The sequence below is a fragment of the Lissotriton vulgaris genome, unplaced genomic scaffold (assembly GCF_964263255.1).
Source record: "Lissotriton vulgaris unplaced genomic scaffold, aLisVul1.2 SCAFFOLD_6091, whole genome shotgun sequence".
NCBI classification, from domain to species: domain Eukaryota; kingdom Metazoa; phylum Chordata; class Amphibia; order Caudata; family Salamandridae; genus Lissotriton; species Lissotriton vulgaris.
In genome coordinates, this window is record NW_028250624.1 from 1 (window position 1) to 108203 (window position 108203).

Below are 108203 nucleotides of genomic sequence, written 5' to 3' on the forward strand. Positions count from 1 at the left end.
GGAGGGCGAGAGAGAGGGCAGGAGGGCGAGAGAGAGGGCAGGAGGGAGAGGGAGGGCAGGAGGGAGAGGGAGGGCAGGAGGGAGAGGGAGGGCAGGAGGGAGAGAGAGGGCAGGAGAGAGAGATGCAGAGGGAGGGCAGGAGGGAGAGAGAGAGGGCAGGAGGGAGAGAGAGGGCAGGAGGGAGAGGGGGGCAGGAGGGAGAGAGAGAGGGAGAGAGAGAGGGAGAGGGGGGGGAGGAGGAGGAGGGAGAGGGAGGGCAGGAGGGAGAGAGAGGCTGAAGGCTGACACAGACAGACGCACACACAGTGAGATGACAGAGGGGGAGGGAGAGGGAGGTCAGGAGGGAGAGAGAGAGAGAGATGGAGAGGGAGGGCAGGAGGGAGAGAGAGGCCAGAAGGGAGAGGGAGGGCAGGATGGAGAGTGAGGGCAGGATGGAGGGCAGGAGGGAGAGGGAGGGCAGGATGGATAGAGATGGAGAGGGAGGGCAGGAGGGAGAGAGAGAGAGATTGAGAGGGAGGGCAGGAGGGAGAGGGAGGGCAGGAGGGAGAGGGAGGGAGAGGGAGGCAGGAGGGAGAGAGAGGGCAGGAGGGAGAGAGAGAGAGATTGAGAGGGAGGGCAGGAGGGAGAGGGAGGGCAGGAGGGAGGACAGGAGAGAGAGGGAGGGTGGGAGAGCGATGGCAGGATGGAGAAGGAGGGTAGGAGGTATAGGGAGGGTAGGAGGGAGAGGGTGGGCAGGATGGAGAGGTAGGGCAGGATGGAGAGAGATGGAGAGGGAGGGCAGGAGAGAGAGATGGAGAGGGAGGGCAGGAGGGAGAGAGTAATGGAGAGGGAGGGCAGGAGGGAGAGAGATATATGTATGCTGGGTCTGGTAGCTCAGTGGATGAAGGCATCTGCTGCAGGGACCTGTGTGCAACCTCATGGTCACAAGTTTTTGTTTTGCTTTAGCCCCGCCCCCTCCCTCTCTTACCCCGCCCCCACCAGTACGACCCTCGGCCACAAACCACACTGTAAATTTGGCCCCCGAGAGAAAGTTTGTGAGTACCTGTAGGAAGGGGGAGTCTCTAGTTGGCGCAGTGCAGCACTGGCGACAAGCAGGGACTCTCTCTTCCTCGTCAGGGCTGAGGGTTACCTTCAAGAACAACCTCTGCTTACCCTCTAGGTAGTGTGGCACAAGCAGTCTAGGCTAATCTCTGGGGCACATAGGGTTAAACATTTGCAGTATCACACCAAACACCACCAACCCACCACACAATGACACTAGACTGTATTTTTGTAAAAATATCTTCTTTATATATATTTTAACGCAGGCTTGTAAATACGGTCTTGGTACAAAAAAATGGTTCCAGCTATTTGTTAATAGGCCACAGTTCTTATTCTGCTTCTTCTAGTCTCTCAAAGGTGTTCTTTGGGGCCTTTTGCCCAGCTCCTGCCAAGTATAGTGCTTTCTAGCGCTTCTGTGTGCTTCCCAGCGCCTCTGTGCACCTCCTGCTTGAAAATCGGGCTCGGCCTGCCAAAGCTCACGCTTCTCGCGTGAGCAGCGAAGGGCACGGCCGGGTCTGCTCTCAGGATGAGTCACAGGCTGTGTGGGCCTCGCTGTAGAGGGGGGCGCCGGCCACAGGGAATGTCAGGGGGGGGCCTCGGGGAGCCAGGAGCGGTGCGAGCCTCTCTGAAGAGGGGAGGCTCGTGCCAAGGTGCAGACTGCAGCTGGGGGCTCCCGGGCACACAAGGTCACAGAGGGCGGTGCGAGCTGCAAAGGGCAGGATGCTCGCACCGCGGGGGCACACAGTACCTTGAGTGATGAGAAGAGGGTCGAGGCGGCAAGGTCGAGGTCGGCTCGGTGTCCTGCGTCGCGGTGTCTTCCTTCCTGGGCCAGTCAGAGCGGCGGCTCGGCTCGGGCTTGAAGGTTGGCGTTGCGGCGCGGGCCGGGCCAGAGAGACAAAGCGCCTCGAGTCCTGGAAAGAGGGGGTGGCGCCCCGGGCAGCAAAGTGAGGCACAAAACAAGCCTTGGCAAAGCACAGGGAGTGCTCCTTCTCTCCCCACGCCATTGCTGCACACGAACGGCGGCGGCTGGGGCTTCAAGGCACTTTCTCCTTAGGAGCAGGCGGGCAAAGGCAGAGTCCGGTCTTGCGGTGCAGTCCGCAGTTAGGCAGGCGACAGGCACGGTGCTGGGGCCAGCGAGGCTGGTCCTGGCGATGTTATCTGAGGCCTGCCAGGAAGCAGATGCGTTGCTCGGCGGGACGGGGGTGCCAAGGGCCTCTCAGAGGGCACAGTGATTCCTTCACAGTGCTCCGCTTTTCCTCAGGAGGGTTTACCAGGCAGATGCAGATCTCACAGCAGCTTCTCTTTCCAGGGGGGGGGGGGTAGCGCCCACTGTTCCTGGGGCGCAGTTCAGGGGGCAAGTTCCACAGCAAGCCCTTGGAGATCTTGGTAAAAGTTTAGCACAAGTTGAATAAAAGCAAAGTCTTTCAGTCTTTCTTCTCCTGCTCTCCTTCAGCAGCAAGGCACCCACCACAGGCCAGTCTCTTGGGGTCAGAGTCAGTACTTCTCCTTGCAGCTTCCAGGGTCCTTCTCTTCAGGCAGAGCTTCTTCTTTGCGCAAACTGGATCTCATTTACAAGGAGCAGGGCTCCTACTTTTATACCCAGTTTCTTTTGTTCTTACAGGCCAGGGGGGCCTTTGCATAACTGTCCTCAGTCCCTGAGCACTTGTGGTGGGTACTTCTGCTTCTGCATTCAGTGTGAGGGCAGGCACATCAGCCGCTCCCCAGGGGGGCGGAGCCGGCATTGTGAAGACAGGGGCAGCTTGAGCACTTTGTTGACAAGCTTCGGTCCTTCCTGGGCCAGGTGCAGGCTGAGTCATCAGTCGCTCCCCAGGGGGGGCGGAGCCAGCATTGTGGAGGCAGAGCACAGCCTGATGCATCATTCAGGGGAAACTCCCACCACCCACTAAGGTGTCATCCTGCTATTCACCACCTGTCAACTCCCAGCCCTGTCACTCACACAACTCAGACAGTCAGATACACACAAAAGCAGAGGCGGGCTGAAATGGTTAGACAAGCAAATGCTAGCTTTCTAAAAGTAGCATTTGCAAACCCAGGATATTAAAATAAACTTTACTAAAAGAAGTATTTTATTATTCTGAGTTCAGGCATACTAAACATTAATTTCTACCATGTTCCCTGAGCCTGCTGGGATTATAGAGTGTAATAATTCCAGCAGCCCATTCTGGCCTAAAGGGAGCAGGTAGCCTTACAATAGTGAAAAACGAATTTGGCAGTAATTCACTATTAGGACATGCCACACACCTCGGAGCATGTCCTACCTTACACTTACAATGCACCCTGCCCTAGGGCCTACCATAGGGGTGACTAATATGAAGTTAAGGGAAGGTTTAGGGGCTGGCAAGTGGGTGCACTTGCCCAGCCAGCATGACAGTACCAGACTGCACGCAGGTTCTGCAATGGCAGACCCTAGACACATTTTAAGGCCGCTTCTGTGGGTGGCGCAACCAGCGCTGCAGGCCCACTAGCAGTATTGGCATTTACAAGCCCTGGCACTCCTGGTGCACTTTACTAGGGACTAACAGTAAATCCAATGAACCAATCATGGACATCAATCACATGTACACTTTTCAGTAGGGAGAGCATATGCACTTTAGCACTGGTCAGCAGTGGTAAAGTGCCCAGAGTCATTAAACCAAACAAAATAGGTCAGAGAGAGTATTGGAGGAAGGCAAAAAGTTTAGGGATGACCCTGCCAAGAGGCCCAGGTCCAACACAACCCCCTTCCAGCCAAAACGCAGGGTAGACCAATCACCACTGTGATGGGCTTCCCTGCTTAGGGCGATAGAACATGGACCTGGCCCGCAACAGCAGGGGCACATTCCAGTTCTACGCCAATCAGAACCTATTTTAAATCCTCTGTACATACTCTCAGGGTCCACCCAGCTACTCCATGGGGCACCCTTCTCTTCCTCTGTGGACACCACCTGTGCAGCCTCTAACCTTAACTCGCTCACAGGTGTGTCCCAACAGAAAGTCATCAAATCACAGTGGCCACTGACAGTAGTCAGGGCTGAGACCCAGGCCTCATGCCTCTCAGGGCTCCCAAACCTCTGTGGCCTCAGAGAGTGGGGGGCAGTAGCCCCAGGTGCTTGGCACCCTTTGTCCACTCTCCCTCCTGTCAGGTCAGGTATGTCATCCTGGCACTGACCCACCAGCTCCAGGCCTGTACCTGGCAGCTGGACCAAAAACTGGGGTGGGCTCTCCCACACCCGGTCCTCCTCCTTGAGGCTCTGTACCCTCCCACCTGGAGTGGTACCCCCTTCCAGAATTGTCAGGGCACCTGTGGCAGGTGATCTGCACAATTCGCCCACCAGTTCAGGGGTGCTATCCTGCAACTGGGGCACCAGGTCAGGGGGGACACCCTGCACCTGGCCCTTAAACCTAGGGTCTAGACCCTCTAGTTGAACCGGGGTCAGAGGCGAGGACTTCCTCCCTCTGCACCCCCTTCCAGAGTACTGCCCACTCCCAACTGGAGTGGTACCCCTAGAAGTGAAATGGGCCAGGACACTGATTACAGTGGTCCTGCCCTCCAGGTCAGACAACACCTGAACCTGGCTCTCCAACTCAGGGACCCAACCCTGCAGTTGAACTCTTGCCTGGCGCACCAGGACTTCCCGGGGAGCACGCATGCCCCCCCTGAGGGTGGCACATAGCTCTTGTGTGCCGTGCGACAGTCTGCCTGGCGCAGATCTCCCAACCCCTGTCCATCAGACAGTGCGGGAAGATCCCCCAGGACAGAAGTGGTGTCCCCATGGTCATTCACTTGGGACGCAGCCCTGCTGGATGGCCCCTGACCCTCTGGTTCTTCCACTGGGGACTCCTTCCCCCTCTCGCCCCTCCTTCTGGACTTCTGCACCCTCCCAACTGGAGTGGTACTGCCAGACACCAGAACTACTGGAGCTCTGTTTACAAAGCCTCCATGTTCTCTAGCCACTGGGGGATCCCCCTCAGCGGGTGACTCATCCGGACAGCCTAGGCTCCCCACCTGGTGTTCCCTTAAAGAACCATCCAGGCTCTGAGACTGAGGTTGGGCACTACCGGGACAAAACCCATTCTCACTCCTTCCCCTCAAGGACAGGACGTGAGGCCCTACACCCCTCTCACTACTACAGGACCTAGCTGGGCTACTCTGCGCCACTTCCACCACTCTGGGCTGGGAGATACCTGAGCCACTCCCCATAGGATCACACCCCAATGCCTCTACAGACCCTCTGGAATCCACCACAAGGTCTGCCTCCAATGTGAGCTCCCTGGGGTCAGAGAACTCACTCTCAAACAGGTGTTGGCATAGCTCTGGAAAACTGGGACTTAAAGTATGCTCTCCCACACTTGGATTACACACCCCCTAGCAGGGTTAACCAAACTATCCTTCACCTCACCATCCAGCGCCTCACACACATACTCCACACCATCCTTCTGAGACTGGCCAGACAGTAGCGGACTGTCTCTGTCACACAACCCACACTCTTCTGGGCGGTCCTTACACTCACCCACCAGGACCTCAACCATGGGGGAATCCCTCCCACCACTAGGACCATGAACTCCTACGCCAGCTACCCTATTCCCTTCAGGGACGCTGCGCACTACTGGAGCTACCTCATGCCCTTGAACCTCCTGGTGTAAGTTAACCCCCTCCAAGTCAGGTGCCATATCTCTAGGTGCGCGGACTATGCTGTCAGCACTAGATACCTTAATGTTGCTGCCACCATCTGAGCTGGACTCCACCTCCAAGTCAGCAAAGCTCAATCTCTGAGCTACACATATTTCTTGTTGCTGGGCTGAAGCCCTCCTGGCCTCAAGCCCATCGAGCTCCAAGTCAAGTTTCCTCATTCTTAAGTGATGCTCAAGCTCCATTTTTATTTCTTCCAGGGCTAACTTCCTAGATTCTAGCTCCAGTTGGCAATTCAATTTCAGCTCCGCCAACTTCATTTCATGTATTCTGGCCTCCTTCCTGTCCGTCAACTCCTCTGGCGACAGGGCTCTACCAAAATTCATGATGCTTCTTGCTGGTTCAATTTCCATTCTGACTGATCCAGGCATGACTTCACAACAAATGGGGATTCTCTCAGTAAAACATAAATCAAAAAAAAGTCTGTGGCTTAGGTTACTGGACTGTCATCACTGTGCAATGGTCAGAAGTTAAGGCAAAGACACTGCAAATGTAAATCCGCGATCCTCACCGCTGCGTCCATAGTCTCTCAAAGGTGTTCTTTGGGGCCTTTTGCCCAGCTCCTGCCAAGTATAGTGCTTTCTAGCGCTTCTGTGTGCTTCCCAGCGCCTCTGTGCACCTCCTGCTTGAAAATCGGGCTCGGCCTGCCAAAGCTCACGCTTCTCGCGTGAGCAGCGAAGGGCACGGCCGGGTCTGCTCTCAGGATGAGTCACAGGCTGTGTGGGCCTCGCTGTAGAGGGGGGCGCCGGCCACAGGGAATGTCAGGGGGGGCCTCGGGGAGCCAGGAGCGGTGCGAGCCTCTCTGAAGAGGGGAGGCTCGTGCCAAGGTGCAGACTGCAGCTGGGGGCTCCCGGGCACACAAGGTCACAGAGGGCGGTGCGAGCTGCAAAGGGCAGGATGCTCGCACCGCGGGGGCACACAGTACCTTGAGTGATGAGAAGAGGGTCGAGGCGGCAAGGTCGAGGTCGGCTCGGTGTCCTGCGTCGCGGTGTCTTCCTTCCTGGGCCAGTCAGAGCGGCGGCTCGGCTCGGGCTTGAAGGTTGGCGTTGCGGCGCGGGCCGGGCCAGAGAGACAAAGCGCCTCGAGTCCTGGAAAGAGGGGGTGGCGCCCCGGGCAGCAAAGTGAGGCACAAAACAAGCCTTGGCAAAGCACAGGGAGTGCTCCTTCTCTCCCCACGCCGCTGCTGCACACGAACGGCGGCGGCTGGGGCTTCAAGGCACTTTCTCCTTAGGAGCAGGCGGGCAAAGGCAGAGTCCGGTCTTGCGGTGCAGTCCGCAGTTAGGCAGGCGACAGGCACGGTGCTGGGGCCAGCGAGGCTGGTCCTGGCGATGTTATCTGAGGCCTGCCAGGAAGCAGATGCGTTGCTCGGCGGGACGGGGGTGCCAAGGGCCTCTCAGAGTTTACACAGTGATTCCTTCACAGTGCTCCGCTTTTCCTCAGGAGGGTTTACCAGGCAGATGCAGATCTCACAGCAGCTTCTCTTTCCAGGGGGGGGGGGTAGCGCCCACTGTTCCTGGGGCGCAGTTCAGGGGGCAAGTTCCACAGCAAGCCCTTGGAGATCTTGGTAAAAGTTTAGCACAAGTTGAATAAAAGCAAAGTCTTTCAGTCTTTCTTCTCCTGCTCTCCTTCAGCAGCAAGGCACCCACCACAGGCCAGTCTCTTGGGGTCAGAGTCAGTACTTCTCCTTGCAGCTTCCAGGGTCCTTCTCTTCAGGCAGAGCTTCTTCTTTGCGCAAACTGGATCTCATTTACAAGGAGCAGGGCTCCTACTTTTATACCCAGTTTCTTTTGTTCTTACAGGCCAGGGGGGCCTTTGCATAACTGTCCTCAGTCCCTGAGCACTTGTGGTGGGTACTTCTGCTTCTGCATTCAGTGTGAGGGCAGGCACATCAGCCGCTCCCCAGGGGGGCGGAGCCGGCATTGTGAAGACAGGGGCAGCTTGAGCACTTTGTTGACAAGCTTCGGTCCTTCCTGGGCCAGGTGCAGGCTGAGTCATCAGTCGCTCCCCAGGGGGGGCGGAGCCAGCATTGTGGAGGCAGAGCACAGCCTGATGCATCATTCAGGGGAAACTCCCACCACCCACTAAGGTGTCATCCTGCTATTCACCACCTGTCAACTCCCAGCCCTGTCACTCACACAACTCAGACAGTCAGATACACACAAAAGCAGAGGCGGGCTGAAATGGTTAGACAAGCAAATGCTAGCTTTCTAAAAGTAGCATTTGCAAACGCAGGATATTAAAATAAACTTTACTAAAAGAAGTATTTTATTATTCTGAGTTCAGGCATACTAAACATTAATTTCTACCATGTTCCCTGAGCCTGCTGGGATTATAGAGTGTAATAATTCCAGCAGCCCATTCTGGCCTAAAGGGAGCAGGTAGCCTTACAATAGTGAAAAACGAATTTGGCAGTAATTCACTATTAGGACATGCCACACACCTCGGAGCATGTCCTACCTTACACTTACAATGCACCCTGCCCTAGGGCCTACCATAGGGGTGACTAATATGAAGTTAAGGGAAGGTTTAGGGGCTGGCAAGTGGGTGCACTTGCCCAGCCAGCATGACAGTACCAGACTGCACGCAGGTTCTGCAATGGCAGACCCTAGACACATTTTAAGGCCGCTTCTGTGGGTGGCGCAACCAGCGCTGCAGGCCCACTAGCAGTATTGGCATTTACAAGCCCTGGCACTCCTGGTGCACTTTACTAGGGACTAACAGTAAATCCAATGAACCAATCATGGACATCAATCACATGTACACTTTTCAGTAGGGAGAGCATATGCACTTTAGCACTGGTCAGCAGTGGTAAAGTGCCCAGAGTCATTAAACCAAACAAAATAGGTCAGAGAGAGTATTGGAGGAAGGCAAAACGTTTAGGGATGACCCTGCCAAGAGGCCCTGGTCCAACAGTACCCATGTAGTAAAGAAACAAATTGACATTTTATGAAACACGTCAACACAATTGCTTGTTCAGCTAATAAATGGCATGCACAGGACATCTGCATGCAACCATGGAAGGTTATGAAATAAAGAAAGATCCAGAGGATTGCTTCCTCAAGAGAACACAAATCACATTCTATGCTTGTACAGATGCTACAGTTGAATCCTCATTTTCGATGGTTTTCCCGAAACGGAAAAAAACAAGCACAGCCCACATAAAATAAATGTGCTGCATTATTTAGCAAATATGAATAGCTATCAATTCAAGCTGACTGTGGCCTAGTCATGCTAACTGAAACACATTTAAATGAGGCATTATTTTCTAATGTATAAAAGCTTGCATAGATTGGGTAAAAGCTGTCTGCTAAAGATTAGCGAAACAAATCATAACAGCAGCAGCTAAAGTTACGTTTCCTGCCTTGGGTTTAGTCTTTTCATACTAAATTGGAACATGCATATAGTAGGGGCAGGTAAGTAGGAAAGAGAGGAGCACAAGGCAGAGTAAGGTTTTCCAAACTATGTATGGTGACATAAATCCTGGAAGTTCCCAGAACAAGATTGGAAAACACCCTACTCTACTATGCAAAACTGTAAGGGCTTCCTCCATCTAACTACCAAATTATCAGAAACCTTTAGAAATCTATACTCCAAATGCCCTTCTAGAATCTGATAGCAATATACTATACAGCTAAAGGAAGTGCAACAACAACAACAAAGCATCTTGTGGATGGCAAGCACTTGCTTCTGATAGTACAGCAAACCAACATAAGAATTCTGAAAGAATACTCCCACTCATTCACTACAAAAGATCTATATCTTAGAACAGCTAATTATGTCCACCAATTTTGAAACCTCAGAAGTCAACATAACCACTTTAAAGCAAGCACATGTGCTGAAAACATAAACAAACAAAAATAGCTAATTTAGAGGGACATTTGTAATTCTTCTCAAATGTGTAACCGTATATAACAGATCTAAAGAATCAGCATGACTATTCTGTATGTCAAAACTCAATCTACACAACCATAGTCGGACATATTTCGCTTTGAGGCTGTTCTTTGAAGGACCCTCCCCACGTTTATTTCAGCAGGGGAGATAAAGAGTGAGAGCGAGACAGAGGGTACGAGGTAAGGGGAAGAGGAACAAGCATTTGCAATGCAATAGGTCTCGCATTAGGAAAGTTTGAGCTATTGGTATTGTAAATGACAAATTCTTTATTTATGTGTTGGTTTTGAAAATAGCGAAATTGATAGCTTTGTCATTTACAATGCCAATAGTTTTAACTTTCGCAAATGTGACACCTATAGCATTTGTAATGCAATATGTGTTGTATTTACGTGACTTAGATGTATTGATATTACAAGTAACAATGGCTTTTTTTTTTTTTTTATATTTAATACTTAAATAAAAGTTAGCGGGCCCGATTCACAGAATGAACTTAAGACTCAATCCTAAACTTACTACTAGTTTTGTATTCACAGAATGCACTTACTACTTTTGGCATTCACAGAATGAACTTACTACTTTTGGTATTCACAGAAGTTAGGATTTTGTTTAAGACAAACTTAAGACAGACTTAAGACTGACTTAAGACAGACTTAAGACAAAATCCTAACTTCTGTGAATACCAAAAGTAGTAAGTTCATTCTGTGAATGAGAAAAGTAGTAAGTGCATTCTGTGAATACCAAAATAGTAGTAAGATTAGTATTGAGTCTTAAGTTCATTCTGTGAATAGGGCCCATTGTAATTTATAATGGCAATAGCTTAAACTTTTGTAAATAACTTTTGTGAAGATTATGTTCAGTGTGACGAAAATACAAAAACAGAAGTGACATATTAACATCTTTTTGTGACATTTGTAATAAAGCTTGAAACATTGAGAGAACATATTTGAACCAGTTGTTGTTGAATGGTTGTACAGAGTGATGCTGTGGTGGCGCTGAGTGATGTTGTGGTGGTGACGAGGGATGCTGTGGCATTCAGTGATGCTGTGGTAGCGCATGGTGATGTTGTGGTGCCCCTGAGTGATGCTGTGGTGGTGCTGAGTGATGATGTGGTGATGCAATAGATAAAGGGAAGGCGATAGATAGATAGAGGGTGAAAGATAGATAGACAGATACAGTGAGGGCGATAGATGGAGTGAGGGTGATAGATAGATAGATAGATAGATAGATAGATAGAGTGAGTGCGATAGATAAATAGATAGAGTGGGGGCGAAAGATAGATAGAGTGAGGGCGAAAGATAGATAGAGTGAGGGCGATAGATAGATAGAGTGAGGGCGATAGATAGATAGAGTGAGGGCGATAGATAGATAGAGTGAGGACGATAGATAGAGTGAGGGTGATAGATAGATAGTAAGAGTTAGGGCGATATATATAGATAGAGTGAGGGCGATAGAGTGAGGGTGATAGATAGATAGAGTGAGGGCGATAGATAGAGATAGGGCGATAGATAGAGTGAGGGCGATAGATAGATAGAGTGAGGGCGATAGATAGATAGAGTGAGGGCGATAGATAGAGTGAGGGCGATAGATAGATATAGATAGATAGATAGATAGATAGATAGAGTGAGGGGGATAGATAGATATAGATAGATAGACAGAGTTAGGGCGATAGATAGAGTGAGGGCGATAGTTAGATAGAGTGAGGGCGATAGTTAGATAGAGTGAGGGCGATAGATAGATAGAGTGAGGGCGATAGATAGATAGAGTGAGGGCGATAGATAGATAGAGTGAGGGCGATAGATAGATAGAGTGAGGGCGATAGATAGATATAGATAGATAGATAGATAGATAGATAGATAGATAGATAGAGTGAGGGGGATAGATAGATATAGATAGATAGACAGAGTTAGGGCGATAGATAGAGTGAGGGCGATAGTTAGATAGAGTGAGGGCAATAGAGTGAGGGCGATAGATAGATAGATAGAGTGAGAGCGATAGATAGAGTGAGGGCGATAGATAGATAGATAGAGTGATGGCGATAGATAGATAGATAGATAGATAGATAGATAGATAGATAGATAGATAGATTGAAGGCGATAGATAGATATAGACAGATAGACAGAGTTAGGGCGATGGATAGAGTGAGGGCGATAGTTAGATAGAGTGAAGACAATAGATAGATAGAGTGAGGGCGATAGAGCGAGTGTGATAGATAGAGTAAGGGCGATAGAGTGAGAGCGATAGATAGATAGATAGATAGAGGGCGATTGATAGATAGAGTGAGGGCGATAGATAGATAGATAGATAGATAGATAGATAGATAGATAGATAGAGTGAGGGCGTGCATTGACAACTGGTGGTGTGTGTCTGGTGAAAGCGTGTATTGACGGCTCGTGGTGTGTGTACCTTTTGAAAGCGTGCACTGACGGCTGGTGGTGTTTGCCTGGTGAAAGCGTGCACTGAGGTTTGGTGGTGTGTTTGTGGCTGGTGAAAGCGTGCACTGACGTGTGGTGGTGCGTGTATGAATGGTGAAATTGTGCAGTGACGGCTGGTGGTGTGTGTATGCCTGGTGAAAGCGTGCAGTGACGGCTGGTGGTGTGTGCGTGCCTGGTGAAAGTGTGCACTGATGGCTGGTGGTGTTTGTGTGTGGTAAAAGCGTGTACTGATGAGTGATGGTGTCTGTGCATGGTGAAAGTGTGCACTGACGGTTTGGTTTTCAGTGTAGTTGTGAGTGGGTTTGTGTGTTTGTTGTGTGTGTTTGTATGCGTGGTTATGTGTGGTTGTGTGTGTGTGGTTGTGTGTGTGTGGTTGTGTGTGTGGTTGTATGTGGTTGTGGGTGTGTGTGTGGGTGTGTGGGTGTGTGTGTGGTTGCACTGTAAGGCATTCGCGAGCGTGGCAATGCTAGAGTTCACACCTTTCAGTGAGAGGCTTTGTGGTAGAGGTGTGCCAGAAAAAGACTCATGAACGCCAGATTGCAGCAGAATGTGCACTAAAATAGATCAGCCTAACAAAAGTGTGTAAAAGACAATACATAAAAAAATAGTTGTCTAACCATTAGGCGGGTCGGATGGTAGTGTGTCTGCCTGCTAGAAGTGTGCACTGATGGCTGGTGGTATGTATGCCTGGTGGAAGCGTGCACTGACAAACGGTGGTGTGTGTGCCTGGTGGAAGCATGCAATTATAGCTGGCGTTGTGTATGCCTGTTGAACGTGTGCACTGACAGCTGGAGGAGTGTGCCTGTTAAAACGTGCACTGGCAGCTGGCGATGTGTGTCTGCCTGGTGAAAGCGTGCACTGACGGTTGGTGGTGTGTGTCTGATGGAAGCGTGCACAGACAGCTAGTAGTGTGTGCATGATGGAAGCATGCACTGACTGGTGATGATAGCTGGTGGTGTGTGTGTCTAGAGGAAGCGTGCACTAATGGCTAGTGGTGTGTGTGGCTGGTGGAAAAGTGCACTGATGGCTGGAGATGTGTGTGTGCATGTTGGAATCGTGCACTGATGGCTGGTGGTGTGTATGCCTGGTGGAAGCGTGCACTGATGGTTGGTGGTGTGTGCATGGTGAAAGTGTGCTCTGATGGCTGGTGGTGTGTGTGTATGGTGGAAGTGAGTACTGACGGATGGTGGTGTATGCCTGGTGAAAGTGTGCACTGACGGCTGGTAATGTATGTGGCAAAGAGAAAGTTTGAAAGTGTGCAACGAAAACAAGTTAATGCATTAAATGGAAAAAGAGTTTACTTCAGTTTGCACCGCTCGAGCATTGCATGGCGTGGGAGCGGCTTCCTTTGAAGTATGATGGGCGGGGAGCGGCTTCCTTTGAAGTCTGATGCCGAGGCTCAGACAAATGGTGTGGGATCTGGCTGGCAATGGTGTGGGTGTGCGATGTGCGACGTGCACACGCCTAGTTCACATGAACTGAATGCGATCCGCAGCTAAGTAGACTTTTCGGAAAGCTTACTAGAATCTCGCCTATTATCCCTACGGGATATAATAGGCGAGACCTAAAAATGGTGTTACAGGGGAGTGGCCAATATTTAACACTGGCTTAATATTAGCCTCCTGCACATCATTACATTAGGAACATGGTTTGATCTATACAGAATAGTGTGGCGTAGTACACCCTGAAACACATAAAAAATATTTGCAAATATGTTTTTGGGGTAAAGTGTGCAATGATTAGATGTTGTTTAATTTTTTAGGGTGTTTTGTACATTTGTGTATGCCCGCTGTAGTTAAGGTGAGACGTGGAACAAAGGAGAACTTAATTTTTTGTGCTCATTTTAAAAACATGAGCCCAGGAACTGGGGGGCACGAGCACAATCTAGCCGCGGAATGGGTGTCGCCAAAAGCAGGTCTGTGTGTGATCAGTGACAAAGCCCATGTATGACGAGATTGAGTGCCTTTCACCATTAGCTGAAAGAGCACTTTCTGTTATAAGGCAGACCTACAGACATCCATGATGTTTGGTTAATGTGGGGGCAGGAGGGGTTGCGTTTGATGTAGTAAAATAAAGACTGGCCTAGAGGAGCAGTTTCACCTTTATGGACTGATATAGTGGGACAGACTCAGAAGCAGCTGTTGATAGCCTGGCTCCAGATGCATTTGTGTCGTAAGCATTCTGGGCGGCTTTCATACTCATCTTCTACGTCCAATCCCCGGCGAAGCACACACATGGCGCTCTCAGCATCCTCAAGTGCATTTCCCTTCCACGCGCCCGCCGTCTCTGGAAAAGTGCGAACTATTATAATAGAGTAAAGGCAAAAAACAACACATTGGGGAGTGTTTTAAATATTCATTAAACAATGGCAGAAGTTGATATCTGCAGATGTAAAGTCATTATTGCACTGGTAACCTTAGGCGATTTCAGCTGCTACGTAGGAATTCACTTCCGTCCTTATGAAACCTGCCGTTATTAACCGCTCAGTGGCTGCGCAAAAATGAAGCGAAATACTGGCCTGCATTCTTTGCTGTTCTACTGCCAAGATTCCACGTTGGAAGATGTAGGTGCATTTTTCTTGTGTGAATAAAATGAGTTTCCATTAATTGCCTCCATTAAATGTTATAACAGCCTACATTTTTTTTTCGTATTTATTACTGGACTGATTGGAAGCATTGCAAACCTGTGGTGGTGGGTTTCCACACTAAATGGGTATTTCACCAGAAAGGATACTGTGAGACGACTTAAGCGGGTGCAAAAAAGTTCACTGTGACCCGGAGTAAAAAAATCTTTTTAAACCAAAACATTCTTGGTGATATTCACTCTATTGTTAGTGAATTCACAGAAATGTTTAGTAACATTTGCACATTGATACTGGTGAATTTGTTTAACGAAAACCCTCCAATCAGTCTTTTCCCCAAAGTGTGGTTAGAAGAATACTGAGTAAAGTAAGTGTGCGCTTTAATGAAATACCAATGCACACCAGTTTACACCACACCACTATGGCCGGAGCTCAACTGCAAAGAATATAGAAGGCACTGCATTTAATATTGACCAAGGGCAGGTATGGCAGTCTGCCACATGGTGGGGCTGTCGGTCTAATTTAGAGATCGGTATAGCAGCAGTTGTGTATATACATTGAAAAGGCCCAATATCTGTCGCCCAAGCCATTCTTAGTGTTGGGCGGCTTGAATGAGCAAACTGTCACACTTGTAAGGATGAAAAACAACTTTGGAAGCAGTCCAACTAACCGGTTGGATCACAAGCATTGGCGGCCGCGAAAAGAAAATCGGCCGCGAAATGAAAAAAAAAAGAAAAAAAAACGTGAGAGGGGCGCAAAATTGGTCGTGAAAGGAAAAAAAAGGAAACAAGCTCTCGGCATTTCGTGGCGTGGGAGCGGCTTCCTTTGAAGTCTGATGGGGGGCGGGGGAGTGGCTTCCTTTGAAGTCTGATGCCGAGGCTCAGACAACAAATGGTGTGGGATGTGGTTGGCGATGTGCACACGCCTGTCTCACATGAACTGTACGTGATCCACAGCTAGGTAGACTTTTCCTACCGCTTACTATAATTCTAGACAAACAAGCATTGCTAAAGCTATGCTTTAGTCAAGACCTAATAAGGGCTAAAGGAAAGACTGCAGAAGAGGAGAAGAAAAGGAGAAAGGGGAGAAGGACAAGAGGCAGAAAGGGACAGAGGAGAAAGGCATTTGCAGACTTTTTTACCGCAGGACAAACACCAAACACTCTGGAAGGTATTTGCCCTGCTACCATCCCCACTGTTCCCAGAGGCATTTCTCCAACTACAAATGCAGTGGTGTTTAATTAAGCGCTATAGGGCGTGTGGAAAAATGTCTGTCACCATAATTATTGGAAGTCAAAGTCCACATACCAAGAAAGTGATAGAGAAAGAAAAAGGGAGGAGAAGAGAGAGGTAAAAGTGATAGAAAGCGAGGGAGAAGAGAGCGAGAGAAAGAGGTGAGAGAGGGCATAGAATGTAAGTAAAGAAAGCGAGAAGGAAAAAAGAGAGGGAAAGAAAGAAAGAGCTAAGGAAAAGAGGGAGAAGAGCAGAAGAGAACCTGAGACTGAATAGATGGATGGAAAGAGAAGGGGCAGAAAAACGGGGCTGGTTTGAATTCTTTTAGCAGGGCTGCTTTTAGGTCGAAGTCTACTAGACAGCGAAGTTGTCTGGTTTGCAAAGACATCTTGGTGGCATACTGAAAGCTTCCCTTGGAATACATTCCACACATTGCTTACCATTGTCTTTGTGGTTTGTAGCTCAAATTTACTTGCTTTCTATTTGCTGGCTTTATTTGTTTTAAGCTGTTGAGCTCAAGTTAGTCCCTCCCATGGAGCCTAGCCTGTTCACCATCACTCCTTGTATTCTTCCACGAGTGCTTGCTTTCTGTAAACAAGCCTTTAAATTAAGTTCTTATCTTGTCACATTTGCTGTTTATTCAAAGCGGTCAGCTGTCTTCCAGGATGTTTGGTCTTTACTTTCTCTGATTGAAAAGTGAGAGGATTTCTGTGACAATCCTGGGGTAACCAATCTAAGAGGAAAGGCTGTAGTATGTCACTAAACAACATTTAAATGTCTGTAAATGAACTTTGTAAATATTTTCAGAATATATCAAAGTTAGCAAAGCAGAAATGCAGCACTTTTTTTGTAATTCTGACGTGTGGAGTGAACAAATAATGTAATACTATCAAAACAAATCAATACTCTTGGTGATGCCATTTCTACACATTCTCGTTTGTGCACTGCATTGTTTTATCAATAAAACTGTGCGTGCTAATGTATTGGTCATTTGAATTGAAATTTTTATTTTTTATTTTTATTTATTTATGTCATTTGTAGAGTGCATGAATCACCCCAACCAGGGTATATCCGCGCTAAGACGGCCCAAAACAGCAATACCTGGAGATTAGAACAGTGAGGTTTTTAACTGCTTCCTGAAACATAAATAGTTAGTGGAGTGGCGAATGTGAATGGGGAGCTGGTTCCAGAGAGATGGAGCTACATAAGAGAAGGATGTTCCTCCTAACATTGGTTTGTTTTATGCGGGGCACAAAATGAAGCTCTTTGGACCCATATCGGAGGGTCCTGGAGGGGTTGTATCGAATCAATTTATCTGCAATGTAATTAGGTCCCAAGTTGTTAAGGGCTTTATAGACCATTCAGCAGATCTTGAATTTAGTTCTATACCGAATGGGAAGCCAGTGCAGTATACAAAGTAGGGGGAGAGAAGGAGTTCTGGGGGGTATTAGTCACCAAGCGAGCTGCTGTGTTCTGGACTTCTTGTAGTCTGTTCAGGGAAGATTCCTTAGCGGACATCAGCAGAGCATTACAGTAATTTAGTCGACTTGTTACTAATGCTTGGATCAATGTTTTTCATGTGGTTGACGGAAGTAAGGGGAAAACTCTGCGAAGTAGGCTCAGAGTATGGAAACAGGCCTTAGCGGTAGAGGTGACATGCTCCTCTAAGTTTAGCTTCTGATCAATTTTTACCCTTAGGTTCTTTACCACCAGTTTGGGGAATGGAGTTGGGCCCAGTTCTCCTGGCCACCAGTTGGGAGACCACCTTGTTACTGCTGCTCTAAATAGCATCATTTCTGTTTTCTCAGCATTCAACTGGAGGAAGTTGTTGCTCAAACAGTCAGTAATGGTTCTCATTCCTTCGGAGAAGGTGGTCTGAATGCTGGTGTTGTTCTTATCAGAATTGTCTGTAATGGCAGTGCGCCACAATTCCACGCATACTCCATTCTACATAACTCTACTCTACAACACAATACTCCACTCTATGCCAGTCCGCTTTACAACACTCTACTCCATGACACACTACAACACCCTACTCCCCCTCTATGCTATGCCACTCCACTTTACACTGCTCAATTGCGCCACTCTAGTCACTCAATGCCACTCCACTCTATGCCACTAGACTCTATACCAGACCCTCAACGCTACGCCACTCTGACACTCTACGAACATCTACTTCACTCTACACCACTTCACTCTAGGCCACTGTACTTCACTTTGCCACTCCACTCTACGACACTCCACTCCACTTTGTTCCATGACATGATGCTCCACTTTTTGACCTTCTACTCCATTCCACGCCACTCCATTCTTCTCTATGGCAATTCCCTCTGTGATATTTTACTCTACTCTATGCTACGCCACTTTATGCCCATTCCACTCTACATCACACCACTTCATGAGACTCTACTCCACTGAATGCCTTTCCACTCTATACCAATGTATTACACTGTAGCCCACTAAGTGGCACTTACCTGTACTTCACTCTATGACAATCCACTCCATGATTTACTCCAATCTACGACATTCTACTCCACTCTATGCCACTTCACTTTAGCCTACACTAGCTACTCCACTCTACGAATCTCTTTCTACGATGCTCCACTCTACAATCCTCCTCTCTATGACCCTCCAGGACACTCTACAACCTTTTACTCGGACACTCCACTCTATGCCACTCCACGCTATGCCATACCAAACTGACACTCTACACAACTCCACTCCTCTTCACTCTGCACCACTCCACTCTTCTTCACTCTTCAGCACTCCACTGCACTATACAGCACAATACTCTATGACACTTTACTCCACTCAGTGCCACTCCACTCTATCCCCCCTCTCCACTCTATCCCCCTCTCCACTCTATCCCCCTCTCCACTCTATCCCCCTCTCCACTCTATGGCCCTCTCCACTCTAAGACCCTCTCCAATCTGACACAACACTCTACTGCACCCTACTCCACTCCTCTTTACGATACACTACACCACTCCACGCTACACCACTCCATGACACTTTAATCCATTCTATGCTATGCCATTCAGCTCTATGGCACATGACTCCATTCCATTCTACAGCAATCCACTCCACTCTACGACATTTTATATCATTCTATGCCACGCTGCTCCACTCTACATCACTCCACTCTACGTCATTTCACTCTACGTAACTCCTTTCTACAAATTTTAACTTTTTGTGACTCCACTCTCTCCACTCTACGTCACTCCCCTCTATGCCACTCTACGATACTCCACTCAACAGATGTCCACGACACTGCACTCTGACACTCCACGATACTTTACCACTCCATTCTTTGCCACATCCCTCTGACCCTCCACTCTATGACCCTCCACGACCTCTACAACACTCAAATCTATTACAGTCTATGCCACTTTACTCCATGCAACCCACTTCACTCTAATCCACTCTGCAACACATAACTCCTTTCTGTGCTACACCACTGCACTCTAAATCACTCTAGTCCACTCATGTCCACTCCACTCTATGATGCGTCACTCTACTCCACTCTATCTCCCCATTCTATCTCTTTACACTCTATTCCCCTACGCTCTGACACACCACTCTACTCCACACTTTTCCACCCCACTCTACACAAGTCCATGACACTCTATATGCTTTAAGCCTCTCTACGACACTCCACTCTATGACACTCCACTTTTCAACATTTAACTCCATTCCACTCTGACACTCTACGCCACTCCACTATACAACACTCTATGCCACTTCACTATAGGCCACTTTGCGACCCTCCTCTCAACGACCATCCATGACACTCTATTCCACTCTATACCACTCCACTCTATTCGCCCCACTCTATACCACTCCACTCTATTCCACTCCATTCTACGACTCTCCACTCTACCTTTTTACTCTGACATTCCACATTACAACACTCCAATCTACTGCGCGCCATGCCACTCTACTCCACTCTGACACTCCACTCCAAGTACCTCTGTTTCACTCAATGTCTTTCCATTCTATGCTCTTTTGTTATATGTACTCTGCACCACTCCACTCTGATCCATGACCCTCCACGACAGTCCACTCTTCTCCACAACACTCCACTCTGCCACTCCATGACACCCCACAACACTCCATTCTATCCAACTCCATGACACTTTACGCCACTCCACTGTACACCACTCCAGTCTTCACCACACCACTCCACTCTATGCTACTCCACACTACATCCCTCTATGCCACACACCTTTTGCCGTGCAGAACAGCAGCCACGCTGGTGTACGTCATTGCTAAAACAATATAGTAAAGCCAATAGCTCTTGAATAACTGAGACCTATTGGCTTTACCGATATTTGTTGTTTCTAGTCCAGCCCTGTTCTTGGCTTATGCGACCACAGAAGCAACTAGAATCCTGAAGAATCTAATCTATGTGTTTGTAACTGAAGTCCACTACCCCGTGCATTTTTCTGTCAATAATACAGCATCCTGAAACAAAGTCCTATGAAAAATATGTAAGGATCCAGTTATCTGAAACAACAAAGAGATGGCTGCCTTCCTATTAAAAAACATGCCAATTAACGCATCAGCCAAAGTAGGGCAATATCAAAAATTGGTGCAGAGGAAGAATGTCTGGTTCAATCAAATAAGATCCTTAAATCAAGAAATGAAGAAGAATATGGCCACATTTGTACTATGAATGCACTTCTATGGAACAAGAAGGCGAATTAGTCTGTAGAAAACCAACCTCGCCACTGGACTAAAGAATTAAAAATTGCATTGAATGCCAAATTCACATAGCGACGTGCTGACAAAACGTGTGGGTGTAATACACCTCTCAGTGTCGATAGTAGGTAAATCAACCTTTGGGGTACCACCTTCTGAAGGTGGTGTCATCAGTAACTAATTGTATGTGGGCCACTCACACAACCCGCATCCCAGCTGTTCAAATTTTATGCGAGCTATCATCACTCTCTACATTCTTTTTCCACGTCTCTTCTTCACTGCTTGATTTCTTGCGCGTCTGTTCTCAGGTGCTCCTCTGTGCTGTACAAATTCCGTAAGTCACCCACAGATGGAACAGATATTGTGAACTCTACATTGTCTGTTAGACTGTAAGAGTGAAAACCCTGCTTAGAAAAAAGGGGTTATTTTTATGGCACTCTTAATCATATTTTGTGACCATATTTGCATATGGTAATAAATAAATCCAATTATCACAAGTATCACTGCAGAAACATCTCAAATATTGCGCCAGTGTTTGGTTAGTTCTCTCCATAATTACATTAGATTGAGTGTAGAACACAGAGGACCACTCTCACGATATTGCAAAAGCGGAGCATAAAGATTCCCAAAATTAAAAAATAAACTGTGGACCTTGATCCAAAATTATTGTTTTGGGAGATCCATGTATTCTGAATATATCTTTCATAAAACGTTGAGCCATTTCTATTGTGGTTTTTAATTTAGAAAATGTAAAAAAAAATGTCCTTTTTGGAAAATGTGTCAATGGTTGCGATAATAGTTGTTTCTCTCTTAGAGGGAGGCATTTACGAGATGAAAAGGGTGGCAATTGATAACCAGGGTCCTGAGACTGGGGGGTAATGGGTTGTGAAATTCCCATAGGCTTTTCGTGTTGAGTTTTAATTTGGGCATACACTGGGCAAGACTTAGGGCCATGTTATCAAGAAAGGGCGATACACTATCGCCGCTTTTATCGGCAGGAAACTGCCGCTAAAGCAGCAATAATGGGCTTGATAATATGCCCTTGTGAATTCCCATAGAAACCCAGGTTCTGGTGTTAACCTGGGCTTCTGTGGGAATTAACAAGGGTATATTATCAAGCCCATTATCGCCGCTTTAGTGGCAGTTTCCTGCCGATAAAAGCGACGATAATGTATCGCCCTTTCTTGATAACATGGCCCTTAATTTTGGACGCCTTGAGGTTACCAAAAAGTTGACCGTATTAATTCTAGTATGTTGTTTACCCTTTGGTGTTCCGCTTGCAAAGAACCATGGCAAAGTGGTAACGTTTATTTTTGTCAGGGCAGACTTGGAATAAAGAGAGCCCTTTAAAAGAAGAATAAGCCCTTCATAAAGGCCCAAGCTTTACCTTTCTTGTCTTCCTTACCTGTCTCAAGCCTGTATTGTTGTTGGGTAGCACATACTCTTTCCAAAACGGATATCACTCTGGAAATCTTTTGATTAGGGGTTATTATGTTTGATTCTTCAACTTCCTATTCCCTAGGATGTCTTCAGATCAAGGCATCTGCAACACCATTCTGGGATTCTGTAATTTAACAAATGCAAAAACTAATTTTGAGAAACAAAATATGGTAATCGGGCCTGTCGACTGATTCTACATAGGATTGTCTTCAGAGCTTCAAAGTTATGATGGTCCCCCCTTATAATTTCTAGTAGTTCTCGTTGCAATATTGTAGCATTTACTCTCAGCTGGAGTTGGTAAATGATAATAATAAACCAGCATTGCAAAGCCAATAGGTTTCACCAATCTGAGAGCTACAGTATTTGCCAGTCTCTTTTAACAATGTTGTACGCCAGCGTGGCTGTGTAGCATGGCTAAATGTAAAGTTTGAAAAAAGAGCTATGATGCGGCCAGTGCTGGTGAGCACCAATGGTGAACAATGGGTAGCTCCGAGCCCTTTACTGTAAACAATATCACTTGCAGCTAGAGAGCATGCACTGTCGTCAGTAGGCGAGATATAAGAATGGGATGTGCCTCCATGTCCTTATCCTGTAATTGTAACCCAACTGTGCCAATTGCTATTGCAGAGGCATCCATTTCCACCAATAATTTTTGGTCAGAATCAGAATGACAAAGCACCAGTACATGAGTGAAGGCAGATTTCAAAGCTTGAAAGGCATTTTGTTCATGGGAATCCCAAGTGATCTTGATTTTAATATTTTTTTGTTTTTTTAAGGATTCTATAGATTTTGCTAGTGTAGGCAGAAAATCTCTTTACAAATTGCTGGTACAAATTTGCAAAAACAGGAAACTCTGGGATACTTTTAGTGAAAATTGAGATGCTATTCTAATACAACAGCGTTCATTTCCTTATCCATGACCATGCCAGTGGGAGTCAGAATAAATCCCAAATATTCAGCTTCCTGAACCTAAAAAAAAACCCTCTTTTCTGGCTTGCTGGTAAGCGGATTTACACGTAGACGCTTGCGAACATCCATAGCAATGCTTCTAAGTTCTGTCAATGATTTAGAAAAAATAAATGTCATCTAAGTATACTACAACAAAATTATTCAGGACATTAGAGAAAATATTATCCATAAAACGCTGGAATATTGATTGAGCGTTACATCCAAAGGGCCTTATCCTATACTGGTAATGTTCAAATGGCATCCTGAAGGCTATTTCCCCACACTTTCCCATTTATAATAGGAAGCAAGTGGGAGGCTCCCTTGACGTCGAACTTGGAGAATAGTTGAGATTCTCTAACTGCCTCCAGGATATCTATAATTAAAGGAAGACATTACCCATTCTTTACAGTTACTTCATTCAATGTCCTGTAGTCGATACAGTGTCTTCTCTTGTTGATTTTCTTAAGAACAAAAAATAACAGAGCACCTGCCGTGAAGGACGAGGGCGTAAAGTCCTTGTTCCAAACTTTTTTCCAGATCCTGTTCTAGCACCTTCTCATAAATTAATTCATTTGACAGTAGGTAACTGCAACTCCAGATTTTAAAGTGACAGCACGGTTGAAGGAGCAATAAGATGGCAGTTGCTTTGTTTTAAATGGAACAAAGACATCTAGGAAGTCCTTATATGGCTCAGGAACCAAACTTAAAACAGCCACAATGGATGAGATTTCTGAGACGGAGGCCAAGATGAAGGGTAAACTATATATAGGCCCAGCTGTTGTAGTTCTCAAGCAATTTTGATTACAATGTTGTGATCTTACAGACACAGTCCAGTAGCTCAGTTTATATAAGGACTCTGACAACACAACCGTGGAAGTCCTAAAATTATCAGATGAGTAGGAGAAGCTATGGGATAAACATTGAGGTTTCTTGATGATTATGCATTGACCCCTGCAGGGGCAGAGTACACTCTCTCGTAGGCCCAGACATTAACAGGGTGCCATCCAGAGTATGAACTACTTTAACTTTTTGCTTCATATGAAGTCAATAGCCCAGGGCCCACTCATAATCCATGAAAATGCCTCAGCTCCAGAGTCTAATAACTCCATCACTGGAAACGTTCTTCCTTCACTGAAATGTACTGTAATGGGGAGCAAGAATAAGTTATATCCCTTTTCCGGAATGAAATGAGAGGTAACGATCTGAGAAAGATTCAAAATACCCAGCTCCTTCTTCACCAAAGAGGATGGGCTTAGGTGCTTCCTGAACTCTTGGAAGGTTGGTCTGGACATTGACTAACCAAATTGACCACTTTGCCCAAATAAAGGCACAGTCCTTTCTGACTTTGTTTAGCTTCAGAGAGAGGTTCTCCAGCAGCATCAATTTCCATAGGTCCAGCCTCAGTATTCTTAGAGACTACAGTTCTATGGGAGGGAGTAGGTCTTACAAAGGAGGATTATTTACTAGGACTTCCTCTTTTTTTTCCATTCATTTATTCTATGTTTAGTATGTAAAGCTGTTTACATGGCTTCCCTGAGTCACTCTGGATGGGTCATTTGGACAAATTTATCCTTGATCTCATCTTTGAGACCTCTGCGAAATAGTCAAGAGGGTTGGTTCTACCCATTAAATCTCAGCTGTGAGTCATCAGTCTGGTTACATAACACAGTACATCTTGTTTACAGTGCTACAGGCCTTCAGAATTCGGTATTTTATCACCCAATACAATTGGGTGCTAAAATACCGAATTCAAATGTACATGCACATCTGTGCATGTACACCTGTGCCATGTGTCACAATCAGACATGCCCTTAGGGCATGTATGTGTGCCACATGGCACACAAGCCTGGAATTGGGGTGCTACAGGGTGTCAAAGTGACACCCCGTTCACCCTTGCAGGATTCGGTATTTAACGATTCGGTAAATACCGAATCGGTATTTCCTATTGATTCCTATGGGCTTCAAGGCCCATAGGAATCAAAATGAAATACCGATTCGGTATTTACCGAATCGGTAAATACCGAATCTTACAGATTCGGTAATTCTAAAATAAGAATTACCTACATCTGCCCCCTTCCTATTTACCTACTCTTAAATACCGAATCGGTATGATTAGGTATTTAAGAGTAGGTAAATAGGAATTACCTACATTGGGCCCTAGGATAAGTGATCGCAGCTCACATAAAAGCTTCGAAGTCGAACTAACAGATTGTGCCTAGTAAACTAGGCTGCATAGAGGAAGCTGGATACAAAAAGACATTCAGTTCAACAACCTTGTGTATCACTCATTGTGCCATTTTCAAAACCACTGTATTTTCAGGAAACACCTTAATATCTGGCTGTTTGACTGATGCCTCATTTGCAGTTGCCTGTTGTCTCATTTTGGAAGTGCAGGGTAGCAATAGTGTAGGGCAGCCACACAAGTTATAAATGATTTTAACATAACATATGAAAATATGTATGTGCACGGGAGTATGCACTTCCATATTTTGGATTTATTCTCAAATAAGCCATACTTTGCCTTTTTTCTGTGAATTATGAAAGAATCCACTCTTAAACAGATATTATTCAAAGTGCTACCTAGGTAATAGCTACAAAATTATAATATAAAATATGAATCTGCAGATCTCCCTTCACAATATCAAGGTGTTAGAGCACTCAAGTGTAGATTTGTAACTAAATGGATAATTTTATCATGTTTTGGTAGTGTTGCCTCACTGCACTTCACACCCCACTACAAATCTGTTCTGTGTGGAGAAGAAATGCTTGTACCCAGTGTAAACAAACATTCAAGTTACAAGTAGCCACAAATATGCAAATGCTTTATAACAACAACTATAATAAGCAACTGCAAAACCAATAGATCTGGTGCTGGCTGACATCTGTTTGGCTTTGCCAATGCATTTTTTTCCTGCAGTTGCTTTTGTAAACTGCAATGGCGGGCAGCTGCCAGGCCTCTGTTAGCATCAAAAAGAATTGCCTAAAAGCAAACATATTTGTTTGGTCTAAAAAATAAACTCATTGATATAGTAGCCCTTGACATTATGGGAATAGGGAACTACCAAACCAGACAGGTGGAGTCCAGCAGTGATGGCGGCAGCATCAATGCAGTATCTGATGAAGAAAGGAAGATTTGTATATCCAATGATTTAGTGCCCAGTTATGTGGTGAGAGATGGCATTGATAAGTGGTTTTCTTCTTATGAGGTTGCACTGACCATTAACAGTGTTCCTGAAGATCATGGGAGGGGGAGTCATCTGTAGAAACACATCCCAACACTTGGGAGGGACACACCTCTAACATTAGATGTTGGGGGCAAAACAAAGATTACCCCCTGGAAGACCATTTTGGTTGCCAAATTTGGGCTGACTCCCAAAATATATCACCAAAGATTTAGGGACAGTCAGAACCTCCCCAACCAATCCTGGGTAGATTTTGTTGGTTGATCCAGTAAGGCACTGAATGGCTGGGTGAGGGGCAGCAAGGTTAGTTGTACCATTTAATCATGAGAGAGCACATGCTCAGTATCTGTTTTCCAGATTTGCACCAGCACATAGGTGGCAGCAACTGACTGAGCCCCAGGAAGCTTGCTGAGGAGACAGGCCTCTGGGATAGTACCAGAGTGTCCAAGTAGATGTCTGGAAGTGAACCAAGGAGGGTGGTTCAGCTTTCCCCTAGCAGAGTAGGGGGGAGGTTAAAGATACCCAGAGTAAGGGAGAAAGAAAGGGTTCCTATTCTAAGAAACGGGGCTGGTTCTGATGAGTGGTGGCCCATGGCGCCCCATTTCTAATCCTGCTGCTTTGAGAGCTCCCAGATGGGACCAAGCAGGTGGGCTTTGTAAAACAAACCACAAACTGGTGGGACCTCCACAGGGGTGGCCAATAGGACCTTAGGGGTAAATAGTCCCCAGGGGCAGGTTATAGACCATGCCATGATCTACCTTAGTTAGAAGAGAGACTCAGATGGTGAGTTGATGGTCCCTGAGGGTGGGAATCGTGACTTCTACCAGGTGAAAGTGAATGTGGTCCCAGTCACTACTCTGAGGGATATCTGGACAAGGCAGACCATGGTTGTGGAAAAGCTAGCTGCTCCAGTGCAGAACACCAGCCAATTGAATATGGTTACTCAGGCCCATGGGCAGGACTTTTTCCCGCCCTATGGAACTGGCACCTCTGGAATGGGGTGGCGAGATGACCCGAAGGAGGGTCATAGTTAGACACCAGATTCCCATAGACTGGATTATGGGGAAGGAGTTGCCCCAAGGTCCGGAGAACTGAGAGGGACAGCCATTAAGGGCACCCTGACAGTTCCCCTGACAGTTTAGTTTTATAGGGTTACCGTATCCCAGATGGAAGGGCAGAGTGAGGAAGGACTCACCCCTGTCTACCTCAGGGTATGTTCCTTGGGTTGAATGGCCAGTTTCAGGATACCAGCTCATATCTGAAGGGAGGTAGGGTGAAAGTAGGGTGCAAAGCACCTGGGGCTACTGCCCCCATACTAAAACACCTCAGAGGTAAGAGAAACCTCAGGAGAAAGTAGGTAACTCCTTTCCAGCCCCAAGGCTGAAAGAGAGGCCCACCCAATATCCCCACTTAGAGCCTCCATCTAGCAGTGGATGGCCCTTGGCATTGACAGCTGTCAGTGGCCTGTTTGCTACTTTCCTTACGAGCAGAGTTGGGGACAGAAGACTGATCCAAGTGGTGGAAAGGGACACATCACTTTGTTGGCCATGGTGGTACTGTCTGCCTACTGGGATGCATCTGTGAACAAGTTAAAGTTAGGTATTGCACTGAAGGGGTCTGCAGGTGAGGAGAAGTGTTCCCCATGAGTCAGTTCAGTGGCCCCAGAGAGTATAGATGGAGGGAACCAACTGAGTTCAGAGAGAAATAGAACTGATAAGTGCCCCTGCAGTAGCGGGCCATTGTCCACGTTCTCCCGCCCTAAGCTGGGAAGTCCATCAAGGTATTGCTTAGTCTACCCTGGCTTTATGCTGGAGGGGATTTTTATTGAGAAAATGGGTCACTCCAAACATTTTCCTTCCTTCTCTTTTTCTGACCTCTGCTAACCAGTGCTGAAGTGCATGTGCTCTCTTCTAAACATGGTTGCATTGGCTCCTACCTAATTGGCATATTTGATGTACATATAAGTCTCTAGTAAAGTGCCCTACATGTGCCCTAAGCCTATAAATTAAATGCTACTAGTGGACCTGCAGCACTAATGGTGCCACCCACTCAAGTAGCCCCTTAACCACATCAGTGCTAAGGGAATTCTCCTGCAGTGCTGTTACTCCAGCATTCCCATTGTTCATGACGAGCTGAGCTCGTCATGAGCACACGACCAGTGTACTGCATGACGAGCTGAGCTCGTCATGAGCAGAGAAGGGGTTAAATATGTCTCAGGCCTGCCACCGCACAGCCTGTTTGGGCATTTTTAAACTGCAAGGTCGACCTGGCATGTTAAACCTCTTGCCCAGCCCAAACCTTCCTAAGGTCTAAGGTAGACCCCGGACAGCTCAAGGGCAGAGTAGGACATGTACCTTTAAGTTTAACATGTCCTGGTAGTGAAAGACTCCTAAACTAGATTTTACTTCTGCAAGGCATATCTCTCCCACAGGATAACATTCAGTCAAAGAGGATTTTTAAAGCGATGCTTACAGTGCTTAATTTGAGCAGGTGGTTCCCGGTGCACAGCCAAGGGCACTTAATTTCCAGCACAGGGGCTTATGACAGTCTGCTACATGGTAGAGGTGTCTGCCAAATTTACGTAGAAGCACAACAAAATCTGCTCATTGATTCAATTTACATTTCCAATTATTAGTATTTTCCCCGTAAGCCATTCTTATACCGTTGGGTGCCCTGGAATAGTATGAATTGTCACATTTTTAAGAGTGTGATGATTAGTGTGTTGGTGCTGTCATTGGCAGCGCTGCCAGGGGCAATTGATGGTGAAAGCTGTTGTCTCTTCCTGTCGAGGTCTGAGCACTATTTTATTTACTAATTAAGCATTTGCTGCTTATCACCCGTGAGTGTATCCAAGTCCTTGGGGGGGTGGAGGGAGGAGAGAGGAGGTGGGGGTAATTCTGCTGCTGGACGTCGTCAGTCGAACAGGCAAGTCTTAAGACAGTTTCCGAATTCTTGCAGTGTGGGGGAGGTCCTGAGGTGGAGGGGGAGGCACTTCCAGGTCTTGGGGTCCAGGTAGGAGAAGGAGTGGCCACCTATTATGCTGCAGCGGTAAAAAGGAGCGTGGGTGAGGATGGCGGATCGCAGCAGTGTGGTGGGTTGGTGGAAGTTCAGCCTGGGGTTGAGGTAGACTGGTGCCACATTGTGAAGGGCTCTGTAGGCATTTTAAACTGACATCTCTTGTGTATGGGGAGCAAGTGGAGGGATCTGAGGTGAAGGGTGAGGTCTGGAGGTCAAGAATGAGCCTGGCTGCTGCGTTCTGAATGGTTTATAGTCTGTTTAGAAGCTGGGTGAGGATCTCTATATAGGGCGTTGCTGTAGTCCAGGCGGGCAGTGACAAGGGCCTTAGTGACGATACATCTGGTGCTGATGGATATCCACTCTGAAGACTTTCGGGAGCATGCGCAGGGTGATAAAGCGAGTTGGGGATACTGAATTTATCTGGCTTTTCGTGGTGAGCCTACTGTCAAGTATGATGCTGAAGTCTCTGACGTGTTCTAGGGGTGTTGGGTAGGGGCTAGTTCTGCTGGCCACCAGCAGAACTAGGCCCCTACTCAACACCCCCCTGGGGGGCTGGGTGAAAGTCTTGGAAGATGAACGACTCTGTTTTGTTGATGCCAAGTTTGTTGTAGTTGTTTTGTATCCAGCTGGCGACACTGGTCATACACCTGTGGAATCTTTATTTGGTGTTTGTGGGGTCAGCAGATAGGAGGAGTATGAGTTGAGTATCACCTGCGTACAAGATTATGTTCATACAGTAAGCTCTGACCAAGGTGGCCGTGGGGGCATGAATGCATTAACCAGGGAGGGACTCTGGGAGGAACCTTGGGGTATGCCACAGATGATGTTTGTGGTCCAAGGTGTAGGGCAGGTGGTGGATGCTGTGTGTTCTGATGAGAAAAAATGCAATCCATCTGATGGCTTCACCTTGGATTCTCATCTTGTGGAGCCTATTTAGGAGGGTGCAGTGGGACACCATGTCGAATGCTGACATTAAACAGGATCAGGCCTGCGGTGTACCCTTGGTCTAAAGGAGACCTGATGTCATCTGTGGCTGCGACCAGTTCTCTGTGCTATGGTTTGATCAGAATCCCGATTGGGTGGGGTCCAGGAGAAGGTTGTTCCTCAGGTGGTCGGTGAGTTGGTGGTTGATGGCTTTTTCTAGGACTTTATCGGTAAGGGTAGAAGGGAAATAGCCAATAGTTTTTGAGGGTCAGCGAAGTGTTTCATGAGCAGGGGTTTGGGATAACTGTTTGAGAGTTAACATTGAGATTACCTTATTACATCTTATAAGTGTATTTCCAACTGGGAAGAGATTGGACCCCCATGTTTGGTGTCGCTGGAATCACAATTTAAAATCACAACTTCTGGTGAAGTTAGATCTAAAACTGTAATTCTTAAAATGCCACTTTAACCATTTGGTGCCTTTTGCCTTTTACTGATTGCACATCTGGGGTGGGTGACAGCTGGGCTTTGTGCATTCCCTCTAGACAGCTACACACAAAGGAAGCTTGGGTGTGACTGATGGGACATCCTGAGCAGGATGGGAGGGAGGAGTTTACACCTGAACCTGAACAGACTGTGTCCTGTCCCCACACAAAGGGCTGCATACCCCCACCTTATAGTTGGTCTGGAGCCAGGGGAAGATGGGGCGCTTCTGTGCACTTCAAAGCTTTCTTCTGAGCCTCCCCCACTTCAATGGCACAACTGGGTATAAGTACCAGAACTCTGACGGCATGATTTTAGTACACCTCTGGACGTGTGAACACTCTGCCAGGAAGACACAAAGAATAAAAGTTCAACTGAATTGTGAAATAAACCACACTAAAAACATTTATTAAGTGTTGCAAAAAATGAATTGGAATTAGCTTAATATGTCAGATTAAAAATGCTGTAGCTCTGAATGTGTAGAAACATGCAGAATGGTTCTATTTTTCCTGTTTTGACCTGTAGCATGAAAAAAACATGTTGCCAAAACATCATCTTTCTGCTGATCACTGTTCTTTTTTGATAAACATAGAAGAAATTAATTCTTTAGGTATTCTTGCAAATGTACCCAAAAGCCTTTTAGTTTGTTATTACATAAGTAGTCATAATTAAAAAATTGTCATTTATGTTCTTTATTGCAACAGTTCTGAAGTTAATGGAGATTCATCAGTTACTGATAATGTCTTGCTATCCACCAATTACTGTTAATGCCTTCACAGGAATAACACAGAACAATCAATTAAAGCCTTGTTTTGTAGTTTTCCAGTGACTAAACGGCGAAGCATTGATAGCATAAAAGTGCAATAAGAATGATGTTAATATGTTGCGCTGAATAGCAGAGTTTTGTCATCTCCAAGAACTGCAAATAGCAGAAGTCACAATTACCCAATTTAATAATAATTTCTTTGCCTATTTTTATTGGTTTTGAAACATGGTTAACTTGAGATAAGGAGTGTTGGAAAATGCTGCATAAAGTTTACATCTTTAGCCATTAAGGATGTAAGTGAAACATAAGCAGGTGGAATATATTCTTTTTAATTTCAATTACTTTATGTTCTGATGTTTTTCCGTGAATCATCGATTTAGTTTGGTACTCATTCTTGGCCTAGGTTCCTGCATTTCTGTGGATGTTTATTTGTCTAGAATAATAGTTGCCTAGGGTCTGCTGGTTGGTTTGGTGTATGAATTGCTTCCTGATAGATGGTTGTTTCGGAATTTGCTATTTTTAATTTTTAACTTTTTTTATTATAGGTTCTGGGTGGTCTGGTTCAAGTCCAATGTTTAGTAAGCAGAGCATTGATTGAACCAACATTTCTTGCAACAAATATAGATCATTCTTGTCTAGTAGTTTCACATAGATGTATGATCATGGATCATTAATGAATTTCTTACCAATGGATGGTCTTGATCAAATATTTCTTAAATAATCAGTATTTTGTTCTCATTGAATCAATGGTTGTTCTGAGTCAGTAGTTTCTTGTGGCTCCATGATTAATTGTGTGTGCAGTTTTAGTGTTTTTCAATAACTGAGCATTTCCATCGCATTAATTGACCCAGAAAGCCACTCATAGTTAATAAGTGGGCTTTTTCAAGACTTTTTACCCATAAACAGTTTTTGTCTGTAGTTTTCCCTGCATAAATATTGTTTTTGTTGGTCTAGGTTAGTAATAACTTGTGACTTTTCTCTTCTTTAAGCCTCAGATTTCACAGAATGTTTCTGAAGACGACCTCTTATTTGAAGGCATGCATTCTGCATCAGACTAGCAGGACATTTGGCAACTCAAGAGGCAGAAAAGGTTTGCACGGTGAGTCACAACATAGCAGTGAAGAGTCTGTTACAGAGAAAACACACCCATTTGATTTGTCTTCAATGTGATTGGACATAAGTAAAAAGTTATAAAAGGCAATAAAAGCAGGAGCCGCCTTTGGATTGTGGTCTGACTTCTATTGCTTGTCAGGAGTGTAAGACCTATAGAGTCCCATTATTCTTACATCTCTGTCAGACCGTACAATGGAAGTGGCATAAGCTTCACTTATACAAGAGAATATTACATATTGAAATCTGAATGGAAGAAAGTAAAACTGATTAAAGCTTAGCTGTGCTCTGTATGTGTCATACACAGTATTGTACAGATGAGCAGATCTTGTCTGCTGTACTTCTAAGCACTCCTTCACTCAGTAGTAAAGAGGAATACTATTGTACAGGGCCGGTGAGTCGTAGCTGTAAGTGCCACCAAAATCATTAAGTCTACTGAGAATAGTTTTAAAATACATTCCATAAATACAATAATTTTGTTTCAAATATCAGATTGCAAGTTTCTTAAACTACAGATATTTCTCGATGTGCATAAATAAGCTAATTTTTCTAGAATAGATGTCCTTTTCTTGAAAAAGCATTTGTTTTTGTTGCTCTATAATACCTGACTTTTTAAAAATAAAAGTTGTGTTTGGTTCTCAAACAAAAACATTTCTTTGCCATATCCTCCCGAAACGTTAACTTTGTATAATGGTATTAGAAATAAGCATCAAAGCTAGAGTTATGTCACAGGGGTGGGGTTTGGGTCAGTACATTATTTCAGTAAATTTGTATTCTGCACTGCCCACTCAAATGTGGTTGCAATTAACAGCCTAAGAGGTGTGTGGCCTGGGAGCAAATCATTCATTTACAGTATAAACAGTATGTTTTGAATAAAAGCATAGCTGAGGAAAGAGCTAATTACTTCCTAAGTGTAAGTGCAAATGGGCCGTTTAGAGTCAGACCTGGAGAGACTAGTAATCTGGCTAAGAGACTGCATCTGAAAGGCAAAGAAAAGAATGTAGATTGTCCAAGTCTGTGCAGAGAGTCTGGATTTCATTAAAGACACGGAGGCTAGCATTATGCATAAATACTTTTATTGCACTACTCCTTGCAGCACTTCAAAGTATTACATCACTAAACTCAAAAACTCTAGAACATAGAATGTCCAACAATATATAATCCAATACACAGCAGCCATCTTCCTCTTTTGTTCGCTGCTCCTTGCAGATAAGTATGCTGTGGTGTGAGCAGGACGACAGTTGGTGTATTATTAGTGATTTAAAGTTTTGTTTTTAATGTAAGAACGCGGTATGTGAGTTTTGAGTTTGACTGTTTGTCATTAGGTTTGATTAGAGTGAGACAGATTTGAGGAAAATAGTACAGGAGGAGATTAAGAGCTTAATGAAGGATGTTCTTAAAAGTGTTTTAAAGAGAAAGAGGAGAGTTGAGGAAAACTCGGAGGATGAGTATTGGAGTTTTGAGGAGGAGCAAGAAGGTGAAAGTAGTTTTAAAGGAAAAGGAGCAAGGAAGAGTAAAAATGTTGAAGTGGGAATAAGATTTTTAAAGAAAGGCTATGGTGAGCCTAGCGCCACAAGAGATGAAGGTGTCCTTCGCGGCACAAATGATGGTATCCTTAGCCGCACAAAAGATGTGAATATATTTGTTGTAAAGTTGAATCTACTACCGTAAAGAAGACTCTTGAGGCGGAAGTAAGTAGTAGTAGTAGTCTTTATTCTGTCACCCACTCTCCAGACTGTCTGGGGGAACTCAACATTCCAAAGCAGACTCCAATGGAACACACCAACAGGTAAGGGTACAGGGGGTGGACAGAATGTACCACTATAATTACATACAGTGTAAGTAGATTACAACACAGGAATGTACCACTATAATTACCTAAAAGTGTAAGAAGATTACAACACATCTCCCCTCGCTGAAGAAGGGGAACCAAAAGGGAAGGAAGGGCGGGGAAAAAGCATGGGAAGGCAGGAAGATCAGTGGAGGGCTAAGGAGGAACATGCGGTGCCAATGTATAACCAGAGTGCCGGGAATGAGACCCTAGACGAACCAGCAACAAGGGGGGGCGGAAAGGAGGAAAGGGGAAAGTCCAAGGGACCTGTAGGAAAACAGCCTAAGGAGATACAAATTGAGGACAAGCCAACTGTACCGTGGATTTTACAAATGTGCACATTCACAGACTGCACAACGTGATGGCTCAATACAAGGAACGGAAAGCATATGGATACTGCTTGTAATACAACAATGCAATTGTCATACCTGTGGAAAAGAAGGCAAAAGGATTATACTTGCATATACCAGGATAGCAACCGTTATAAGTGTCAGGCCACAGTACCCCGGTGCACATGCAAGAGAAAGGAGAGTATATCTAGAATAAGGACAGAAAGGAGGACAAGTGGAGCTAAATATTTAAGTATACTAGAGACTCAGAGGCACCCAAAATAAGGGTCCTACCTCATCAGACACACCTTAAGCAAGAGGTATGGGTAAGGGAAGTACACTTACTGGGGAGGGGTGCACTAATATGAACACTAAAAAGTGCGTTGATGATGCACTGACAGTACAAAACTGATTGCAATTGCAGTACCGGTGTACAATGAAAATACTGTTTGAATAAAAGTCACAACTGTACGATATCACTGCAGAGTGGAACTATGAAGTACCAAAAGGTCCAAAAAAAAACCCTCCTAGACAAAATAGAATAGGAGCAAGTTAAAGAAAAAACTAAGGAGGAGTAATTATAAGTACAATACTAAAGGGAGCACATATATTTACCACCATACCAACCTGCAAGAATACTTACAACAATATTACTGGATGATAGTTCAGAAAAAGATAGTGATGAGGATGAGGACGAGTTCATCCTGGATGATTATTTTGATGACGGTTGTGACATGGATAAAGACAAGGTAGAAAAAGAAAGGAAAGAGAAGGGTTTAGTGAAAGATCCTCAGGGTGAGGATATGTTCAGTCCTGACCTTATTAGGCATCCAAGTAGTGCAGATTGGTGGCCTTTGCCTCATGTTGCAGAGTTTATAAAATGTTGGATTCTCAACCTTGGATGAAGATAAAAAAAATAAAAATCTCTTCAGCCCTAATCTGTTCTCTGATTTTCTTTTCATCCTTCCAAACTCTCAAAATCTTCCCTCTCCTCTCACTATATTTTTAAACAAATTCATATTCTTCTTTACTCAAGCTGCATGCACACTCTTTTAGTTGGTTTAGTCTTAGGGTTAGTTTGTTCAACTTGACTAAAATGTTTACTGTAGTTTACCCCATTCCCAGAATCTTCAGAAGCAGGAAGTTCTTCTAACACAACTTGACGTTAGACAAGGATGGTGATAGAACCCCTGCTTATTAAATATAGTCACAAAAATATTACAGGACACGTTATAGTACATAGGTAGGTGTAGATATGTTGCTCTTTCCCCTACAGAAGAAGGAAGAAAAGTACACACCATAACATTAACCCCCCATAATATCAACTAGTTCATCCAACATTTTTGTATAAATATTACGATTAAATTCACTAACTAATCTTTCCCTATATGTCAGTGTTTTAGGCTCAAGTTTATTATGTACCATAAGTCAGTCTCTGTGGAGACATATCCTACTAAAAAAGCACGATACAACAGTAGCCAAACTAGAGACATTAGTATTACTATTATTAAATTCATGCTAACACATCCACAGTATGCCATTTCTATTGAAAACAAAAAGAACAAGCATTTGCAATGCAATAGGTCTCGCATTAGGAAAGTTTGAGCTATTGGTATTGTAAATGACACATTTTTTATTTATGTGTTGGTTTTGAAAATAGCAAAATTAATAGCTTTGTCATTTACAATGCCAATATTTATAACTTTTGCAAATTTGACATCTATAGAATTTGTAATGCAATATGTGCTGTATTTATATGACTTAGATGTATTGATATTACAAATAACAATGACTTTTAATTTTTATAAATAATTAATACTTACATAAAAGTTATTGGAATTTATAATGGCAATACCTTAAACTTTTGTAAATAACTTTTGTGAAGATTATGTTCAGTGTATTTTATTGTGACGAAAATCCAAGAACAGAAGTGAAATATTAACATCTTTTTGTGACATTTGTAATAAAGCTTGAAACATTGAGAGAACATATTTGAACCAGTTGTTGTTGAATGGTTGCACAGATTGATGCTGTGGTGGCGCTGAGTGATGTTATGTTGGCGACGAGTGATGCTGTGGCGTTCAGTGGTGCTGTGGTAGCGCATAGTGATGTTGTGGTGCCCCTGAGTGATGCTGTGGTGATGCGATAGATAGATTGAGTGAGTGCGATAGATAGAGTGAGTGCGATAGATAGAGTGAGGGCGATAGATAGATAGAGTGAGGACGATAGATAGATAGATAGATAGATAGATAGATAGATAGATAGATAGAGTGAGTGCGATAGATAGAGTGAGGGCGATAGATAGATAGAGTGAGGACGATAGATAAATAGATAGATAGATAGATAGATAGATAGATAGATAGATAGATAGATAGAGTGAGGGCGATAGATAGATAGATAGATAGATAGATAGATAGATAGATAGATAGACAGACTGAGGGCGATAGATAGATAGAGTGAGGACGATAGATAAATAGATAGATAGATAGATAGATAGATAGATAGATAGATAGATAGATAGATAGATAGATAGAGTGAGGGCGATAGATAGATAGATAGATAGATAGATAGATAGACAGACTGAGGGCGATAGATAGATAGAGTGAGGGCGATAGATAGAGTGGGTGCGATAGAGAGATAGATAGATAGAGTGAGGGCAATAGATGGATATATAGATAGAGTGAGATAGATAGATAGATAGATAGATAGATAGATAGATAGATAGATAGATAGATAGATAGAGTGAGTGAGGGCAATAGATAGATAGAGTGAGGGCGATAGATAGATAGAGTGAGGGCAATAGATATAGTGAGGGCAATAGATAGATAGATAGATAGATAGAGTGAGGGAGATAGATATATTAAGGGCGATGGATAGATAGATAGATAGATAGAGTGAGTGAGGCAGATAGATAGAGTGAGGGCGATAGATAGAGTGAAGGAGATACATAGAGTGATGGCGATAGATAGATAGAGTGAGGGCGATTGATAGATACAGTGAGGGCGATAGATAGATAGATAGATAGATAGATAGATAGATAGATAGATAGATAGAGGGCGATAGATAGACAGATTGAGTGAGGGCGATAGAGTGAGGGCGATAGATAGATAGATCAATAGATAGATAGATACATAGATGGATAGATAGATAGATAGATAGATAGATAGATAGATAGAGTGAGGGCGATAGATAGAGTGAAGGAGATAGATAGAGTGATGGTGATAGATAGATAGAGTGAGGGCGATAGAGTGAGGGCGATAGATAGATAGATAGATCAATAGATAGATCGATAGATAGATAGATAGACAGATTGATAGATAGATAAATAGATAGATAGATAGATAGATAGATAGATAGATAGATAGATAGATAGATAGATAGAGTGAGGGCAATAGATAAAGTGAGGGAGATAGATAGATAGATAGATAGATAGATAGATAGATAGATAGATAGATAGATAGATAGATAGATAGATAGAGGACGATAGATATATACAATGTTCTAGCACACATAAACCCATATCATTATGTTCACAACAGTTGTATACACACAACAGCAACTGTTGGTCTTCTCATTTCTTTATTCCAGTTGTTCCTGCCAACACGTGTTTCGTCTACTCATAGACTTTTTCAAGCAATAATAGATCTTTTCTTATTTTTTCCTGTTAAAAAAATTATAATCAAAAATCAAACTTCAAAATCAACTTTTATTTCTCGTTTACTCAGTTCATAATCTCAAGATTATGTTTCTTCATCTAGATTCAAGGCAAAGTTCAAAATTGTAAATATTAAAAGTATTTCTACGCTGTCAGGATTTGTAAAAGTTCGTGGTGTCTCATCTTCTATATCATTTTCAAAGATGAATTGGGATTATTTGACAGTAAATATCTGTATTGGACTCTTCTTGCTCTGACATTGATTTCAGATATGCCCATTGAGGAAAGGCTTGCTTTCTATATGGGATTCTCTTTCTTATTGGTATTATAGCAACAAGAGATGGACTCTTGCGATTCTGTGAGTCTAATCTTCTATTCTTGGTGTTTTATCTTACAAGTTCTCTTCACTGCCTTAGGTAATACGACTCTTGCATCTTCACTTGTGACTTGTTCCTCAACTTTATCATGTGCTACACCAAACACCTTGCTGCTTCTCTGATCAGGTTTCTCATTTCATCCCCATTATAGGACATTCGTCTTTTTAAATTGAATGTTCCCTTTAAAGGTTCTCCAAATTCAATCTTTAAAAGTCCAATATTAATCTCCCTCTCTTCAGGAGGTTCAGCAATAACAGTAGCAGACATGTCTTTAGAACCATAGTTAGGACAGCAGCAGTATGTCTACTAGTACTTGGAAAAAACTAGCAATGAATTCTCAGGTGAGGCTCTTGTCATTGTACGTGTACCTAGCACTGCAAGGGCTGTCAATCCCTGTACCTGTACACTTGTGTCTTCCCCCGCTGCACCAAAATCAGGTGCTGCAGAGATCCGGACTGGTCTCTATACACAATCCGTGTAAAGAGGAGGTATGGAATTCAAAAGGTAATTTCAAAAGTTATTCTACTCATCCAAATCCTTTCCTTGGATCTCCTTCTCTCTGTCACTCTCATCAGTTTTCTTTTAGTCTGTTGTTTCATTAACTACTGGAGGGAAAACTCTCACTTTCTCCACCTCTATCCAGCATCTCTCCTGATTATCATGCTTGTTTTCTAGCCACTGTCTAAATGAACCCTTAACCTGCTTCTCATTCTCTTACTCTCTTTCTCTATAGCCATCCAATCCCAATTATTCAATTCATTAAAACTATGTAGGTCTCTGTAGCGGCTTCTTCTCATTCATTGTCTATCTCAGGAAATCAAACGTTCTAATAATAAAGGTACCCTCTAAAAGAAACTGCAAGTCCTCGTCACCAGAAGTGCATTCATGCCAATCGTGAATCCAGGTACATGAATAAAGCCAAACATTTCATATGTAGAAGATCCCTCTGGAGAAATCCTCTGTCCCTCCATGGCAGGTACACTAGTAGCTGTAGCCTTTTTTAACACAGGACTCCTCATTCTCACTCAAAATAATCCAAAAACAGCTCAAACAAGTAAGCTAACAACAACCAGTCCTAGCATGGCAAAACGAAGGGCCAACCAATCACAGCACAACTTTCACAACAACCACAACGGGACTCTGTGGTGACGTTTCATAAATTCTAGCGCAACTCCTGAAGTCAGTAAGCCAATCATAGCGCAGCTTTTACCTTGAATGGAAAAAACTGTGGGGCAGATTTACAAGCCCCTTGCGCCACTTTTGCGTCACTTTTAAAATGTGAAAAGTGCTGCAAAAGTGGGGCAAAGGGCTTGTAAATCTACCACTAAAAGCTTTGCCAGCTTTGGCAGAGAAAAGGCTGCGCAACTCCTAACAAATAACATCTTCTATGTTCAACATAGACAGGAGAAAATCACCAGGTTAAACAACAATACATCTCACAATCCATTGAAATAAGACTAGCACCTCCACAGCACTTGTCATACATAGTTCACAGTAAAGAAGACGACCCCGTCCAGCTGCAATCCACCTCTGGCTAGTATACTTACTCCTGTGTACCAAGAATAAATAACACCAACTCAAATTAGACATGCAACCCCTGAAAAGGAAAAAGAATGCGGCACCTCACAAATGCACTCCCTTTATACAGACGAGTTCAACAATAATATCTCGAGCCTGGAATCCTCTTATACCGTCCACCTGGAACCCTAGGAGATTTTCCCAACAACCTTCCCTCTATTTCGGCCAGCTTAGTATGCACACCAGCGAATTTTACTCTACTGCTCTACACTTGCCAGGAAGCCTATCGGCCTTACAATTGACCCAACTAGTACCCGAATCAACCCACACAAAAGGTCATCTACTCGACCCGATTTTTATCACCTGTACAGAGCTGAAAGTAGGTACCCCCTCCCCCATTCCGTGGTCTGACCACCATTTGATCCCTTTCGTCTGAAAAAATTCCTAACCGGCACCCTCCGCTACACACTACCACACTTATGCAAAGAAACTGGTCCCAACTCCTGCTGGATGACTGGGGGATAGCTTTGGATAACACCAGATCACGCAACAATCCAGACCCAATTTCAGCAAATGAGGAATATAACAGCTGGATCTCTAAATCCTTACACTTAGTACTTCCTCTGAAATGTGCGGAATCCAAGCGCAGCTCAAAAACCGCTCCTTGGTACTCTCCCAGCTTACGGGAACTAAAATGTAAATGCAAAAGATTAGAAAGGAAGTGGAGACTGGATTTTCCCCCGCCAGAAAAACTGCCAACAGAGAAATGCTCAGAACCGACAAAAATGAGATTAAATCAGCACAATCGGCCTTCTTTGTAGAAAAAATCAACACAGCAGCCTCCAAACCGAAAGAGATCTACCACATTGTAAAAACTATCCTTAAATGTCCAGAACAGCCACCTGACCCTTCCAATACACAAGCCCACTGCAATAATCTGGCTGAGTTTTTCCTCCACAAAATTAAAAATATGTACACTCCTTTCCCCCCTATCCCCATCACCGACCAACCAGCCACCACCCCCCCCATCACTTCCACCCAACCCCTTGCTATCTTGGAATCCTTTCCTCCTCTCAATCTCATCACACTAGAGTCTATCCTGTCTCAGGCTCTCCCAATGATCCGGCCCCTCCACGTTCTCTGAATTTGGTAAACAACAAGATTCTTCCAACAGTACTCAATCTGCTCAATGCCTCCCCTGCCGCTAGTTCCGTTCCACCTCCATGGAAGTGCGCCATGGTTAAGGCCCTTCCTAAAAAAACTAACCTGGACCAGAGAGATCCTAACAACTAACGGCCAATCTCTCTACTCCCCTGGCTGAGTAAGCTACAGGAAAAACACGCCAACACCTCGCTAGTAAAATTCCTCGAAACCAACCACATGCTCGACATCTCTCAAACCGGTTTCTGCCCCATGCATGGGACCAAAACCGCGTTACTTGCAGTGACGGAGGAGGCAAGGAAGATCTTGGACCAGGGGGGGATTGGCCGCTATAATCCTCCTTGACCTAAGTGCCGCCTTAGACACGGTAAACTATAGCATGTTACTTCATCGGCTCTCGAGCATAGGGATCTCAGGAAAAGCCATCTCCTGGCTTGAATCCTTCCTCTCCGAGCCTTCTTTTCAGGTGTTCGAGGGTAACATCACCTCCCCGAGCAAGCCTCTTGTCTGTGGCGTACCGGAGGGCTCTACCTTGAGCCCTACGTTGTTTCATGTTTATATGGGACCCCTAGCTGAGGTAGTCTGCCCGTATGGAATAAAAATCATTACTTACACAGATGACACTCAGCTAGTGGTGGCCCTCAATCAACCGGACACGACTCCCGACAATCTCAGGGCCTGCCTGGAAGAGGTCTCCAAATGGATGACTCTGTCGTGCCTTAAACTCAACAGCGAAAAAACTGAGCTCATGTTCCTAGGCAACCCCTCTCCACTCGCGCTCAAGTCATTGTGGCCCTCCTTTCTCGGCTTACCCCCCATACCTAAGGATACAATCAAGAGCCTAGGCATATGGCTTGACAAACTCTCAATTTTAACGCCCAAGCCACAAAACTATCAGCAACCTATTTCGGCCTACTCAGGCTCATACGGAAGATCCTCCCTTTACTGCCTTTCCAAGCTAGACAAATTATGATCCAGGGACTTGTTCTCTCCAGGCTGAAATGCCTTATAATTGGGAGCCCCCCAATCCACCTTGAACATGCTCCAGATCTTACAAAACTGTGCAGCGCGCACACTACTCCAAATTCCCCGCTGACTCTCTGTAAAAACTGGCCTGAGGAGCCTCCACTGGCTCCGGGTGAGACAGAGAATTGAGTTTAAGACCCTCTGAATAACCCACCGAGCATACTGGAAAACTGGACCGCCATCAACCATTCTTTGATTACTTTATATAGTCCTGCCAGACAGCTCAGATCATCATCCTCTCTCCTGGTCACGGTATCCAGGATCAAGAGAACCAGATGCGGAGGTCGGTCGGTTGTGGGGAACCCTTAAATTCTTACTCCCCAAAAGATAGCACAATAGCACACCCACAGATGGATGGGTTGGGGAACGGAGTTAAACCTCCATTTCATCAGGCAGTGTATCCTGAGATAAGGCACAACACTACATATTAAAATACAATTCATTAGGTAACAGAAGATTGAATAAGTGAGTTCTAGGGCAGAATTAGAGCATTTGAATTTTTGTAATAAATATTTTTTTAAGTGTACAATACAGAAATTGTAAACTGCAGATGCATAAATCTGTTTTTCCGCCGCCCGAAATGCCACCACACTTTCTTGACCGGAGGGGGGGCAGGACCACAGCCCCAAGCATTCTTTGAAGCTTGAGAGCCACTAACGATGCTGAGGCGCTTAAGAACACGCCAGGTCTCCCGCAGCGTGGGACATGCGCAGACGCGCCCGAGCTAAGCCCGGGCCAAGCGAGGGCCCGTCCTTGCCCATCATTGCTAGGAAGAGGCCACCCCCTTTACGTTTGGCCGCCCACAGCTCTGTGCAGGTCGACCCCTACCATCTGAGGTACTGTGTCTTTTTGACTTCTTCTATCTGCTGCCCTGGCCAAATCTTTGGATTATTTTTATAACTAGCAAGCTGGGATGGTCTATCAATATATCCTGTGACATTTTTATAGACTATTGACACTGTGTGTCAGTTTTTGTTAAGATTGTGGGCCTTGCTGTGGCCCTTGCTCTGGTCAAATTAGCTATCTTCCTTGCAGCAGCTTTCCTTGGGACCAGGTACTTGTTGCATCTGATGTTTTTGCTGTGGGGGAGACAATCTAGGTATCCCTTATTCCGCGCTGCCTGGCGAAAACCTCCCCTTGCCTAGTTTGAATTACTCTTCACTTTGTGGGCTGGGTGCAAGGTCCTTTGCTTGTGTAGGCTACCTGCTGGGCTGCGTGTCGTTACCGTCGCCGCTCTGCTTTAAGACCTTTTTATTATGTGCTGGAAAAGGTCTAGACTGTAGCCTGTTTCTATTTCAACCTGGGCTGTGTCCTCTGAGGTTTGTGAGATGGGAATAGAAAAGCTATGGAGGGTACAGGTGGCGGGAAATCTTAAAGAGGGAAAAAGGTCAGGAAAACACATAAAGACCCAGCCAGTAATTGCGTCTTAGATAGCATTGATAGCCTGATAAGTGAGTGTGAAGGCTTTTTAGATGCCAAACCAGCCGCTTCTTTATGCACCACTACTGACCAACACTCTCCCAGTGCCATCAGCCCCCGTCGCCCACTTGCTATTCCAGCCATGTATAAAAAATCATTCCCAAAGGGGACCCTTGGACTGAATCAGCAGGCGTCATCCCACACTGGGAGGGCTCACTCTCACTCCCCCCTCCCAACTCCCCTAATCTTCCTGGTAGCACAATATTACAGTTTGAACCCACCATTTTCTGTGTTAACAGGTTCACTTGAACCATCTCGATGACCCTAAGGAAGACTCTCTCCAACAGCTTTCTGAATCTTTCGATGTGACTACACCCACATCAAACCCAGAGCTTCTGAATTCGAACACCTACCAGCTAATTAACAATCTCAGGGCCGAAGTAGGGACCTTGGAGCAATGATTGACGGTCTCATTACCCTAGTTAAATCATTATTGCAGAATGGCCCACCACCCGCACTGTTTGTCAAACCCATGTTGGGAGATGACACACAATTTACATGCAACTTTCCCACGCCTCAACAGCCAAACACACACCAAAGGGACATTCCCTCCTATAGCCCCCCCCAGCTACACCACTCTACTATTTCCTTCCCAGCTACACCACGCTACTATTTCTTTCCCAGCGACACCATGCTACTATTACCTTGCCAGCTACACCACGCTACTATTCCCTCCCCAGCTACACCGCTCTACTATTCCCTCCCCAGCTACACCTCGCTACTATTCCCTCCCCAGCTACACCACGCTACTATTCCCTCCCCAGCTACACCGCTCTACTATTCCCTCCCCAGCTACACCGCGCTACTATTCCCTGCGCTCAAGCACCTCCTAAACTCACTGCCAACCGAGTCAATTATTCCCCCAGCCCAGCTGTTGTGCATGGCCCCTATAACCACCCTAGGTCCTGCAACGCCATCCGCCTCAGGGGCAACCACTGTTATATTATGGCAGGAATCAATTAACACAACTAGCTCATTCATGCCTGCCATCCACCCAGAAAGGTTTTATGGTTAATGTCCCCAAACTCGGAAAAAGGAAGGGATCTGAAGGGGAAGACTTGTTGATTAATAAAGCAATCCAACGGACCCGCTACGTTAGGGGTTGTTGGTTTGTGATTTACAATGACATCGTTAGGGCTCGCAGATGCACATCATCAACTCAATCATCTGATTGCATCGAACTTACACTAAAAGGGATAGACTTAGCTGAAAATCTTCTAACCCTAGAATATCGAACTTCCTCCACTGACGCTTTCTCAATCCCAAATGCTGTATTGTCTCTTAGCTTAGATTCTCATCGACAGCGTAGGGTAATATCCTGTAATGTGGCTGGGCTAAATAGCAAAATGTCACTCCCCCAGTGGAACGACCTAATCGAGGGATATGACATTTGCTTTTTCCAGGAGACCTGGAGTTTGGTTCCCCTATTTAAATTGGGCTGTGTATGCTACTGTTCACCAGCAACAACAATAGGGAGAGGGCGCCCGACAGGGGGGTTGATTATTTGGGTGGGCATTGTATTGGGATAGTCTTAACAAAAAAGGAGTATCACCAAAAGGACCTAGCAAAGGTTCTAAATGGGATGTCAGAAAAGAAAACAAAAGGATAATTCCCCTTTGTTTAGAAACCCCTCACTCACCAACCTGGTTGGTGACATGCTTCATCATCGCGGTCCACCCAGACGGCCGAGTGCCATCCGGGTGTGCTGCGACACCTGACTACAGTGGAGCTGTTTTTTTTGTGTATGTGAAGTGCAAAAAAAGTGTTGTTAAAAATTGTCCTGGTATAACTTGTTGAAAAAACTTTCATCATAAGCTACTGGACAATATTAAAAACAGAGAGCGGATACTAATTGGTTATAATGGCCATGAGTATCTATGTGATTGTTATTTAAAAGGGTCTACATGTTTCAACCTGTAAGTGTTAAATACCAGGTTTTCGTCAGGACCAGAAATGGAAAATGGGTGGTCTACACACTGTAACGTGTATCCAGTCCTAGATTCCTAAGACCATACTGCAAAAATCTACAGTAGGCAACCTCAAAAACCTAAAATAGGCGAGGGAAAAAGAGAAACCTGCCGGACGAAAATAAAGACAGTCGCAAACAAACAGTATACGTGCCTGTAACGTAGTGTAGGTTCTCAAATATCTGCATGCTTCATGCGAATCCCATTCAGAATGGATTGAAGACAAATACCGTGCAAGTGACGTGAGTACTAGCTTGAACACATGCTTGTATCTGGCAATACAGTGCTAGTTGGCCGTATATCGTTGTCAAGTGGTGCTATATTATAGTCATTAACATGAGCTCACTCAGTCACACTGACCAATAATAGTGTAAGCGGTGGCTTTAAAATAGTACACACACAAAAAAAATTTGGGGTAAGGTGACTATCAAAAATCAAACAGATTTAAGTGATTTGTACATAAATGCATGCATATATAATTGTATCCAAAATAATAAGACAGCTATCAAGGGGAGAAATCTTACTCCTGTTGTGGGTTTCGATTGCTTCATGGGGGCAGAGGGAAGGCTTGTTCAAGAAAAAACCTATTCTGTGGTGTATGAACAGATAGATCAGAGAACACATCGTGGGCGTGTTGTTAATGAATGAAAAAATACACACACACATAAGAGGCTCAATACGAGCGTGTCGGTGATGTTACCGATGCGGTAATGCTCGTTGACGGAAAAAATGTATCGGTCTATGAGCAGGACGGTAAGCGCCATCAGAGGTTAAAGGAAAACTTACAGTTTCAATGAACTTCGTGGTCAGAGTACCTACGCGCCTCTCTGGTGTCCCTGCAGCATTGTGAGGCCGCCGGCATGGAGACTATCTAGCTGTGGCTTCCGGGTGTGGGCGGGGCTGCGTGAGGCCAGATCACCCTCCATCCAAGTTCTAGTCCAGATATCATGGGGAAATGTTAAATGTTTATGTGAGGGGAACTAAAGGGAGCAGATCTTCACCTAACCTCATCCTACTGGAGGAAAGCTTAGCTAGATGTTCATCTCATTCAAGAGTAATAGTAGCAGGTGACTTTATTAGCACCTTTGAACCTCTTGATAAAGAAGATCTATTAGGCTCTTAGGACCTGACAACTTCCTGAACACACAGCCATCAGTTGGCCTAATGGCTAGGGTGTTCGTCCGCAAATCTGGGGAACTGGGTTCGAGTCTTGGCAACGGCGCTGAACATCCTGTGATTCTGAGCAAATCAGTTAATCTCCCCGTGCCTAACAAAGAATAAATGAGACCTCATGTAATGCAACTGGTGCTATGTAAAGAGCTCTGATACCCGTTTTGGGTAAGGTTTGTGCTACATAAAACTCTGTAAAATAAAATAAACCCAACCCCTAACATAGAAGTGATCAAAAGCTAGAAGACAAAATGACCTAAAGGCAAGATCCACAACAGCATCTGTCAACCAAAAGGAGAACTAAGGTATTTTTTAACTGCAAATCACTCATAATTAACGTTTCATTGTAGAAACTTCAATACCCTGATCATGCAGAGATCAAGCCAAAGAGGCTGCGTCTAAGGACCTTCATGGAATCTTGATAACATTTTTGTATCTTTTTTTGACCCCTCAGATGCTGTCCTCAGGATTCATCCTTGCGTCCAGGAAGCTCTTGATGATGGGAAGCCGGTGGTAGCCCTGGAGAGCACCATCGTGACACACGGCATGCCCTATCCACACAATATCCGGTAGGGAGCAACTAGGGATCTCTATAGGATTTACTAATGCATATGTACTACTTTGTTGGGGGAGGGAGTTAGCAAATGCTGGAATGGGCTGCAACAGATAAGGTGATTGTACTGCTGGGTAAAGATGGAAGATATATCATTCTATTATGCTCAAAATATACTGAAATTGAATAGATCACAAGCCTCCAGGTCTGCCACAAGACTTCAGAGAGGTCTTCTCTGACGCATTAGAAAGCACCTAAGCCAAACAACACACCGACCACTTAAAGGTTAAAATTGTCCATCTCTGAGAGAGTATAACCGTAGAACCAATAACACGTTTATCTCAAGTATATTACACTTGAGAGACCTCTTTATCTTCTGTTCCACTGTGTACTTTATTGTATTTGAAACTAAATGGTTTCCTAGCAATTACTCTTCTTTGTTTCATTGTAAATAATGCTTCTAGATTTTTTAAGGTCCTTTTTGTTGACGAGTGTGTGCAACTAGATTTTTTACATTTAAATATTCTCATTTTGATGTCCCTTGTCCAGTGATTTCCAACATGGAGGGTCTCTTCCTTGAACATGTCAGATTTTAATAATTGAGTTTCTCTTTTTTCAGTGTATATGCTTTGTAATCTCATTGAGATTTGCTTTCGGTGTTTTCTGGGCCCAGTTTGTCATTATCAATATTCTGATCTACTTTTTGCTCATTTACTCATGTTTACTAATTTAATGTGTTTGTTTTGTGCATTATCTCTATACTTGTTTTCTTTCTACATTGTTCTAAATGTCTCTTATTTGAGTAGCTTTAAATCATTTAGGGTCTCAGTTTTTAAAGGTCTTTGTTATATCCCTTTTTTAATGTTTGATTAGTTTGTGAATCAAATATACTACAAATGAATGTACTGATTTTTTTTGTCATCATAACATTGTTCATAGCAGTATCTGAGGTCCGGTCCTTGCACATTTTTAGGATATGCACACAGATTACGTTGACTTAATTCATGTAAATTAGGAATCAATTAACTATTATATATCAATGAACTGTACAGCGGCTGTCCTGAAAATCTTCCATGGATAAGGCTCTGGTGGCACCGCACTGAATGCTCACAAATCTGCCATGGGTTTAGAAATCAGGTGCTTGCAGTTTTCTAACAGGTCTTGGTGTTCTTGATGTCCTGGGGCTGAGCTGGTGCAGGTTGAGCCTTGTCATCCAGTTCTGCACCATGCTTGCATCTACAGTAGTCTACCCAAGCCCAGTCAAGATTCATGCTCTTTCTAGCATGTAGAATGGGAGCAGAAGTTTCAACCTATAGAGAGGTTCCTAGGGTACACATCATGAATTCAGAAGTTTGCCGACAAAGTCATCCATAGTTTTTATCTTCCAGGATGGCCAGAGAAGTGGAGGAGATAGTTCGGCAGAATGGGTCCGTGCCGGCCACTGTGGGAGTTTTGCACGGCAAAGTCCACGTCGGCCTCAATGATACCGAGCTCCAGTTCCTGGCTGAAACTAAAGACGCTGTGAAGGTGTCACGGAGAGACCTTCCCTACGTGCTGAGCCAGGTAGAGTTGGAGGTTACCAATGAAATGGAAGACAGACTGTCTTCTTACCACTTTCTTTATGGTCGCCATTTTCTAAACCCAAATCTAGAGTATTTTGCTAAGTGGTCAGATTTAAGGTGTCATGAATGTATCTTTTTCTCATACAAGATGACGAGCCACAAGATACCCTTCCACACAAACTGATGTTCTCGGACTAAACTGTGTTCCTGGGATTAATAGTGTGCCCTTTCTCACAAGTTGGGCAAGGTTGCGTTACTTTAGCCAACATCACATTATGGGCCAGACTCATTTAAAGACTTGTCGCAAAAAGTGATTGTAAATTTTACACTAACCTTTTGCAGCCATTTTTAGGTCGCGCCTACCCAGCGCGCATGCTTTCAATGGCAGCGCGTGCACGTGTGGAGATTCACTTGCGGGAGCGAGCGCCACCATATGGTAGTAATTATCGCTCCCGCAAGTGAATCACGCAGGCCACCCTCCTGCCCCCTGCTGTCGCGCAAAGCGCTGGCGCGCCTCCTCCTGCTGCAACGCGGACTTGTTGAACAGTCTACCGACCGTACTAGCCCTCCATGGGCCTGTAGTAAGAGATTGATCAGCCCTTTAGGTAGCAGGAGACCCGTGACTAGGCAGAAATTATTCCACTTACCAGCTGAGCAATTAGCTACACCCCTCAGCTCACCACGAGGAAGGAAAGTGATGCTACCTACATGCACCTTGCATCCGCTACATCCCCCTTGTCGCAGTACCAGACATAGACGTAAGTCTACAAGCGAATCTTAGGTTGACTGCCTAGATTGGCACGGTCCGTGCGTAAACAAGATGAAGGCTCTTGTGCAGAGGTAAGTCCAAGCCTTTCGCCTTTAGGGCTCCGGTGATCTAAAGACGTGCGGGTCCCAACCCTTTCACAGAATGCAGACAAGCTTCAGCCTCTCCTTTTCCAGTGTATAACCTATTCACCTTATCTAGTTCTGCCCCCTACTCTCCAGAACCCTCCTCTAGGATGTCTATGAGCCCCCACCCCCATGTAGCACTTCTGTTTCTTTTCCCCTCTAGTCACTAGTAGCAGATGTGCTGGTCTGGCAGGCTAACCCTCATAAACTAGTGCAAAGTTGGGAACCCGAGCAGTTAGAAGCTAGTCCCTATCTTATTCCTAGGGCAGGAAGTCTTGAGTGTTTTAGGATGTTCCTGTTTAACTGTGACTTCTTAGCCCAAAATGTTATTTTTAAACTTTAATCCCTAAAATGCGAACAGCAATCACCCCCAATATTTTAAAATAAATCTGCATACTTTTTTTTCAGCATGACTTATCTCTTACCGAGAATCTGTGTTTTATGATCATTTGTAAAAGCCGGTCATAGGCATGGTCTCATTACAGAGTAAACTACATGCTTGGCTGTTTTGAAGGTTTGAATACAATGCCCACGATGTGGGAAACACCACTAATGAAGGGTGCATCCAACACCCATTTACATGAACAGTTAATTTCCTGAGGAACAAAGAAGAAGTGATGTGGAGGTTTAAAAGGAACATTTTCTACAGGGTAGATCGTTAGTAGACCACACACAATTTGTATTTTAGAAGATTATTAATGTGTTATGTGCATTTGTATTGCAATGCTGTTTGGCCGTGCAGTTATTTTCACATCTGGCTGGCCTTTGAAAATTCTGGGATTATCAATGAGGGTTTAAACATATCTGTTGATACTGCATTTGGTAGTGTTTCATACGGTTCAAGGGCGCATCAAACTGGACAGTGACAGCAAGATTAGAATAGATTATACATATTGTTTATTAACAGATTACATAGGATAGAGTCTACCTAGCTCTGATGTGTGTCTCAAATCATTTTACCGGCTGTTTCTCTCTGTTGATGTGCCCAGCTGTGCATTACGTGGCTTTGGTTTGCTGTTAGTATTGGAAGCATATTTTCAGACCAAAAGCAATTTCCAAAGCCAATAGGTCCCAAAGGCGAGACCTATTGGCTATGCCAATGCTTGTTTAAAATAGTGACCCACCTATGTAGTAATAGGTTGCATTGCAAGAAAAAAGTTGCCTGTTGGTTGCAGGCTCGTCTACCTACTAAATATTAAGCAGGGAGGTCATTATTTATGGACACCTGTGATTAGTTACAAGTGCAGGGATGGTGCCAGACCACAATCCATGTCTTTGCATTCCTAAATTGGATATGTCCTTACTTCAAAATATCCTCTGTATTTAAAGGAGCCGGTGCTGTTATTTAAAAAAAATAATAATAATAATAACTTTGCACTTTTCGAAACACATCGGGGGGGGGGAGCAGGCACCTGGACAACTTCCTGCCCCCCTCTACTTCCCATCACCCCCAGTCCTCCAAAATTGCAAACACCTTCACAAAGGGAAAGTGCTCCAGTGAACGCCTTCCACTTTAGTGCTGATCAATTACTGCCGCCTTTGATGTTTTGGTAAATGATCGATGGTTTGTGACTGCAGTTCTACACTGAATTGCAATTAGGAAGAGTTCACCCCTCTCACGTCCCGTCCGAATTAAATGGGTCGCCAAAGCCCAAAAAATCAGTTGTAACCCTTGGGATGTTGCAATTCGCAAGATCTGCAATTCCAAAATGGCTTTACAACTCAGTCCCAGAAATCCCAACGTACCTAATATGTAGCCCGCCCTTCCTGTCTTTCAGCAGGCAGCCAGGTAGGCTTCCTTCCTCAGAAATATCAATATTTTACACTACGTTTCCTCATTCGCAATCTCGGATTTCTGGGGTTACCTTTTTCATTTATATGTTTCTTGTGATATCATTCCGAGAATTCCATTCCACAAAGGTGTCATTTGTAGTAATAAATTCCATAGCTAGACTACGGTATGCAACAGTAATAAGGAGGTTATAGCATATATCAGATATATTCTAATTCGTAGAACTCAATTATCATCTGATACAGAAAAATGGGTACAAGATGAATGTAGGAGAGTACACAAGAACAAGCATTTACAATGCAATGGTCTCGGCATTGTTAAAGTTAGAGCTATTGGCATTGCTCATGACATTATTTTTGTTTTTAAAACATATAAATAAATGGCATTGTCATTTACAATGCCAATAGCTTAATCTCTCGCAAATGCGAGACCTATTGCATTTGCACCAACACACAAAGACACCCACACACACATACAGAGCCACCCACACAGAGCCACCCACACAGAATCACCCACACAGAGTCATTCACATAGAACCACCAACACACACACAGACCCACCTACACACACACAGAGCCACCCTCACACAGACCCACCTACACACACACAGAGCCACCCTCACACAGACCCACCTACAAAAAAGCTACCCACACAGAGCCACACACACAAACACAGAGCCATACACACAGACACAGCCACACACACACACACAGACAGAGCCACACACACATAGATAGCCACACACACACAGACAGAGCCACACACACACACACAGACAGAGCCACACACACACATACAGAGCCACACACACACCCAGAGAGAGCCACACACACCGACAGCCACACACACAGACAGAGACACACACACACACACTTCGACAGAGCCACACACACACTTAGACAGAGCCAAAGACACACACATAGACAGAGCCACACACACACACATAGACAGCGCCACACACACACACACACAGAGAGCCACACACAGAGACAGAGCCACACACACAGACAGAGCCACACACACAGACAGAGCCACACACACTTAGACAGAGCCACAAACTTAGACAGAGCCACACACACACACATAGACAGAACCACACACACATAGACAGCGCCACACACACAGACAGAGCCACACACAAACACACACACACAGACAGACCCACACACACGCACTGACAGAGCCACACACACACACACAGAGCCCATCACACACACAGACAGAGCCCAATACACACAGACAGAGCCCAATACACACAGACAGAGCCCAACACACACAGACAGAGCCCAACACATACACACAGACACACAGCTACACACACACATCCACACACACACAAACACACAGCCACACACACAGAGCCACACATACACACACAGAGCCACACACACACACACAGAGCCACACACACAGACATCCCTCAGTCTAAAAAACTCTCACAAGCAGGGAACAGAGGCAAGAAAAAACGCTCACCAGCAGGGAACAGATGCACTAAAAAAACGCTCACGAGCAGGGAACAGAGGCAGTAAAAAAACGCTCACAAGCAGGGAACAGAGGCACTAAAAAACGCTCACAAGCAGGGAACAGAGGCTCTAAAAACACACACAGAGCCCAACACACACAAAGAGCCCAACACACACACACAGAGCCCAACACACACACACAGAGCCCAACACACACGCACAGAGCCACACACACGCACAGAGCCACACACACGCACAGAGCCGCACACACACACACAGAGCCACACACACACAGAGCCACACACACAGAGCCCCCCACACACACAGACATCCTTCAGTCTAGGTCAGCCACACGCCCATCTCTGCCCAGTAACGCCCCAGGGAACAAAGGCAAGAAAAAACACTCACAAGCAGGGAACAGAGGTACTAAAAAAACGATCACAAGCAGGCAACAGAGGCACTAAAAACCAGCGAGTGTGTGTGGGAGCCGCTGCGCTGCCCCTTTCGCTCGGTAAACACTGCTGCTTGGGCGGCTGGCTGCCCCCTGGCACCCACCACAGCTCGAGCTTCCAGGCTCGTTTTAAGAAGCGCACCATACATTGAGAAGGAATATTCCGGCCCCTCTGCCATTGCCAGAGTGCCCGCCTTACCAATCCGACCCCGACATGTTGTATTATATATCTGGATGCAATGACAGAAGCACCAAAACACCAGCCGGCGGCACGCTATGCTAAGCACAGATCATTCATTAGCTTACATCTTTTAAGCCACACCCTTAAGCACATCAGCCACGCTCCTTTGAGAGCCCCTCCCCCCAGATTTTTCATCCCACTTAAAGCCTGCATAATATATACTGTTTAACTGCAAAAACGTAAGGTTTCATCTAAATATTATGTGTTTTCGTGAGTTATTTGAAGTACACCTAGACATTATAAACCCGCTAATACTACAAAATGAAACAGGATGAACTAGGACGTCAAAGCTGGCGGAAACATAAAGGCTGTGTCAGCACCCTGGGAGCTAGCAGTATTGTTTGTAATCAGCACAGACCAGACACAACCTCTTACCTAGTGCCTTTAGATACTCCTCGAAGTTGTCATTGCTAACCATCTTCCAGTAGCCATTGAAGTCTGTAGGCACTGTTGAGGGCTGGAGCGAAATGGCCGTAGAGGCAGGAGAACGAGGTGTGCGGCTGAAGCAGGCTGTGGGAGCAAGGTGCAAGACCTCAAAATCCCTGATGCTCTGGATACCAAACAGAAATGCAGGACTGCAGGTGTACAGACTCCGAGAATGGACGGGTTTAGTTTGTGGTGTTTAAAACGTGGAAGAGTAAGGGGGGGTGGCGATCTTATCTCTTCTCTGACAACCGTGCCAATACTGGCAATGCCATGGCCCGCAGAGCACCCTATTGGCAACGCACCATGAGCACTTCCATCCTGTCTCCCCTGAGATGGCTTGGTTGGCGATAAACGATGGCTTGGAATCGCCAGAAGCTGAGAAAAATTTAAGCATCCCGTCCATCACTTTGTTTTTTGATTCACTACAGAAAACCCGATTAAAAAAAAGTGACGATCAGAAGTCTGAAACGAGGCTAGATAATTATGCAGATTATGCAGATTTATGGGGTGCGCAAATACGGCAATGTAACTATAGATTACTTGAACCAGATTTAAATGGGCAAGATACCCTACAAACGTTCCTCAGTATAAAGGTCACAAGCTAGAACAATTATATCCCCAACACATATTTAACCAGAAACCCGGAGAAGTCAATATATTTCAACAGAAACCGAAATACATGTTGTCTTTCGCTTTCTCGCAAGCAAAAATAGGCGTGAACATGTCCTCACTCAATGGGGTAGATAAATATCAAAGTAAATAAAATGATAGGAAGATTAACTGCCTTTCCTTTGTAAAAACTACAGAAAGACTAGTAAGTGGGTACTTAAGGTGCACCACAGGGACACTTCTGACACCAGCCCTTATATGTAGGGACAGGGTTAAATGCACAAATGTACGGCTCAGTTTTCAACTCCGTTGAGGATGGCTTTCACGTACGCTTGATTACCTCTATTCCGGACACCACAAACTGCACACATTAATTCTTTAAAAAAAATCATTTGTAATGGAAAGAAACACAAAACGCCCATGGTTTGCACAAAGTAAACACTTCCGCTTCCTTCAATTTGAGGCCACCTCGCTTGGCTTTTACTTCCCCGCCCCCACGTGTAGGATCGAACATACCATAACCTTACCTGCCGTCTACCCCACTTCTCAATTGGTTGCTCGACATGAACATAAAATAGGGCATTGGTTGGTTTCACGTACCAATCAAGACTAAGAACGACTTCCTGTGAAAAGGGAAAATGGACGACTACACGAGAGTCTATTCGTCAACGCGCACAAACAAACTGGCCAACGTGGTTGGACTCAGGGCACTCACCAATATAATCATACGTATTAATGATTTCCTCCATTCTACTGAACTGCTTCGGGAAATACACCTGGCTTGTTTTAATCAATACCAAAAAGTTTAAAACGGATTCCTAATTACCTCTGTAGAACGACCTTAGTTACAAACACGAAAGCGCCCCGTGCTAAAATGGCCGCCATTTATCCGTGCACCAGCTTTCATCGTGCGGAATCAAGCGAAAACCCCCATGCCAACATGGCGCAGGGTTTACAGGAAAGGCGCATCAAATAGAAACGGTCAAACATAGATCGAGTGGGGGAAACATGCTATAAAACGACTACGCTCGAGCACGGTGAGCTCTTCAGGTAGTTGGAAGATTAAGACCTTTAAAGCAGGTCATAAACCACCAATCAGGAGGCTTGCATCGAACTTGACCCGAAGGCATCGGACCGCTTTACAAGAGCACCATAACATTATACAAGAATAAGTACACAATCACTCAGTTCTTCACTACCAGTCGTTTTGTCAATCTGGTAATGTACAGAGTAGCAAGCCACCGGGAGGGCAGCCCAACACCACCACGTTTCTCCGATTGAGGCAGTAATGCCTCGGAGAAACCAGCATCATTTTCGCATTCAGGGGCGTGGTTTTCTTTCTCTCCTCTTCCCATTTGCGGGAAGGTAAAATTCCAGCCAATGGGAAGAGGAGAGAAAGAAAACCAGAAAGAAGCGAAAAAAGACGTCCCCGAATCTGAAAAAGACGGGGCTTAATCGGAGTGACGCCCCTCTCCTCCAATGGCTGGCCTCCGTTTAGGAAGCAAGCAAACGGAGAAGAGGGGCGGGTTCAACCCCACTCTAGAAAACATTAAATCTCGGAGCGAGACTGCGCAAGCGCAGCCTATGGTCCGAGACCTAAAAATGAAAAGGAAACTAGAAGGCAAAAAGGGGGCGGCTAGATGAACGTACGGCAATGTGACATTCAGTATATCTAATGTTCAAGAAACAGTTTCCACAGGTTCTCTAAAAAACAGATATAAAACCACATCTCTGGGGTTCTTTCCATTTAAAACAAAAGGAAAAGGCCCATAGCCTTTCCCAATGTTTATAAAAGCTTTTCAAGTGATGACTGGGAGCAAACGTCAGTAATCCATTCTTTAGGGATCTTGTTGCTCTTCCATATTCACAAAATAATCCTTTTTGCAATCAGCCTTTCCCAATGTTTATAAAAGCTTTTCAAGTGATGACTGGGAGCAAACGTCAGTAATCCATTTATTCTCTTTAGGGATCTTGTTGCTCTTCCATATTCACAAAATAATCATTTTTGCAATCATGAATGCTTTCCATAAGAATATTCTCTGAGGGTTGTTGAGTCCCTTTGATTTTCATCGTCCAGGGTTTTAGTTTTAGAGATTAATACTTGGACTTGGAATCTCTCGGGGATTACACTCCAAATGTGTTTTACTCATTTACATGCATAGATGATATGTATTAGAGCACTGAAAAGGCCAGTAATGACCAACACCTGTCATTTTCTCCCAATTGTAAAACTTTCAGTGTTATCCAGTATTGTCCGAGAAGGATTTTTTGGTCTATAAAAGTTATTCCCAGATCACCTGAGAAGCTTAAGTTGGTATTTGGCATCATAAACCTAAAGGTCTGATATTTGTGAATTGTTCATTCAGAGCAGACGGAAAGGGGGATGGGCTTATGCTTAGGGGTTAAGTAATAACTATGATTGGAAAATGACTCAACTTGGTGAGGTAAGCAGTGTCTAGAAATAATCTAGACTAATCAGGACTACAAATAATCGGTCTCTTTGCTCCCTCATCTGCTCTCTCCATTATGGCGCCAAGAAACCTAACGGTGTTAGTTGCGCCTTAGAAATTTATTTAACATAACATAACATAACATAACTAGAAGGGAAGTTGAACATGTATTGTCAGATAGGGGCCCGTTTACACAACTACCATATGTGTTATTAACTACAATTTAAAACACTGTTGCCCACCTCTGATGGCCAGTTATCAATTGGGCAATAATTAAATAATTAGAACACAAAAGAGAGGCAACAAAACAGAGTATTCTTATGAAAATTAGTACATTGAATATCCAGAGGAAATAAAACAAGTAGATTCTTTTGGTGTTGTGCATTCTCCTTCGTCTTCTTTTCATTTATGTTTCTTATTGTTCCTTCTATTATATGTTGGTAGTTAGAATCTAGTCTTTCATTGGTTCTATGACCTATGTCATAGTAGTTCTATCTTTGTTTGTATTGGCTATACATGAAAGTTGAAGATGATATCCTGGGCCCTCAGGACTGTTACTTCGTGCTCAATAAACTTCAAGAAAAGACTTCCCATTTGTCCTTGTCCAATCTTTACAATTGGCGACAAGCTTGGGATCGTTCTGTTCACCTCGACTACTTTATGGAGATGCTTCTTTGCGTGTGAATACCTCAAGCTGCTTCGTTTTGATTCCAGAAACTTTCACTGCTCCGAGTATTTATTTATTTTTTACTGAGGGCCCATGGTTCCTGTTTGGATGTCCGTTTTGTTTCCATTCCAATATAAATAAGAGGTCTATTTATTTATTTTTCTTCCTGTGTGCGTGCTACCTCTCGCGCCGCATTCGCTCGAGCTTTCCCTTGCTCGCGACTATTGGTGTTCCGACTCTGACGCTTTCTATCTCCGCACACGCTCAAGCGTATGGTTGCTTGCGGTGCCATCTGCCAAGGATCAATTGTTTTCACTTCCGTACCGCTGGAGCGGGTTTTGGCTCGCGGTGCCTTCAACTTAAATCCTCTTTATTTATTTTTTTTCATTTCAAAGAATTTTATTTTATAAAGAAGCAAAAAAAAAGATACAGAATACAAATAAAAGTGATACAATTGACACCAGATAAAAAGCAATCAGAGACTGAAATTCAAAAATAAGCATAGCAAATGCATCCCTAAACAAAAGTAGCCTGCCAAAAACAGAAAAATGAATTAGGTAAGGGGAAGTAAGTATCTTAGCCAGAATCAACAATCAAGAGTATCACTATCAGCTGGTATAATCAGGGTAAGGGAGGGAAAGAAAAAAAAAAGAAGAATGAAAGAGAGAAAGAGAGAAAAGATGGAAAAGGAGAGAAGACAGGAAAGGAAGAGAAGAAGGAAGGAGAGAAGGATTTCCAACGGACTAACCCGACAAGCAAGACGCCATTCAACCAGACAAATCGAAAGGATATTGGTCAACCAACCCTTTTGATGACAAATCCATATAGTTATCCAATGCCTTCCAAACCCCACTAGAAATAGATGGAGAGAGGTGAGCATGATCGACCGAAGTGCGAGCACTTCGTAAAAAGGAAACCCAAGCCCACCAAGTATGATAAGAAACAGAGGAAAAGGATTTCCATTCCATAAGAATGACTTTCACTGCAATAGTCAATAGGAGATCCAACAACTGTAATTCCATGGGATCTAAGGGGAGAGGAACAGGGGCAGCTAATGGACCTAATAGAATTAATGGAAAAGAGAGTTGGAACTTAATACCAAAGATGAGCATGAGATGTTTATGAATGAGGTCCCAAAATGGTTGGAGGAGGGAGCATTCAAAAAACATATGCGGAAAATCGCCCGTCAATAAACCACAGCTCCAACATAAGTTATCATCTTTGAGATTGAGCGAATGTAAACAAACAGGAGTCCAATGAAGAAGGTTGACGGAAAAAAATTTAGATTGCATTAACGATGGGGCGATTTTATTGCGAAGAGAAAGTTTACCAATCAATTGCCAAGTGTCTGAAGAAATATGATCCGTAACTCCTTGATCAAAATGGTGCAACCATTTTTGTTGAGCAACCGTATGCGTAGGTAATGAAACAGATGATAAAAATGTATAGATTTTGGAGGCTACGTGACCAGATTTAGTCCATATTTGAAAGAGATTAATCGTAGGAGAAGTAGGATGAAGACGCACCTTAGCAAGTGCTACTTTGATTTTGAGAAAAGTATAAAAATCCAAATTAGTTAAAGAATGTTGTTGAGCCAAGGCGGAAAAAGGTAGTGGCTCATTATTTGAACCATAAAGATGTTTAACAAGCGAGATCCCCTTAGCTGCCCAATAAAACATGAGAGTGGGAGTAATATTAATTTTAATTTTAGAATTCCGCCAAATAGACGACCACCTAGATTTGTGAAGTGGAATCGCCACTTTCTTGTCGACTTTCCGGACCGCAGCAAGAGTATCTAGAATTATAGAGCGAGAGAACAGGATGGGCAAGGTAGACGCAGTGCAAAAGGAGGCAGTCGGTAATGGAGAAGCCAATTCCTGCTCTATTAACAACCAGGAAGGAACATGAATAGGGGGAGAAGAGAACCATAGAGCACCTTGAGACGCCAAAAAGGCAGTTTGGTATTTTTCCCAATCAGGAAGATTGCATCCTCCCATTTCATAAGGTTTCGCAAGAATTTATAAGCATTTCTAGCCCTTTTATCATTCCATAAACATTTAGAGGTCAGAACATCAAGTTCATGAAAGAAGGAATCTGATAACTTTACCGGGAGCATAGAGGATACAAAATTAATAATGGGTGTTATCATCATTTTAAGAGTCTGAAGGCGACCCCACCAGGAAATGTGTTTCGGAGACCAAGTGTCCAAAAGACGCCGCACTTTAAGAATAGTCTGGGTTTCATTATAGGCAGTAGTGGCATATAAGGTAGAACAAAAATAGATACCCAAGTATTTTAAATGCGTAGACTGCCATTTAAAACCAGCAGAGCCCATATGCGTAGGGAAACAATAGGCATTCAAGGGGAACATCTCAGTCTTATCCTTATTTAAGGTGTACCCTGAAACCTTTGAAAAAAGGGAAAGGGTATCCGAGATAGCAGGAATAGCCAAGGCAATATCATCTGAGAAAATAAGAACATCATCCGCGTACGCAGCAGTTTTAATACAATGAGGCCCAAAAGAAAAACCTTTAATGTCTGGGTGTATCTCAATCAATCTGAGGAGAGGATCAATGGATAATAAAAACAAAAGTGGAGATAGAGGATAACCCTGTCTGGTGCCCTGGCGAAGATTAAAAAAGTACGACGTAGCACCGTTAACTCTTATATTAGCTCTAGGTTGAGAATATAGGAACATTACCATATTAATGAAGGAGTCACCAAGATTATGTGCACACAAGACAGCACGAAGAAAAGGCCAAGAGACCTTGTCAAAGGCCTTTTCAGCGTCAAGGGCCAAGGCCGCGGCAGGGAGGTGAGAACGTTTAGCTGATCTGAGAATATGGCAAAAAGTGCGTATATTATCGCGCGCAAGACGGCCCTTTACAAAACCGGTTTGAGAGGGATGGACAAGTTTATGAATGAAGGATTCTAATCTCTTGGCTAGGATTTTGGCAAAAATCTTAGCCTCCATGTTAAGAAGGGAAATAGGACGGACGTTTTTGGGATCTGAATGATCTTTTCCCTCTTTTGGAATCACTACAATAGTAGCATCAGCCGCCGTACCAGAAACAGACCCATCTTTAATAAAAGTATCAAAGACAGATTGAAGCTTGGGGACAATCGCAGAGAGAAAAGTTTTATAAAACAAAATAGGGTAGCCATCAGGCCCCGGGGCTTTCCCAGAACGAGTAGCTTTAATTGCGGCAATGATTTCTTCAGGAGAAATCGGGCCATTTAAAAAATTACGATCGTCCACAGATACCGACTGTACCGGAACAGATTTCAAGAAGTCCTGACACTGCTCAAAAGTAGCCTGATTAGAAGGGATATATAAGTTATTGTAAAAATTACGAAAGACTTCGAGAATTTCCCCAGTCTGAAGTTTTTTTAGAGCCAGAGTGATCAGTAATAGAAGAGATTTGAGAGGACTTAAAGGAGAAATCTTGAAATTTTAATGTAGCTGCGAGAATCTTCCCAGCTCGATTCTTTAACAATAACCTTTTGGATTTCTGCGTCTGAACACCAATATTGGCTCTTTTGGTAACTATAGTATTATATTTGTATTTTAATTGCTTGATTAACTGTAGACAAGATTTATCCTTAGAGTGTCTAAAGGTAGATTCCAGATTTTTTATTTCAGTTGCTAAATCTGTAAGCTCTTTTTTAATAGCAGCATTCCTTTTGGACATACATTTAATAACCTGGCCACGGAAAGTGCATTTAAACGAATCCCAGAGGACAATTGGGGAAGAGACTGAGCCTTCATTCTCAAGGAAAAAGGTTTCTATTGCACTAGAGAATTCATCAACCTGAGCAATATCATGCAAAACTTCTGTATTTAATCTCCGGGAGTGAGCTCTTCATTTAGGAACAAAGGACAACAATGTAAAAGTAACCGCAGCATGATCGGAAATCAGAATAGGATGAATAAGCGGAGAGGAGGAGGACGAAACAAGCGAAGAGTGAACCAGTAAATAGTCAATACGAGAAAAGGAAGAATGAGGTGAAGAAAAAAAAGGAAAAGTCACTACTAGTGGGGTTGTGAAGACGCCATACATCTTGAAGATGAGTGAGGGAACACATGTTAAGCATTTGTTTATGGGATTTCGGAGGACGAAATTGAAAAGCTGAATTCCTATCTAGAATGGGATCCATTGGTAAATTAAAATCACCACCAACGATAAGATTTCCAGAATGAGGGGTATCATTCAATTTTTTGGTAACCGATTTCCAAAAGGCCGGATCATCCTTGTTAGGGGCGTAAATATTCATCACATAAAGATCATTATTACCATCAGACAGCTTAGTTAATAACCAGCGACCTTCAGTATCGTGATCAGAAGATAGCATGGATAAACCTGAATTATTTGAAATTAAAGTAATGACCCCATTTCTTTTGCCACAAGCATCAGAACAACAAACATCAGAAACCCATTCTTTCCTCAGGAACAGCGCTTCTCTGGTAGAGACCTTTGTTTCCTGAAAAAGGACTAGATCTGAAGAGAGAGATTTGCAATAATCTAAGATTTTTGACCTCTTCACCGGATGATTTAAACCCTTAACATTAAGGGATAGCACGTTCAAACCCGGCATGGACATACATAAAAAAAGAAAAAAGACCCCATAGATGAAAAATAGACAACCATCAGCACAGATACAAGCATCCAGACATCAATCATTAACAACGAAGAGGGAGAATCCATGAGGGAAATCCGAAAGAAGAAAAGAGACAAAAGAGAAGAAAAGAGAAGAGAGAGAAGAAGCAGCAGGGGAGGTCTGAAAAAGACCAAATTCATACTAGGGGGAACGTGGAAAGGCGAGAAAGGGGACCGTCACAAGGAGGAAAAATAATTGATATCAACAGCCCCAGTACATTACATAACTGATTGCATTGAATTAGGAGATAGGGACATCTAAAATATGAACTAATATCAATAGAGTATTACAAAAACAATGCATCTTGTAAATCTGTAAAGTCACACTTAGTTACTAAGATAATACCCAAGTGTCATAGAAACTATAGGCACTAAAAAACTAGTCAATATGACAATCAAAAAAGCAATATGTTAGAGAAATAGAAGAAACCACTATATCATGAAGATGAATATGCAAAAACTAAAAATACGCAATTAATTAACAATCCTTAACTATATAGAACTTACTACATGTAATTTGATTTGAAAATGCATGAACATGCCAAATATTTAATAATAGAAAGGAAGAGGAGAGGAGACTATAAAATACAAAAGAAATAGAACAGTTTATACGTATTAGAGAAAGGCAATTGATATTAATAGGTAAGCAACCAAACAATGAAACTGTTATGAGATAGATATATAAATGAATTAGACAATAATTTAGAACTGAACACAAGAGAATGAAATGTAAGTAATAAGCATCTATGAAACAATCTATATAGTCAAAGTAGCAAAGAATACAAGTATCAAAAATGGTATAGACACAATAGATCAATCAACATGACCACAAAAGGGTTAGAGAATACATAAAGAAGATATACCAAGGAAAGTAGTAGAGTACAACATAGAGATATAAAAGAGAGCAAAAAAAAAAAGAGAAGAAGAAAACATACCGTACACCTTAGCTGACAATTTCACACACAAAATAGCAAAAGAAACACCAACAATAGTGAGCAATAAAAGCACTAAGTAAATCTAAAAAGATAAACTGAATAGATCTGGAAAAGAGAGAACTCATTGCAGACATGAAACAGAACCCAAAACTCCATTGGCGGAGTCACAAACAGACAACACCAATAAACGAACAGCAGAGGAACGTAAAGCCACCAAACAGATCATAAGAGACAACTAAGTCAATAGATCTGAAAAATAGAAGAGAGAGCAGAGTAGATAAAACCACCACCAAAATCATAAGAGAAAAATAAGTCAATCTATCTGAAAAAGACGAGAGAACAGAGGAGACATAAGTATACACTTCAAGTGCCCGAAGCACCAGGATCCTGCGAAGTCGCCCTTTGAATATCCATCTGTATTTCCATCTGATTGTCCAAGAAGGAAGCTAAATCAGCCGGCTCGTCGAAAATTCTGGAACGACCCTTGAAGGTAATGCAGAATTTCGGTGGACTAGAAAAGGAAAAGGGAATGTTCATCTCAGAAAGACGTTTCCAAAGATTGAGGAAGCCCTTCCTTCTTATGAATGTATCCCTGGCGAAGTCCTGAGAGATTGAAATTCGATGACCCTCCCAGGAGATAGATTTAACCTTCCGCATGTGAGCAAGAATTTGCTCCGTATGTTGATGACGCAGTGGCTTAAAAATTATCGCTCTTGGCTGGGTTGCAGATTTAGAACGAAAAGAGGGGACACGATGTGCCCTTTCTATTTCAAAATCTCTTTGGAATGAGATTTGTAGAGTAGAAGGAATCCATTGATATAAAAAATCAATCATAGAAGAAGATGATTTCTCTGCATCTTCCGGCAGACCAAAAATGCGCAGATTAGATCTACGATTACGGTCCTCCTGCTCATTGAGATCCTTTCGCAATGCCGCCATTGAGCGCTCTAAGTGGATGAGAGACCTGGATTGTTTCTGCATATTATCCTCTGCACCACTGATACGTGTCTCCGTGGCCGAAACACGAATAGAGAGGGCCTTGAAGTCATTTCTAATAGCGGACACCTCGACTTGCAATAAATCTGTGTTAGTCTTTGTTGACTGCGCAATATCATGCACCTCATTAAGGCGCGTTAATATTGCGTCAAGAGTGGAGTTGGTGTCTGACTGAGAAGACTCAGGCGTAGGAGACAATGGCTTAAGTCTTTTAACAGAGGCGCCAGCTTCTTTCGAGTCTTTATTAGTTGAGGAACGGCCCATAGTTGCAGCCATGAAGCAACAGCCACCAAGAAAAATATACAGCCACTTGAGGAAAAAGAGAGGTCAAAAAGTGCGTATTCCACACCAAAAATAAAGGAATAAGGCGCCCTGAACACAGAGAAAGCCAAATAAGTGACAGAGGCGGACTTATATGGAATGTGAGCGCAGGAATGTATAAAAGAGCCTCGTAGAAATCAAAAGGCCAAAGCAAAGTCAGTCAACGTAAGTAAAATGCAGCGCCAACTTCAGATTGCTGCACTGAGGTAGCCAGAGCGTAAGCAACAAAATAATCAGCCAAGCAGCACAAAAAGAAGAAAAAAGGAAGAAGAAAAAAGCAAAAAGTTACCAAATGTATTCACTGGAGGTCAATTGTCCCAGATATCCTGCTGAACCGGCAAGAATGTATCCATTGCGACGATTCTGAGGAGAAATGCCGATCTCCGTCACAAGCGGGTAAAATGGCGGCCGCCCATCAAGAAAACGAGCGTTACTTCAGCTGGTCAGGAAATCACTCAGCTGCCGTCGGAATCCGCCGAAAATGCATTTAAACGTCTCCCTGCATGTTCCGCCGTACAGGAGAGCTGTCCCGCTGAAGAGGGGCACTCATAAAACTGGTAAGAATCTCCAACGGACCTTAATCGCCCTGGAGCTCAAGCGCGACTCGCCATCATGCAGCGGCGCGCAAGCCACGCCCCCAATCCTCTTTATTTTTAAACAGTCTCTTCCTGCTGTGTTATCTAGCTTCTCAGTAATACAGCGCCAGATTCGAGATTTGTGCTTTCAAATATTGTATGTATTGACTCACTTGTTTCATCGCATGTTGATTGCTCTACGTCATGCTGATTTATAATCCCTACTTCTTGAAGCATTCTCCACAGACACACTACAGCTTTCTGACGACTTCGGAGGTTTTCCTGAGCACTTCCTCCCATTGAGTTCTACTGTGGTGCACTTCCTTCCATCGAGTTCTACTGTGGTTTCCGGACTGGTGTACATTGTGTTTCTGTTTCACAGCACTCCGTGTGGACACTTGAGGTTATTGCATATAAAAAGAAGAGAATAACTTTATTAGTCATGGGAATGCATGTTATGTTTCTATTGGATTTATTTCTTTCTTCCATTTATTTTTTTGTTCTTACTCTTTTTGTCTTGGCCTCCTCTTTTCTTGATTATTCTTCCATTTTATATTTCAAATTTTCTTCTTCTTGCTAATTTATTTTTTTCAGTGTCATTATGCAGACTGTTACTCCTCCTAACCCATTTTTACAAGATCCAGGTGAACCTCCTTTGAAATGGAGGTTATGGTACAGATTTTTAATAAATATCTAGGTGCAATTGATGGTTTGAAGTTTAAACTGGATGGAAAACGCAGTCTTTTGTATTATTACCTAGGTGTGGGGGAACAAAACGTGTTCGATCATTTACCTCACTACACTGGCAGTTACAGTGGAGACAATAATGAATTTCAAATGGCAGTAAAACAACTTAGCACTTACTTTGAAAGCAAAATCAATTTAGTAGTTCATAGACACACATTTTTCACACAGGTTCAAGTCCCTAATGAATCCATTGATTCATATGTTACTGCTCTTAAAATGTTGTCTGGTTATTGTGATTTTGAGAATTTCACATCTCAACTTATTAGAGACCAAATTGTTTCCAGATGTTATTCAAAGAAAAATCATCAAAAACTTTTGCCTTGCAAAAATTCATCGTTAGATGAAGCTATGGATATAGCGAAAAGCATTGAGAGTTCACAACTTTATGCTATACAGTTGGAGAATCCCACACCTTCTACTGGCATAGCTGTTGCTAATTCAGACACCAAATCCAATGTTTACAATTCTAAAAGTGCAAACTCTGGTAACTCTATTTTCAGTGGTGGTAGAAGCAACATCTCTGCACAAATGTTACCTAGAATACAATGTTTTAGATGTGGATCACCTTCCCATGTGTCTAATTTTAAGAACTGTCCCGCAGTTTCACAAGAGTGTTTTAAGTGTAAATAAATTGGACATTTTGGTATAGTCTGCAGAGGTGGCAAACAATTTCCTACAAGATATGTTCAAGAGTGCTCTGCGCAAGATGATCAAGCCATTGTTGAGAAGAAAGTTGAAGAACTTTGATATGTGTTGATTGTGTTGAAATCAACAACGTTCAGTCCCGTGAAAAGATAAGTGATCCTTTAGCACACATTGAAATTGATGGTTGTGGCATTCCACTACTTTTTGATTCAGGAGCTAGAATTACCAATATTCCCATCAACAAATCCAAAGAGTCTTGGTCCCACAAGGTCTTATTACCCCCTGATGTTATTACTACTGCATTTGAATGAATCAGAATCGAATTGAGTGGATTTTTCTGGGCTAATATCAAATTTGAGACCAAAACTATACATGGCAAGGTGTATGTAGCCTTTAAAGGTATCAATGTTTTGGATGCATTAAAATCGGATGTTATACTAAAACAGGTCATGGAATTGATTGTTACTGGTTGGCCCAAAGAAAATCAATTGATGTGGATTTACAGCCTTATTGCAAAATAGCTGATGAACTTTCAATTGAGAATAATTTACTGGTCAGGGGTGGGAGATTAATTCCTCCAAAATGTTTTAGACTCAAAATATTGAAACTGCTCTTTTGAGTCATTTAGGTATGACTGCCACTAAGAGTAACATTCACAATCATTTTTGGTGGCCCAGCATTGATCGAGAAGTAGAGTTTTTTTAGTTTTTTTAAATAATATTTCTTTTTATTAAAGCAAGGCAACCACAGATTACATGAGTGCATAGAACATACGAGGGTCGTCCACAATATCAGCATATGATACAATTAATAATGAACTGAGGGGGCGGGAGGAGAGAGGAGGAGAGGGTACAGAAGAGATACAACGTCAGCATTAACAGTAAGGGGTCAGGGGGTAAGTGGGACATCAAAGGTTGCAGTCGCAGGTGGTACACATATGTTCCCCCGTATCGATTCCACGGGCCCCATACATTATTCCATTTCCTCGGGCGGCCCGAGCCAAATACACAGTTTTTCCCGGAACATGCACAAATCCATGTTTTCTATCCACACCTCAATAGCGGGTGGCCTCTGGGACCCCCACTGCTGTGCTATGTTCAGTTTAGCAATCATGGCCCCCAAAGTCAATGGGTCTGTGCCGTATTGAGATCAGTCGGCTCCCAGACATTCAACAAACATCGCCTAGCTTCTGGCAAGAGAGCCACCCCTGTCACTTCCTGCATCACCTCGTGGACCTTGCCCCAATATTCAACCACATATCGACATTCCCATATGATATGCAGAAACGTCCCCAAGTGACCACATCCCCGCTGACACAGACCTTCCATCGTGAAACCCATTCGGATCAAACAGGGACCCGTGACATGATTCTGTGTAGTGAAATGAATGAAATGAAAAATGAAACTTATAAAGCGCATGTACACCTACGGTTTCTTGGTGCATGTACACCTACGGTTTCTTGGTGCTGAACCAATCTCAATCGCGCCGGAATCGCGACCTCCTTTGGTGAGGAGATCGCCGATTGCCAGTCCTCCTCATCAAGTTCTAGGCCGTCTCGGGTCCACTTATCCCGTAGTTGTGTCAAAATGTCAGCTCTATGATTGATCAGCTTTTTATAGAGAAGGGAAATGGTACTATCAGGCAGATAACCGTCCAATATATGGTCCTCCAATGGGGTTGCCTCCGGTATCTCCACCCACTCCGGGAAAACCGATGTCAGTGCATGACGAACCTGCGCATATCGAAAGTATTCCGTCTCTCCCAATTCGTACTCAGTCTGTAAGGCTACAAATGATTTAACCTTTCCCTTCACCCAGAGGTCGCCCACTGTGGAAATGCCAATGAGATCCCATTTGTCGAAACCCTTAGTATTCCACAGTCTGCCGAACCTCTCAGAGCCGAAAAGCGGGGTCGCTAAAGTCAAACTGTCTTTCCATCCAAGCGAGCTAGTAGCATCATGCCATATCCGCACTGCCGCCCTAGTCGGCCCAGTCAAACTCTTCTCCACAGACCTAGTATTCAACGCTCTGTTATAATTGCCTCCAGGAAGTATCCATCTATCCATGGCATAGCCGGGATCAGACACAGGCCCATACGTACCATGATAAATAGCCCCCAACTGCGATGCCCAATAATATCTTTTAATATCAGGGAGAGCAATCCCCCCATCATACCACGGGAGCGTCAATTTAGCCAACGCTATACGCGGTCTACCATCCCACAACAACTTCCGTTGCAAACCCTCCAATTCGCGAAAATAACTAGCTGGAACAATATCAAGAGTATTTTGAAGGGCATAGAGAAAACGAGGAAGCGACATCATTTTAAAGAGGGCAGCCCGCCCCAACATAGACAGCGGAAGCTTCTGCCGACACGCAGCATCTCGCTTCAGCCGAATCAACGGAGGGAGAAGGTTCTTTTCGTATCTGACCACGGGATCCATGGAGACATATAGCCAGAGATATTTGAACCCGTCCTTTGTAATTTGAATCGGACAATTACGAGGCAACACAGGTGCATCACCACACAGAAGATACAAATAAGATTTTGCCCAATTTATAACCAATCCCGAATTTCTACCATGGGAAACAAGTACATCGCAGAGAACTTTCAAAGATTTCCTGGGAGAAGTCAGATACAATAAAATATCATCCGCATATAATGAAATGCGATCTTCGAACTGCGGAGACCATCGAATACCCTTGATCGAAGGCTCCCAGCGAAGCCAAGCCGCGAGAGGTTTAAGGGCCAAAGAAAACAAAAGAGGAGAAAGTGGGCAGCCCTGTCGGGTGCCCCGCCCCAGACAAAATGGCGCCGAAACACTACCGTTAACCACTACCTGAGCGAGGGGTGCTGTATAGAGAAGACGCACCCAGCCGATGAAGTCCGGGCCGAAACCAAATTTGGCCAACACTACCCATAGATACGGCCATTCAACTGTATCAAAAGCCATCGGGGCGTCTAACGACGCCAATACGACCGGCTCCCGTAATGTAGAGGCCCTCGCAAGAACCCCATGCAGACGCCTAAGATTCAACGCAGTATTCCTGTGCGGGATAAAGCCAGATTGATCTGGATGGACAAGCTCACTAATGACCTTAAGCAATCTAGTAGATAACAATTTAGCCAAAATCTTGGGTTCCGCGTTTAACAAAGAGATTGGCCGATATGAAGCACATCTATTCCTAGGCTTCCCTTCCTTATGAATCACCACTATCGACGCCAGTCTCTGATCTCGGGGGAGAAGACCACACTCCCGAGATTCTAGGAACATGTCTCTCAAATAGGGAGCAATCTTGTCTGGCCTAAGCTTGTAAAGCTCAATCGGGAGACCGTTGGGGCCCATCGCCTTACCCGAGTTCAGGGAGCGCACCACTAAGGCCACTTCATACGCGGTAATCCTACCGTCCATGAGGTCACGATCCTCCACAGACAGACACGGAAGCGCTATGTCCCGTAACAATAAGCGAGAATCCTCCTCCGGTCTATCAGATACAGAAGAGTACATTGAACGAAAGTGATCGGCGAAACAGTCCACTATCCCCTGCGGATCGGTTATACAAACACCACACTCCGTCTCAACCTCCGGAACTACGCGACTAGCTCTATCTTTCTTGTCCAGCCAGGCAATTAATTTACCAGCCTTGTCACCAACGTCATAAATTTGCCCTTGCTGTTCTCGACTAAGGGCCTTCGCCCCGTCCGTAACCAACGTTCTGCATTCTAGCTGCTTCAACTGCAGGACATGTAGTCTAGCACGGGTCACCTCTTGCTCTAGCTCCAGTTCCAAGTCGACGATTTCGGCCTCAACCCTAACCACATCTTCCTCCTTCTGCCTTTTGACACCTGTAATAAGGGGCAAAGCCTGACCCCTAAGCACCGTCTTAAAAGCCTCCCATAGAGAGACCGACGAGGAGACTGAACCTTCATTATCCCGGAAATAATGCTTCAACGCTTTTACCAAATCATTCCGAGTCTTAGGATTGCGCAGATACCAAGGGTTAATGGGGGCTATCCTCCCCCCTGAGCCAGGAGCCAGTTCAAATCGAAGCCAAAGCGAGGAATGATCCGAGACACCTCTAGCCATATGCCTGACCTCAGCGACATACGACGCCTGGGCCGCAGGTACCAAAACATAGTCTATCCTCAAAAGACTACCATGGGCGCCCGTGAGGAATGTATATTGCTGCTGATTGGAGTGAAGCAACCTCCAGCAGTCCATCAGGCCCATTGTCTCAATGAAGTCAGGCAACCATCCATGGGCCCTTCTGACATCCCTAGGCGGATATCTATCGAACACACGGAGACCACTGCATTAAATCACCACCCAGGATCAAGAAACCACACGGAGGATCCAGTATAACCCGTCCCTGGTCAGCAAAGGTCGCAGACTGCAAGCCAGGAGGAACATAAATAGACACCAGAGAAAGCGTACAGCCCTCCCAGCATCCAGATACAGCAACATAGCGCCCCCCTATCATCCAAAACAATAGATTCCACCTCTAATGGAAGAGAATTCTTGAGAAGGATCCCATCTCCTCGGGACCCAGACATAAACCCAGCATGAGCCACTAGGCGATAACCCTTCCTAATCATCACTTTGCACGTATTCCCTAAGTGGGTTTCTTGAAGCAGCACCACATCAGGAGAATGCCTTTTAAGTAGTTGCAATACTACACTGCGTTTAATCTTATCCCCCAACCCATTCACATTCCAGCTCATCACCCTCAACCCCCTAGCCCCCATCATGAAAGAGAAAGAAGACTCAACCCTCCCTTGAGTCTAGCACAACAATGAAAAAGTCTTGTGATACGGTGCCTTGCAGGAACATGAACAAAACAAAGAACCATTGCCTCCCCTCCACCCCCCACCAAACTTTCCGTTACAATACCCCCCTCCCTGCACCCCTACTTCCGACTATAAAGCCACCCCAACTCGCAGTGTGCCTGTCGCCCCCACATCTAAACTAAACTACAAAAAGTAGATCTGAGGAGGAGAGAGACCCCCCGATTGCCCGTTAACCCCCCCATCATACTGCATGCATCAATATAATGAGATCAGAACCACCACAATAATCAGCACCCTAGTGTTCCCAGATACCAGAACAACAGCGCTCATTCCTGCTCTTGTGATCCCCCTCTGCACCACCACTCTGTCCCTCCGGTTCCTGCTGGGCCGACAAAGTGTCCAACCAGTCAGCTGCGATTTCCGGCTTGTCAAAGAAGTAGGCCCGCTCACTGTGTTTGATCCGCAGCCTAGCCGGGAAAAGCATTGCATATTTGAGTCCCATGTCCCGAAGTCTTCTCTTCACTCCCAAAAAACCGAGTCTCTGTTTTCGAACAGTCTGCGTGAAATCCGGATAGAAACTGATGGACGAGTTCTCATACTTCAAGGGCCCACCCGCTCGGGAGGCCTGGAGGATGGCATCTCTGTCTCTAAAATTAAATATCCGAGCTATCATAGGCTTAGGCGGGCGCCCACTTGCGGCCTCCCGCCAGGGACCCTGTGTGCCCGCTCGACAGTGAAGAACTTGCTCAGGCCTTTGGGTGCAAGATGTAGGTCAATGAGATCCTCGACAAAGAGGTCTGCCGCCTGGTCTTCCGCCTTTTCCGGCACTCCGATGATGCGCATGTTGTTCCTCCGGGCCCTCCCTTCAAAAGACCTGTGCTCACGCAGCCATCTTGGATAGACGCGAAGCTCCTCCGAGAAGTAGAGGTTTTAGTCAGAGAATGTGTACAATGTTCTTATAGTGACAAACATCTCACCACAGTTTCCCCTGTGCCTAGTCCTGTTTCTTGTCCGGACCAAGTGTGGCAAAGAGTCGCAATTGATTTTTTTGGGCCTTTTCATGTGTTACCCAATAATATGAAATATTTTATTGTGTTGTTGGATCATCTCTCTAGATGGGTGGAAGTTAGGGGTGTGTCTGAGCCTAATACTATATCAGTTATTTGTTTTCTGCAAGATGTGTTTAGTAGAGAAGGGACACCTGAGGAATTATTATCAGATAATGGTGTTCAATTTACTTCATCTAGCATGCAGGAATTTTTAGCCAAAACTGGTGTGAAACATTTGCGTACCCCGCTTTATCATCCTCAGGACAATGGAAAGGTTGAAAGTGCATCCAGAGTGCTGTTAAGTCCAGAATGGATTGTGAAACTGTAGTGTAGTTCCTAGTTTCCCACTAGGCCCTGCGCATTGGAATAACATAAACAGTAGTATCGACGTAGAAGTGCGGATCTTCCAGGCCTCCACTGACTATGCTAAACTTAATTGGGTGTGTTACCAACTAGCTCAGAGGTCACTGGAAACTTTCTTCTCTGCATGGGAAGTGATCAGCTTCCCTGGCACAGACAAGAAGGGATTCAGCTTTCCAACAACCGTGCAACGTGACAACTTTGCTCCTCAGATCAAGAGTCAATCTCTAGGGTCGTGTGAAACAATAGACAGTTATTTGACTCAGTCAGGTTAGTGCAGATTACTTTCACAATATGTAGAGAATAGAGAGACGGGCGTTTGTCAATAAAGGGTTAACATTTATTGAACAGTCTTTCTTCTCGTACAAGAGAAATGTATTGCCACAATTGCAAGACTTGTTATTATAAAAAGTACGTACAGTAAGATAAGTATTGCGAAATAATACTGTAAAAGCATTGATATGGTTTCTTAGCCATACAATGGTTTAAAAGTAATAAAACATATATACATTCATATATACATTAGGCTAAAATACTCAACTGGTGCTTCTAACTAAGCCTACCCCAGTGTGCCTGACCTAAGCCTAACACGTGGAAGGGGAGTAAGTAAGTAGCTTTAAGTTAAGTTGGTTTTGCCAAGGTTTGCTTCAAGAATTCTCATCTAAGGGTTTAGTCAACACCATACCTCTGAATAGAATGATGGAGGTCTGGTATCTCCTTCAGGGGAAACTCGGTATCCCAGTCACCCGCGAGGGCAGACTAGAAACGCTGGCGCTGGATTTCTCAGCAGAAGAAAGGCAGCGTCTCTCTTCAGCGCGTCGAGGAAGGAGGGGGGACAGCGTCCGCGGGCAGCTTGGCATCTGCTGGGCTCTTCGCAGAGGGACGGCTGTTCAGCTCCTAAGCTCACCACACCATTTCGCGCTTTAGCAGCGATAATGGTATCAGTAGCTTCACCACCAAAGGGACAGCAGCAGCATCAGCGTACTGCATACAGCATACAACAGCAATGGGACACCAGCAATTGCTTAAGGCAACGTTGGTAGTATTTATACCTGACAGGTGCCTGGTTTGACGCAAGTTTGCTGGACATAAGTCGTCAATTAAAGATGTCACTAGGAAGTGATAGCTATCAGTTGCTCATTAGAGTTCCATTACTAAGCAAAACACAGCAAGCGGGGATTTCCAGGTTTGCTGAGTTTTTATCTTGTTGAAAAACTCGGAGTGTTAATCTAGGAATATCAGATAGTGACTTCTGCTCTGTCATTGCACTAATTGGTTGCAAAGGAAGTGGCAGAAAACTATGCTGGAATGTGGCTCTGTTCGTGTGAGGACAGAGATGACTTTCTGAATATCGCACTTGAACGGTTATGCCAATATAGGGAATAAATGGATTTATAGCCGAATAGGGGCATAAGGTCACAGTATCGATCAGGAACCTAGATAAACACGCAACACCCACTCCACGTTTTCATGTCCATCAAATTACTAAAACTAGAGCAATAGGATGCATGTGTAACATTGCCCACCCCAAAATACATAAATGCATTTGAAACAGGCGTATAATGTAATACGTGAAATTTAGGTACTGTACGTTTTTGAAGCATAGAAATCATTCAAAAATTATTGCATATGAAATCAATGAACGATTATGCAAAAAGAATTACACATGAAATATCTCTGAAACAGAAGAAGGGCGAGATAAATCATCACATATAAATGCATTGCAATAAATGTGTGCTAGAGGCTGATGTAAGGTTGTTATGTCTCTAGATGTGTTTAGAAATAGAAGTTTGAAGCTTCTGTTCTCTAAGAATAGTTTTTACGTTAAGCAAAGAATTGTTCGTGCCAAAAAAGGGTCAATATTAAAAATTATCCAATTCAAAAGAATTATTGCTTGAACGGGGAAATAGAGTTTCAACGCTTTTGCAGTTTTTGTTGATCAAAACTGAAGGCCGAATTCAGAGTTCATGGGAACGCTGTGTGTCGGAAAGCTTCTCAAAAGTTATTGTTTCTGTACGGGTGAGAACATCGTATCAGACAGGCTCTCAAAGAATGGTCTACAAAATCAGGTGACAGTTCAACCAAATTCGATAGTGCTGTAACTTGGCAGGTGTGAGAATGATTGCTGTCATCATAGTCGGGTTCAGCAATGCTCACAGAAGGTCGTACCTGGGTGATGTTGCTTTTGTCACTCGCTCCACTGTTACCACCTAGTCGTAGTACAGGAGTCTCAACGAATGCTGTCATCAGGATTGGTAGCCGCTGGGGACAACACAATGCGTGAGCCGTTATTGGACTGAGCAAAGTATCGACGTCCATTTGTACTGCTGATGGAAGTGAAAGACAGATGTCCAACACGCATTCATCTCCGCATAGCATACATCGAAGTACCGGTAAGATACAGTTCTGCCATATAGGTCTGAATGAAAGGAACCAGGTCATGTTTAGATCTCTCAGCCTGGCCAATCCGAGGACGTTAGTTATCCTGTCCCGGTAGCGCATTGCTAGGATTGTCTCTTCCATTCCCATGGGAGCTATGTCTGAGTTTCGGCTTGCCATAACGAAGCAGGAGGGTCAAAAATAAAATCCCTGCAACGAGTCCCAAAAATAGTGGTATGCCGCCAAAAACAGAGTGAACAAAATTAGGAACGATTCCCAAAATTGCTTAAAAGGGTGTTAGCAGTCCCGAAAAAATCGTCTTAAATATGCCTGTGATGCTCGTGGCACTAGACATGTTAAGGAGTTGGCTACGAAATGCACGGGGCAATTTGTTGATAAAAGTTCTTGAACTTCAGTAGCTGTCCTTGCAACTAGAAGATCATACGTCTCTTTTGATGACGTTATGGGCACTGTTGTCTGCAAAAGCACAGACTTCATTTTGCTTAAAGTATCAATTCGTATAGAATAGAGATTCAGACGAGGCCAGATGGGAGTCACTGTGTCTGCAGGCCCACTCGGGAACAATGCTTGCATACAGCATTTGACCATGGATGTTACACTTACTAGATAACTTTTCCCTGGCACAAGGCCACAACATCTGTGATCCGTTCTAAGAATGTAACTCCCGTTTGCAAGTTGCATAAAGAAGGGCTCTATCTGAGTTGCAGGTGTGACAAGCTGGTGGCATGAAAGGTTGTTAGAATTTCCATCACATGCTCCGTGTAAATTAATACCCTGACACAAAAGTATACCGCTTAGCGAATGTTTACAGTTGTCACCACTAAGAAATACATTTTTGTCGCTGTCACTATAGCAAGAATGTGTGTATGGTAATTTCCATTCAGATTTTACATATCCTTTACCCAATTGTTCATACTGGCCAGTAGGTATGTATTCAAGGCACTTTTTAAATCGGAAAGTTGTTATCGGAATAGTGATAATTCTGTGTATTATCCATTCAATGACAGGACTCTCTGACATTGTCAATGGTAATCTCTCAAGTTTTTCGATGCTCAGGATTGTATAGTCTGCTCCTTTCTGTGCCAAACTGATCTGTTTATCAGTAAGGTTAAAAATGGAAAATAATGACGTTGTGTTGATTAAACGCCAAGGCACATAGCCTGAACGAAGATTTTGCAGCGTCCAGCCTAATTGTATAATAGAACGTAATTGAGATTGGCCATGTTGTAACATTAGCAAGTCTCTATCTATCACATAAAAGGCAGAGGATACAATATTGTCCAACGAATATATTCTGGAAGACAGAGTCATTAACCCATTGTCTACTACAGAAAGTGATTTCTCCAAATTAATACGATCAATTTCTCGTATTTTTTCAGCAGTTTCAATTTGTTTGACTTTCCAAGCCTCGTTGTAAGCAGCATAGATACTGGTCGCTATGAAACGCTTTTGACACTGTTTGCGTGGTCCAAGAATGAAATCGCGCAAATCAGCCCCATCTTTTAGTAAAGACAAGTGTTGCTTAATTTCAGCCAGTGTAGATGATGTTAGCCATTCAAGGCAGAGTTTCCCTACACTGTATGTTGTTATTATCCCTGGATGTTGTCTCTGGGAGTATCTCGGGTCTAGTCTGGTCATTTTTAACCCCTGTGTTTTATTCAGGAATCTATCTTGACAGCTGTTTGTGTCAGTAGGCCAGATTAACCACTTCTTCCAATCAGGATGTGTTCTGTTAAAATGTAAAATTTGTGACACGTCTAACTCAATATCTGTAGTTGTATTTTCAGGTATTGGCTTTGGAATAGACGGTGTTTTAAGGTCTTTGATCTTAGCTAGGCCAAGACAGGATGTTTGGTGTATTGTGTCATTTAAAAACAACATTTGTTCTGGTATAATGCAGGTTCTAAATAGTGCTTCAATGCCTTGTACCTGCCAATCTTTTGTACCCCAAATTGTTTTCGTTTCAATATTATTTTTCCAATAATCAAAACCAAATGTCATCATTTTGTCATAAAATGCTTCTGAATATATCAATTTAGAATTTGTCAGCATTGTTTTCATTCCTGTTTTATCTAACAGTTTGTAATAAAACGTTTCTGCATCACTGGTGTTAAACCCTGAGAAGTATTTGAATTTCTCAAAAAATGCTTTAGAACTGCTTTTAAGTGGTGTAGCACAATGTTCCCATTGATTATACATAAAAACATTTCTAGGCTGTGCAGATTTATGCAAGTAATGATCACCATAATGTGTGTAACAGAATAACTGCTCATAACTAGATGAACCTTGTAAATAATCATGATCTGTGAATCTAGCTGACATTACTAAATCTGACATCATGTCATTAATACTGTTAAAGTCCCAATCATCAGAGAATGTACTAGGTTTTACAAAGTCACTTAAGGAAACCTTCAGTTGATGAGGATACTTCAGGATTTCGACCGGACCATATATCTCATAGTCTGTTTTCTCCCATACTACCCCATCAGGTATTGGAATTGCTGTGACATTTACTGTTGACAGTTCTCTTCTCTTCACGTGGGATGATCTGTGTGGTTTCAGGACTAGGTTGATGTTCTGACTTGCTGTGTCCATTGTACTATATTTTCCCTCAATGAATTTTCCCAAACAAAGTACCATGATGAGCCAAAGCAGGAGGAAAAATACACCTAGACCGAACCAGAACTCTAACCAAGGGGAAATAAGGTAGATTTCTTTTAGTTGATGAAAGAGTTCTGTTGCTTTTTCTTTAAAAGTCTTTTTTGTTTCTGGCATCACTTCGGGGTCGTTTTGATCTTCAGAGAAGTTGTGGAAGTTGATGAAATAACCAGAGGCAGTTCTGTCAATTGTTGGGATTGTTCTTTCAATCTGTCTCTCGGTAGCACTTTCTGATGCCACATTAGTGTAGACTGGTGTTGTTTCTTGACGAACTGTTTCAATCTGTGTCTCAAGAGGCACGAGTTCCATGGCATTATTGCATAGTCCTTCATTGTGCACTGCAGGCTGATCGAATGTGATTAGTCTTTCAGTTTGAACCTCTTGGATTGTTGCAAGTTTGGGTATTCTGTTGTTTCTTGGGAGTCCACTGGGCCTTCTGTTGATTATAGGCCACATGCTTGTGGTTTTACCAGGTCGATAGACACAACTCTGTTCTCCTTTTTACCAGCAAGGGGCGGTAGCACTACTGATCTTGTTCCGGTGACTGCCAAGACAGGTACTGCTTTTCTGTAAGAAGGCCCAAATTCCTTCTTCACCGCGATCTTTTCTCTGACTAGATCCCCAATCTTTGGAATCCAGACAGGCCTTGCTGGGGCTGTTGCTTGTGGTGCCTCATCAGTGGTATCTGGCTGTTGCTTTAACTTTATGTTGCTTAAGGATTTTCTTGTTTCATTCAGTTCCTGTAAAACAGCCAAACGATCTTTGATGTCAAAGTCTGTTGTTTTTTCTTGTACCACTGACATTTGACTATCGAGGTCCTGAATGTTCATTCTAATTCCGAACAATAGTTCGTATGGGCTGAAACCTTTTAGAGAATTTCTTGGCAAGTTATTAAGACTAGTTTGGACACTTATTAAATGTTTGACCCACCCAGCGCCTGAACCTAATACCTTCGCTGTTATAGATCGCTTTATGTCCCGTTTTTTTCTTTCAACCACACTATTCCCTTCGGGGTGCGACGGACAAGAATACCGCAACCCAATTCCCATGCTGGCCATGGCCTCCTTATAAGCTCGAGAGCTGAAAGCAGGACCCTGGTCAGAATGGAACGTGGTAATTGCGTATGTGCCGATAAAGACTTGCAAATCTTTTATAACCGTTCTAGCGTCAGCCGAGCGCTGGAGGCCACATTATTTAAGTGTGTTTAGCCTTAACTGATTAATAGGACGCAGGTTGGGGTGCAGGCAGCGTTACGCTGTTTCTGATCGGTAGCCGGTAGCATGGTTCACTACTGCGATCCCTGTTGCAGTTTTCACAGTTGTTTGCATATATTTGGTGTTCTACACTCATTCCCGGCCACCAGTATACTGATTCTAATTCAGTCAGAGAGTCCCTGATTGTTTGGTGTCTCAGACCCAATCCCATGTGTGCGTCTGCTATTAAAAATATTCTCCTGTTCATGTTTGGAATTACTCTGTCCCCCACTCCAGGGATTCGAGCAAAAGGAACGGAGTTTGCATCTATTACGTATGCATAATTGAGTGGATAGTTTACGGGTAGTGCTGCACAGTCGCCTTTTACGGTCGTTTTTACTGCCAGCATGGTTTCCCCGTCTATGTATTTTTCTGTACGCTTTTTTGTGGCTACGGAAGCCGGTTTAGTTGCTTCCGCTGTGGCTGTATTAGCCAATGAATTCCCTGCAACGTGAACGCCATCACGTTGAAGACTCTGTGCGTGAATCACGTGAGTCTTTTGTAGTTCTTTGTATAAAAGAGCTACTTGTTTCCAGAGCAATTTATGCTTTATTGTGGCACCTGTGTCATCTTTGTAATCGTTTTCAATCCACCTCTGCAGTTTATTGTTGTAAGAGTTGACGCAAAAATGAGAATCACACACGATAAGTGTCGGGAATTCACGTTCTGCATTTTCGAGCGCCATCTTTAAACATCTGATTTCAGTTCTCTGAACCGAACAGTTTCTTACAGATTCAGTTTTTGTTACTTTCGGTCTGAATTTACCGCACAGCCAACGACCTTTAATGATCGCACAGGCTGCATTGTAGGATTTGCTCTCTACGTTGAAATGCTGTACAAATCCATCTGTATAGATTATACAGGCGTATTGTGGGAGAGGCAGAATTTCGATTGGCAGAGGATATTCTTCTTCATACTCTAAATCATTCAGTTCTTCAAATTGCAGGGCGAAATAGTATTTCACATCTTCCGCTCCTAGAGAATCTACACACTGTATCCATTTCGGATCCAGTGACACTGTAGGCAGGTTTACTGGGCTGAATAGCGCCTCGAAGGCGGATTCCGCTGTAAGGATATTAATCCGTTTGCCGTGTGCTAGTTCTCGTTCATTTGCTAATGCGATTTGCACTGCTTTCACAGTTCTTTCCGTGTGACTGAATGTTTCTTCTACTTGTGTGTACAAGTGAGATTTAATTGAAATTGGTACCTTTTCTCCCTCATTAGAGGTAAGGTACGTGAATCCGCATCTTCCTGGGATGACTCGGATTACAAGATCACGTGTGTTGTCACGTGTATCTAATTTTGTTTTTGCTAACATGTCTGTTTGCAGTGATCTCAAAATTTCTGTGTGTTTTTGAGTCCAATTGATTTGTTTAAAATCAGGTTTAATTAGTTCGTAGAGAGGTTTAACCCTCTCTGCGTAATTTAGAATGTAAGTTCTTCCGAAATTCAGAAAACCTAGAATGGATTGTAAATTCTTCAGCGTTTTTGGAGCTTGGAGTACAGCGCACTTCTCTAAGAAGTTGTCCGCTAGGCTTTTCCCTTCACTTGATAATTCGTACCCTAAGAATAGTACTGTCAGATGGGCAATTCGAGACTTTTTAAAGTTGAATTTGTAACCCTCTGCTGCGAACCCAAGTATAATGGTGTTCACTCTTTTCAAGTGAGTATCCAAGTCGTCGTCTGTGAGATAGATATCATCTACGTAAGATAATGCCTCATCATCATAGATTTGTAGTAACTCTGTTACCCTAGCTGAGAATAGTCCTGGGCTGTTCTTGAACCCCTGTGGGAGTCGACAGAATTTTTTCTGCGACCCAAATGCGGAGAAAGCGGTCAAATATCTGCTTTCTGGTGCAATGTTTTGACAAAAGAAACCATTAGATATGTCTAATGTCGTTTTATATTTTTTCCTAACTATGTTATTCATTAGGGCTGCACTATGCGAGTTTTGTACTGCAAAAGTTTTACAACAAGTATTAAGATGTCTGTAGTCCAAAACTAGACGATATGAATTGTCTGGCTTGGAGACAGGAAACAAAGGATTGTTCATTTGAGAGGTGCATGTTTCAATCACCCCCTGGTACTCAAGTTGATCTAAGATCTCCCTGACCTGTTTTTTAGCTTCTTGCTTAATGGGATACTGCAGTTGGGCAGTTGGTTCACTTTTTAATTGGATTTTGTGAGGCGGAGAGTCCTCATCCCATCCTACATGATTTTTATACAATGTCGGAGCCTGGGCTACTGCCCATTTCCTTGCATATGTATATTTTTTGTGAATCGGAATGTGATTCGAGAAGGCAGGCATAATCACTTCTTCGCCACGAGGGCACTCCCTGACAAACTCTGGGGGCCAATCTTTTTCAGCTAACAGAATATCATAGCCTTTTGAGAGTTTATCCCAAAACAGACCTCTTATTTTCCTAGTCTTATCACCCTCTATACGCAATGTTATTTCGTATATTTTATGGGGCTCGCTAAGTCTGGTGTCGGCAGTTTCAACCTGAATGTATTCATTCGTGTCCACTGTCTCCAGATGACTCATCAAGATCTTGCGCGCTATACTGATTTCTGCTGCACTGTCCAACATTGTCAATGCCCACTCCCCGTTTTTCAACTGTGTCCTCAGTATTCTCGGCATGGTTGATTACTCTAATACTGGCTACCTTCTTTTTTGGAAATTGAGATTTTTTACTCTGAGCAGGTTCCTTGTCTTTGGACTTGGTGTGCTCTCCTGGGTCTGACCGTCCTCTTCTTTCCGATTTCTGTGGAAAAGATCGAGAGGGACGTGTATCAATACTTTGATATCTATCAGGTTTTTTCAGATTATCCCTATTTCTAAGGTTATATCTTTTCTCAGAGGGCTCCCTCTGGGGAGACTGGTGTTCTCGAGTCGGAGTTCTTTCCCTCCGTCGAGGAGACCTTCCTCTGGACTGGAAAACTTTTTCCTTGGGAGTGGATTGTTTATTTCCATCCCAGCTCTTTTTAGGAGTGTTTAAATTATTTTTAATAAATAATTTTCCAGGATTTTCAAGCAGTTGGGGCTTTACTGGTTTCCCACCCAAGCTGTCTCTACCTAATTCTTCATAGCATTTTTCTATGATTCTGGCAAGCTCAATTGGATCTTTTATATCTGTTTCCTTCAACTTCTGGCGGATCGCCACAGATGCTGCTTCTCCTTTTATGTTGGCTAGTAATATAGCCGAGACCTGCTTGAAGTCTTTCAGTAATTTCATACCTAGATTTAAAGCGGGCTCTGGACCGTATTCATTTTGAATCTGTTTTAGCACTTCTGGTATTACCGCCATAGACGGAACACTGTGTGTTTTTGTGTAAATGGAAGCAAAGACTGTACCCCAAGTGTCGCAGTCCTCCACGTGTGGTGCGATTCCCATAGGAAGGCAGATTGTCAAGATTCTGTGTTTCTCTATAGGGGTAGTATCAGGAAATACTGCCTCTATTTGAGTGATTTTCTGTGCTAACCAGAAAGGAATTTGTTCCCGTTTTACGGGTGTTTTACCAAGACATGACTGTATGTTCTGTGGTGTGATTTTATTAGTGTTCCCCTGATGAGGGGTCAGCTGTGGTACATTAACAGCTGGCTGGACTGTTGCAGTCCGCATTACATATTGGACTAATTGCCTATGTATTTTAATTAGTGTTTTTAGCTGTACTAACAGCTCTTCTCTAGACATTCTTGCAATGTCAGGATGTGGTGTGTAGCTGGCTAGAACCGGCCACGTTGCTCCTGGTCTACCTAGTGGACCGAGCCTGGTAATGTGATCATTGTGTTTTAGGGCGCCATTAAACCAGAGCAGGTGCTCTTGAAATTTAAGTGGAATTTCAATCTCCTCGAAAGGAGCGTACTCTTCCGGAGGTTCCTCTATTTTGTAATAGTGAAACTCTTTTGTTGTAGCGTTTGCCGCTGGAAAGTTTATCCATGAATAGAATACCTCTGTCTGCCGACATTCGTGAGCCTCTATCACGAAAATTACTGTACCACCTTGTGGTGTCAGTCCATTTTCTATAAGTTTTAAAGTTATAGATTTTCTTAAGTGGACCGGGATGATAATTGCATCCGGGTCTGTCTGTAGGAGACTCGAGTCTTCCTCTATTACTAGGGCTGCCAGCCTAGCTGCTTCCTTTTCTTCTTCACTGTCTGACATTATATAAATGCAGATTTTGCAGAGTTGGTCTCCAAGGAGACAAAGATTAGGTGCACAATATTTTGGAACACTGTATCCTTCAACGTTGAATAAACCAGAGCTTTACATAGGAATCTCTTCCTACTGAGTTCGGGCGGATTTTAACCGTTCACCCACTCCAGACGTCTATTGGAGTATTTACGGGAGAAAGGGGTCTGTGTGAAATATGCACGACTGAGTTACTCTAACGTCTTGCGTTAGTTTATCGCCTTACCAAACGTTTGGGCGCCATGTAGTGTAGTTCCTAGTTTCCCACTAGGCCCTGCGCATTGGAATAACATAAACAGTAGTATCGACGTAGAAGTGCGGCTCTTCCAGGCCTCCACTGACTATGCTAAACTTAATTGGGTGTGCTACCAACTAGCTCAGAGGTCACTGGAAACTTTCTTCTCTGCATGGGAAGTGATCAGCTTCCCTGGCACAGACAAGAAGGGATTCAGCTTTCCAACAACCGTGCAACATGACAACTTTGCTCCTCAGATCAAGAGTCAATCTCTAGGGTCGTGTGAAACAATAGACAGTTATTTGACTCAGTCAGGTTAGTGCAGATTACTTTCACAATATGTAGAGAATAGAGAGACGGGCGTTTGTCAATAAAGGGTTAACATTTATTGAACAGTCTTTCTTCTCGTACAAGAGAAATGTATTGCCACAATTGCAAGACTTGTTATTATAAAAAGTACGTACAGTAAGATAAGTATTGCGAAATAATACTGTAAAAGCATTGATATGGTTTCTTAGCCATACAATGGTTTAAAAGTAATAAAACATATATACATTCATATATACATTAGGCTAAAATACTCAACTGGTGCTTCTAACTAAGCCTACCCCAGTGTGCCTGACCTAAGCCTAACACGTGGAAGGGGAGTAAGTAAGTAGCTTTAAGTTAAGTTGGTTTTGCCAAGGTTTGCTTCAAGAATTCTCATCTAAGGGTTTAGTCAACACCATACCTCTGAATAGAATGATGGAGGTCTGGTATCTCCTTCAGGGGAAACTCGGTATCCCAGTCACCCGCGAGGGCAGACTAGAAACGCTGGCGCTGGATTTCTCAGCAGAAGAAAGGCAGCGTCTCTCTTCAGCGCGTCGAGGAAGGAGGGGGGACAGCGTCCGCGGGCAGCTTGGCATCTGCTGGGCTCTTCGCAGAGGGATGGCTGTTCAGCTCCTAAGCTCACCACACCATCGTTCGCGTTTTAGCAGCGATAATGGTATCAGTAGCTTCACCACCAAAGGGACAGCAGCAGCATCAGCGTACTGCATACAGCATACAACAGCAATGGGACACCAGCAATTGCTTAAGGCAACGTTGGTAGTATTTATACCTGACAGGTGCCTGGTTTGACGCAAGTTTGCTGGGCATAAGACGTCAATTAAAGATGTCACTAGGAAGTGATAGCTATCAGTTGCTCATTAGAGTTCCATTACTAATCAAAACACAGCAAGCGGGGATTTCCAGGTTTGCTGAGTTTTTATCTTGTTGTAGAACTCGGAGTGTTAATCTAGGAATATCAGATAGTGACTTCTGCTCTGTCATTGCACTAATTGGTTGCAAAGGAAGTGGCAGAAAACTATGCTGGAATGTGGCTCTGTTCGTGTGAGGCCAGAGATGACTTTCTGAATATCGCACTTGAACGGTTATGCCAATATAGGGAATAAATGGATTTATAGCCGAATAGGGGCATAAGGTCACAGTATCGATCAGGAACCTAGATAAACACGCAACAAAACTGCGGTAAGAGATGTTGTTTGGGCTTATAGGACCACACCTCATTCAATTTCTGGTTCTATTCCATTTGAGTTGATGGGAGGCAGGAAAGTAAATTCCACTTTAATCCTTTTTGAAAAAACAAAGCCTTGGGGGATAGTTGCAATGTCTCAGAAGAGTCTTGTAGAGCGAAGTCAGCAAGTGATCTGTTTAATCGTAAAAGATGTGAAAAAGATTCTGATCAGTGTAAAAGAAGAAGAGTTGTGACTTTTTCTGTTGGTTAATGGGTGCATGTCAAGGATCCTCTGTTGTTGCAAAAGGGATTTTCAAAATACAGGGATCCTGTTTGTATTGATGAGATTAAAGGCCATGCGGTGGGGTTGAGTAAAGAACAGTGGTGGGATATGTCTTGTTTGGCCAAATCTACCAGTCATTCTTATACTAATGCAAAAAAAGCATGCAATGTGTTTCCGCCAATAGTTCGGCGGAGTGTCAGAAGAAAAATGTTACCTGCGAAATTTAATGATTTTATCACCATGTGGTATAATGGTTTTTTTTAAATTATATTTTTTTATAAAGAAGAGGAGATATGTGGTGGCTCAAATTAAGCACAGTCGAAACGTAAAATAGAGAAATGTAAAAAATCTGTAAATGTGAAGTTATTTGAAATTGGTGGCCAAAAAATAAGTTTGTGTCTTCAGATCAATTCGTGGGAGCAGTTTACGTGCATCAAACAGAATATACAGTGGCTGATGAGTGGCCTCACTTGAATTTATAAAACCTTCAACCTTCCCATTAAAATTTGATGAATGCTTGTATCTGTATTTGCTTGTGGTTCAAATCATTAAAATGTCTAATCAAGGGTCCCTGGTTTCCAGTAATGATTCAGTGGTGCTCCCAGGATTCCAATAATGATTCAGTGGGGGTGCCCGTGTTACAGTGATGCATTAGTGGGGGTCCACAGAAGTCCAAAGGTTAACAACCACTGGACTAGGGAATCTCCTGGCACCCCATGACCATAAACATTAGAACACAAATGATTAGGTTTTTATAGACATGGCAGTAATAAAGGATCATGTGACAAAACTGAAACAACGAAGCTGTGTAGGTGCATAAACTGAACTCTAGGGAAATTGAATCGACCCTCAAACTACTATAAAAATGTACATTTTCAAGGCTGAGCAAAATATTCAAGAATTCCACATCTCCTGTGCCAGGCATGGAGTGAGGCTTTACATGTTAGAGATGAGCACAACTTAGTAGAATTGGTTAACATTGATCTTAAATATGGCTACAGGCATTAGACCTACACCAAGGCAATATTTCTACTCCCACAGAAACATGTTTCACAATTCTTCATTTTTGGGATTTTTGTGAACAAAAATATATATTTATGGATTGAATGTACCTGCCTTGTCTTGTGCTGCTTCTTTAACTTAATGGTATATGTATATAGATATATCAAAATTCCACAGTTTGCTTCATAGCAGGCGCGCACTCAGGGGTTACGATCTTTGAAAAACGTTTTATTCCAAGGTTACATTGAAATAAAACTTTTTTCAAAGATCGTATCCCCTGAGTGCACAACTGCTTTGAAGCAAACTGTGGAATTTCGACGGCTTGGGTTCGCCATCTCTTTGCGCCACCTGATGAGGGAGCCTATCCTGGCAGGACCCTCCTGGATGTATGGGTATATATATAAATATATATATAAATATATATATATATATATATATATATATATATATATATATATATATATATATATATATATTCAGTCCAGAGCATAACGTGCAGCAATGATGTGCATACATTTATGAGAGACCAAACACTTTCTAGAAGCACATCTCTCCTTGTAGAAAAGAAACACACATTCCACAGTTGCTGATGTAGCTGCTTTATTCCACTATATTGTGTACCAAACGCGTTTTAGTGTACAACAGCCTTGTTCACAGGTAAAGAGTGCAACCCTCACCACCAATCCTAAAAGTAACATAATGTGTCATGAGCATCCCCAAATGGCTCCTGTGGAAAACTTCAAAAACAAAATGCATAAATGGCAGCTATTTTGTAAGTACACCCAATGCAATAGCACCAAGGCATAAGTTGGGAGGCCACAGACATTCCAGCATGAAACCCTATTGGTTATTCAAAATAATGATTAATATTAAGATACAGTACATTAATCATAATTTCTAAATTAAAGCAACATACTCTTTCCAAAGTAAAATAAATTGTCTATCAATCTGTCCATCTCCCTTGCATTTTACAGGTTGCCTCAGATGTGTGAATACTAAAATCTAGTAAATGTAATTGCAGAAAACAATACGTAAATAGAAAACCAGGAATAAAAACGAAAACAAAAATATAAAATTCATATATCAGTGTCATATTCCGACAGAAAATAATACCTACTTGTTCAAAATGAGCATCAGAGGACTGTATCTATTGGCCAATGACCATAGAGATATATACTTAACCTGCAAATTATGCCCAAGGGGACAAGGTCCATCAACATAACTTACAATAAGATATAACCCCATATTCTAATGCAAATTTAAACCCAAATTGAATACAGGAAGCAAAAACAACAAGCATTTACAATGCAATGGTCTTGTCTTTGTTAAAGTTAGAGCTATTGGCATTGCTCATTACATTATTTTTGTTTTTAACACATATAAATATATGGCATTGTCATTTAAAATGCCAATAGCTTAATCACTCGCAAATGCGAGACCTATTGCATTTGCACCCACACACACGCACAGAGCCACACACACGCACCCACCCACACACAAAGAGCCACACACTGAGCCACACACACAGAGCCACACACACACACAGAGCCACAGCCACACAGAGCCACACACAGAGCCACACACAGCCACACACACATAGAACTACACACACACACACAGACAGAGCCACACACACACAGACAGAGCCACACACACACACAGACAGAGCCACGCACACACAGACAGAGCCACACACACACACACACAGACAGAGCCACACACACACAGACAGAGCCACACACACACACACACACAGACAGAGCCACACACACACAGACAGAGCCACACACACACACAGACAGCCACACACACACACAGACAGCCACACACACACACAGAGCCACACACACAGAGCCACACAGAGACACACACACACAGAGCCACACACTCAGAGCCACACACACACACAGAGCCGCACACACACTCAGAGCCGCACACACACACTCAGAGCCACACACACACACACACTCAGAGCCACACACACACTCAGAGCCACACACACACTCAGCGCCACACACACACTCAGAGCCACACATACACACAAACACACACACACACACACTTGCCCCCAACGTTGGAGTTGCCAGCGCACTTGCAGGGCAACTGTGAAAATGGGCACCGGGGAAGGAAGACACGGGCCCCTCTGGGTTCTTTAACAATACTTAGGCCCTTCTCTGGGGCTCTTTCCAAAACCTGCGCAAATGTTGGAGCGGCTGTGTTAACATGGGCTAAATCGGGGAGGGTGCCATGCCATTTGTAAAGGGAGGTTGTTTTCCATGGTTGCGGATAAGCGTGTCCCGCAGAGATACAGAGGCTCCCCTTCTCTCACTTATACCCCGCGTCCCACCCCCACCCAACACAGAATTACGGGACAGAGGATTGACTCACCGGCTCTCCGGGGGCTCCTCGCAGGGGGTGAAAAGGGGGGTAGTGAAAGTACCGGGTGAAAGTATTCAGAGGTAAACCCAGCCACGCGGCATCACTCCTTTTCTGAGGTGTGAAGTCCAGTTAAACTTCATCTATATCTCTTGGCGCAGATTTATTTTTCACTTCACGGCACAACAGCCTCGAGGCGCATGCCCTGGTAGGGAAAAAAGAGCGTCATCTCATCCTGCACACTCACCCTCCCCTCGGGAGCGGCGAAGGAGGCGAGTGCCATTGTCCACCTGCCCACCCAAACCCACCATCTGTCCAACAAGCGTAACCCCCTCCGCTCCGAGCCACAGAGTAGAATATTAATGAGGCCCATTTATCAGACATATGCCCCTAAATTATGTAGATAGGAAAAGTGATACAAGCGTTTAGCTGCACGTGCTTCTGTCGGCAACACGATCCACAGACGGACACCGGCGCAGCTCCCTTCAGAAATACTAACAGGTGCCTGCTCACCTTTGGGATGCCAGGTTTTTCCTTTTCCCCCAACATTTCTTTTTCAATCATCGACTATATTTTCAACAATAAAAGAGAAGTCTTGCTGTGTTTCATTTTATTTCCTCCGTAAGCCTGACATGGAGAGAGGGCCTGGCACTCCCTGCCTTTCTTCGAAGGGGTGCCCGTGAGGCACTACTCGCTGAGCCCCAGTTATTTTCACGCCTCTTTCCTTGTATAGCTTCATCCTGTAACAAGAATGCAGATTTCAGTGCCCGACTCAGAAACACCGAATAATTGTTCAATGGCGCGTGCCAAGCTTTAAACAGCATCTCGGTGACCTCGGCCCGATACTAATACAGGGGTTATTTCCGCCGTGAGCCGGGCGTAGGCTTTAATTTCATGATTACGTGTCATTTGAGTGTGCGATCCTTGCTGTTAGATGGCTGCAGTTCATAATCTGGAACCGGAGCCCTGTTGCTCGAGTCAGCGGGCTCCACTTGTCCGGCCGCTGTCACGCCGCTGTCACGCTGTTATCACAGCCCTCTCAGACTGTCAGGGTAATATATAAGCAGCCTTTAAAGCCTACTGATGTGAAATGCATGAATAACGTAAAATACCTTTGGGAAGGATAGCGCTGCTGCTGTGCACTAGGGTGGGAAGATACCGCCGGACCATGCCAATGTGTGGTAGTGGGTAGTAGCATGTATGGTAGGGAGGCGCGCGGAGAAGTGTGGCTCAGGGGTTAGAGGCGGCAGACCCGGAAGCTGAGATCGGTCCTGGACCAGGGTTCAATTCCCCGCCTCGGCGGGTCTTGGGCTCAAAAATTCCACGGACTCGAAAATTCTCGTTCTGGTGCCTACTCGACTCACGGGTTCACACTCTGTGCAATAGCTTGCTTAATCTCCACTACGGCCCCTCGCGGCGGGATGCCTGGCTTTCACCTTGTGGATACCCTGCTGGGGTTATCTCACAGGGGAATACCAGGACGGGTTCCCAAGGCAAGCGCCTTGATGCCTTCGGGTGATACGTGCGATATATAAATCGCAACACATTTACATTACACATTTACATTTACACAACAAAGCAGGTGCTGTGGTTTACTGTTGAGCAGGGCCCCTATCCTCTCAGCTTTCTTGTCTTCTCAAATATCCCCTTCCTGACCATAAAAACTGCCCCCCTCCGCAGTAGAGGAGTACAGAGACCAGCCGAGCCTGCTGGCCTTTAGGCAATGAGACCGCAGAGGAGTCGCTAGTAGCATGAAGATCACCCCAACCTCGCTCCCCCCCTCCCCACACACACATCACCCACAACTAGACTCAGTGCTCTGCAAGCAGTGGAGCAGCCTTGCAGGCGGCACAGCGAGGCCTCGCTGTTTCCAAGGCCTCACGAGCCCCAGTGCCCCCGCATGGTTACCGCGGGACTCCTACTTGCCTTGGGGAGCTCCGCAACACTTCAGCCATCGGTCCCAGCCCTCGCGGGGCGCACCTCTGTTCACGTCTACAGGCACCGCCAACAACCAGGCGGGCTGTGGGCGGCTACCTCGGCATACCCCCCACTCTACAAAACCCAAACATGGCGGGCAGGGTGAATTTTGTTTGCCCCCCCCAGCTTTGGCATAGGGGGATGGCCTCGTTGCGGGTGTGGGCTTGCTGCAGCTCGGCCCCCGCTCCTTTTAGAGAGGGGCGTGCACAGGCAGCTTGCTCTTCATCTGGATGCTGCCATAGCTGGCGTGAGGGGGAGAGGTGGTGGCGGTACTGTCATTGCTGCCGACTTTGGAGCTGGGGCACCAGGTCCGTATGAACTGCCCATGTGTGTTCTCTGGAGGACGCTTGGACGGCTATAGCTCGGCGGGTGAGGCTCGGTGGCTCACCGGGGCGTGCTCGGCTGCGGCAGCCCTACAGACCAGGGTTCTGTCCCGGTGGTGCCAGAGCGTTTCACAATAGGAACAGTAATGATACAGAAGGAGGAAATTATAAGTGAACAAATTAGAAAAGCAAATGTTTCGTTTCAGGAGGCATTACACAGCCATGAACCTCGGACCACGCCATGAACACCACCATCTTCCTCCGAGGTCATGCAGAAATGGCTCGGAGAAACGCCCCGTCATTTTCAGACTGGGGGCGTGTTTTTCTTTCTCTCCTCTTCCCATTGGCTGGAATGTAAAATTCCAGCCAATGGGAAGAGGATAGAAAGAACCTAAAAGACACGCCCCGAATCCAAAAAAGACGGGGCTTAAATGGACAGACAAACCTCTTCTCCAATGGCTGGCCAGCATTTAGGAGGCCAGCCAATGTGAAGAGGGGCGGGTTTAAGCCCCATACTCTAGAACATAAAATCTTACCAGCGAGACTGCGCAAGCGCAGCCTTCGCAGGCCTAGACCTAAATGAAGTTAATAAATCTTTTCCTTAGCTTTAGAAGAAACTCTGCCCTTATTTTCACCAATTCCACTAGCACTGCGTTACATAAAAAAATGATTCTACACATTATAAAAACACACTTGCACAAGCAATATAAGAGAAAAGGAGCACCAGGTCATCATTTAAACAATACTGTACAAGCAGAAAAAATATCAGCAAAGAATTCTAGGTAATTGGACATTTAGTTCCCCATCAATGTTCAACCTATTAGGGGCTTTACTATCTAGTTCAAGGATGTACCTGGATTTCAGACGTCTGAATAAATGTGTTTTTCAGCCCCTCTTTTTGTTTAACATCTGTGAGGGGCAGATGTTACTGATTGCAGTCTTGCTGAGTCTATCTTTCAAGGCCTCCCTCTTCCATATGTCACTCTAGGATAATCTTCAACAACCAAACTATCTTCACTCATTAGAATTTGCAAGTGCTTCCCCAAAATATGTCTTACATTTCTGGCCTTATGGTTGTAGATAGTGATGAATCTCAAGGTACTTGAATTTGAGGCCGAGGTGACTGGCCTGGAGATAAGCAATTCTTTGCTGTGAACCTGCTGTACCCGGGTAACCCCTCTCTTTAAATTTTGCCAGCATGTTGTTGCATTCCTGTTTGGAAGCTTCCTCCATGCTACAATTCCGACAGGCCTGTAAGAGTTAACCATATGGAATGCTGTATATAAGTCCCCTGGGGTGACTACTCTGGTCATGTAAGAGTGTTGCCTGCCATGGCCTTTCTGAACAATCTAGTAGTTAGCCTGTTGCTTTCAACCTCTGCTGGTTTAAGAACTCAATATCCGCTCTAATTGTGTGGCTAGTGAATTTGTGATTCAAGTTATTGGCATTGAGCTTCTCACAAAGCTTCTCCACAAATTTCGTGGCTTCGAAGTTGCTGCATTTCCACACCACAAATAAATCATCAATCTATCTTATCCAAGTGACCATGTGAGTATTGAATTCTTCCAGGTCACTGACCACCTATTCTTCCCACCTATCCAAAAAGAGGTTGGCAAAACTTGGGGCAAAACAAACTCCCATCGCAATGCCCTGGACTGGCCTAAAGTACTTGTCAGCAAACACAAAGAAATTGTTATGCAGGCAAAACCAAATCATTTCTACAATCATTTCAGTGTGGAAAAAAAATTACACAGATCTCACTGAAAGGGAAAGCCTGCATGCATGAATCCCATCCTCCTGGCTAATGCTGATATGTAGACTGCCTACGTCTAGGGTAAGCAACAAATAATCAACCTCACAATATATGTCATCAATACAGGCGAGAAAATCTCGACTGTCCTCAATGTAAGATGGTTAAAGCAGTGACAAACGGATGACGGAAGTAAGCAATATACTTTGAAGCGTTCTCAACAGACACATCCTAGAGGATTCTATTGGCTTACCTCGGGGTTGATGGCATCCTTATGAGTCTTAGGGAGCAGATAGAAAAGGGGAATTTTAGGGTTTTTACATGCAGAAATGTGGATTCCTCCAATTCAATAAGCCCACGCTCTCTCCACTTCATTAGCTTGTCATGGTATCACATTCTTTTGTACCATCTCAACACTTTTTGTTGTTCAATTGGTTGTAACCTTCCTTCAGATACATATCTTTGGATAAGATGGCCAAATTGCCACCTTTATCTAATTGCCTCATAATATTACTGGCATCTGTCTGTAGGTTCCTAATAGCCTGTCTTTCACTCTGAGTCAGGTTGTCACCTTGCCATTTACTTGTTTAAGACAATTTCTTGAAGTCTTGTACCTCAACTTTTTCAAAAGTATCGATAGCATCATGGGAAATGGTAGAAATGAAAGATGATTTGGCCTTAAATTCATTGAAAACCCTGATACAAATTGATACCCATACATGCTAAATTGAAATATGTATCCCCTCTGTTCTCCCTCTCCGGGTCCAATTGTGTTAAAGTAATCAATACATCAACATCACTGATGCTAAGATTGCTGGTGCTGCCTACCCGAGTCTTTGAGGTAGGATAATCACCCCTTAGGTGTACCAGTTGTGTAATTTGAATAATAAAGATCAATGCTTTTCTGAGCATAATTGAATGTGTTTGTGGGACAGAAATATAAACCTAATTTCAATACATTTAATTCAGTTCAGGTTAATGTTCGATAACTGAAATTGACCACATTGATAGTTTTGTCCATTGCTGTCCCCTTGTTGTTCCCATTGGGGGCATGTTTTTGTTGTGCCTTCCTCTTTCTGTTTTCTGCTGCCTGTGCCTTTACCTCTCCCTCTTCCTCCTCTCCTTTCCCCCAGTCTTTTTGCCATTGTTATAGATTGTTCTCCTGGTTTATTAATCTGAATTCCTCCCAAATATTTTGACTTTTGATAGAGCTTTAAATCCAACTTCCACGTGGCTCCTTCTTCCGATAGATTACTCTCACTGTATTCACTGTTGGATTCAATACCCGGGCTCACTTGTTCTTTATCTGATGGAGCTTGATTCTGAAGCATTCTCTTGTCCTTTTTCAAGTTATAATATTTTCTATTAAAAGTGAGTTCCTTCCCCATTTGACAGTCTTTATGATCTCTCTAAACTCCCTCTGTTTCTTCATTTTGATCTCTTTTAATAATTTCTATTATAAAATTTACCAAGGATTCTTTACTTTCAAGTTGTTGTAATTCCAGCATTAAGGTGGCAATTTCTTCCATGATCTCATTTTGTTCCCACTATGCATATTTAATCAAAACTTTCAGCATTACATTAGATAGATTTTCAGCATTCATATATATATTTGTATGTCTTCCTTTTGATGCGAATGCATGCATTGGTCAATATACCAGTACAAGGTTTTGTCTGTGATTTGTATATCTGCCATGAGGACAATGCACCAACTTGTCCAGTGGTAACCTATAGAAGGTGTGGGTCTTTGTAAGATGGCTGTTGACCTCAACAAACCTTATGAATGCAGGAATTTATCAATCCGCTGGTTCTGCTTTATTTCCCCAACAGCGCCTCTCTGGAGGGACCACCGTATCGGGGACAATCATAGCTGCACACAAAGCTGGGATCAACATCTTTGTGACAGGTGGAATTGGAGGAGTCCATCGTGGTGCGGAGACAAGTAAGAGCTGTTTTTGCCCTTCTTTTGTGCAGCTGACCCTCGAAACAATGTTCCTCTCTTTAACATTCTCTCAATCCAATTTCTGACTATCTATGTATGAGAATGGAGTCTTACTTGCTCGATGTGGATGCACTTATTGGGGAGGGTATAAAACTGTGCTAGGAGTGAGACAGGTGTTAAGACTGCAGAAAAAAACGAGCTGTTGGAGAAAGTCAGGTTGACTTTTTAGAGTCTGGATTGCCACATGATGAGGAGGACACTAGGCCTGGGTGAAAACTCCACCTCGCTACGCGGGGTTCTGCAAGCGGCAGAATGTGTTACGTCATGCCGTTCACACTGATTTTTCATACCGGGTGTATGTCCCGCCCTGTAAAATCAGCAGGAACGGCACCACATGCAGTACCACGTGCTGCTTCTTTCTGCCACTTGAGTAGAGGTACTATGCCAGCGGCAGCTTCCTCAATGAGCGGTAGCGACCATCTGCGACCACCCGCATAGAGAAATGTCGGCGGGAGGTGGTCTGGAGTAAGATTTTCCTCGCTCGCGCTCAGCAACTTTACGGTGGCAAGCACAAGGTAGGGAAAAAAGTCCCCTCCGCTGAGTTTTTCAGAACTTTGCGCACTGCGATGACTGGGAAAAGCTCTACAAACTCCGCTAGCGCATAAAAATTTCACACCCAGGCTGAACTACGGAGCGGCCATCTTAGTGGGAGGTAATTGGTAGCGGTCTAGGCTCCAGTATAAAGGCAGGGAGTGTGTGCCATCGCGAGACTCTGCTGTCCTCCTGAGGCGGAAGCCGGGAGATGTACTGTATGCCTGATTGTGAAAATACTTTGTTTAACTTTGCTAAATCGCCGTATTTTTAACTTCACTCACCCTGCAACGGATTGGTGTCAGTGCAACGCGATATTTTACGTCGCATTCCGTTACAACGCAGATTTTACAACGCAGGATCCATTACATCGGATGCCATTACAACGCATGGCATTACATAGCAGATGGTATTACAACGCATGGCATTACATCGTAAGTATAGGTAAGTATACCTTTTTTTTAAAATGTTATTAAGTAAATTTAATTAATTTTATTTAAACAATTTAATTAAAATACATTTTAAAATAGTCATTAATTTAATTTAATAAAATAATATCTATTTAATAAATGTAATTTTAATAAAAATTGTAATTAATTTAAATAAATTAAAATAATGAAATTAGTTTAATGTACATATTTTTAAAATTGTAATTAAATGAAATTAATATTAATAATTTATTTAATTTAATTAATGTAATTTAAAAATGTAATTAATGTAAAATAATTAATTTAATTTATTAAATATATTTTAATTCATTTAATTTATTAAATATATTTTAATTAATTTAAAAATGGTCAATATAATTTAATTATCCCTAAACACAAACCTACCCCTGAACCCTAAAACACCCCTGTACCCCAAAACCCAAACCCTGCCCTAAAACCTAAAAACACCCCTGTACCCCAAGACCCAAACCCTGCCCTAAAACCTAAAAACACCCCTGTACCCCAAAACCCAAACCCTGCCCTAAAACCTAAAAACACCCCTGTACCCCAAAACCCAAACCCTGCCCAAAAACCTAAAAACACCCCTGTACCCCAAAACCCAAACCCTGCCCTAAAACCTAAAAACACCCCTGTACCCCAAGACCCAAACCCTGCCCTAAAACCTAAAAACACCCCTGTACCCCAAAACCCAAACCCTGCCCTAAAACCGAAAAACACCCCTGTACCCCAAAACCCAAACCCTGCCCAAAAACCTAAAAACACCCCTGTACCCCAAAAACCCAAACCCTGCCCTAAAACCTAAAAACACCCCTGTACCCCAAAACCCAAACCCTGCCCTAAAACCTAAAAACACCCCTGTACCCCAAAACCCAAACTCTGCCCTAAAACCTAAAAACACCCCTGTACCCCCAAACCCAAACCCTGCCCTAAAACCTAAAAACACCCCTGTACCCCAAACCCAAACCCGGCCCTAAAACCTAAAAACACCCCTGTACCCCAAAACCCAAACTCTGCCCTAAAACCTAAAAACACCCCTGTACCCCAAAACCCAAACCCTGCCCTAAAACCTAAAAACACCCCTGTACCCCAAAACCCAAACCCTGCCCTAAAACCTAAAAACACCCCTGTACCCCAAAACCCAAACCCTGCCCTAAAAACTAAAAACACCCCTGTACCCCAAAACCCAAACTCTGCCCTAAAACCTAAAAATACCCAAACACCCCAAAACATATACCTCAGTACCCCAAAACATATACTCCTATTCTCATACTTATTTAAAAAATTACTTAAATTAATATATTTAATTTATAATATTTAAAAACATAAATAAATATTTTTTTATAATTAATAATAATTAAATCAATTATATAATATTAAATAAAATTTAAAAAAAATTATATACTTACCAATACTTACGATGTAATGGTATGCGTTGTAATAGCATCTGCTATGTAATGCCATGCGTTGTAATGGCATCCGATGTAATGGATCCTGCGTTGTAAAATCTGCGTTGTAACGGAATGCGACATAAAAGTTGCGTTGTAAGTGATACACACCCCTGCAACTAATCCTCATTCAGCTGAGTTAGGTGCTGAGTCTGACGGATACTGGGGCGGCTGAACTACGGAGCGGCCATCTTAGGGGAAGGTAATTGGTAGCGGTCTAGGCTCCAGTATAAAGACAAATGGACATGCCTCTGGGCAGCGGACGCGATCAGCGGGCGCACCTCCGTCGGGCCGAAGTCAAGCCAAAGTCCAGCCCGTCTGCGCCCGTCCGCGCCGCGGCCGGGCCGAGGCTGGACACGCTGCTGAGCCAATTGCTAAACTTCAATTGACTAGAGAGCTCATACTGTCACTAAATAAACAGCCCAATCCCTGCCATCAGGCTCTTAATGTAGATACCTGGGTAGGCCCAATTTGCTGCTATCAGTGCAAACAGGTACTAGAGCCCTATCAAAGAACAAAGGGAAAAGGGGCACCTAAGAGCATACTCGGGGGACTTATAAACGCAAGATCTATGTGTAAAAATGCACTGCACATCTATGATCTAATAGTAGAGTTGGAACTTGATTGTCTCTTCATCACTGAGACATGGTTAAAAGAGTGGTGTAACCCTGACATTGTGCATGCTCTCCCCCCAGGCTATTCAATCCAAAGGATGGATAGACCGGAACAACGTGGTGGAGGCCTGGCGATTATTTATCAGGATACTATGCCATGCACTATCACGGAGCTAGCAGACATTAAAGGAGCGGAAAGCATTGGTTTCTGCTTTCAGGTCCATGATTCCTTTACTTTCGCAGGGGCACTAGTCTACCGCCCACCGGGTCAGCTAAATCAGTTTCTGGAAAGCATTGGGGAAGTACTTAGTAACCTAACGCTTAGGTTCTCAAACTTTACGCTATTAGGAGACTTGAATCTCCACCTGGATGATGTTACTGATCAAGGGGTAATCTGTTTCAGAGACATTTTGAATGTCCTTGGGCTAACCCTTCTCACCCTAGATTCTACCCACAAAGCGGGACACATACTGGACTGCATTAGTTCTAATTTAGACACAATCAAAGTAGAGCCCCCTCTGACACAAACTTGTTCAGACCACAAATTCATTGCTTTCAACTTTTTAGTAGAAAGCAGTATTGTAGGAAAAAGCACTGTGAAAACCAGCCGAGTGAATAAACCCTGTTGGAAAAAAATTATAGAGCACCCTGATTTTTTAAAATGGACCAATGAGCATAAACCCACCTTGACGGGGAATAGGATTGGGGAAATTGGTAAACGGATGGAGCCATCAGGCTCAGACACAAGACCCCACTGTAAGAAACAATCTGCACCCTGGTTCACTAGGACCTTAAAAGAAAAACAAGTTAAAGTGAGAATACTCGAACGGAGATGGCGTCGTAACTATGATAGCAGGGAACTCAGTCTGTATAAAACGGCGAGGAGACACTATCATGCCCTTATCAAACGCGCAAAGGTTGTCTTCTACACAGCTGCCATTGAAGCTACTAAAAACAAGCAGAAGGAGATTTTTAGAATTGTAAACATTTTTAGGAATGCCAAAACACTGACACAGGGAATTCTGCCATCTCAGACGCTGTGCAACTCTATTTCCAATTACTTTGAGCATAAGGTACAGGATATTACTAAAGACTTTCCCCCCTTTGAGCCATTTTCCCCTGATGAAGCTACCATGGCTGACACAAATATGGCCATTATGACTACTTTTCTTCCGATCAGTCTGGAGGAATGCCATCTAGCTATATCCTCAATCAAATCAGGGTCTCCTTTTGATCCTTGCTCTCCGGTACTGTTGCAGGCCATGGTAGACACGGCAAATCCCATCATAAACAGTATCATCAACTTTTCTCTCCTTTCTGCGGAGATTCCATCAGAATGGAAACTCGCAGCGGTAAAACCTCTTCAGAAGAAACAATTGTCAGATCCTATGACCCTGTCCAATCTACGGCCTATATCACTCCTCCCAGCACTTTGTAAATTAGCAGAAACATTTGTGAATAGGCAACTCACTGCATGTTTGGAACACAATAATATATTACACACCAATCAAACGGGTTTTAGAGCCCAGCATTCTACTGAGTCCACCCTTTTGTTTACGACTGAAACTCTAAGGGCTGCTATGGGTCAGGGCAAGAAGGCTGTCCTGATCCTTTTAGATTTATGTGCAGCCTTCAATACGGTCTCTCATGCTATCCTTTTAGATCGCCTGGCAACATCTGGAATAGCAGGAACCGTATTAGAGTGGCTTAGGAATTTCCTGACCCACAGATGTCAAGTGACCACCCTAGGACAATTTTGTTCAGAGGAAAAAGCGTTGATGACTGGGGTACCACAGGGCTTCAGTCTGAGCCCAACGCTCTTTAATCTGTATATGGTCCCCCTGATAAAACTAATCTCGTCCTTTAAGATCAGCACTATTGCGTATGCTGATGATACGCAGCAGATCTAAGTCCTTGATAGAACAAAACCTCAAAAATTGTCTATCAGCCACCTTCACGTGGATGAGAAATAATCACCTGAAATGTAATTCAGGTAAAACAGAAATCCTGCCATTTGGACTTCATAATCTCTGGCAGTGATGGGCTCCAGGGCTTGGAATAAACTCCCCTTTCATCTTCGTCAGATTTCATCAGAACAGTGTTTCAGGAATCCTCTTAAGACCTGGATATACACCCTCACGGATACAGTGTGCAAAGCACTGATATGAATGCTAAACGCTCTTTGGACAGTACAGTTGCCGATCACCCTTACATCAATCTCTGATCCAAAGCGCCAAGATGCTCCTTCGAGTGATAGCGCGCTATAGAAATGCAGTATTACATTACATTACATAAACACATCATGGGCACAAGCCTCAAGGGGTAAGGCAGGTGTCCCTCCAGTGTTCGCCAAGGTCTTACAAAAAAAAACTAGAGACACTATCTGGCACTGGTGCCATAGGCACCCTGGCTGTCAAGGGGTTAATACATTTGGCGTGGTCTGTAACAGGTATTGGGTCTTACTTGCTGATGTGGGGAATTGCGCAATTGGTTGACTACAGCATGGGACTCAATTCTGGAAGGGGAGCCTTTCCTTCTTATAATCAGATCCTCGCAGCTTCCACTTCATCCATTCTTTTTTTGTTTTCAGTTTAGAAAGCTTTATTGAATAAAAATATACAACGTAAAACATCATTACAAAAGTAAATGATACCAAAGAGAAATGAGACATCTGATAAACAAGAATGATTAAACTTCAAAACCCCAGTGGAGGGGTAAATAACTATACCAATGAACACAGCTTTTGTGGGTATTTTCATAGGGGGAAAGGGGGAAAAAGAAGAATAGGGGGAAAGGAAAGGAAAGGAGGGCAACTTAAAATGCAAATTCAATACCTATAATTAGGAATAATGAGAAGAAAAGGAAAGAACCATAAAACTATTCAAGGAGTATGTCTAGCGAGAAAATCGGTTAAAGGAAGCCATAACAGGTCTCTTTTGATTAGTAATGGTACAGTGGTAGCATAAGCACGATCAAGTCTGTGGTGATGACATAACAAATTCCACCAAGCATTATATGCAATTTCAGAGGTATCTTTCCAGTTGGTAGTGATGATCTGAAATGAAATTGCTATGAAAAGGTCAATACATTTACGAACATTGCACTGAACATTCCATAGGGGAGAGGAACCACCCAAAAAAATATGTACAATCTCAAAGGGAACATCAGTAGACAAAATATTATTGAGTGTAGACCAAATACGGGACCAAAGGGCTTTGACCACTGGGCAATGAAAAAAACATATGAAGAAGGTTACTATGGTCGCAAGGGCAAGACCAACACTTTTTTGAGTCTAATAATTTAAATTTATATAGGTCAGAAGGTGTAAAAAAAAGCCTATTATAAAAAAAATAAAAAGTCTGTGTGGTGCTGGCCAAGCGAGAAACAGTGTGTATTTTAGACCCGATAGAATCCCAAACGGGTAGGGAAAAATCTTGGCCCAAATCCGCTTCCCACAGGAGTTCTAGTTTAGATTTAATCCTCTCATAGGGGAATGTGAGAGTAGCTTGTAAATAGCCGAAGTTCTAAAGGGAAGAGAAAAGTCAGGTGGAGAAGGAAGGGGAAGTGTATCAGTGGGAGAGGGAATGTTCTGAAGAATAGTGGAAAAAAGGGTATGTGTAAGTAAAAGAAAATGATTAGAATGTGTGTTGGAAAGATTAAAAGAGTTGCGTAGATCTTGGAGAGTTCTTAAAGAGTTATCTTTGAGTGAGTGGTCATAGGTAATAATGCCTTTATCAATCCATTCTTTCCAGAAGAGTGCACTGTTGTTGATCTTGAGGAATTTATTATATCAGATCGGAGTCAGCGTATGAAGGTTTGAAGAAGAGAGAAAAGAACGAAAAAGTGAAAGTGATAATGCCTTAGAGTGCTTAAAAACAGGAGTTATGAATCTTTTAGGAGGTTGAGATAGGCGGGTAGCTGTAAGGAATGAGAAGGGAGCAAGTTGTGCAAGTTCGATAGAACTACAAGCCGTTAAAGGGGAAGGAGATGAATCCGTAAGGAAAGGCCAAATCTGTTTAAGAGTAAATGCTGAATGAAACCGGGAGATATTAGGAAAGTTAACACCACCAAAATTCTTGGGTTGTTGGAGACGAGAAAGGGAAAACCTTGCTTTACGATTATTCCATAAAAATTTCGTTAAAAGGCGATCAATGGTTTTAAACAAATAGTGGGGAAGGGAGATAGGAAGCATAGAAAGGTAAAAAATTTACAATAGGGAGTAACATCATTTTAATAGTCGCCAGTCTGCCCCACCAAGAAAGAAACAGGGGGGACCAACGTTCTATGAGTGAAGAGATTTTTTTAAGTATGTCCGAATGATTAATTTTAATGGTTTCTCTAATGGTATTAGTATAGAGAATACCTAAACATTTGATAATCCAGGATTCCATTCAAATCCAGATCCCTCAAACATATGGGGAAGGCAAAACTTGTTAAGGGGAAGGACCTCAGATTTATCAGTATTAAGTTTATAACCGGATACCAAGGAATAATCATGGAGTAAAGAGAAAAGTGCAGGTAATGAAACAGTAGGATTGGAAATGTAAAGTAAAATATCATCCGCATAAGCAGTGAATTTGATTTCAATATCCTTATAGACAAATCCGGAGTATGAGGAAGAAATCCTTATTTTTTCCAAAAAAGGTTCTAGAGCAAGAATAAAGAGAAGAGGGGAAAGAGGGCATCCTTGCCTGGTTCCTCTATGAAGGGAGAAGTAATCTGATTGCTCCCCATTAATCCAAATAGAAGTTTTAGGATCAGAATATAGCAATTGATATATTTAAAAATGGGGGGACTGAAACCATGCCATCTAAGTGCTCCGAACAGTCCCAATTTACTCGATCAAAAGCTTTTTCAGCATCTAAGGTGATAGCAGCGATGGGAGAATCCATCATTGCAGCAAGATGAATAATATTGAGAAGGGTTCTTGAGTTGTCAGTAACAGACCTGCCTTTAACAAAACCAGATTGATATATGTTCACTAAATCGGGGATAACTATTAATACGGATAGCCAAAAGTTTTGCATATATTTTACAATCTGTGTTTATAAGAGAAATGGGCCTATAATTTTTGTAGAGGGGGGGATCTTTATCTTTTTTAAGAAGTAAGCAAAGCATTGCCTGAGTAAAGGAACCTTTGGATTCACCTGTGGCAAGGAAATGATTAATTAAAGTGAGTAAGTAAGGTATTAAAACTGTTTTAAAATGAAGAAAAAAGCGCACCGTAAAACCATCCGGGCCAGGGGTCTTGTCCTTGGGAAGAAGAGAGAGCGCAGCAACAATCTCCTTCTCTGAAATAGGATCGTCAAGAGAGGAAAGATCAACAGGTTTATTAGGGGACTTAGGGATAGATTGACAAAAAGAGTCAATTTGCTAAGGGGAGGGGTTAGATTCAGGTGTATAAAGGGAAGAATAATATTGGACAAAACAATCAAGAATCTTAGCATCCGAAGATTGAGAAACTCCCTGAGAATCTTTAATGACAACAATCTTAGATTTCTGTTTTTTGATTTTAAGATAATTCGCAAGTGATTTGCCTGCTTTATTACGTCCACTGTATATTTTGGCGTTAAATTTAAGAAGGTGGTTAGAGGCGGAGTACCAGGAATGTTTATTGTATTGCATTTTAGCTTTAATAAGGGAGGATAAAGAGTCAGGAGAATTAGTAGTGAAATAGAGGTGCTCAAGATCCTTAATGTGTTTAAGAATGTGGGATGCTTGGCTGAAGGCCTTTTTCTTTTTACGAGATACAAAGTCAATAACACAACCTCGAGCAGCGGCCTTGAAGGCAGCCCAAAGAAAATGAAAATCTGAGGCAGTGTTTAGATTGTTACAAAAAAATTCATCCATAAAAAGTGCGAAATGACCAGTGGAGTGGGGATCAAGAAGTAATGAGTTATTGAAACGCCAGCGACGAGAAGCAGAAATGGGGGAAGGATAATCCATATCTAAGATGATGGGGGCGTGATCTGAAATAAGAATAGAACCTATTTCTGAATGAGTCATAAATTGAAAGGCGTGGTGTGAGAGTAAGATGTAGTCAATGCGGAAGTGTGATGCATGTACTGGAGAAAAAAAAGAGAATTCTAATGAATCAGGATGAGATATTCTCCACGAGTCAATTAGGCCTCTAGAGGAGATGGATTTGTGAAATGATTTTTGCATTTTATTGGGGACATATCGTACCTGTGACTTACGATCCAAAAAGGGATCCATACGTTGGTTACAATCACCACCCACAATCAAATCCTCAATAACATGAGAGGAGAGAAGTAAATAAAAATTATTCCAGAAGGATAAATCTACACCATTGGGACAATAAATATTACAAAAGGAAAGATGAACATTGTTCACAATACTATCTAACAATAGGTAGGCTTCTCCTACCTATTGTTTACGTAGAGAAGATATGTCCTGTAAAGAAAGATGTGTTTCCTGTAACAGAGCTACTTGACATTTCAAACGAGCCAAATGAGACAAAATACGTTGCTTTTTAACAGGGTTTTGAAGGCTCTTCACAGTCCATGAAATAATGTGGAGACCACTCATAGTAAGAAATGAAGATAGAGTAGGAAAATAAAGCGTAGACCAGTTAAGAGAGAAGAAAAAAAAGGAGGAAAAGATTGAATAAATAATTAAAAAGAGGAAAGTGTTCAGTATAACAATGGAATAGAAAAAACACATTTGTGACCACCACAGATGTAAGATCCAGAATACAAAAGAAAGGCGATAAAAATCAGAGAGGCAGAGTGCCAGGAAAAAAGAAGAGAATAAAAAAAGGTAATTAAAAAGACTGTTGCCCAGGAAAAAGAAGTGTCAACTTTCGCAATAACATCCTGACCATCACTCACTTTTTGTTCAACATCAGATAAACGAACATTCAGGCCAGAACATTTCTCTTCAATTCTTTGAAGAGTGGTAATAGTATCTGAAATAAATGGGCGGATAAGATGCAGTTCATCCATGATATCCTCTAATGTAATAGGGAGAGGAGATTTGGTTGGAGAAGAAGGGTCTTACTTTTTTCTGACGCTTGCTAGCGCTAGTGGAAGATTCCTTGCGACCACCAGAAACAGCCCCAGAGATCCGTGCACTTTATTTGCTTGTGTAAGATCCATCATGAAGAAATAGCGTTAGTCTTTAGAAAGAAAAGCGACAATGGCAGGGTAAAGAAATCAATGAAGAGCAGCACAGAGGTGAAAGGGGGCACTGAAAACAAGTAATAGTTGGTAACTGCCGAAGCATATATTGGTAAAATGTTCTCAAAAAAACACAAAAAGAATGTCTGTAGAGTAAATTCAAATATTGGCCGAATAGTGCTCAAAAAGCCAAGTAACAGTCACAAATTTAGAAGAAGAGGAGCGCTGACAACCATGAGTGATGGCTCCATCAATAACGTGAGGCACAACTACAGCCGTAAAAAAGACAACAGCACATAGCGAAGTGTAGGCATGATGAGCCAAAATGGCCTGCAGATGAATTCAATCAGTTGTGTGCCTTCCAGAGAGAAACCTTATTGCACAGCCTGCAAATGATGAAAGGACTGTTGAAAAGCCATCAATTAAATGAATAAACATGCCTTTTTTAAGGAAAAAGCACTTCTGCAGGCAATATTAACAACAGAGGTAAAAAAGAAAGACAAAAAAAAAGAAAACAAAGCCACATCACTCTGTGGACATTGTAGGGAAACTCTGTTCGTGAGGGGATACAATTTCGCGCCAACAGAAATCTTCAAAATAGCGGGCGCGAGTCACCCTCAAGATTATTGAAGGTAGAGCTTGTGGGAAGGAAACGCACCTTCCTTCAGGCACCGTCGGCCGGAAAACCTGCAGAAATTATCCGGGCAGTTTCCGACGTGATGTTGTCCAGGTAGGAGCTGGTGCCGAGCCGATTAGCGGTTCCTTCGTGCGAGGCAGATTCCCGACGCTGCGGAGCTCCTTCAGAACGCGGCCATCTTGCCGCCGCTGCCGCGCGCTCTACTTCATCCATTCTTGATCTTTCCACTTCTGGTCATCTGAGTGGTTTTGTGGTGGGTTCTGACTCCCCCTTGCCCTAGGCTGTCCACCCTAACATTCTGAGCTTCCTGCGCATCCTCTTCCCTCTCTGACCTTGAGGCATGGACTGTGCACATAAAGTACCACACCTGTTTCACCCCTCTTCCTTCCTCTATTCTATAACACCTCTTCCAATGGGAAGGTCCTTGGATTTTCTCCATTTCTGTGAGACTTTGCACCTTCCTTTCTCCCCATCCTGATGGCTGAAACCTGCTCCTTATGATTGGCAGGTCACAAATGTGAATCCCAGCAAGGTCGACTCCGCCTTCAGGTTGGTAAATTGAGTACCATACATTTGGTAATAGTAACGTGTTCAAGACAGCGCCTAGAAACAGCAGAATAGTAGTATGACATGCAATAAAAAACACAGGATATTATTCCCTTGTGATATTGATCTCTTTCCTCCTGCTTACACTTCCTCTATCCTTATTACTTCTTCCTCCTCATTCCATTTGGAGTCTGCTTATTTCTTCTTTCCTCTACATTTATTCACTGCGTCCAGCATAGTCCAAAACGATATATGTGTTTCAGAGTACGGGAAATAGTACTACAGGAGTACTCTCTTACGTACTTTTTCATGCCTTCGTGAATCGGTCCCCTAATACCCAACTGCATCTTAGTAGGAGTGCAAAGAGGACTCCATCCTTTGTGTGTGTTCTAATAGCAGATGACCATTGTAATTGTATGTCCACTTTAGATGTTTGGGCGCCTAGTCGCAAAGCCATGTAGGAGTGTGTAAAAGGGTGCTTTACTTACCCCAAAATGCCATTGCGTCTAGGCCCTTGGATCCTGGATGAGAAGTGGTCCATCTGCAGCTCACCGCCACACTTGTGTTTTGTGTACTCTGCAGGCATGGACGTCAGTGCCGACCTCACTGAACTGGGCCGGAGTCCTGTCGCTGTGGTGTCCGCAGGAGTGAAGTCCATTCTGGACATTGGCCGCACTCTGGAATACCTGGTAGGTGCTAAAGGAAGAGGTTACTGGTTCAAGTCTTGTTGGCTTTCATTCCATTTATTGTTTGGGGCCTTTTCGTAATATATTATAAAAAGTTAATAAAATACATATCAAGTTAGGGCTGAGACATTTATAACACCTCCTGCTTTGAGGCTTAACACCTAGGCATTTATTTATAAACCACATTTACTATGTGAGTTAATCCTGTTTCCAAGACCACTGCATAGGCAGATGTCATTGTTGACCCCGAATCACACTGGTTGTTCAAATGGGACACTAGACTCCAGGGACCCAGGGTCTAAAGTCGAAAACTTGGCCAGGAGGTCACATCTACCCTTAACCAGTGTATGAACAGCTATTTCTGTATTTCTCCAACTATTGTGCTCTCAAATTTCGACTTTTAGGAGCAAAACTGCTCCATACTACTCTAATGATTCTTAGAGAAGTGCCGCCCGAGTGATGTAACATACTATCAGAGTTCAGTCTCACAATCCAGATCATTGTGTTACCTTTTACTCACTGAATCACTGAGTGAGACAAGCAGCCATAACAGCCCAGAATATAAACTGTTAAATAGATGCTGCAGGGAGACAGAGGAAAAAGGCTAATCATGAATACAAAACCCCTGTTGGGTGCTGAGATGTTTCATGTTGTTTTTATGAGGATATTTGTCTCTTTTTCAATAATGTCTTTGATGGTGGATCAGTGTGATTCTGAAGACCTGTATGGTGACAATAAATATATGAGTTATTCATTCTTCTGGTGAATGGTACCTTGTGTGTGATCTCCTTGAGTCTTGTTAAGATGCAGCAGCGTCTGGTGTCAGTGTAACTCCGAGTATCTTTGAATAGCCCCATCTCATGGTTGGGACCACAGATGTGTCGAAGCGACATGTCCTATGGGCAAGGACGCATGTACATCCCTCCCAGCATCTGGCCATCTTTGTAAGTGCTTATGGGGTGCATAAGTAGTGTGGTTGCAGTGAAGCACGTATGTACCCTTCCAGAAAACGTATGCACATTACATGTTGGGCACAAGGTTTTCGAAGGGAAATAGCGTGCAAGACAAATTGCAATAA

The 108203-nt window shown here is 43.7% G+C and overlaps 1 protein-coding gene across 1 annotated transcript; it reads left to right on the forward strand.

The window, feature by feature from the left end:
* Positions 1-32318: 32318 nt before the first annotated feature.
* LOC147663179 (uncharacterized) lies at positions 32319-107128 on the forward strand (the record flags this gene model as incomplete). The annotated part of the gene is made up of 5 exons (XM_086950614.1): positions 32319-32428; positions 47407-47521; positions 48894-49068; positions 94907-95018; positions 107022-107128. Coding segments are annotated over 5 exons (619 nt in total), but the record flags the coding sequence as incomplete, so codon positions are not given.
* Positions 107129-108203: the final 1075 nt, after the last annotated feature.